Source organism: Neopelma chrysocephalum, unplaced genomic scaffold (genome assembly GCF_003984885.1).
Source record: "Neopelma chrysocephalum unplaced genomic scaffold, ASM398488v2 Primary Assembly neopelma1_24, whole genome shotgun sequence".
Lineage (NCBI taxonomy): Eukaryota > Metazoa > Chordata > Aves > Passeriformes > Pipridae > Neopelma > Neopelma chrysocephalum.
Genome location: NW_020897693.1, coordinates 49,701,914 through 49,846,092, shown reverse-complemented (window position 1 = coordinate 49,846,092; position 144,179 = coordinate 49,701,914). Strand labels below are relative to the sequence as shown.

Genomic DNA, 144,179 nt, shown 5'->3' with positions numbered 1-144,179 from the left:
TTCTATTCATGTGGAAAAAAAAAAAAGAAGCAAAACTCTCAGATTTGCCTTTGTCTAGGTAGCAGACATTGCTTGAAGTACACAGTTGCACCAGGTGATTGCTAACAGGGACCAAATGGTTGTAAACTGTGTCAAACCTTCACTCAGTGGCGGAACCATTTCATATTTACCCTCGCGTCTGTGAGAACAGGGTTTGGCTGTGGGTATTCCCAAATGTTCCCTCCCTTTACATCAGCTGTCAATGCCATATATTTGTCAGGGAGAAGACTGAACTTTGTGCTTGGCTCCAACGCTGCCGTCAGCTCCATGACTTCCGTCAAACACCTGTGAGTGGCAGCTTCCTATGCAAGCTCATGCCCATCTTTCCTTGGGAGTGCAGCACACCCTGTCCTGCCTGGAGAAGGGAAGAGGGATGACCAAGGCCTTGGGGGTAGCAGCCCCTTGCTGGTGCTTATCACTGCCCTCCACTCCATCCTCATGGCTGGTGCCGGATGCAGTCACGCTGTTTTCTCCGGAGATGGTTGTACCTCCTCCTCTGGCTGCTGAGACACTGCTCTCATTTTCCTGGTGAAAGTGGTACCAGAGTATGTCCTCATTCTCCTGAAGGCATGACAACCTGTGAGCTGAAACTCCATAAAATTTTTAATCCAAATCCTTTTCCCCCATCTTTTCCATTTCTTTTAACGGCAGGATAAATGTGGCCTTCTCTTGCCATGGAGGGCAGACTATAGCCTGGCAGCAGGTCCCTGTGCACACTCCTCCACCACAGTTTTTGCAGTTTTGAAGAAAATTGAGAGTGTTTTGGCATTTGTGAGTGGTTTTAGAAGGTTCAGAACCATTCTCCATCATAACTGGTATCAACACAGTAGCAGTTCAGTCTATATCCTCCTGCAGTACTTGCTAAAAGCTTCTAGAAAATGCAGGAAATTAGTAAAGGCATTTTATGGTTTGATTCAAAAAACTTTTGTGTTCTCATATTCATAATTCAGCAAGAAACTAACTCTGTGTTTGGGTATCACTGAGAAAAATTAAAATATGGAAAAAAAATTATCAGCATCCTAACAGAAAGAGACAGCCTTCTCCTTCCACCTTCTAATCCCCTCTGCTCACACATGATGTACAACAGCAAAGCTACACAGGAGATTTTGAACAATTCTAGTTTGTGAAAAACTCCACTCAAATTTTAGTCTCAAGTAAAGTTTTAGAATGTTGTTCAGATTTCAGAGTTTTGGCCTTAAGAAAACACACTCTGCTAAATTATTAGTAATGATCTGGATAGTCATGGATCATTTCAAATTATCAATAATATTGCCTTTTTGATGAACAGTCATAGATTTTATGTTAAAATTTGCAGAAAAGGCATTGGGGGGATGCTTTGCAGCCTTTTGAGACTGGGCAAAGAACACTATTTTTCCCATTAGCCTTCCAAACTCACATGTCTAAGAGCAGATTAAAGTGAAAGACATAGTGAGGTTGTCCCAAGGCTGCCCCCGCTCCAAAATAACAATAATACACAAATAGTTCAGCTATTGAATAGGTTTGGGTAATCCTTTGTACTTTTAGTATTTCACCATCTGCCATGTCTAAAAAGGAGTACATGTAGCCAGGAGCACTGTGAAAGACAGGCAGGCGAGGGATCATGACCCCTGCTTTTGACCTTGATGCTGAGAACTCACATCTCAAAAGAGATCTAGGACTGCAAACCTGTCACTAGGTCTGCCCTTTGGAGGCAGACAATTGGCAGGGCAGATTCGTCTCTGTAAAAATGAGAAACTGTTGTGGGGGGCTTAAGGGGAGGAGGGAACGAACACCAGAGAACAACAACTGCATTTCAAATAACCTCACTTATTCCTCTCGGCCCCCCTATCAGCATTTCCCTTCTCCCATTTCCATACCGAAGGCAGATATAAAGCTGTGAAAGATGTTCAAGATGTGGCATCCATTTGGAAACCTCCCAGGCAGTTGTACTAACATGTTTTTAAAGACTGCCTGTAGGTCTTTCATCTGGATTAGCTGCACATTCTTCCCTTGGCTCCTTTTTTTGTACCGAAGAGCTCCCTCACTTTTATCCGCTGCAGGACAAAGTTCCCCTTAAATCCCCACCTTAGAACTAGCTAATTTACACAATAGAAGAGCCTTGCTTACCACCACTTTGCATCTGTATTTACACACGAAGGGCACCTGGAATCAAGTGAAGCTCCTTTTGGGGATTGACTTCCCTTTGCAAATCAGGAGTACATTCCAGAGCTTCACTCACTTTAAGTTCACACCAAATATGCGAGTTCAGCTGGCTTGTTCATGAGAGTAAGGCAAGCAAGAACTGGCCTTCTATATGACTTCACATATGAGCAAGGTCTGATTTTTCTTTTTTATATTTCTTTTTAAGTGCTAGAAGTAAGCAGAGGTAAGCAAAGGATGGACTGGTGGATACACCGCACTGATCTTGTTGTCCTGGGCTTGTCTCACCTCTCTTTCATTAGATTGGGTTTTTTATTATTGAAGAGGAAAATAACATAGATGGAAAAAAAATCAGAAAGATATATGCCAGACACATAAAGCTGAGGTGTTCATGTTTTGCAAATTGTTTCTTCTGTCTGCTCGTTGATAATGGAGTTTTTGACACTGAGCCACAGAAAAACAGAAAAAATTGTTGCCTGCCTTGGCCAACCTAGTGAAAGAAATCATCTCCTCTTTCCAGTTTGTTTCCATTCCCCTCATTAATCCTTCTTTCCTGCCCAGCTTAACTCTCCCATCCTGTTATCTTCGCTTCATGATGTTTCACCCAAGACAAGGCTGATGCCTACCATAACAAATTCCTCTGAGAGACCTGGCAAAAAGAGAACATGACAAGAATCTGCAGGCAGACAGAAACCTGAATGGCTTGCCTTAAGCTATATTGATATTTCTGCAGTGATATATAAAGAGACTGCAGTAAAAAGGTAGACCTTTGGCTCACTAGGGACAGTTATTTGTTTTTAGATGTGGCTACTAATTAGTCTTTCAAAGGAAGATGAAAAGTCCCTGTATTCCACCAAGCGCCGGTGTGATGCTACACAGAGGAAGTTTTACCTTGACCTAACAAATCAGCAAGACATATCATGCTTATTCTGATACTGTCTTAATCCAGATACCTACAAATACTATCAATCAACATCAAATAACTGAGTCCTACTCAAAATCCAGCTCAACCAGTATGTGTATGAGACTATGTAATTGGGTCATTGGTCACGATATGTTGTCCTTTAAAAATTTTGATTTCCCTTCATTTTGGAAAGGTTGAAAAAATGATCCAATTATCTTTGACCCAGCAAAGGGAAATGAAATAAGAACAGCTGGGTAGGTCAAGAAGGAGATGAGTCATGTTACAGTCAACTCATCAGGAAGGGCCAGAGATCTGGACTGCAGGAATTAGGACAGCTGAGTGGGAGTAAAGCAATTGCAAGTGTATTAGACTCTTATCCAAATCCCTTAAAATGGCCTTTGGTTCTCGCAAAGTCAGCAGAAAACTGGCAATATATTGTTGGAAATACTTGACAAAAGTGGAAAAGAAACTGCTTTTAACAGAATGTTCAGTGGAAAATGTCAATCCTTTATTTGAAAATATGGGCTGCTGTCTTAAAACCTGGAAGGTTTTAGCAGATAAATTGTTGCAGCAAAATAGAAATTAATTTAGGTGAAATCAACAAGCTATCAGAAATGTCAAAAGATTTCTTACCCTGAATGGATGTAGACTTTTTGGATTTCTTCTTCCTGAAGTGTATTGTACAGTCCTAAATCAACACACTTAAATACTGGCAAGCGTTACCAACACTACATATGCTTTCATTTTACTATTAATGGCATTAATGCTAGAAAGAGCAAACTGTGCTCTTTTACATGTATCTGATTACTTCCACTTACAAATATGGATTTACTTTAATAGTATTCTTCTAGAACAGGACACACCCTTGAATGCTTCACACTTCTCCCCCCATAAATCATGGCTAAACTCTTTTCTCTGGCCAAAACCATCTCTGTGAAACGCTGTTCCTGATCACTTCCATTATTTCTGCTTCTTATCCACTCACTTGATACTATAGTCTCTGTAGATTATGAATATCCTAGTGGTGTCAAGCCAAAGCAAAGCAATTGTGGATGAGTGAAAAAAAGCTCTGAGTCCACAGGGCCACAGATAATACTCTAAATACAACTGTGCAGTAGGCCAGTGGAATAGTTGAAAACTCTTTTTTAGGTCAGTGAAGTTTGGGTAAAATTGGAGGCAAGCAAAGGCAGGTAAACAGTCTTTGGATTAAGCACATGGGTTTTTTCTCTATGATTTTGCCTCAGGTTCATTTTGAAGTTTACATGATTTTTTTAATTATAGCTCCAGTGTTTGAGGTTTCATTGGGATTTGGGGGGTTTCTCTTACTTTTTTTTTTTCTTTTTTTTTTTCCTGGGTAAAAAGAATATTGGAATAGGATAAATGCTCAGGCAAACTGGCAGAAAACATTTCCTGAAAACAAGAGAAACAAAGATGAAGATAAAAGTACCAACAACTCAAGTTGTCCTCACTAGTCACTCCAGTGCTGAGGGTAACTGTTTTTTCACGAGGAACAAGAAGGAATGCAACATCTCTGGCACCAAGGACTAGCAACTGTACTGCCCAGTACATGAACTCCCAATAGCTCACTGCTAAATAGATACATGGTGGGATGTATTTGAGTATCACACAACATCAAGAGAGCAACAAGTGCTTCAGAGATTGACTGTTGTGGAGTCTCCATCCTTGGAGAAACTCCAGACTCAGCTAGATATGACCCTGAGCAACCTGATCTGACTTTGAAGTTGCATCTGACTTTGAAGTTGACTGTGCTGTGAGTGGGAGTTGGACCAGGTGACATTGAGAGGTCCCATCCACTCCAAGATATTCTCTGATTCTCTCTAAAGCTTTTCAAATTAGTCACCTGTGCAGATAGAGTGACAAAAAGAAAGGTAGAGAGAATGCTTTAGCACTGAAATTAAAGGCATCAAAATGGGTAATATCTCTCTTTCCAAAGGTGAAGATGAGATGTGAGAGTTGCTAAAGTAATGATGATCCAATGATATAAACAAGACAGTTGTTTGGAAGGTAAGATAGTATCTTTTTATTAAGCCAACTGATAAGAGTGGAAAAACAATGATAAGGTTTGGGGCATGTAAGCCTTTTTCAGGTCTGCTTTTTTCATGTCAGGTCATCTTCAGTTGATCTTGTAAATAATCATAATTACTGCAGTGCTCAACTATGGAGAGATAGTGACTCTATGCATATAATTACTCAAGAAAATGAAGAATGTGAGATTAAGTTTTAAAATGTGCATTAAGACATACAGCCTGTGGCAAAAGGAATATTGAGTTTGTTTTGAAATAAAATATAGTGTAAAGGGAAATTCTAGAAGTTGGATTTCAAAAGTAATTTTAATTTACAGGGGTTTCTTTCATTCATGCAAAACTACTGTTCAATTCACTAGTGGTGTCTAATGGAGAGAGGCCCTTGCCTGGGACACAGAGGACATTTCAGGTCAGAACTAAAAAAGTCCTTTGCTAGCAGTGATGGCCTTCAAAGAGCTTTCAAGAGCTATGCTTACCTCCTGTCAGCCCTATGAGTCACTCTTTTACACAAGCAATAAATGTATCCAGATTTTATACACTTAATGCAAGAAGCCAGGCTTTATACCTTGTTTTTTTAGAGATGTCTTATTTCCTCACCTGTTCAACAAGAAGACATCACAATGTGGCAGCTGTGTATATCCTGCATTCAGAGAGCTGCCTGACCCAGTCAGGGCAGGTCTGTAGTTTAGGCAGATCCAAACCTCCTATATTTTTGCCCTTAGATTACCCTCTAGATTATTTGTTAAAAAGTCCCTGCTGTTCATCAGCAGAATAAATTATTTGTTTAGAGTCTAAGGAGAACCCCAAAGCTTCATTTCCCCTGGTTCATGACTGTCTCCAGCTCCCTGCAGCTCAGTGCCCCTCTTCTGCTCCCTCTCACTCTGTGTGGATTAATGAAGGATGATGTTATCTTGGCAGGGAGCTGGGTACTCTCCTGGGACTTGTCTCCAAGCATTGGTATTTTTAAAGAATCCGAGGTTATATGAGGGGTGGGCTATACATGTCCAAAATAAGGTAGCAATTCTGAGAAAAGTCAAGATGTACTGGTTGGAAAAGGCACAAAGGACCCACATCCAAAGACCACCGGCTCAATGGAAGGATGTGCAACAAGCTAATCTGATGAAGCACAGGGCCATGAGACTCTCAGAACCTGAAGCCTTTGATACACAAGCCCTGTAGCAAAGATTCCCCGGATGCCATGAAGGTGAATTGAGGTTAGCAGGGAGCAGATAAATACGGGAGGGTGCAGACTTCCATCCACCTGATGAGGGAGCACAGTTTTCTTTCATCTGAGCAGGGCCCTGTGTTTGCTAAACATTTCAGATGCTGCGTTCTTATTTTAGTTTGGTTTTCATTATTAAAAACGCAGCAAATGAAGCCCCCAGAAAAGAAGCGGGAGGGAGAGCTGCTCCCACATTCTCACCTCTGGGTGGATTGCTTGACCCTGCCCACAGTCCCACCTCGAGTGACTACCAACAACATAAATCCCTGTGGGACACTGGAAGGTTCTGGTTTTACGTACCAGCAGAGCATGCCTCAGGAAAAGGTATGAAATCATTGCCAAGGAATTTCAGCATTTATATGCATCTCAAAAGTAATCATCTTCTGTTTATTGCCTGGGTAAAACCCTTTATTTCTTGGGTGCTGCATATTTGAGTTCCTACCTATCGCAGACAAAACAGACATTTCATTCTTCTTGCAGCTGCATCCTGTATACTCAGAAGTGCCCTGCACTTTCTCAGATTTTCCCTCATTTTCTTTTTGTTGGCATAATTTTCCTCATTGAAGAACCATAGTTACATTTTTTATGCACAGGAAACAATGACATATACCAGGGCTACCATGAACATCCTGTTATCTGTAAGAAATGCTCCCTATGCTTATTTTTGACAAAGACTATTTCAAAGTTTTCAGATCAAAATGGCTTGAAAACTCATTAGTTTGCATGAAGCTGTCCAGTCTTATCAGGCCTGATATTTCTCTGAGTATAAGCCTCTGAAATCCATCCTCAGTGAATTATGTCTGCAGGGCATCAAGGGCCCTGTAGGGAGGGATGAAAGTTCCCTATAATTGGCAGCTCATGATTTAGGCAGGGACACCTGTACCAGGTGCCCTGTCTGGAGAGCAGAGGCCAGTCAGGCAGCATAAACCACTCCATTCCTGTGTACATTTATCACAAGTTTCATTGATGCATCAGGTTCAGCATGTTTTCTGCAAAACAACAGCTGATGGAGAACATCTTTTTGACACCTACACAGACTCCAAATCTTTACAAACATGGTATTTTCAGTATGAGATGACAAGCTGCATCTCAACTGACATGACTTGTGCCTAACTTGTGACTGTCAGTCCTTGGGTGCCAAGGCAAGAAGCACTCAGTCTAGGAAGATTGTCCATGTCCAAACCTATAAACAGCCTCAGTCATGGCAATGGCAAATTAACTGAGTTGAGAACGTTACAGAAAGGGAATCTATTCCTGGGAGCCACAGCAGACCTGAGCAGGGGTCAGGACTAAGCACAATCGACTGGAGAGGTTCACTTGACCAACAAACCCTGGTATTTTTTTATCACAAGCAAGTTTTGCCCCAGATACTGCTTTAAAAAATTCAGATCCATCTGTGTGGGTGATCTGAACAGCCATGGTGTAGTCCATCCACACATGGGTTTGTGCACACCACTGTCACGACTCAAGCTGCCCAAGAAGTTTGTTGATTAACAAACTTCAGCCACTGGCTGGGTGAGGGTGGGGAGTGCAATTTGCACAGACCACAGCACTCAGAGTGATCTGGGTCACCCTTTCAGCAGTGTGCTATGATGGGAATACTGTCAGACGCTTCGTCAAACACAAGTGTGCACCGTGTGAATGTTACAACCACCAAATGTGTTCTGGGTCCCTGTGACTAACCAGAGCTCTAAGATTTAAATAGGTATTGAATTTTGTAGTATGTCCCAGGGGTATGTGGGAAAGGCATCCTTGGTATGATTCCTTAGACCTTAGAGGGAACTGAGACCTGTGTAAGTATCAATCCCAGGTAATTATTTTATAGGATTTTTCTAGAAGAAGGTACAGAGTTTTCATAGTTGAGCGCTCTAAGACTGAGCAGAGCTGAGTTAAATGACCAATATTCCACAGACTCAGACTCATGGGTCCTATACATGGGCTGGGGACTGCCATCTCTTCCCTGGTTATACCCCAGGAGACTGGCAGGAATGACATGTCTGCTGACCCCTGATTCTTCTGCTCCATCATCCACATTCCCAGTCCAGTGCTCACTGCCTACAGCTGGAAATCCCAGGAGCTGTGGAAAAGCCGACATACTTCATGGCTGTACTCCTGGACATGCTCCTGGTTTAAGGAGGCACAGCTGCAAAACACTGCTCTACCAAATTCATTAGGGTTGCAGTCTCACCCTCCGGCTGTGCCATTTCCAAGGCACAAGGATAGGTTTGTTAACACTGCCCTAGATACTATGATTTTAAAAAATCACACCTTTTGCCTTGTGCTGGGAAATCTGTGGGTGTTGGAGCGATATATATATATATACACACACACACATATGTTTGTGTGTATGTATGTTGCATATCTATTATATATGTATCTGTATGGACTTACATATATGTGAACATGAATAGGTTAAGCCTTATCTGTAGAACAGGCTAATATGCCCCCTTTTTTTGAAAAACAAACATTTATTGCTGACTTGTCAGGCATATTCCTTTTTGTTGTTTTTTTAACTTGGCCAGTTCTTAGAGTACAATAGTACATTGGCCATCTGTGCAGAGGAGAAGAGGGGTTTAATGAATAGACAAAGCAGGGAATGATTGACTGATTGGGACTGTTTCCCAGTCTCATTCATACCAGCCATACAATGGAATCACTCCCCATTTACACCGCCAGAAGTGAAAGGAGAATCATGTCTGTTTTGAGTTCATTCCTCAGAAGCTCAGATCATCCTCCTGGGCAAAAGACATTAAAGCACGTGCTGCTGAAGCCAGGCTATCTAGTTTATTCAGAACATGCCCAAGCCTTTTATATGTGCTAGTAAAATTAGCTTCTCCTCGGCCCCTCTGATGGTGTCACGCAGCAGACGTGGCCTTTGTATAGGGCTAGGACAGTTTGTGTCCGGACAAACTTGTTTATGCAACCCAGAATGCCCCTTCCTTTTTTTGTCCCCATGTATAATGACAAAGTTCTAGGCATGTGGGCAGATCACTTACTTTCCCCTTTTGTCACAGTACAAATTTACAACAGCCTGTTTGCATACCGTGCGCTGGATTTTAATCAAGTTCACTGTAAGGAGAGATAATAAAAATGAGAACCATGATTACTTCACAGTTGATTTCATTTGAATAAAGAGCTGCTCAATGACAGATGGTTTCTAGAGCTGCTCTATATGTGAGCTGCCATGATGTTGAATAGTAAGGAGAACAAGAAAGTATGCTGCTGTGGTCTTTGGGTCCTTACTTTGTCTTATCTATATTCATGTTTTATTCAGAGAGGAAATTAAACTCCACACCATTTTTTATTCAGAAGAGAAGGTTGGAAAGGGATAATACACAGTATGCAAACCTGCCAGCTTCTCTCAGATCAGGTCCACATCCCTCTACTCTGCCAATACAGCTTTAACAGTATTCTCCACCAGCAAAATGCCTTATTGTGAGTGTAGCTTATATCAGGGAAACTGTGCTTTTGGCAGTGTGACTTGTTTTACCTCCACCCAGAGGCAAATGTGTTATCCCAGAAGAGCAGAGCAGGGGGGTTGCTTGTAAGACCTGTGTGAGGACGGGATGTCTCTGTGCACTGGCTGATGTGGCTACATCAGCAACTCTGCAGTGCAGACATGAGCTGTGAGTCTGTTTCCACTGGCTTTGCGTTTGGTCACTTCTGTAGGTTACTTTTGCCATATCTAGTACAGTATTACACAGTATTACAGTATTACTGTTGAGGACTTTCTTCTCAGAGTTTTAGTCTGTGGCAGAAATGCCCCTCTGGATTATACTGAGGGAGAATATAACCTGTACAAAACAAAGATGCTTGGTGGCGTATCCTTGTATGAATGAGTGGTCTTTCATCAGCAACCCATAGTAATTTTAATGTTTTTAAAGAGAATATTGCTTGTCCTCCCTCACCTTTTCAGATCTCTCCCTGATTGCTTACCTGATCCCATCTGCATTATCCTGATTGACTCTTCTGAGCTGCAATGGAAAATCATTGACTTTGTGAATTAAAATGCTGGGCTTGCTTTGCATTTGGAACAAGTTTTCCATAAAAGGCAAAAATCCATAATTTCTGAGCATCCAATAAATAGTTAGAAATGTCAAAATTTCTCAGGAGAAGGAATAGTTTTTATTAGACTACCTGTTGTTCTTGCAAGGGTTAGACAAGTTTTTAAGCACACCACCAAACTTCAGTTCAGAAAGTACCAATCTTCAAAAATAGGCACAGTTTGAAAACGGTTGCTTTGAAATCAGTTAATACATCAGGAAAAGATATGGCTTGAGATGAAAGGTAATTGGTGCCTGTGGCTTGCTGGTGTCAGAAGGGACTGCTACTAAAAGCGGAGTCCCGAAGGGCATTAGCCCATGTGGTTCGGAGGGAGACAGGTAGTTTATCACCTCAGGAACACAGAGGTATTTGCTGAGAATAGTTACTGAGGGATTAGAACATGCCATAAAACCACTGTCTTTATTGCATCCACAAATTTTGCATCCAATAGTGATTAAAGCCAAGAGGTAAATATTTCAGCTCCTCGGGCCTCATTAATGGGAGTCTTTCCAGTGGCTTTAAAATGCTTTGAATTGTGCTCACATAGAGCACATTCATCTTGTAAGCTTTTGGACTAAACTTTTTTGGCTGTTGAATCATGGGTTCAGCTAGTGGCCACCTGTGACTCTTGAGATCACTGTGATTATTAGCTTAGGCAAATGCACTTGCCTTCCATTCCTCCTTCCTGTCTCCATTTATCCTACCAGGGTATTCACCTGTTGTGTACTGTCTAAATCCTTGATTAGGAGGTCTCCGGGTCAGGGCTTGTCTTTGTGTCCTTTGTTAGATCTCTTCAGTATTAATCCCTTTCACATTGGCAGTATATGAAAGGTGGATTCCTCACAAATTCTTATTAAGTACCCAATTAATAAGAGCAAGAGCGTGTTAAGAGCACAGAGCAGAGACAATGCTCCATTCAGATGCTGCACGAAATCTTGATGCTGATACTGTCATTCAAGTGAAGTCTGTCTAGGGATGGGGAAGAATCCCATGATAGCACTAGGAAAGGATTATTAACAGAATCGATCATTATTTATTTATTTATTTGTAATTCAGTGTGAATTAAAGAAATAAAAATTACAACTGTTTCGCTTGTTTTTCACTATGCACCATTTATACAGATTTTATTTTAGAAATTCAGACACAATTTGATCCTGGGAAAACAAAGAAAAATTGGCCTAAACATTAGCCCCTGGACCTGAGCATAATCTGAGGCTTCATTCAGCTTTACACCCTCTCTCAAAGTATACCACAATACAGAGACTTTTACGGTCATTCGGAGGAACAGGCATCCTCTCCTGGGATATCTCTGTGTTTCTAAGGAACTCATCAGTTCCCATGTGGTGAAGGATTAGCAAAGTCCAGACATCAGACGCAAAACTCGAGTAGGGCAGAATACCTAAGAGCATCTAGGTATCCTTGTACCTAAGTGATCTAGTGAATTGCATCAACCTAGCAAATGGCATCCCTGCCCATGGCAGGGGGGTGGGAACTAGATGATCTTTAGGGTGCCTTCCAATTCAAACCATTCCATGATTCTATGACCAGGAGGAACCTTGTGGCAGACAGGCACTGAATAAAAGTGGGTTGTATTAGTCTGAGAGATGATCTGGGAGCAAGATGACTCTTTGGGGTCAGTGGCAACAGGGAATTGGCAAGGGCCAGCTGACCACGAGAGCAAGCAAGATGAAGGAAAAGGTTCTGGCACTACTGGTCGAGAGAAACTCCTGGATTTTACCCAAAATGCCAAATTAAATAAGATGCCAAGCTACAATATTTGCTTTCAGAATAGATGGCTACAAATTTCTGGAAGGAGGGTCACATCTGAGGTGGGTCCATACCAAGAGGTGCCAAGCTGTGAAACCTGGCTCTGCTTCCAGGCTCCTTCCCCTTGCAGGGCTCCAGGCTTCCTTCTTCCCTCGCTCCACGTCTCCACACACACAGACATCAGAAAGCACACGCAGTGTCTTGAGTTTCTGACTCTACCATAGCAATGCCTTCAAAAAATATTCCCACGGTGCACCTCCGGCTGTGGATGTGAGGTGATGAAGGCAGGCCTCTGTGTGCTCCCAAAAGAGCTCCCAAAGATACTGGGTGCTCGTTTTGCCATTCATTGCCCTATAGAGCAGCCTTTAGGCTGCTCTGAATGGTAACAGGTGCTTTCTGGCCCCATTGTGCCGTCCCAGCTGTCAGGGATTTCTGGGGACCAGTGAGTGAGATTGTGTAGGAGTTGCTTTAGTGGCTCTTTGCCATTCAGGAATTCTTTTGCGCCAAGGGAATCCTCCAACAGCTGTTTGGGCTGGCTTGGTGACAGCTTTGTGCTGCCGGAGCTGGGCAAAGCAGCCCCAGCTGGGCCAAGTATCTGGCTCCTTGCGTGTAACTTGCTTATTTAGGCCTGTCGCCCTGTTTTGTAGGTAATCTCTGCTACTGTTGGTGAATGCAGCAAGCTGCTGAAGTCGGTGGCCTTTGCCAAAGAGCAAAATACCAACTGATGTAATTGGAATGTGAGATCTGCAACGCTTGAAAATTCTGCCAGAAACTGGCTAAATGGAGATGGCATCTCATTAAAGGGAAGAATGGGGTCTCTGTGCATGTGTTCTGTCCTTAGACAGGGCAATGGATCTCCAGCAAGTTTCCTCTGCAAAAGAGAAGCATTTGAAAGAAAAGGATGAGGAAGAGCTGGATCTGTAGGTGCAGTGCGCAGATTCAGACCTACTATATCCCAGGATGTGACATCCAGGTGCAGCAAATGAAGACCTGGCTGAAGGCTCCACATCCCTTATAAACAAAGATATGCTTTGGCCATGCCACACTTTTGGTTGTGCATGTGACCTGAATGTCTGTCCTCATCCCTTTGTGCTATTGCCTATTCAGTGGCCACGAGGAACAAATCATAAGGCCAGCTAGAGACAGTGTCTCCATATCTACTGAGTCACGATTGGCAGTGCACGCCTCGAGCATCAGCTGTTTGATTATCCAGAGAGCATGTGGCTTCACTCAGCTGCTCCAGGCAAAAAAAGCCAAGAAGGACAACTGACTGATTGTCAAGAAGTGTGGACAATGAGGCAGGAGCGGGAATCCATGTGACTGGTTTCTGAGTACGGCCCTTCAGTACCCAGTCAAAACAGAATGGGCCTGAGCTAACTGATGACCTGCATATGTAAAAATATTTGTCCCTATTCAAAAGAGAGTGGGACAACATACACTGTGAATGGAACAATGCATGCAAGCATTTGGAAATCCAAGATGTGCCTTGTAGCTAAATCATATGAAATGACATTATCTCCCCCAGTGCATTGTTGATGGGCAATCAGGTCCCAACAAAGCTGTGAGGAAAATGAAAATAGCACAAAACAAACTCCTTGCTAATGAGCAAGCCCATTATTTGTCTGCTGCTAAATATGTAAATACTGAAACAGATAAAGTAAGAAGCTTAAAAATAGGTATTTTTCTGTTCATTTATCCGTATTTTGTAGCCTAATGGATTAAAGTGCAAAGCTGACAGGTTGCTTTAAAGAGATGTTCCTTGTGGGACATTAAAAAGTCTTCATGCATGGCACTAGACAAAACAACCACATCTCTGTCTTTGATCCAAGTGAAAAATCAGCTTTTTTGTCTGCTTCTTATATTCAGCACTAATAAAGGATATGCTTTATTTTGCTAAGTAGACAAAGGAAGGATATGCAATAGAGTTAGACATCACCTAGAAATTACAGTATTTGCCATTAATTGAAATACATCTCCCTCAGGACCATTCACTTCCCTCACCTCTGTTGCAAACACAGTTACAGAATTATTTGGCCTAGATTCATCCATAAAAATAATGCCTTGAAGGGACCTTCCCAAGGGAGGAGCAGTGATGCCAGGCTGCCCGACTATTTCCTTCTGGACCTCAGTGAAGATACTGCCTGCAGATGGTGCACCTGCCAGGCTGGATGGGCCAAGGCAGGGCCACCAAGCAGGTTTGTTCCAGGACAGCCTTCCAAAGCTTATCAAGAAAAGAATGGAGCCCCGCCACATCTCCAGGCTGGGGAGCAGGGGGAGGCATGTGCTGCCTGGCTCTTGTGGACGGGCCTAAATTTCCATGGATCCCCCAGGATTTGTAATATCTCTGGAAAGCCCTTGGTTGTGAATGGCCCACGTGTCTTCTTTCTCCAGTCGCCGTTGAGAGACTTCACCACATCAGTTCCATGATGGATGGGAGGGCCTTGGGCTTGGATGATGGGCATGCTCCAGATGCTCCCTCGCCCTGGACCTTTGGCATCCCCTTTTCCCGCTGCGGGGGAAGCCAGTGCCCACATCCTGGGAGCCCAGCTGGGGGGCAGTTTCCCATAGGAGGGGAGAGAGGCTGGGTTTGGAGCCAGGGCTTGCAGCCCAGAGCCAGCATGTGGAGGGGTTGGAGGGAGGGATGGACTCTCCCTGAGGTGATATCCTCCCTGCGAGGGACTCTCCAGGGTTCTTAAGCGTAGGCTGCAGAAATCTTTTTGATTCGTAGATACATGTTGCTCTTCTTTGAAAGAAAACAATTGCCTTTTTTTTTTCCCTCTCCCTCCCTGGGCTACTTTAAAATCTTCTTCTCCCATGAAGATTTCATCCAAAGATAAAAGATTCCTCATTTTATTAAAAAGAGCCCTTCTGGGTATGAGCCAATGCACCAAATTCAAAATAAACCTGGAAAATATTGACAAAAAAATAATAATAAAAAAGAGCCTGTATGGTGTGAGCAAATTAAAATAGATCAATCCCACTGCCCCCACATGAGGAAATATGACAGCCCTGTGAGTGAAGGTTGGTGTGGATTTACCCTGCTCCAAAGTTAGAGCACAGCACATATTAGAAAGAACAGCTCCACACGCCTCTGACTGTCTGTGTCATCACAACCTGCTACCACAGGAAGAGGGACAGTTATTTATTATCTTTTTGTGCGGTGCTTTTTGTCAGCTTGAGTGTGAGTAATGTCAGCTCACTGATATTTTTCATGCTTTAATAAAATGCAACCAACACTTCAGGAACAGCATGCATCTACGTTTTCTTTCCTCAGTCTCAAGCACCTTAAAAATCAGCAGTACCAAATGCTAGGCAGTTACCACGACTGACTTACAGTCACTGGACCAGATAGGAGAGAGAGATAGAATACTGTTTTCTCAACATCGCTTTTATCTCATACTTTAAACCCCCATCAAAGAATTTCATACATATTTCTCTGCATATTGCAACTTGTTGTAGGGGTTGGACTTGGATTGTCTTTTTAGTTAATTGCTACTTTATATTTTATTTAAAATACAGCAGTTCTAAGAAGTTCTACTAGGAGATCATTCTCTCAGGTACTGAATAAATGTCAGCTATGTTTGCATTTACTCCTTTATTTCCTTTTTTTTTTGTTAGGATTTTCCTCCAGGCCATTCCCCCTTGAGGTTCAGAGTTCTTGAACCTCTGTTTCAGCTTCTCTACTTTCCAGCTCGGCATCCTACTATCATTAATGATGTAGTTCCAAAATCTACACATTCCTTGCAGCTGAGATAAGAATCGTTGGGGTTTTCTATGAGTAGTTGCTCTACCTTTACCCTCATATGAAAATGTTGCCCTTCATAGGAAATAAATTTGCACCACTTTGATTCACAAATTCATCTCCCCTGTCCTTGTGGACTTAATTCTGTAACTGAATCCAGACACAGAAACTACATGTACCCTGGTAAATTAAACATGGCCAGCAGTGTTCCTGGGCACTGCGGACAGTTAGCATGGAAAAGGCAGTGTCTGTGCTAGGAAACTGCCTAGTTAAAACTGCTCACATGGTAACCACTTACTGGAAATAGTCCCTGGACTGGCCTAAGTTCTGTGCCTGAGAAGAGAGTTAGAATGGGCAAATGCCCAGAGAAGTTGTGGATGCCCCATCCCTGTAAGTGTTCAAGGCCAGGCTGGATAGGGCTTTGAGCAACCTGGTCTAGTAGAAAGTGTCCCTCCCACAGCAAAGGGGTGGAAACTAGATGATCTTTATGGGCCTTTCCAACCCAAACCATTCTATGGTGAGCTGTAGTACCATGGTGCAAACCACATCTGCTGTGCATGACAGCATGCCACTGGTGGCTCAATTGCATGTGAAAGTAGATTTGTTTTTTATTACTGTAAGATACACCATGAAGCTTAAGCCATTGCAAAATGACACATATTATCTGGATGCATAAGTGGGTAAGGTAGGTGGGTAGGTAGATAAATAGATGGATGGATAGATGGATAGATAGATAGATAGGATTCTTCATCCTTTGGCTCTCCTCCAATGTCTAATTAGAGGAAATGAGGTGGAAGGGATCTCAAAGGGATGTCAGACCTCACTGCAGAGCATAGACATAAAAATCCTTACACAAGGCCACCCATGAGTCCAGGTGCCCCAGGACCCTCTCTCTGGCAGTGACCTGCAGCAGGTTTGTAGAGAGTCCAAAGCAGGGCACAATGCAATAATCCTCCTGTGGGCATGGCCTCCTCACAGCTTTTGGCAACCAACAACTTCCTCAACTTAGTAGACTCTAAAGGAATTTTTCATCATGAATGTTTCTGTTCCTTTCCTGAAACCAGTTATATTCTTGGCCTTCATAACACCCTGGCAAGGAGTTCCACCAATCCATTAGATGTGGTATGAAGCAGTATTTCTTCTTGTTTAACTTTACTGCTTGATCATTTCTTTGCATGTGTCTCAGTTCTTCTATTGTAAGAACAGCTGTCTTTATTTACCTTTTCTGTGCCATTTGGGATGTAAAACATTTTTTCTCAGATGTTGCCTTTCATCATCACTTTTTTCCCTCATAAGGTAGATTCCATTCTACTTGTTCAGTCTTTCCATAGAAGTTATTCCTCCATAAATATCAAGCCATATCCTGTCACAGCTACAGATCTACTGTAGTTCTGCTATGTGCTTTTGAGATGGGGTGACCAGACAATTTGAATGTACTTGGACTGAAGTAATGGCTTAATAATGTTATCTTTTTTTCCCCCCGTATTGTCTTTCCAATAATTACTAACATCCCATTTGCCTTTTTGATCGCTACTGAGCACTCACTGGTGGTGTGATAGTTTCGTAGTACTGTCCCCAGTGACCCCAGTTTTCCTTTCCCGATTGGTAATTGGTATATTAGAAGCCCTCATTACCTATGTAATATTCAGACTGTTTTTCTCTAAAGTGCATTACTTTGCACTTTTCAACACTGAATTCCATTTTCTGCTTTATCATCCAGTCACTCAGTAATGCCAACCTCTTCTGCAACTCTTTGCTGTAGTTTTGACAGGCAGGAAATACCAGATTCAGTGAAAACATCCAAAGCTGACTCTTCATGGCACCTTTCATTCCCCTCTTTAAAAAAAAAAAGTCAATTCCCAGAGCAGCCCACCCATGTCTTTGCAGATTTTCTTCAACCTATGTGCTATTGCTGCTGTCCAAACAGCAAAGTCTTTTCATGGACCTGCCATTCTGCTCCAATTGAGGTTGAACTAATGAGTTAAATCTCTTATGCAAGTTGTTGAGAATAGGCCTGGGCTTCTCCTACTCTATAAGCAACACACTGTGTTCCATTGGCCCCCTGCAGCAGTTTTCATCTCCACACATCAAAGTACTTGCAAAGATGGGGGAGTATCAATGTCTCCAGGTGACAGCCAGGGAAACTGATACCCCTTTTAGCAGTAACAGTATGCACTGTTCTAGAGTGGCCTGAATGCTATTTGTTGAATAAATTAGTTAATGAGTAACAGCAATAGTTGCTAATTAACATACCCAATGAATATTTATGCTGGCATCTCGCCAGTTGTACATCTTATACAATGTGTCTTTCACTCTCACTTTCCCCTTATTTATTTCATACCGCGAGCTCCCGTCGGAAACGACCTATCCTGGCTCTGCCTCCCCAGCACCTGTCACAAGGAAAGCTGACTTCTTCTTCCCACCCTGCAATGGCCAATCATAATCAAACTTAAACCTCAAAAACCATCCCCAGCCTCACTGTGTCCCTACTTCCCAATGTAGCAGTCAACCAATAGCTCCTCCACAGCACCCTTACGATTTACAGAGTCAAACTGCACGGGGGAAATAAGACCCAGCTTATGGGATGAGGCAGAACTGACAAATAACCTGTGGGATTCAGGGTCACACCTCCACATTTTTTGCCACTGTCAAAGACCAGCTTCAGAAGAGTTATGCCTTCAAAATGTAACTGTCCTGGGATATTTAAAGCTTCATAAAGAAAATCAATAGCTTAATTTCAACCTGGAATCCAACGTGCAGCCTGCCTAGCTCCAGGCTCATTGCTGTACCCCACAGCCTGAATTAACTCCAGTGCCTGGAATAGCCCCGAAGCGTGTGCATTACACTCAGCTCACTAACCAGGCATCTCAACTCTGTAGTACGATGAGGCAAGAATTGGTGTTTGTAATTCAAGAAATGAGGGAGTCTGTTGGTGCCATCTCTCCTTTTGAGATGTCCAACACACCTTTGTTCCAGCAAAGAGCATCGTACAGGCACAAAACCTAAAGCCCGATGGCTTGTATCCAATACTAGCCTTAGGGATGAGACTCTAAGCATTAGCCCTGTTTTGATCTTGCCCAGTTACTAAAAAGTTAAGGCTGACTTAAAACAGTAGAACAACTAGTGCTGGTTGTGAAGAGTCACAGGAAATCCCACTTTACCAGTGACTGCAATCTCACATGAGCAAATGATGAAATAGAAAATAAAAATTTCATGATAACAAATGCAAACTCATGTTTACAGGGAAAAATACTCATCCTAACAATGTCTACACAGTAATGGACATTACATTAGTTATTTCCACTCAGGAAAGACATCCTGCAATCAGTGTGGATAGTGCTGGTAAGTACATAACTCAGGGTCCAGCAGCACTCAGAAAGAAAAATTAACATCAGCATTAGGAAAGAAACAGAGAAAAGAAAAAGACACCTGTTCTCATCCCTGCATTGCTGTGTACATTGATGGTGTGTGCTCCTGCAGGCAGGACTGCTAACTATGCCTCAGAAAAACAGAGCAGGACCAGAAAGGTTCACAGAAGATCGACAGGGATGATCAAAGCTACGGAAAGCCTTCAAAATAAAGAAACATCATATGGACTGGGACCACTCAGCTGGAAAAGACACCACTGGGACAGCAGAGAAAGAGGTATGTGAAATCAGGAATGGCCTGAAGAATGTGATAAAAATGCGTCTCTCATAGTGTGAGGACTGGGGAGACTTTATGTGATTAAGTGTCAGGTTTAAAGCAAACACACCCAATGCATAAGCACATTGTGACACCCGTTGCCGCAGGATGTCGTGGAGGCCAAAAGTATAAATGAGTTCAAAAAACAATTAGAAAATTCTTGAAAGAAAAGTCCATCAAAGGCTCCTAGACTGCAGAGATGAAGATACTGCCCTGGCTCAGGAAGTCCCTAAACTCCAGATTGCCAGAAGCTGGAAGGATGAAGTGGAGGAAATATTGCTGTACTTGCCCTGCTCCTGTGCTCCTTTTGCTGAGCATCCGCTATGGGCTGGTCAGAGACAGGATATGGTCTAGGTGACCCCTCGGCCTGACTCAGCACTGCTGTTCCTGCAGCCTGGCTCCTCTCCAGCTGGGCTAATTCACATGATGGCTGCTCAGAGGCTGTATTTCTTCATGCCCTGCTGGCCTGTGTTATTTGGGTTATCCAGAAGACAGAATTGTCTCTGCCAGCAGGGACAGACCCTCACTGGGATCAAGGCAATGGGGCATAAATTTTTGGACAAAATGATCAGAGCTGAGAAACTTGGTACTATAAGGTCAAGGGTCCTAGTGGAGCTGAAAAAGAAAAGCAATGACAAGGACAAGAGCTAAAACAGGCCCTGCCATGACCAGACCAGCACTGGCTACGTCACTCTGGTAAGACCTCATTGAGGTGTAGGAAACTCATTTCTTCTGAGACAGGCTCAATCTCAAACCAATGCCATACGGAGTGGGATATGGACATGTAAGGGATTTTGAGTCCATGCCATGCCCAGCACTTAAACAGCTTCTGACAACTTCATGTTCTACCAGGGCAGAGCAGCTCCGGGTTTTGCGCTGGAGTTCCTCACTAACAAAAGAGGGGGCAAGTGTTGCTCCAGGCTCCTACCAGGCTCCTACCAGGCTCTTCTCCAAGAATTCCCAGCCTTCCCATGGCAGATACACAGAGCTGCAGGAGGTTCAGATAAGGCCTCACTCCAAAATGAAATAAAAACGAAAGGAAAAAAAAAAGAAAAACCAGAAAACCAAACCACTCGAGCACCCAGGTAATGAGCAGCACCTGTGCACCTCAAGGCACACAGTGCTTCCCAGCCAAGCCCACAGAGCTGCTCCACGTGCTGGAGATGATGCCTGCACTTCAGCATTTTGCAGCATCAGGGTGTAAAATAGTGCAGAAAAGCTCTCCTTTGCCTCACTTTGCAAAGCTGCAGCATTCGTGAACACCATGCTGCAGATAAGCAGTTTAGCTGCGTTGTAGCAGTGCGGCTTTTTTTGAATTACTAAAAATCTCATCACACAAGCTTTGTCTGTGATAAGCCTAATCTTCCCTTCTCATCATTATCGTGCTAGAAATCATGCTGGAGGCACCTATAATCTGACTTTATTTTGCATTAACCATAATTGTGAGAACTTGCTTTCTGCATGCGTGTTTGGGCAGAGATTGTTTGCCAATGACTTTATACAATTATTTTACTCCCAGAAGTATGCCAGAATTAATTTCTTTTCCTTGGTTTAAAAAGTAAAAAATGAATTATCACAGAGAAAAAAGAAAAGGAGAAGAAAAGAAAGTCCCTGTTGTACAGCATGACTCTGAAGTGTACAGTAATGGCCTTGGTGGCACGAGTTATGAAGTTAGAGATACTGAATAACCAGGCTTCACCAGTCAGCTTGGTCTGCACTGCTTCAGTGCACATTGCTGTGACAGTCCCAACACACCAGCTCTCAGTGGGGGACATATGCAATGAGTTTCATTGCAGATGTATGGTCACCTTTGTTACTCTCTAATTAATACAGATACAGTGTTGTGTTTGGACATTTTTTTCTTTTTCTTCCACCAAAATCCGTACTACCTGTTCACTCATAACATTTTCCTTTACAGTGTGTCAGGAGTTTTCCTTACCTCTAGGAACTGATCCTTTTAAACCAACATGAGATCTTACAGGGGGGTGGGCCACAGGCAGGGATTGGGGTGGGAGCTGCAGAGGAAGCTCTGCACTGCACAGGGTGTGGAGCCTGAGCACAGGATAACAGCTCTCCAGAGTCAGTCAGGAGCTACAGGGCTCAAAGAGCAGAGCCAATATTTGCAGCTGCAAAGCAGACCTGATGCTGATCCCAACCCATTTAGATCCCAGTCTGATACGAGAAAAGAAATTTTCATAGTCTTTCCATTAAACACCTTATCAGTGATGTTAAGGCACCTGGAGTGACTGAGTGCTAAGGAGGAGACACTCATCATGAGACGTTTATAAAGAGGAACACCTAAGAACATGAAACAAAGATATTATTATAGCTAATGAAACAAAGGCATTTGATTAATTACTGACATTGCAGAAGAACACTTTTAAAAGTGATTACTATAACTAGAGATGTCGAACGTGATAAGATGCACTAAACAACATACGGTAGGGCAGGAGAAGATTTATGGGATTCCCCTGCACCTTGACTGCAACAAAGTTCATCAAATCCCAGGAGTTCACAGGAAGAGACTTGAAGAGCTGTGAGTCTTCTCCGAGCCCCCGGAGAGCCACATTAACTAACCAGGACAGTCAGTGATACAGTGATAACATGCTGGGAGTCACCCAGGAGGGGGAGAAGGCAGCAAGGCTGCTGGACTGATAGCCTGTTCCCAGTACAGGGTTGCGGGGATTTGGCCTTGACCAGAATGTCCAAGGAATTGCCTAGAGGGGGCCATGGGGGCAATCGTGGTGCTCAGGCCCTGATGTGCCACTTTTTTCTGGCAACCCTCATGGAGCAGTTTGGAGGTGGCAGGACATTGGGCCACCGAGGGGTAAAACTGAGTTTTCCTGAAGGGCTTCACCGTGGGAAGAATTCCAGCAGGGATGAATCAAGATGCCTGCTGGTGCTTTCCACCATCCTGGCCATGATAGTCCTATGGGCTCCCGCTCCTTTTACTTTGCATTCCAGCAGTTGGCCCTGGACAGTTTCCTTGGGGAATGCAATTATGCAGGAGCCTCATTCGCTGCAGGGAAGGGAATGCATTCCACCTCCATTTGCTGCTGCAACCGCAAGGAGATGGGGGCAAACTGGCCCAAGGAGGGGAAGCCCTCTGAAGATGGGCTCTTGTAGCCTCGTGCTTCTAGATCAGGATGCCTCCAAAAGCTGAGGACTGTTACGTGTAATACAGAAATAAGTGTTGGGAAGTGGGTAATTTTTCATCACCACCTTATACATTACCACTCCTGGGTCAGATTAGTCACTGGTGGTTGGCAGAGCAGGCTGGAGACTATCAGCTATCTGCTGCCCTGCTATTATCCCCTTCCACAGACACCAGTCTCTGGCTGCTGTCAGAGAGCAGCAACACGTAGCCAAAACTCGGGTTACACATTGCATGTTAATTTGTAAGCTAATTTTGCTCTCTTGGCTCTGTTCGTGCTCTGGCTCTGAGTTCCTGCTCACAGTTAGAACTAGCCATGCATATTTAGACAGTGACGGTAAGGAGGGAGAGCTCAGGACAGGGAGGCAGCCGAGTCTTCAGCATTTCCACCTGCATTCAAGTTGAGGACATTACCTAGAAACACTGCTTCTCTCTGCATTCTGCATGGAAATATGGCTGTATTGATTACAGGGGTGCAAATAAAGCCTTTCTGAAATGGCAAACAAATGGTGATCACAGAAAGAAAAACAAGTTACATAAAAATAAAGAATCAGATATAAGAAGGCAAGTTGCAACAGTGAACACTGGGGATTTGTCCAAGGGCCAAGAACTAACCCAGTGTTCGTAGGTGCTCTTGGACAACTGTAATGTAAAGGTTTGGAGCCAGATTCTCTGTCAGGATAAGTAAGTAATGCAGTAAATTGCACTAATCTGATTTACAGCAACAGAGACTCTCTGCCATTAAAAGCATAGGTCCCTCCAGAAGAGCAAGGGGCGTCTTTGATGAGTTGTTGCATGACAGCAACTCCTTACGCACTGGAGAAATATCTCAATGATTTCACTGGCAGACACATGCCCGCAGGGGTGTTTCAAAAGGTGAAAAAAAATAACAATATCCTTAAGCTACCTATAACAATTGCTAATTTCCAGCTACTTTCTTTTTTAATCATCGAGACTGGCGTATGTTGACACTCCCCTATCATTGCTATTAATCAGATTTGGCTATCTCTGTTTAACTACCACCTTCATATGCCCCGTGGCATTTTTTTGCATTTGTATGACAGCTCCATAACCTTAACTGTGTTGCCCTGCACTGACACCGAGTGTAATGCAACACCTTCAGACAAAGGTGCTAATAAAACCTGCTTGCAGATGCCCCGAACGCAGCGGTGTGGGAGGGAGATCACGGGTCCTGCCCTTGCCAGCAGAGGTCACTGCAGAATGGATGAGTGAACACTCACCCGGAAACCATTTTAAGTCAAATATCCAAAAAGGGTTTCCCTCTTCTCAGATAACTCACAAACAGTAAGTATTAAAAAAAAAAAAAAAAAAAAAAAAAAAGAAAAAAAGAAAAAAAAGAAAAAAAGAAAATTTAGACTTGGGGAGTTCTGAATCCAAACAGAGCCAAAGCCTCCAGGTAGCACAGCAGATCTCAGAGCTCAGGTAACCAGACATGACATTCTCCTAACACTCACCTCTCCCACTAGGCCAGATCACACTGGTTTTAGATGAGGGCACCCACTATAATCAAAATGATACATTTTCTGAAAATAGCAATACATTTTAACATAATTGCTAGCAGATTGGCTACTGTTGATAGCAGATCTATTGTGTGAAAGAAAAAGGAGGCTATTTCTTTTACTTATTCTTGTTCTTTATCTCAGTTTCAGAGGCACTGATGTTGAATGCTGTAATCTCAGTGAGATTTAATTCTGATTACCTAGTATGGAAACATTTCTCCCATTCATCTCTCTGGGGTATATAAACAGAATGTGAATATGGACCCTATGGATTTCCCAGTGCACCAGGGTCACACAGGGGTTGTCAGAGTAAGGACTGGCATGGAAGATCAACTCTGCTGTACATTCAGTTTTGCCATGGGAGCTTTCATGATGGTCATCTGACTTGCTGTATAACCTTGGTATAAAATCATCTCCCATGAGCTCTTCTCCATCATCAGATGTTTCAGAGAAGATTTCAGGAAGCCATTCACTCTTGATTTGGAGGAGAAACTGAAAATCCAACTTTACTCTAGTAAGTAGTGGTTAATTACCTTCAATTTTTTTTACTTGCCTTCTCTTCTGGATGTATCTAGCATCAACAACCAACCACTAGATTTTATTATGGGTTTATTTTCTGCTTGGAACATCTGTTGTATTTTCCCCATGCTCATACTTGTAGACCACAAACAAGTCACCCCTCAGCCTTCCTTCAAACAGACAAATTCCACTGACTTCTCAGTCTCCTACCATAAAGTTTTCCAGATCTCAGACTGCTCGTGTACCTTTCCCTGATGCCTTTCCAACCTGTCAACATCTTTTTTTTGAAGTGTGGACTTGAAAACAGGACAGAGAGTTCCTGCGGTTGCCCCGTGCTGTTGTGCACAGAAATAAATCCAGGTCATGGCTCCTCCTGTGCGTGTTCAGGACATTCTGCATGGCAGCATCACACGAGGAGATGACATTCATCTGGTTACTTCCCGTCACCCCTACATCCTTATAGATACCCTACAACACATGGAATGGAGTCCTTTTCCAAGGGATTTTTGACCCCCCAGCTCCATACACTGATGGTAATGAAAGGCCAGCCCTGAGCTTGGGTAAGAAAATGGCTCCCCCCTGATCCTTGGACCATTTGGCTTAGCACCAACCCCAGGTTTAAGTTAGAGCCTCAAGGGAGACTCCCCAGCTGCAGCAGCACAAAAAGGATGGAGCTGGGAGCAAGGGTGGAGCCTGCATTCCTCAATCTAAAAGGAGACTTTTAGTCTATTCCTCACCAGTTCTTTGAAATGTCTCTCAAGAGATGGTTAGAGAACAAAGCGAGGAATGAATAAAACACACATTATCAGTACTTTGCATGAGTCCTGCAGGGAAAGGTGGCAAGCTCCCTCTGTTTCTCCTCCCTTTCTTGTTCCTTCCTTGCCACAGTGACTCTCCCAGCCCCAGCTGGCTTGGCATCCTCCTTGCAATTCTTTGCAGATCTCCCCTTGGAGTCACCGGAGATCCTGACTCCCTTCTCAGATCTCTTTGCTGCTGCTAATTGGCATCCCAGCTAAAAATGCCTCGATTGGAATGACACAAATGGCAGGAGAGGAGGAAAACACACAAGAATGGGGACAAAGTGCTGCACAATGATGAATGAAAAGCCAAAAATGTTGGGGGTGGTGCACACCACTGATTCACTGGGGAGTAAAACAGAGGCCTATCACTCACTGCCACCAGGAAAATCTGGAAGGACTAAAGTTACATACTAGAACAATGATATTTTTAAAATTAATATATTCTTTCTTTTCTGTCTCTAGAAGCATACTTTTGAAAACTACATTGTCCAGTGCTGGGTCACACTCCTTTTTTTTCCCATGGGATTTTAATTGAAATTGCTTCCTTCCCAACCCATAGTGATTTACACACAGTTTCTCCAAGCGTTGCACCATTACTGCCATGCAATGGAAAACCAGGCCCTATGGCTTGTACACATTAGTCAGAGTTATTTGTATAGACCAGAAAATCTTTTTAATGCATTCTTTTATTAGCTGTTAGGGGGGTTGTGCCTTTTCCAAGCAACTTATGCAGAGGATGAGCATTTGCTAGCCTGGAATATGTCAGCATAGCTCCATGAATGATGTAAAGCCAAATTTGAATAATGCCATTGGTGTTAATTTGCATCATTGCTTAATATAATCCCAGAAAAGCTGGATAGGGATGGATTGTCAATTGTATTTTGCTGTACATGAACTGGGTTCAAAACAAGAAATGGTAGTTTTGCATGTAATAGATGGTAGATCTATGGAATTGTTTGCCAAAGGATATTGTGGGTGATACAAGTTTATAAGGGTTCAGCCAGTGACTGGACAAGTTCACAGTATAGAAATGCACTGAGGTTACCAAACAGACAAACCACACCTTGCTCGGGGAGTCCCTGACTTGAGAACAGCTGGATGCTGGAAGGGGAATGTATCTTAGAGGTTTGCTTGTTCCTTACTCTTCCCAAGACATCTGGTTATAATTACAGTCCAAACCTAGATGCCAGGCTAGATGGACCTTGATGTGACCTGGTATGGCTGCTTGTTCTGGTTTTATGTTTGTGGTACAGATAGTTGGGATAAGGATTCTATAATTCTGTAGAAACATAGAATGGTTTGGGTTGGCAAAGACCTTAAGGATCATCTAGTTCCAGCTCCTCTGCCATGGGTCGGGACACATTCCACTAGACCAGGTTGCTCAAACCCATTTCCTGAAGTGTTTAGTTAAGAGAAGAATGACCTAGATATTTGTATTTATTTCTACCATTCCAGTATGCTTTGGGTAATGCATGGCTTTCAAGAAGCAGTGTTGCTTAATGGCAATATTACTTATATTTTCTGTGGATAAGCTGTGTCTTCTTTATTCACATTCTCACAAGAAAATCAAGACATTAAAAAAAAAAAAAAGGAAAATGAAAAACAAAGAAATCAAGTACACGTGTTATTTTGACCCAAAACAAGTCCACGACAGCTTAGTACACACAGACATTTCAACAGGCATGTTGGCTTTATAATCCCTTTTTTGGCGTCAGCATAAGTGATGAAAGGTAGCCATGTGTCCAGATAACTCCAAATGAGTGATTGGAAAACCTGGTCATTTTTCCCATGGCACAGGCCCCTACCTGCCTTTTTAAAGACAGCCTTCATCCCAGATGCCTGATGAATGCCAGCTTGTTGCAGTGTCATATACCTGTGAACGTGCAGCCCAGCCCTGCAAGAAACAAGTGCCAGGGAAGAGGATGAAAAGCAGACCCTAAAATACTCCAGATGGGCAGGCTGTCCCCAGGGAATAGCTCTCCTCTTGTTTCTATCAGCAAGCAGAGGGAAATATTTAAAAGAAACAGGCCTTGTTTGCATTAATATTTAGAGTGTTTTGCCCAAAATGTAGCTAAATAATGAATCTGAAGGTACTAAACACTGTTGTGTGAAGCTGGAGATCAGACCAAACAGAGGAAGAGAGGTGGCAGGAAGGCATCTTAGGGAAGCAGAGACTCTGCTTGGCCCTGTGGGCCATCCAGGTCTTTCTGGTTTTGGAGGACTCCACAGAGATCAGATTGTGAGACCATGATGAACCTGACAGCAACCTCCAGAGGAAATGTTGGTGCCAAATTAATGGCCACTGGAGAACTTCAATGAAGCAGCTAAGGTCTGCAGCTTAGCTGAGAAAATCCAGTGAGGGCTTGTCTATCCAGCAATCCAGAATCACCTTGGCTGAATTAACCAGTAAAAGCAGGAAAGGCATCGCTTCCCTGAAGGGATGGAGTTCATTTGGACTTCTCTAATGCCGGTCAACAGGGCAGTGAGGGAGGGACAGGCAGTAAATGCATGCTTCTATATGGGATGTTCCAACTACAGGTGGAGGACTGAGCTCAAAAACTACTGCCAAGGTGCTGCTGGGGGTGGGAAACAGCGAATCTCACTTAGCAGCCATAGATTAGATCTAGATGCAGACACAGATATTGTTGGTTTATTAATGCCCCTGTTCTCGAGCTGGGTGGCAAGTCCCCCAGGGGGCTGGAGTGCACAGGGTTGAATAGTTTATTTCTGCGAGGGAGAAAGCAAGTCTGAAGAAAATCCCCCGCACCGCTTCCCTCTGTGTTCCTGCTGGGATCAACCAGAATTGCTCCTCCAGGGCACTAAGACCCACAGGCCACATCCGGCGTCCATGTGGATCCCCCGCCTCTGCATCTCCTGTCCTTCCCTGGCCATGGACATGCCCAACTGCTCTCACCATGGCCTTGGCATTGGCCTGGCTGTGCTCCCAATCCTGGACCAAACAATCCCTGCTCGCTCAAATTAGGATATTTTCCCTGGGGACTGCTGTCTGACTGTCAGTTTTTCCAAGTTGGGTCTATGCCAGCTTTGTATTTCCTTTTTCTTTCGTGATACGCTAACTCCAGCTTTGTCTGTGGGAAGCTTTCTCTCACAAAAGCACCCGGTGAAGATCCTACTTTTCCTAGGCTTCCAGGCTAGGGCTTGGGCTGGTGGTAACCATCGCATCTGATGGAATCCCTGGGCTTTTAAACCCACCTCTGCTGCTGCCAGGGGCAGCTGACAGAGGGGTTGCAATATCAGGGTATATGATAGCAATTTATAACAAATGAATAATGTATAAAAACTGACCAAAGATTGAGCTTCCACATCTGATGCACTGCCAAGAAAGATGGTCCACACTGATCAGCAATTCTGACCTTCTCCATTCACTGCCACCTATTTTATTTCTGTTCACACAAGTATTTGAGTCCATTCTTTTGGTGCAAGAGGTCAGTCCTGGCTCTTGCTCAGGAGGGTGGTGCTGCCACAGTGATCTGCACCCAGGGTAGAGGCAAAGACCTTGTCCTCACCACCTGGGCACCTCAGCCCTGTATGAGGAGCACGGACACCCATCTGCCTGTGCTGCTTTAGTCATTGGTGTTCAAATTCTCCATCAGTTCCGGGGTCATCTGGGTGCACTGTCAGTGCAGAAAAGGTGTGAGGGTGGGTCAGAAGAAAGTTTTTTGGTATCTAGTGACTGGGTGCCAGCTGAGGTCCTGTCGGAGCCCAAGGGTCTTCTATCACAGCCAAATGGTTGGGCAGGAGGTGCCACTGGGATTATCTGATGGGAAACTGAGGCCAGAGGTGGGTTTAGTGACCAATGAACAGATCAGTTCACCAGGGGCACATTGCTGGAAAAGCATGTCATAGAATAAGAAAGACCACCCAATGATGGGTGAAAGGGAGGAAGATATTCTGCCTAAGCCTCTCCTGAGGATCACCACAGGTTTGACTCACGAGTGTAGGTTGGAAAAAGGCTCTTAATTTTGTGATGAGAAATGCAGAGATTGGATCTAATGCTGGAGAATTCACCACTGGAGAGCTGGTGACTTTCCATAAATGACCCCTGTAGGCAGAGCCTGACGCGGCTTCACAAAGAGCTGAATTTCATTCTAAACAGATATATTTGTTTTGGAAAGGTGTCTGTAAAGCTGAATGTGGTGCAAGTATGCTGCTGGCGGTGGATTTTCTGGCAGAGTCCCTCTTGGCATGCAGCAAAGTTACCAGTCCAGCCCCGTCATTCACGCTGGGCCTGAATCACCAGCGTGTTGCTGCAGCTTTGTGCTGGTACCGTTCCAGAAAAATGGGTGAGAGGCTCCAGAGAGTTCCTGAGCTGTGCCATGTCCTGCCTGTATGGCAAGGTCAGTGGCAAAGCTGCCTGCCGGAGGCTGGCTCTGTGCAGGAATGTCACTCCAGGCATGTCAGGACGCTCTTGGCGCCAGTTGCCATCTGCTTGCCTGGGCCTTGTTTTCTCTCCTGGTCCTACACCAGCCTGGATCGGCGGGGAACAGCCAGTGAAAGGGATAAGTGGCTGCTGTGTCTCCTGAAAACAGTAAGATCTGTGTCCCAACTCTGCTGCAAAGTGGTGATGACAGGGAGACTACGGTGGACATCGAGGAGAGGCACAGAGCCCCGATGAGATTTGCATGAGACCTGTGCTCAAGGTGAGTAGAGCCCTGCCTTACTGGAGGAAAGAGTCAAGTGGCTTAGAGGTGTGCCTTGTACATACACAGAAAAAATCATTTTGAAGCTAAGACCCTCAACAAAGGCTTGAAATAATGTGATTTAGTTCTCGCCACTGTCACAATCTCATGTGTCACCAAACAATGTTATTTCTCTGTGTTTCAATTCCTTCCCTCTAGAATGAGGAAATCTTCCTTCTCCTGTCCTTTGCTGCTCCTGCCTACTAAAACTGCAAGTTGTTTAGGCCAAGTGTAGTTTCCTACAAGGTGTACATACAGTACATATTCCATGCATGCAGGAATAAAAATGAAAACTTAGGACTCCTGTAAAACTGACAGGTCCCGATAAGGGACGTGCTCACCCTGCAGGCTGTGTCTACCAAGTGGCTGCATATATGGTCAGCACTTTGAGAGGCTTTAATCTGACGTTTCCTCATGCCCTCAGTCTCTTTGACTCCGTGTGCTGCCAGACATCCATGGCTACAGCAAGTCTCCCTAATCACTGGCTGCTGGCAAATACACAATCAGTCACCAGCCACTTTTGAAGTGTGCCAGACACATAGTGGAATATGTGCTCCTCTCAACCCATCTGCACAACAGGCTACAGATGCCAGCTGCTTTTCTTGGAGTGACACGGACGAGAGAGAAAGAAGGGAAAAGGAGAAAACAGAGTAACTGAAAATCACATTCCCCATGCTTCTTTTAACCCATTTGCCCCTTGCTTACGTATTGCTGTCTTGCTGTTGCCCCAGTTTTTCTGTCCTTTTCATTTTTCCACTGACTAATTAGGCTATCATAGGGTTAATGAGGTTTTAATCTGACGACAATAAAATATGAGACGTTCCTGAAGTGTGTCCATACTGGTCTTTCAAAATAGAGGACTTTGATTCAACATGTCCTCTACTTGATGGTTTAGATCACTTGAATAGACTGACAAGAGCAGCCAGTTCTGAGAACCCCTCGGTGCAACTCACCCATCCTTCTCAGAGAAAATTGACACTGCAGTTTTCTTTGGGAATATCCCCAATTTAAACAAGGTTAAGATAGAAGAGATCACTAGGGATAATAAGCTTAACCTTGTTCTCCCTTATACTTTCCTGACACTGCTCTGACTTCACTTACCACTTCACGTACTCCTGGTTGACGCTGGCCAGCAGCAATTCAGATGGAATTTGGGTGGGCTGGGATGAAATTTAGCTGGTCTACAGCTGGTCCATGTGAAAATGCAAATCTGCAAGTCCTGAGGCATGTTGGTATGGCAAACTGTTGGGAATAAGGTAAGTAGCCACTAGGTAAGTAGCTGATCACTATGTTGCAACACTATTCACCGGGTGATCATTTCTCCAGGATTCTTGTGCAAGATCATCCATATATTGTGCCAATATTTTAGGAAGAAAATATACTTAAAGCTTTTATCCTGCTAGTGCAAATCTACATGCAAATCCTCTTTTAAAAATGTGCTTGGGTTTGATTTTGCACATGAAGGCACATGAGCCTGGATGAATCACCTGAATGAATTCCAGTTCAATGGGATTAAACTAGTAATACAAAACAAAGTGCATTGGAACACTTGGAAAAAAAAAGGAAAGAGATTCTCACTGTGTGCAACTTTTCCTTTGAAAACAAAATGAATGAAAGCAAGCATTCCATGTGCCTTCAGATGAAAGGTGCTTGATGAACACAAGTCATTCTGGGAGTTTGTGTTGTTTTAGAGCATAACTTTTTGTGAAATCCTCAATTCCATCAGCATCTTCCACATCAAGCTCCCCAGCTTATCTGGGAGCCCTGCAGACCCTTCCCCCATGTGTAATGAATAAATAAAGATTGTGAACAGCAGAAGCCACGTTTCTTCTGAGTAAAGTCTGTCTGCGCAGACACACCATATGAATGAAACCATTTTCAATTCACAACTCTTATTAATTTGGTGACAGAGGGGGAGAACTCAAGACTAGTGGGTACAATGAGCTAATTGGATAAAAGGCATGTGAAAACACCATACCTATAACGTACCTTGTTAGCATATGCAAATTAGATAATTATACAGTCTGATAGCAGTTAGGCACAGTAATACATAGTCCATGTGAACTGTCCACAAATACTTTTGAGATGAAGAAATGAAAGTAAATTCTTTAAACATCCTAATTGGTTGCCAAAAGGAAATTCATTCCAGCTAGAACTTAATTCAGTGTAAAGTAACGTAACTCATTTGATCTCAATGAAGATCAAAAAAACACAACCATATCCAGACAATCTTGGATTAGAATGCATTGTTTGTATATATTTACTACATAAAGTTATTATGCAAAAAAAAATCTAAACGAGATGAAAGGCCTGTGAAATCATTCATTACCATTTCTCATGTGTTATTAGTGAGTTGAACGCTGCCCTGTTCGTGCAAGGAGACAACAGGTCTTCCTAAAATCTGGGTTGGCATGCAGGATTTCTACAAGCCAAATGGATAGTCAGATGTTTCTCATTCCCTCAATTGCACTCAGCAATTTTGCACTTCAAATCTAGGCCAGCCTCTCACCTTTCAAACCATTAAGGTACCTCAGAGACATTTTCTAGGGAATTATTCAGGTAGACAACATTTTTTCTACTTGATTTGCTATGAAATGACAAGCACTGTTAAACCAAAGGTTAATCATTGATTAAGTTTAATGACACCAAAAGAAACAGGTCATGTGAGAAAGCAATTGCACTTTCATTTTTGCTGTCACAGGTCATTTATAGCTTTTGATTCAAATTCCACCCCACGCAAAGAGTTGCTAACAACATCCTACTTCAAATTCTAATGTACTACAACTGCAGAGCAAGCATGTGAGCTGGCAGTAATCAGGTCATTTGTAAAGCATACACAGATTCTTTCATTCATCGTGGCCATTAAACTGTTTGAAAAGATTATTTTATTGTTCCGCATTAAGAGGCAGTGGTTTTGACAACTTGTTTTACAGAGAAGTGCCCCATTTTATTTGTATGCAAGACTGTTCTGCCATTTTCGTGCACCTTATACTCATCATCACCTGCAGTTTTTCCCAGTCTGGTACGGACTCAAAACAAAAACCACCAACAAAAAAGGAAATGAGCTTGAAAATAGATAATTTATTTTCTCTGTGACCAATAGCTCTTGTGCCCAAAAGTATATGAGGAGCTGAAAAGTCAACTGTAAGACTCTACAATTCTTTCAAGGGTGGCTACATCAGCAAGGAGCTGCTCAGAGCAGTAACAGAGATTGCTTCTGATCTCATCCTCCTTTATGCCCTCTCATATCCATTTGGTCCCACAACATGACTCTTCCTTTACTCCAGCACCAAGCAGATCAGAATCAAATCTTCCACCTGCTGAGGGCGAGTTAATGGGCATTGTTAATCCAATATGCATCTATGCTTTGGCCTACTAGCCAAAATAATTAGCCCTCTAACAAAGAAAGGACCCTTTAAAAACTTAGACATGGGCAGGAAATAAGCAATAGAAGTAGACCATGAGGCTTATAAGGCTATATAAAGCCTCTGTAAGCTTTCTTTTCTTCCTTTTCATCCATGTATAATATAAAAAAGAAGGGCCTACTGCTTTAAGCTTTTGGGCACTTACATCAGGACCCACATATTTTACACAAAAATGTCAAAGAATTTTCAAAACTGACCTTGTCTGAAAGAAAAAACAATATAAAGTCAGTGCTATTGGCTTGACCTAAAAAGTCAGAGTTTCTGTTACCACGAGCACTTACAGGCAAAGGGGACCCGTGTTTCAAAAAAACTAATGGTGGGGAAAAAGAGATGGGATTGTCTTTATTTGTAGATTTGTACATGAATTCAGGGGTGAGTCTGGCTCTTGGGAACCAGACTGTTGCCAGATGCAAAGCTGCGAGAACAGTTTGTCTCTGAAGCGTAGCACTGAAGAATCTTCATGCAACGGGCAAACCACTCCAGGTGTGATTTGATGAAAATGGGCTGTTGTTATAGACCAGCTCCAGAGTATCACCAGAGCTCATATCAAAAATTGGCTTTAAAATGGTAGTAGAACCGATGCAACAAAAGGAATGCCTTGAAGCATTAAAATGTTTCTTTTTTCAAAGAATGCAGCAAGCATTGTTCAAATCTATAAAACATGAGAAGAGTGCTCGTTCTGCAATATCTACACGATTTTTTTTGACTTTAAATTCAATTCAGGAATGGTCATAAAAAGTCAGCATTAGAAATTCTCATTTTCAGCAGAGTTGGACCATTGCCATCGCAGGCTTCTTGAAGAGTCACTTGGCGTCCACATCTATTTTCACCCTTTCAACCCAATTCTACATTGTTACTGCTGAGTGGTGGAGCTGCCTTTGAAAACATACAAAGCAGGTGATTTTCAATTGTGTAAAGCCATGTTTGACTTCAGGCATTTGAGTTCATGGGAATAGCCTTTCAAAGTGCCTGGTCCAAAGCATAGTGGAGTCAACGGAAAATCTCCAGGTGACTTCACTGGGCCTTGGATCTCATCCAAACTGTGGAGCCTCGAAGTCTGGAAGTCTCAGCTGGGCTTGAAGTTAGATTGTTCAAAAACAGAATAAGAATTTTGCAAGGTCAACCTCCACACATGCTGTGCCCTATTTTGCAATGACGTGAGAGTCTCCTCCAGGGCTGCAGGTATTCAGCACCTTGCAAAATGACCTCCCATCTTAGGATAAACCTTCTCACAAAAGGCACTGCAGTAGATATCTAGTGGATTCATTACATTGTCTCAATCTGTCTCTGACAAAATTCATCCAGCTGTGCAATCTAGTCATTGTTAGCCACAAGTTGTGGTTGCAGCTCATCTGCTGAACTCAAAAAGCCACATGGAAATTCACTTCTAGGAGACTATTCCCTCCAGAAATAGTCTAGTTGGCTAGGAAAAATAAATAAATAAAATCCCCCAAATATATGAAAATAAATATGAAAATAAACCTCCCCAAAAATATGAAAATTTAAATTAGAAGTGTGATCTGGTCTCCAAAACGATTCTTTATCCATCAAGTTCCCACCCAAGGAACCAGTTACATGCATGTTTCAAGGAACTATATTGTTTAAAGAAACTGTAAATGTCACACAGTTAAAAGAGAGAGATGCAGCTAGATTTAGTTAAACAATTGACTAATAACTCAGTCAACATTATTCTTACCCTAGGTAGTAGTTATCAGCTTAGACAGCTGTTACAGTCTTTCACTGCAATACTTAAAAGGCAAACCACCAAATTCAATACCATATTGTTTGTGTAGTAGTGTTTGTTTAAAGGTAAATCACTCATAAAAGTGTAATTTCCTGCTGATACATAATGGCGGATAGCGGCAGGAAGCCGGGCGAGCAGACAGACCCTGAGATATGCACTGCTAAACCACCAGCAGTAGCTACCCCAGCTCTAACATGATTGTGTTTTTACACCCAGTAGCACCTAAATTAGCACCAGCATATTAGGCCTTCTTGCAGACGCCTCTTGTCTCTTTGTGCAACAGCACAAGATAAGAAAAACTGCTACAATCGGCACAATGAAGCCATTTTTCTCCAAATAAAGATTCCTTTCCTGCTGGGGAGACCCTGCTGGGCAAAATTCCCTCCCCGGTCTGTTTCTCTTACTGATTTGTTACAGAATCATGCTTATATTTTGGGATTCCTTCTGCCTGCTTTCGGCTGACACACTACCTCATAGGATTTCATCATTTTCGGAACAGCTAATTGGAGCTCCCAAATTCACAGCGTTTTGTTCTCTGGTTTCTGAGTGTCAGTGGCACAGAGAACTGCTGTTGGCTTTGGGAGAGCTGCTCTAGATTCATGTCAGTACTAACCCCTCACCCAATGGCCCCTCAACCTGTGTAGGGCCTGGCAGCACGAAAGCAATGGGGATGCTCCCCGGGGATTAAGCCTGAGACACAGACAGGGATAAAACCTGCCCCAAGAGGAATCACCTGTTGTTTCCATCGTGATCTTTGCAGCTGAATGCTTTTTGCCCAGCTTCACCTGCCTAAATGTCAGGTTGCTGAGTCCAAGCCAAATCACTACATAATTAAACTATAATCAATGAGAAGAGAGGCAGAAGGCAATTCATGCTGTGCACTCCGTGTACCTTTCCTGGGCAGAATGAATCAGCATCCATCTCTCAGATAGTCCCTGGTGCCCAGGGCGGGTGGATATGTATTTTGCTTTCCTGCATTTCTCTAAAGAGATTTCCTGGGATGCCATCACTATGCCTTGATGGCCTGATGCCAGAGCACTCCCCATGTGCCATAAGAATGCACTGGATAAAATCTTACAGCCTGTAGCTCAAGCCCACGCAGAGTGGGGAGGAAAGGACTCTCACTGCATCTCTCGCCCTTTCTCTGCCAAAGCCTAATTGCTCAGCCAGATTAGGAGAGGAAGAACAACTTGTGTCCTCTGCTCTCTCTTACCCATCTGTACCTGAAAAGCTGGACCCAGACAGGCCTGGATCTCAGCCACAGCGTTCAGAGGAAGTTTTGACAGAGTGAGGATGTTGAGCCTCATTTGGTAGGAAGGGCAGTTGCTGCGGAATTTGAACTGGGACTCTCTCATTCCTTTGGACAGGAGAGACTTTTGATATGTGTATACACAGATATTTTTACAGAATTCCATTTAGCAGTCCATAGAAAGGAAATAGGAGTCCTGCACAGATTACAGAAAAGTGAATTACTATGCTAAATTTAAATTCATAAAACATTAATAGAAGGCTAAATTGGAAATCAGTTCCATCTTCCTCCATCTGCCAAGCTCTACTTTCTCAGCAGCAAAGCATGTAGCTCAGGGAAATTCTCCCATCTCCCTCCATTAGAGTTTGATGTAATCAGCTTTTTTCTGTCACATACAAAAAATTACCTTTAATTAGCTCAGTTTACATCTACGCTACCCAGACTTGGAAACTTGTTTGGGGATATGAGGAACCAGTTGTCTTCTCAAGTGTCTTGTGAATCATCATGAGCAATAAATACATCAAAGTCCTGTAGTTCAGGAGTATTGTCTGGCATAACCAAGGCCAGTGCTTATCCATGGAGATGGAGCTCCACTGCACATGCCATTCCTTTTGCACAGTCCCTCATCCAGTCCAGTTCTGCCATCCCTGCCCCTGGGCTATCTTAACACTGAGAGGAATAAGAGTAAAAAGCTACCTTGCCTTCCTATGTCAGCAAATGTATCCCAAATGATGACCTAGATAGAAGAATTGCTTGCCTAAAAATGCTTTATCTTTGGCCTAGTTTTGGTTGGTTTGGGGGTTTGTTTGTTTGGGGTTTTTTGGGTGGGGGTTTTTTTGTTTATTTGTTTTTTCCTTAAACACAAATGCATTTAAGAACAAAAGTTTCCAGTGCAGTGTAAGCTGCTCACATTCCCTGAAGTTCAAGTTGTTAGAAATGAAGGGGATTCATTTCCTGATAAGTTGAATAAAATCCTTTTTCAGGTTGCATAGTTCACAACTAAATATAGTACTTGTCAGTTTTCCTCATCCAGAGGAAGAGAAGATTGTCTATTGGTTTCCTCTTCATCAAGCAGTTGCTAAAATAAAATGTCTTTGTTTAATTGAATGCCTCCGCAGACCTAGTCAGGTGCAACTCCTATTTCTTCAAACAAAAAGATAACAAAGGAAACATGGAACTGCCATATAACCTTGTCATTTGCTTTGAGGGGAGGAAGAGTTACATGCCAGTCATACACTTCCCTCAGTGCTTCAAGGACAGAAGGAACAGCTGTCAGTCTGGGGGCAGCAGGATGAAGGAGGATCACACACTATATAAAAGTACAATAGGATTTGGAGAAAAAATGTAATCAGCAGGGGAATGGTTTGGAAAAGGCTATGAGGGGCACAGTTTTGTCATGGCAATTCTCTCTGCTGGACCGTCAGAGAGAGTGGTAGTTGGTAGTTGGTTCCTCACTCAAAAAAATATCTTGAAGCCAAGAGAGATTTTACAATGACCCTGGTGTCTGTGAAGATGCCATAATCTGGCATCACTTGTGCAAAAAGTACCTTTTTGGTATAAGGATTGAGCTACTGACCTGAGTCACAGATTGGGTAAATGTCTGTCCTTTAAAAAATAAATATTGTTCCTTATTATTGCTTGCACTGCAACCATGAGTGAGAACAAGACCTCTTCGTGCTTACAGAGGCAGATGCTGTCCCTTGCATTTGAAATCAGTGAGAGCTATGTGATATAACAAAGATAACAGAAATGGAAAGGAAATGATTAGATTGTCAGAAATCATGCAAGAGGTTAATGGCTGTGCCTGAATGCTGATTTTAGGATGCTAATGATAGCAGCTAGGAATATGGAGAAATAATTAAGGAAATCTCCCAGATGTTCATCCCATAGCTGATGATGAAATCTAGGGTTTCTGAATAACACTCTGTTATTCATAATAACAGAATTTAGAATAACACACTCTGTCAATAACATACACAGAGCCATGTTTTTGCAGTCTGTACTCCAAAAAAGCATAGGAATCTCAGACTTTTATTATCTTAATTGATCATGAATTTGTTCTCCTTTCTGTTACAGCAGGGTCAACTTTGTGGGAAACCACTGAGTTATTCCAGACTGGAATTTGTCAGAGAGCAGACAAACAGCAAGTCACCTGCCATGCAGTTGCAGCAAGACTGCCTGCACTGCTGCTGCGAGACACATTTGCCAGCCTGTAAACTATTTCCACGAGCCTGAATGTGTTCCCTCATCCCCTTCTCCCCATCTTAAATGGTACAGCACAGGCAAAGCCCCACACAGATCTCTGGCTGTGGCAGCCCATGCACTCACAGCTCCCCAGGCCTAAACGCCTTCTCCAACAATAGAAGCATCAATCTGGACAATGACTGCAATTCATGGATTTGTCATCACACAGATTTTAAGGCCAGAGAGGCTGTCCTGATCTCGTGATCTGATAGTCTGACCTTTGGATTAACCCAAGGTGGAGAAATTAATGCAGAAGCTCCTGCTCAACCCTGTGGTGTCAATTTGAGGTTGCTGGTGGTTTAAAAACCATTCCTTGCTCCAGTCTCCTGATGATGGAGAATCACCACATCCCTGGTCAGGTATTGCTGTGGTTTGCTACACTCGGTGAGTCACTTCCACACAAATCCTCTTAAGCCTCACAGGCCTCCTATACAGATGCAAACCTGGAAACCAAGACATTTTGTAGATTCTGTTCCAGTACAACAGAAATAAAAATCTCCTGCTGGGTCTATTACTCAGCCTAAAGCATCCACCAGAAAACACAATACATGGATCTTCTCTATAAAGTGCCATCTACTTTCTACCTCCATCACATATTTACAAGTTGGTGTATTAGCCAACCCAGACGTTGTTGTTTAAGACACTTTGGTCTTAGAGAGAAGGTCTAACTTTGCCAAGAGGCTCCTAAGGACATGGAAACTGAATTTCTTTTCCTATTTGAAAACATCTCTCACTGAAACACTCTTTGAGGGAAATCACAAATGCAGGAAACAGCAGCTACAGTGCTGCATGTTTGTCTGTATAGAAGGAATGTGATGATATCATTTTGGAATGTGCTTTCTTTCTCAGGTTTTTGTTTTGGTGGTAGGAATGTCACTTTCTTAAAAAGTAAAGCACATTCTTGGCCGTTGTCTCCCTCCCCCTCCTTCCAAATTTTGCCTACAAATCAATATTCCCATCTCCTGCCATGTGTTTTTCCCAACCTGTCAGATACCGTTCTCATGTTACTGGTACAACCATCTGATGTCAGGCATCCCATCAGGCAATTATAAATAGTCATTTACTATTAGCTTTAAAGGTTTATTTCTATAGATATAAGCTTCAAGATGTTCTTTTCTATTTTAACATGAAAGCGTTGTTTATTTGCATTTGGTGTAAAGGAATTGGCCATTTAAAATATGTCCTTTTCCACCACGCTGTAGTAAAACCACAAGACAAACCCTAGTCCTCTGAAATGAACTGCAAACACCTAATTTTATCAATTTTCAGAGGAACTCAAGGGCATATGATGTCCTGTTCTCCACAGGTCTGACTGGGTACCTCTTTTTTACAGCTGTGCCTGAGAGTGCCCATTTCCCAGAGGACATACCCTTAGAGCCAGAGTCAGTGCAGATGAAGAGATCTGCATGGAGATCTCCTTTGCTACTCTTTTCTGTGGAACTGTCACTTTTTTCCCCGTTTATACCTTATCCACGTGCTATGCACCGCTACTGCATCCCCTATTACCTCATGCTTTTACACTTCTACTTCCAGTTGTTGTTAAGAATGACTTAAGGATAAGCGAGATCCTAAACCAGTTCCTCAATGCCCCCAAGGGACTGAAATGCTGGAGAACACACCTGCACTTCCAAGAGGCCAACTCTGCCTCATCATGCCAGGTTGTTGTCTCTGGGAGCACCTTCCATCTCATGGAACAATGAAAATTCAAAATTATCCAGGAAACAAACCTTCAGACAGAAGAATCTGACAGCTTAACACTATTTTTGTCTTCTGAATTTGTCTCTCCCTCAAAGTGCTTTCGAGGGATCTCGAAGTGCTTTGCAGATGATCAGGAAAGGAATTCTCCTTCCTGCAAAGAACATGGGGAAAACTCTCCATGGTTGGAAGGTTCCCTTGTCCACATGGGCGTGATGAGCATAGCTTTCCCAAAAGACTACACTGGTGCCTCAGGAGTTTGTCCTGCAGCAGTTTGGGACCTCTTCAAATGGCAAGTGGATCCTTGTTGGTTGCAAGGACAAAATGAGCTTCTTGTCCACTCCAGCAGGCAACACTGTGTTTAAACTTTGATATTGAGAAGGGCAATGCACATTGAAACAGTGAGTTGCAAGAATCCTACTGATCCTTAAAAACAACGTGTTTTCAGCAATGAACATCTGGTAAAGATGGTCAACTTGGGAGGCAATTCAAATGCTAAAATGCTAAACCCTGTGTAAATTAAGCTGACTCCTGAAAGATGTCTTTGAATCTCCTTGTTCTAGTATATCTCATGTCCCGGAGATGACATGGTGTGTTTTCTGGGTCTTTATTCTCAGAGAACAGCAACATTAACATCAGTCAAACTGCAATTTCTGACCAGGATCATAACGTTGATAGTAATGAAGCAGCACTAGTGAAACCCAGTTCACTGATCTAATATTGTCTGATCTCCAGGGTCATTTGCAATGAATTCTACTGTGGTTTTTTATCATAGAAGTCCTCTTACTGAAGAATGTTTGACAAAATGCAATGGGTCTTTAATTGGCCATAGAATCAAAATTATCTATACAATCAAGGCCACTGCGAGATCAAATATTGACTTTGCATTAGCAAAGCCGTCACTACAAGAGAATTAAGAAGCCTGGCTGGGCAGATGTAATCATGCAAGCATCAGCCAATACATTTTTTTAAGTCTCTATACTGGCTACAAAATGCTTATGCAAAACCAGAGGCTTCCTACTGACTTAAATCAGGATTGTGTGTGGGTGTAAGGGTGTGCCTTCGCTGGAGCAGTTTACATGTCAGGGGCCAGAAACCCAACTCAACAAGTCTCTGTATTCTTTAACAATTAGATAAAGTAGTAATAAGCTCATAATTGCAATTCCACAAGGTAATTTCATGTGCCCGGGAGATGACAATATGCATACAATTAAAAGAAGAAAGCTTTTCATCCCTGCAAACTGTATTACTGAATTCTACAGCCTTTTCTATTTGCAGCACTCAGGAGAAGGGAGGGCAGGGGTCACCTTGCTCAGCATGGAGGTAGCAGGAGGGGAAGAGGGAATCCTCAGGGCTGTAAATTCACTGAGTCAGTTCAACAGACAATATGGAAATGCAGATCTCTCCTATGATACCTCTTCTTAGCAATTTTCAGCTTTTTGGTTGCAAGCAAGAGGAAATGTCCTGGGATAAGGTTCTCAGATCTAGTATAACAAATAGAGTATGAAATATCCCTTTTACTCTGGCCATATTTGAAATAACAAAGCAGCTCAATTTCTGAATTATTGTATTTAAGCTGTCTTTCAAATTTCCTTTTTCCCCTGACAGCTTTAAATCTCTCTGTGGGTGGAGGTCTAATGTCAGCACATGCAATTCTATACTTTAATCATTTTTTAACTACAAGATCAAAGCAAGTAGGTTTTTATTACTCCAGCGTCCGATACTTCATAATTTAACTATTGAATGTCGGGCAACAGCTCTTTTCAATGAACGACATTTAAATGAATCTTTCCAGCTACGCTCCCCTGTGTATTACAGAATATGTATTAAAGGAAAAAAAAAGAATATTTTATTAATCATATGAAAATCAGGAGTAGTACAAATGAAACATAACAAACTTGTTTCTACATTTACTCCGGGGCTGTACAAGCAGCCTGCTGCCTAAGAAGAAACCCTGCGGCGGACAACATTAACGTCTTCATCTTATTTTAATTTCTAACAGTTTTTTTCACTTTCCCTGCTCCTGCACAGGAACCCAGAGAAATTAATACCTGGCCTGTGGCCAGACTGTCTGGGTGAGCAGTCCACTGGGGTATTATTCCTCTGGCCATGGCAGTGCAGAGCCATCACACCAGAAGAATGTAGGAATCTTTTATCCCCCTGGTGTCATTCTCTCCCTGACTGTGCCTAAATCCTGTCTACAGTCTCTCTCTACTGCCCTGTTTATGGGAATTCCTCCCATCCATTTGCTAGTGTCTTACTCTCAAGGCTGGGTATCACGGGAATAAAGTTTTCCGAACTGGCTGCAGACTTGCTTGTTCTTTCGTTGACATCACCAGCTTTGAATTTGGGACAATAACTTCAAAAAACATGATCACTCCTTTATACTTCTGGAGAAAAGGTGTCACTTACAGTTATACATGCCTTATTAAGGTGTTCCCTACTGTTCACAGGGAAGTGACATACTCTTGTTTAGTCCAGAGGAATCTTAACAGCGTCTTACTGTGATTACAGCATAAGCCCTGCACATGAATCTTTCTGCACATGAATCACTTTGGGCACCTGGGCAGTCCCACTGACCCTCACCATTCAGCTGCTCTGCATGGACATGGATTTACCAGGCAGCATTTCCAATAGAGCTGAGCACACACAATGCTTGCACTTTGCTTTCCTCCCAAATACTTCTCTGTCACAAGCCATTCCAATTAAGAAGGCATGCAATAATACCCCTAATTACATTTTACTTTGATGAGAGATCTAGGCATTTTTTAAAAATGCCTGTTGTATAGGGTTAGGAGAATCTTCATTTCAATTCTTTGCATATTTTGGCACGAGCTGTGTCTCCGCCCTTCGTCGGGCTCCAGGCCCTGCGGGGCACGTGCATCTCTTCTTCTACTGCAGCCCAGGCCCTGAGTGCCAGACATCAGCAGAGCAACATGGGGCTAGTTTTTGCTGACTAACCCCAACGCTAAATCTGCGAGCTCTGACAACTCCAACACAAGAAGACAAAAAGACTCTGAGCAGCCCAGGGGTCTGGATGGAGGGGTCCTGCTGTAAAAATGCTCCCTCGGAGCCGTCAGGTACAAGCAAGCGCCTAGAATGAGATTTATATTTTGTTGATTACAACGGTAATAAGCCACAAACACAAATTCAAAGAGTAAGAGTGAACCAAACCCATGTTCTCTTTGAATGAGATAGAATCTCTACCTTTTACATGCCTATCTATTGATGTGTTCCTGGATAAAATGTGTGATTTTAATTAACTGAAAGTACCTGCCTTTTATATTGGACTTGGTGCTAAAAACAAAGAAAACCAGACAGCAAAAATGCCATGTTGGCTGACTGCATATTTCTTTTGTGCTGAGAAATTGGGATGTGCACTGCTTCCCTCTCAATCAATACACATTAGTGTGTAATTGGGGACTATAAAAATATCTGCATCACTTTGCTAATTCTCTTGCCAATTAGGCATAAGCATTTATATGTTAAGCTTCTCTGCTGCAGGTTCCACAGATAAATTTCTTTCTATTAGTGAAGCAGCTAAGGGGAATGTAATTATCCCTAAAATAGGGAAGAAAAGAAAAAATCTAAAAACAAACGTGTTAATACAGAACCAAAGCACAAGGAAATTAAATTCTTCACTGTAATTGTAAAATACTATACTAGTATGAAATATTTGTGTCTATTATTTAGACTATCATGTCAAAAGCATCTCCATTTAACACACATATTTGTAAGTATGGAGGTATATAGATTTATCTGTTTATAACTCAAGAATGCTGTGTTTTTGTTGGATCTCAGGATTACTTGGTCAGTTGAGATCCCTTGATCATACTAAAGACGAATTTTAGATCAAGAATTTATATTTACAGTGAACCAAATATCTGAGCAAATGGGTATTTCATTAGAGCTAACTTTTAATCTCCATCCAGGCCCAAATCTCAAACATTCCTTCCTGGATATCCTCTCTCTGCCCAAGGGTTTTGCCATCGCACTCTCTCTTTCAACACTACCCTGTTGTTTGGCTAGTGAGACACGTTATTTCTCTATCTCAACCACGGATTTTGCCAAGTCCTGTTGCTTCCACTTCTGTAGCATATTTAGAATTCCTCCAGCCCTCTCTATCTTGAAATTCTTGGCCCTGCACAACTGTTTTATTTTGGCTGCTAGAAGCCCACACTAACCTAACCAGATTTTGGCTGGCAACACAGATCTTTTTAACCATGTCTGTTTTTCCCTGGGCACATCCCTGTTTACTGAGTCTGGTGGTGGTGGAACCAATACAGCAGTACTCAGCACATAAAGACACCAAGGAAAATCCACGCTGAGTCTTTAAAACAAATAGAAGTGCCACAAAACAGAGTTGAGGACATGGCTTAGCCTAAGACTCAGGTTTTCTTTGTAGGGTTGTTTTTTTTTTTGAAGATACCTGTGTCTGTCTACTGAATACAGCTTCTTTTTACTGTTTCCAAAATGCAAGCATATGATGCACACTTTTAATTTTTCCTGCCCAGTTTGCACGCAGGTGAATGCCCACAAGCAACTCTCTCTGGGTAATGGCAAACATGATGTAGAGACTCTGTGATTCTCCCATTAAATCTGACTGAATTGGGCTATTACAGCTAATAATGTCTGTTAATATATTAGTAGACTGCTGGTTAATGTACATGGGTAGATAAATGTAGATGTTGGTATTGGTGATGGCAGTGATAAAAATATAACAGTATAAACACAGTCTTCTGCTGCAAGTCACTTTTTCCTTTATTACCTTCCCCAAATTCAGCTTTGATTCTAGTAGCAAGCCTTTAAGGAAGGCTCAGACAACACTTATTCCAAACCTTTTTTATCAATATTATCTTCCTTCTCTGGTAGGTTAGATAGAGCACTAACTTCAACAGTTCCCCTATACAAGGTGCACAAGATTGTTTTTGTTGAAGAATTGCTTCAGTGGTTTACTAAAAGACAGAGTTCATTTTTTTTAAATTTTTTTTTATTTTTTAGGGCTTTTTATAAAACCCATTTTTACTGCACTTGGAAAATGTGACTATACAATGGGAAAGGGCAGGCCCTCCATTTTTTTTTCTTGTCTGAACACAATGGCAGGATAAGGGAGGCACCGCTCATTACAAGGAATACACTTTAATCAAGTTGCCCAGCACCAAGTGTTTGTCTTCCACCACTCTACATGCCAATGTTTGTTTTCTCTCTGGGAGAAGAAACAGAAAACATTTTTTCATTTTAATAAAAATCTTTCAGAATGAAGCAAACAGATGACCTAATTTGGAGGATCCACTTTACTTCGTAAAAATGATTGCAGGTCTCCCGTACAGCATTGCTGGAGGAGATTTAACACTTTCCTGCTCAGTTTGCTAGCTGGGAACTGTGAGATTGATTGCAATGGTGTTTGGTTCGACTCTCCCTGCTTCAGGAACATTGCCATTACTATCACATAAAGCTCTGCTTGAGTGGGAACTACAAAATATGCTGCTGTGACTAAAGCTGCAGTTGGAAAGGTGGAAATCTGGCTTTATTAAACACATGTGGGCGCCTGTTAAAATTACTTCTGCAGCTAAACCCAGGATTCACAGCAGTCTCATTCTCTGGTACAACAGCATCCAGCTTTAAAAAAAACAGCTGTTTCCAGATTCAAGGATATCAAAGCAAGTCTTCTGATATGTTTCTTTATCCTACAGGAGTGGGTGTCTAAGTATACAAAGACAAGAAATCATAATCATAAGAAAGACTCATCTTTCACCTAAATAATTCATTTCAAGCCTCCAAGTTTGCACAGAAAAGCCCAAAATCCTTAAAGACTTATAGTGCAGGGAAACTGAAATGCTTATTTATTGTGAAATCTCATTAAATCAAGGCCAATTTCCAGGACTTGGAGCTCGAGTGCTACATTTTTTATGCTGTTGGCTGACAGGAGACACTAACAACACTCAAGGGCTTCAAACATCTTGTCCTGTCTGGATGTAGCATCTGGTGACAGCAGAGACTGACTGTATTCCCTGTGACCAGGCAGAAAGAACAGCCTGAAGGCTCCTGTTCTGTTCTAGGATTCATCTCCTTCAAAGCCAGATCTCCCATCCTTGTCTCCCAGCAGCACGGAACTCCCAAAATCAAGGAGGGTGAGGGTAAAAGGAAGGGTGAAGAGGCAGAAACATGAAACCTAAGTCCTCTTTCCCCTACATCACCTTGAATACCAAGGGAGCAGCCCTCTTGTCACTGACCTGCAGGCACAAAAGGTGCCTGAAGTTCATCTTCCTGAGACTCCCTGCTGGGAACACAGGAGGGACACCAGGGAAGAGGAGACAGGAGATAGTGGAGGACTGGAACTAATGTGTTTTCTGCCATGCACTTCTCCCCAGATAAACCCCTACTTGCCTTGCATCACACAGTATATAACAGCTGAGACTTGGTAGAATCTATCAACTTGTCTATGAACTACCAAAAAATACCAAGTTAACTATCAGCCACCATGAGATGGTTTACCTTGGAAGTTGTACTCCAATGGTGAACGAATTTCTCTTTTAAAGCTGCCTTTCTGTAGCTTCCTACCGCTAATTCTGACTAAAATAACGGCCAGTTTTCGCGAACGAAGATCTGGGGAAAGGTCTTTTACCTTTCCAGCCTGCGCAATGGATTTTTTAGGTGAGACACAGCCTGCGCTGAACTGAGCCCACCCTTTAATCCTAAGGTTCATCTGCCGGGGCCAAGCAAGCTTGGACAATGGCAGTGAGGTCCTCAGGACGTAGGTTTGTTTAGACTGTCCTTCTCATAGATGGATGGCCACACAGGGCTAACGGGCTCCATCTGCCCGGGAGACCGAGGAATCGAACCCGGGTTGCAGCAGTGAGAGTCCTGCATGCTAACCACTAGGCCACCAGGGGTCTCAATTCTGACTATTGCAATGCCATATGGCATCTCCCTGCAAGGGTGAATCAGGCAAAAATGAGGGACAAAATGATTTTTTGTGAGCACATTCTGGGACCTGCTCTTCTGCCTGCCTGCACTAGAACATACAGCAGGTATTACTGACAGCCCAGGCTACCTGTGCAATGCAGCTAATGTGCAAAAATAAATGGTTTGTTGTAAGGATCTCATAATAATATCTGGCAAAATATACACTGGACACCTTGAGGAGCGCATTGACTGATGACAAGCATGGCACTCAGTCTTTGTCTCGGATCCATCTGTGAATGGATCAGTCCTCATTTTCATAAAATCACTGTTTATTGTACTGGCCCACTAATTGCTACTATTAAAGCGAATGGTACCATGTATGGTCTTGCAGAGTATCAACAACCTAGAGCTGTGAGGCACCTACCTAGGTGTGTTGAAAGGTGCTGCATGCAAATATCTACACTCATCAGATGGGCATTTCTTTGATTATTACTGTTTTACCTTTGCCATCTCTTAGGGCAGTTCCCCTCCACGGCATCCATGGATACCAGCTGCCTACCTGTTTTAGCCAGCAGCTGCTATCAGCTCTGTGCTATTCATGTGGCAGAGCTCTCACTCCCTAGCAGGTTGTTATGGTTATGGGCATTTTCCTGTGTTGGAAGGACCAGGAATGAACGTGCTTTCATGTGCTTTTGGCCCACATTGCCTCTGTGGCACATGGAATATCCAGCTCCCTGAAACCACATCCCCTGTTCATTGCTGACATTGGGGAATCATCTGGATTCAAGGGCACAAGATGTGATTTACTATGTATTTTTCCTCCCAAACACTGTAAACCACCTTGGGATTTATTTTACCATTTATTTTGCTATGACCAGGAGGATGTTGGATTAATATTTCCTCTACCAAAAACAGCAACACTGTCAGCAGAGAGTTTGTCCCATAAACTGGATCGGAGCTGGACAAGCAGGACTCCTGGTGACCTGAACAGTGGATTGTTCTGGAGAATTATCTGCAGAAATCCTGCTATATCTCATCTACAGAGAAGTGTCAGAGATCCCAAGCTGGGGCTAAGGAGTAACCACTGGCACCCAGGACAGATTCCTGAAGACTTCACTACACATAAAGCAGGCACCAGGCATATCCACTCCAACATAAGGGTTTCGTACATGTCAAAACAGTTCAAATCAAACATCTCGCCATTCATTAATCATGTTCTTTGCTCTGTCTTTTTTTTCTTGTTGTAAAAAAATGTGCATAAAACAAGGGCAGAAGTATAAATTTATTGTCTATAGACTGGAAATCTTTTTTTTCCGGTCAGCTCTGTTCCTGAGTCAGCTATCGTGTGCACTGCCAAAGGAAGTAATGGAAGTTGTCTATACAAAAGAAAGGGAGCACAAATCAACAGGAGAGAAAATTGGGTTTATCTTGAGCCACTGGCAAAAACAAAGCTGTCAACGATGTGAAATGAGACAGAGCTCACTGCAGACTTGCATATTCTGTATCGATGATATCTAAGTTGCATGATTGCTTTGCAGCTCTTTTTCCTTCAACCCAAATAATATCAGACTTCAGATTTCTTCTCAGCCTATCTGTCTGCTTGCAAGACAGTACTGCATTGATTTCCATCTGGTGCATGTTTTAAAAGTTTTCCTCACAACCCTAAGGATTAACTGGCCTTTTTTTTTACAGAACTTTGGATTCTGAAGCATGCTGAAGAAAACAATCACAGCAAAGAAGTACCAAATCTCTTGCAAACTCTCCCCTCATCACTGGGCATTCAAAGACACACCAGCAGCTGTTAATGTAACGTTATGGATGATTAGCAGGACTTCCTGTATCTAATGAACATAGCTCTTTCAGAGAGGAGACACAGTGCAATGCTGTCCCAGGAAAATAAAAACGATGTAACGTTCAGTCAGGAATGCATTTACTACATGGCCCGGAATGGTGAATTGATCTCATGCTTCTGTAACAAAGATCTCATCTGTAGTCCCTGTGCACTGCCGGCACTGGCACGGCTTCAGAACCAGCCCGACGATCCCGCTCCCAAAAGGAACTGATTAGGAGGGATGTTCCAGGAGCTATTTGATACAGGCAGCACAGTTCAGAATGCCATTTATAGAGTAAAAAAAACCCCAAAAACCAGCATACAGCAATCTTAAGTATTTTCATGTCTAGGAATGTCAATGGCATCCTCTGACAGTAAAAATACAGGCTTTTTAAGCGCTCCTATAACCACGGTGTTCCTGGACTTGAAGGAAGTAGAGCTGATGGACAGATGTTTTGGTGTGAGCATGGCACAGAAGAGAAAAAGGTTCTGTTTGTTTTCCACTCCTTTCCTCTTGATTTTAACTGGAATTATAAATGTAGATCCATTTAAAATCCCACTGTTCATATCTCCATGTCTTGTTGCACACAACAAGGGTATCCAGGGATATGTGAAACAAAATGCGGAGTTGTCAGACGACCTAATGGTGATGGAAACAAGGATAACGTAAGTAACACAGGCAACTTGTATGAAAGGCTTTCAGCATCTTTTGCCAAATACCCAACTTGTGGCAACAGTGCAAAAGTAAGGGAGTGAAAATGTATTTGGGAGTTTAGCTTCGTCAATACTATAAAATAAACCCAAGTTAAAATGGGTGTTGCCCAACCCAGTTGTCAAACATCGCTGCTGCAATACAAAGACAAATGTTTATTGGCTTAACTTTGAAACTGCAGTAAATGCTCTTCTATTCAATTAGATAAACAAATACAGGACTGAGTATATAATAGGGTCCTTTCAAGTAAATTATGCTTCCTAACACGTGTAAAAGAAAAATTACTTTAATGTTTATATTTCTGTAAAATAAAAAGCCATCAAGGCTCTCCTTCTGTTATATTCCAAATATAAAAAATAAAGAATGTTTAAATGATGTCCATTTTATGACAGTGTCAGCAAAGAAAAGCAAAGAAGTATAGTCAGGCTGACAATCCAGCTTTTCTTCTCACTATTAGGAGAGAGAGGGAGACAAAAATTTACCATTCTGTTCTCATTTACAGTAGCACAAATCCCCAGGAACTGCACTGACTTCGGTTAGTTATTTTGGATTTATGGCACACTGAAAGAGATTAGAATTTAGACACACATGAATGAAGAACAGAACATTCACATTCACTCTAAACGCATTTCCCTTTCCTAAGTACACAGAACAGCAATGCTGTCCTTAGCAGTGACAGACTATGTACTGTTGGTTTACCTGCTTGCCTAGAGATATTTATACAGGTACCAAGTGGGAAGCCTCAGTGAAGGAAGTGCTTAGTTACCCTCTCCAGCAAATACATCCCAATCTATGTCCAGGGAAAATTGCCTTCTCTACAGCATCAGGGCACTAGGCAAGGGCTAACATGCATACACACAGCATTATGCACCCAGTGATGAGAACCACCTGTTTGTGAGTCTGTTCTATTGTCTCTGCCAAAAATTGGCTCTAAGTCAGGACAATCTCTCATGCAGATATGTTAGCATGCACGGATTTCATATCTTTAAAATACCAAGTAGAAAACTATAGGCGTTATTATACAACACTATGGTTAAAACAATATATAATTCCTGCCCTTGATGGAGGAGGGCATTTTGTTCATACAGTCTGCTTAGTTATGAGAATCTAGGATATAGTCTAGGCAGAAAGGCAATGCATTGAGTAGCTCCCTATCAGTTTGAAAGCAATGATATGCCCTGCAGAGCACAAACCAACTCCATACACCTAACACTCCATGCCTCATCTGCCTTGCTCAGCTGGGGTACAACATCCTCACGCAAGAGCAGGTGGCCAAACAAAGTGTCTTTCCTTGGGTTTTGATTCCCGTCAACATTAAACACATCCAACTCTTCCACTCTGCAGGCTTTCTAATGAAGTGTCTGCAGGCAAGAAAGAGGCATTAAGAGAGGGAGCACTGCAAAAATAAAGTGAGAATAGGCTGCTCCAGGAGATGGACAGAGATTAAGGTTGGATATCCCTGGCCTCGGTTTTACTGTGAGCATACTAATGCCCACATCTGCAATTGAAATGCTCTGGAAACCTTCACTGCAGCCTCCAAGAACACAGTGCAAAATAATAAATCCAGCAAGATGGTTCACAAATAGGAAAGAGGAGGAAGGGTTGATTTTTGTGGTTATTATTTTTTTCTGAACTATAACCAAAGAACTGAAAATGTCTAAATATGTAGAACGTTTATTAAAAAAAATTGTCAAGGTTTCAAAGTCAAGCACTCACAAGTTAGGAAAGTGTCAATGGCAACAGTTTTGAGAGTCTAGTATAAAATGCCTAGGATTTTGTTTTTCAGAACTTTGATTTTTATGGAGTCCAAATCTCTTGGAGACCCAATCTTTTAAAGACCCAAACACTAACATTCCAGTGAGCTCTCAACAACTGATCAGCGCAACTTCTTGCAGGTTACTTGCTCAATCACCTCAACTCAATCAGTCCAACCCTTATATTGCTTCCTGACTTCAAGCCACTGATAATGAAATCCTGCTGCTCTGTATCTCCAGGCCATATCCCACATTGCCACAGCCAAATCATTGTCTGTGCTGTCCTTCAATCACATGCTTTTTGATGAAAAGTTACAATCCCCTGAAGTAACTTGTGGAGCACTTACCCTGTCCTTCCTCTGAGCTCTCCTCCAACTCACTTCTAACAAATCTCACTAAAGCATTTAGGCTGTTTTGTTCTGTGATTTGATACCAATGATGAGCACAATAAAGTTCTGGATTCCTAAGTATTGGTACAACAGAAATAAATATGAAAATGATATAGTATGCCTAGTGAAGAGGAGGCAGGAAAATGGCCAGTTGTGTCTCTTTATCTTTCTATCACATAAATCACACATACATTTATTTATATTTAAATATATCAAAATAGAAGCCAGATACCTGCTCCCTACATCTGGTGGAATAAAACCCCTCTGACTATACTTTTCCTTTGGAATGTCTCAATTTACCAAACAGAAAGATTTCATCCAGACAAGTATTCAATTAAATTCCTTTGGAAAACAGGCAAGCTTCCACTGGAGCTATGCCAGCCCCAGCTTCTGAGCAGCCCAGCTGGTACTCTCCTGAGGACCAGGGTTTCCAGTTCCCACAGCTTCAACGAAACTGCCTGAAGATTAAGGACATTTGGACTTATAATGCCTACAGTCCAGGGCAGCCTACCAGGCACAGCACAGTGTCGTGGTCACTGGGGAGCTCAGAGATACCAGGGTCATGGCTAGAGCCATGGCCAACATTCAAGTATCCCACAGCTCGGGCTCCAGTCCCTTTTACAGGCAATTTCAAACTATTGGAACATCAAGGTTCCCTGAGAAATCAAAATACTTTTCTCCTTCCAGCTCTATTGCATACATATGTGGCAAACAAAAGAAGATTCTTCTTGATCTTTTCCTCTCCTTCAGCTGTTCCTTGTTACTGTATGTTCATCTTGTTTGTTCTTTTGTATGAATTAGTTTGCTGCTTTTTTTTGTGAAAGACACCATTTTTCTACCTGTATTTGAACAGTTTCCAGCATAATGAGATCCAGATATTAGTTGTATGTGGTTTTGTAATGCAAGCAACACGGTGTTATCATTTTCTTTTTTCCCTCATTAGAGAGAAGTTAATTGAAAAATCAAAGCCTTCCCTCTAATCATTTTCACTCTGTTAGCTGTAGGCAACATTTGTTGGATAGTAATTAAAATAATATAAAAGTATCTAAATTTTGCATTCATATTGTTTCTTATTTTTTTCACAGGCTGTGTGTTTGTTCTTCCCCCAGCTGAAAAGCTAGAAATGAGAATTGACTTCCCAAGTTCTCACCCACCTCCCTCTATTTTATACCATATTGCAACTTGTCATATTACATTGTGAATATCTTAAGGACTATTTGACATATTAGTTGCATATTTATGTTGAAGAGCTTTTTCCCTCCACTATTTTTAGATAGATCAATTTTACATGTTATGATATACATATCTATATTTATACTGAATATGTTTAATTTTTTTCTTACCATATTTAGTTCAAGGCTTTTAATGATGATATGCACTAAAAAAAGAGTTTTTTATCAGATCTTTATTTCACAAGGCAGATGGATACATGTCAGTTCTTCTGGGAAATCACACTACTCTACTAGACACAGGTGAGTTTCCTACTACAGCCAGGAGACAGTACTTAACTTCACAAAGTAAAGATCAAGATGGTTGCTCTCATTAAGAGAGACACACTTTGTGTTTCTCAAAACAAGGAGGAGCTAATGAAAACATCTAAGGCAAACAAACTGAAATATTTCTTTAACTCACTGTGGTGCACATCAGTGATAGATGCCATGCCTGTCTTGCTCCTGCTCTCAATCCTTACAAACCCAGTTCTGCAAATCCATACACGAATAATTGCTCCAGCTTCTTCAGATTAAGGCTATTCATGGGATTAAAGCAGCTCTGGACCAACTGATGGTGAACAAAATTGCTGCAACATAATGTTATGTACTGCAGTGCAGACCTCTAACTTTATATTTGGTAATTGAAATGTAAATAATTTATTAAAAAAAAAAGGCGTCGCTCAGAAAAGTTACTACTAAAATCAAAACGAATTTCTCTAGGGCTCTATTTACAATGCCAAAAGAATTGCATAAGCACGATTCCTGACTTTCATGAATGTAACCAGGGTGGTTATGCCCCAGAACTGAATAATAATTAAAAGTTAGATATTGGCAGCTTCAGGCTTGCTTTTCCACAGAAGCCTAAGGGGTAAACCTTAGAAGGCAAACTTCACAACAGCCACTTCATTATGGAAAGAACATGCATCTGATCCCAAGAAAGGCACTCAAAACTAACATCTCTGTGGCAATGCAAGGATGACCCACATGAAGAGGATAAGATTTCATGCTGTCAACTGTAAGGATTTCCAACATGAGTTTACAAAATATGCTGAATTTTGGACACTTTCACCCACCTTTCTCTCTAAGCCTGTGTAGCAAAGGTGTCCAACCTTCCTGATACCTTATGTGATCTTAGCAAAAACTGCACGTGGGAGCTGAGGAGGATGTTCTGGAAGCAGCTTCCAGGCAGGGGAAAATGGCTCTGCTGGCATCCCAAGTCATCTGCAGCTGGACAGGCTGAACTGGGCACACAGCTGGATCCTGGGTCAGCCAGTGCCCCTTGGCTCCAGCAGCCTCTGCTGCCCAGAGCTGGGGATTCAGGTTATCTGTCACCCCAACAGCAAAGCCTTTCTACCAAATATGTGGCATCACTTTGGCACAGGACCTGTGCTTAACAGCTCACAAACCACAGGTTTGCCATTGTTTCATTTCCTGGCCTTTTTTTTTTTTTCTGCAGCCACGAGGGTTAGAAATTGTTTTTTAAAAATGAAAGCTGAGAATTGCAAGTCAGTGTGCCTCTAGTTCCTGAGGCTTCCATATTGGTAGTATCTTAGTAACTACTGTTACTACTACCGTAACAACTCACAACTCTCAAAAGACATAAGAAAGTAATGATACTGTGCAATATCTCGAGGAGTCCTCTAGAGATAAGAAATACTCACGACCTGATGATTTTTTGTTCATGAGCCATGGCATGTCAAAGAGCACAGTGACCTGGCAGGGATTGATGGAGATTAAAAGCACATGCTGACGCTCGCACACACAGAAATCGCTATGGAAAACGTGCTGCCTAACTGTGCATGAATGAATCCAACAGCTCAGGCACCTCAGCACTAAGCTCCAGTGGGAAGACGGAAGTACTGCAAGGGACATTCCTGGGTGTCCACTCATGGTAAATCTGCAGACAGGTGGAGGTGGGAGGGTGTGCTTGGCTCCCGGAGCCACTGTGAACAGAAGGGCAGTAGCACCAGGCTCTCGACGGGAACATTCCCGGTTGTGTCCCAAAGCAAACAGCAATAAAACAAACTGCTAATGAGGATGCAACCTGACCCTCTGCAGAGCTATGACCGAGGACTGTGTGACTGGAAGGGGAGGGGAAGGACTCTGTCGGCAGAAACTTCAAGCTCAAGGGGATTTTTTTAAAAGAGCAATGCAAAAAAAAATGTTTGGGTACTTTGCTGGTAATAAAAGTTACTCACGAAGTAACACAGGGCAAACACTGCTTTGAAGAGAAGTCTGTTAAACAAAGAACCTTACCCTGCAGAAAGAACTCCTTTTTAACGCTAATGTTAACATTTCATTTCTTGTAAGAAATCCCTGTGAATCTTCCCTTGAGACTCTTCAGCTCCAGACAGGACACTTCTCCTTTTTCTCTCTCTGCCTGCTGACGTACTCTGCTGATCTTCCTTTCCAGGAAAGAAACAAACTTCTACTCAGCTTTTTGCTTTCTTTATTAGGTTGTTTATTACACTGTTACACAAACCATTTTCAGAGCCTTCAGAGCCTGTGTGGGTGAAACATCTAGATTTTAGTATTTTACAACAGGAGACCAGCAGCTCCAGGAAACTAAAGAACTCATGAGGAAACCACTCACGGCAGCATTCACATCCTTACATCTGTTATTTTAAAACGCAAGAAAACAACATACAGCACAGAAACCACTGTTAAGGGGGGAAAAGGAATGCATTTAATGTAATGAAATGCAACCTGTCATTCTGACACATTCCTGGTTTCTGGGAGTCAAATTAACAGTATCACTTAGCAAGGAAGATGTGATGGCATGAGGCAGTTGATTTGTGGAAGGATATCAGCGGTAGCTATTTCAATTAGGAGTGCAATGGTAAACCTGGATAGCGCTCTGCAAAGAAACTGTGACAGCCAAGAGTAATCCAGGATGTAAGAAGTTTGGGAACTGATGATTTAGGGACAGTATCATAGAAATGTAAATGATACTTAATGGAGTGGTGCTAATCAAACCCAAGAGATTTTGCAGGCAGTTAAACGTGAGCTTAAACTCAAGTATCATAATCTTCTCATTGAAGGTAATAGACATGAACAGAGTCATTGGACACTCCAGAATTATGGATGCCTGTTTCTGGAGGAACACCACCACTAGTACTGCTGCTTTAAAAAGGAGCAGACACACAGGGATGTCAAGTAACACCCAACAGAGAAGCTGGGGCAGCGCTCGGACTGAGCAAACATGCCTGGTCTCTCCATTTCCTTTGGAATCAAGTTACTCCAGAAAAAGTGGTGTGTGCATGGTGGGCACATCCCCTGGTGGGACTTTATGTGGAAACAGAGCTCTCCCAACCCCTGAGCTGAGCTGCTGAGCAGCATCTCTGCATTGTATCATCTCATAATTGTTGCTGTGAACCCAGTGCAGTTAGAGCTAGGCTGGAATCACTATTCCAGTCAGCAGAGGCAAGCCACAAAAGCAGTGAAAGGGAGCAGGAAAGCACAAGTGCATTTCACCCATCCAGAAGTTTTTCCCCCTTCGCTACTATCCATCTGAATAAGTGGGAACTTAGGGGAATTTCCTTCTTGGGATTGTTCTTGGACTGGCAAATGTAAAGCCACTTGCTGCACAAGTTAGCTAGGCCTTAATGAAGAACAGTAATGAAATTCAGGTCCAGGTGGTGAATGGTAGTCCCACTATGCAGGACATATTTTTCCTATTTATTTTCTCACTCAGATTTCACCTGTAAAATGGCAACACTAAGGCAGCTCCTCAGTCTCAGCCTGTTAAACCCTTAGTTCAGCTGGCATACTCACAAGGAAGATCTTCCAGCAAAAAAATCGACAAGTCTAAATTGCAACAGCAGAGCACCCCAAAATGTGTTTTCCCGTGACAATGCACTCGACTGTTCCAGGTACATTAATGAGATCAGGTCTGTGACACATCACAACCCCAAAAGCTTCCCACCTAAGGCTAGGAATGGAATAAGCAATCCATCACACAGTATGACACGTTCCTCAAAACACATACACACTCAAAACCTGAAAGCGGTGTCAGAATGTTTATTGAAGAGGGCAATCTGAGTGGCTGAACCGACCTGGGTAGCCGGTAACTTTTAACATAAGCAAACAGAGATACTGTAAACCTGCTGCGCATGGAAACTGTGTTTATACTTAAATTGGACTTAGAAGACTGAAATAACTTACTAGAAAAATATAGCTTAAGTTCCCAGGAGCTCTGAATGACCTCGAGATCGTTCTGAAAAAAGCAGAAATATATGGACATATACAGTGATACAAACAGAGTTACACAAATATTTTTAAAGTCAGCTAATAAAATACATTTCCTTGCCTACTTTTTATGATAGCTTTGCAAACATACTTTTAAAACCACAGTTTTCAGCCCCACCAAACATTTTTTTGCCACTTGCGTTATCAGAACTGATGGTAAGCATTCTGCAATGTAAGTGCTGCCTCATTTACTTCTTAGTGAGTTTTGTAATTGCTTGGTCTGTTCCTTTTAGCCAGACTGCTGGGATTCTTACTACCACAGGCCAAGATAATAAACCTTCTTAGTGATGAAGTGGAAGTACATTAGAAGACAAAAAAAGAAACATATGCAAGAAATTTCAGATTAGTCTCAGTGCAGTCGATACATTGACAAAATAATTTGATTTATATAGCAACCAAAATAGCTGTACACAGGAGTATCTGCACAGAAAGTGACCACAAATCACAGAGATAATGACCACTACAAATAGTCAGCTCTGTTGTTCATGAACCTAGAAAATCATTATCAGAAGCATTAAAACAACAAGGATAATCTAACCTAATGTTGCATAACAATGATCAAACTCCTATGAAAATCAGAAACCTGCTAAATCTAATAGTGATTTATTTAAGATAAAAATGAAGTAAAGGGAGAGATGGTAATTATTTTGTAATTTGGTTGAAAAAAGACAAAAGAATTTAATTGAGCTGCATTTATTCTTCTGTCACGCGTTGAGTGTGTGGCCACAACTGGAAGCTGATGCTGAAAGGGAAAGTTGGAGAAGCACCGAGTGATGCACTGCAGGCTACCAATGAATCTGTATTCACCCCTGCATTTTCCACACCACTCATACAACCCCCATTCCGACATGAAAGCACCACGCAGGCCGGCATAAGTGACTGTGCTTTTAACAGCAAGGTGCTCATCCTGCAAAGCCTGATGTACAATCAGGATCGGGATAACTTGTGGCAAAAAAGTAGCACATAGGTGGCATCCAGGCTTTGGAGGCTGGTTTCAGTTCAGTTCAGTGCAGGAACACTCCATAATTTTGGTGTAACGTGTGGAAATAACTGACCCCGAGAGCATGTGCCAACCTCCTGAGCAAACAGCATCGCAAATCGGTGTTTCTGGAGAACAATGCAACTACCTGAAGGCAGGTTGCAGCGCGGTGGTGGCCGGTCCCTTCTGCCGTGCCTGCAGTGAAAGGACGAGAGGAAATGGGCTTAGGCTGACACAGGGGACATTCAGATTAGTATCAGAAAAAAAAAATTTCATTGTTCGGGTGTTCAGGCACTGGAATAGGTTGCCCAGGGAGGTGGTGGGCTCACCATCCCTGGAGGTGTTTAAGAGGCGTCTGGACCTGGCGCTGGGCGATGTGGTTTGGTGCTTTAGGGGTTACAGTGGCAGGGCTCGGTTGACGCTTGGGACTTGATCTTAAAGGTGTCTTCCAACCTTGACGATTCTATGGCTCTGTGAATAAAGGCGACGGAGCCCCTGTGTCCCGCTTTTGGGGGCGAAACGCAGCACTCAGTGATCCCTGCTCTGCCAGAGGACAAGACAGCACCGCAGCCGCGCCCCGTCAGTGCCCCGGGGCTGCTCCCGGCCCTGCCCGGCCCGGCCGCCGGCGGCTGCGCGCGACTCCCTCCCCTTCCTCCTCCTCCTCCCCCTTCTCCCCCTCCTCCCCCGGCAGGGATGGAGGCCATCGAGGAGCTGGCGCTCCAGCCCTGCACCTCCTCTCTGTACCTGCGGCCTTTCCGCCTCTCTTACCGGCAGGTGAGTGGCGCCGCCGGCTCCCCCCGCCCCCTCCCGCCGGTGCCCGTCACCCCCCGCCTGCGCCATTTTGGGGCGGTGGCGGTGTCGCCTCATGGCGCCGCCCGCCCCGCTCCGCCCGCAGCGCCCCTGGGGCGGCTGCGCTGCCCCCGGCACCCCCACGGCCCGCCCTGAGGTGGGGCTGGAGGTGGGCAGCCCGATAGAGCGTGGGGTCACTGCTGAGGGGTGCCCCCTGTGCCCACTGCCCACCCGGGGCTGGCGCTGTCGTCTTCACCCCGTGCTGGTTCACCTCACGCCTTGGGCCCTTGGGCCCTGCCTTGGTGCGGATAGTTCACATCCTGAGCCCGTTGCTGGCCAGCTCGTACCTTACATTCACAAATGTTTAAGGATCTGGAGCATCTCTCATTAGGAGAGACTGGGGGAGCTGGGCCTGTTCGGTCTTGAGAAGACCGAGAGGGGATCTCATTAATTCGTATAAATATTTCAAAGGCAGGTGCTGAAATGATGGTGCCAGACTCTTGTTGGTGGTGCCTAGCAACAGGACAAGGAGCAATGGCCATAAACTAAAAAACAAGAAGTTCCACCTCAACATGAGGAAGAACTTTACGTGTAGGGTGACAGAGCAGTGGAACAGCCTGCCCAGGGAGGTCATGGAGTCTCCCTCTCTGGAGACATTCCAAACCCACCTGGATGTGTTCCTGTGTTTCTGCCTTGGACTAGATGGTCTCCAGAGGTCCTTTCCAGTGCTAACAATTCTGTGAATTACTCCATTGCTCTACTAGCCCAACCGCAGCACCTGCAGTTGGGAAGCGGGAGAGGAACTCCTGTCCTTTATCATGTTTATATCAACGTGAGTCACACAGGATCACGGAGAACTGATACCTCCAACAGCGCCAGAAATGCAAGGTGTGAAAGGAAAGTCGCTTCTTGGAGTGCAAAGTGCTGCATGTTCTTTGGACGCTTTCCTTGGACCTGCACAAAACCACTTGTTTCTGTGGCTGACTGGTCCAGGATGAGCTTTTACCCAGGCAGAGGGGTGGAAGGGGAAATGCATAAAAATTTGGACAGCCCTAGAAATACATACTGCAAAACACATCTCTTATTCTTTCTTTGCTTCGCTTCTGGACGCCTCAGTTGGAAAGGCAGAACAGGAATGTATATGGAGGAAGTGTGTTTAAGTCCAACAGTGAGATACGGTACAGAAAAGGAAAAGCAAGGGTTCAAATAGGTTGCACCAAAGCAGATGAGCTGATTTTTTACCTTTTAAAAATACTTTTTGTATATTATTTTCATAAAGAAAGTTCTTCTTAGTCGGAATAACTAAAGTAATTTGTGAACAGCTGAGAGCTTTACACCGAATTAATTATTTCTTTTTAGGTATCAGAAGTAAACCTAAGAACATTCTTTCGTGTTCTGAATTTTTGCTGTCTTAGTTTACAAGTGACAGGTTTTACTACTTAATTTCATTTTCGTTTCTGAGTCATACTCGATTTACATGAAAAATGGTATTTAATTAAAATGTACAATACAGAATTACAAAATTACATTTAATTGAATAGATGTACCGTAAACGTGATGAGTATTGCAAAGAAGGAATAAGGATGTGTTCGGTCATGTGCTTTGACAGAGACCAGCATTGCCACCAAATGAAGTAGACTTGCCCTTCTTGCTACTTCCTCTCCTTGCACAAGTGTTTCTGCAGCAACAGAGTGAGCTGGACCAGGATCAAACCTAATCTGGCCAAAAAAAAGGAAGTTAGTTTTAACCTAAACAAGATCAGTGATTCAGTTCATTATGCTGGCAGAGGGGAGGTGGTAATGTGGTGGTTAGGGATGAGTGTTTGGGGCCTGTTGAGGGCAGAAATTGTTTCTTTTGGCTGCAGCACTGTCTTAAAATGAACTTGACAATGTAGTTTCTATGTCATCTGTACAGAGTCTGGCTTGTGTCCAGCCTACTGAGAGCATAAGCTCAATGTGAGCACGACTGTCTGCACCTGATCTGAGAGACAGGCCCTATGTTTATTAAAAACACATTTTGCATTTAAAAACTGACTTGCTAACTAGAGGAAATACTAAATATTTTCAATTATTTAACTAATTGTTTCAAAAGCATTTAGGTCTGCTGAAAACCCCATTAAACAGTCAAGTGTCTAAAATCTAAGAAAGTTAGATGCCTGATCTGCTTTTTTGAAAATTCCACCACTCCTCTAAAACTGACAATTATTTCCAAAATCTAGCCCTTGATCTTAATGGTTTTATGCTGAGTAGGGCTTCTCCTTGTCCAACACTTTTTAATTCACTAGCTGGAAAAAGAAAAGAAACTTCCCTTCTTCCCACTTGCTAATTGGTGCTGTATCTTATAGTAACATTAGTTTCACCCTTCCATGAATTCCCTAAACTTGCTCGCTGAACTTAACCCAAATCTAATAAAAAAAATCTTCTACAATAACTAAATGCAGAAAACATAAATCATTTGTTTATTATTGCAAAACATTTGTTGCACTGTGAAAACTGAACTAGTTTGGACACTTACATTCATGGCCAGGTTTCGCGAACGAAGATTTGGGAAGGGCTCTACCCACGTTTCTTGCAAGCGCGTTGGTGGCTAAATAGGCCAATATGAGATAGGCACGTCCGGTTGCAAAAGGCACAGCAGAAAGACTCCTTAGATGGTATATTCTGCAAGGCTCGATTCTTTCTGTGTTGTCTTTTCTCCTTGAGAGTGATCCTGCGTGCTTTCTCAAAGGAAGCAGCAGCATTATAAGGTAGTGTGTCTCCAGGCCTCCCGATTGGAGGCCAGAGTAGACCAGTTATGTTGGTCAGTATGGGCAAGGCTGAGATGTTGTTTCAGGGAGTCCTTGTATCTCCTCTACGGGGCTCCTTTCATGCGGCAGCCAGTGGCAAGTTCACCATAAAGCAGGATCTTAGGGAGGCGGTGGTCCTTCATCCTGGAGACGTGCCCTGCCCAGCGCAGCTGTGTTCTCAGCAACATGGCCTCAATACTTGTGACTGCTGCTTGTTCTAGAACAGTTGTGTTGGTCACATAATCTGACCAGTGGATGTTTAGGATTGTATGGAGGCAGCGTTGATGGAAGTGTTCTAAGAGTCGCAGGTGCTGGCAGTAGATGACCCATGATTCAGATCCATATGCAATATGGGGCATCGTGCTGTAATTGGAAGGCTTGGGGTGGTCTTACAGGTACTTTTTGTGAAGTTGTAACATGTCCCCCACATCCCTACATGCACTGTACTGCAGGGAAGATTCCTTGATGCATTTTTTTGTGTTCATGTAATATTAATGAAGGATAATCTGAAGGACTGAGAATTTGAAATGTATTTTCAAACAGGTATGCTCCTAAAATAGGCATTGATATTTTAACATAAATCCTCCGTCCAAGGACGAACATACAGTAAGAGGTTTTTTTATGCATTTGGTTTTTCATAACTACTGCTTTTCTGTGCAAATAGGAAATTGAAAGAATTTTTTCATACAACATATGATTAAGTATTCATGAATGCTTAAGTTACAGCATAGATTTGTAGGCATTTCATGTCAAAACTATGCTACTTATGTGGAGATAATTTGGATCCCATTGCTAGAGCTAAGACAGTTAAGTCTTCAGCAGTTAGACATAAATTTGGATAAATTTAGATAGATGATTTATATCACAGTTTATCCTGCTGATCTGATTTTATCCATTCAACGTGCACCCCACTGAGTTGCAAACCATTGTTCTAGCAGGTTTACAAACCACTTGAAATTTGCCAGACATCAGAAAGGGATTCATTTGGGGGCTGAAATCTAAACGAAATGCTCGGTAAATATTGTAAACCAACACAGGTTACACATCTGAAGAAGATGGTCACAGAAGAAGGGAGGAACCACAGACTCTGATGGTCATCTCCCTGTGCTCAGAGGCGCTTTACACATTTACATTTGCAGGCCCAAGGGTTGGATTTGTGTTTTGGCCAGCTGAGTGTTTCCCTTGGGCACATGATTGTTCAAACACACACAGGAACAGGGTTGTATGTACATAGAATCAAGTCAGGCAGTTACTATCACGTTGCAGAAAACTCCAGCGGTGTCCTTGTAGGTTTGTGCTTGAGTCCAAAGGTTCCATGTTGTAGCGGATTCTGGCTACATAGCAGTAGTGAGGATTGTTGTAAGTCATGGCAGTTCCTGAAGTTACAGCAATTTACGCCCACAGTGGATCAGCCTGTCCTGTAGAGGGTCATGAAATTTTTTCATATGAGGTCTTTCATCATCCTCTTTCTCTGCCCACTGGTATTTTAAATGAAAGTGATGAGCTCTGAATTTTTCCTGTGGAGCATAAAAGTGGGTGTACACTCTTCTGAAGGAATTCTAGGTTTTGGACCATACAGATAGAGGCACTGTACATCTTGGTGTTGGGCATCCAAGCTATGGGGAATAGCCTTGTTGGACAAATCAGTGTACTAGTCACTTCCTGAAATTACTTGGTCTGCTTTTCTATAGTGTAAAGCTAGAAATGGAAGTGCAGCCAAGGAGCTGTGGAATTCAGCAAACTGTTGTCAGATTTGGCTAGGACCAATGTAGAGGGGCAAGGTACAGATTAAAACTATGTTCTTCAAAATAGGCAACTGACAGTACCTCAAAAAGGAATTCACTTTCTAGTTGGGATTTTCAGCTGTCAGCCCTGCTCCAGGTGGGGCCCTTGGTCAAATAAGCCATGTTCTTTAATGTGAAGTAGCCTGGGGTTGAGACATGGATGAGGTACCTCAGCCTGAGGAATATCCTCTTTGTTTTGTCAGGAGGAACCCTATGTTATGTATTTTTGTTCTGTTTGGTACTGAGAGAAGAGAATTCATTTTTCCTACATATAGGACAGCATCTGGCTAGCTTTAATGTGTACTTGCCTCCAAAGTGCAAATTGATTTGTTATCTAAATTGGCTTTTTTTTTTTTTTTAAACATACATCACCTTCTGAAGAATTGGCTTTTTTACCAGGAACTCCATGGTAAATCTCTTTTCACTTTTTCCTATTGAAGTTTTTCTGCTTTTCATAAATAATTTATTCAAGAGACCAGAGGGATGGCTAATGAGAGATTAACTCAATGCCCAAGGGCTAGGGCATTTCCCTGGGATGTGGTAGAGTCAGCCTGCAAGATCTCACTTCAATTAATATTGCTTCCCACATCACAGGAGAGTGTGCTCACTGCTGGGAAACACATTTGTGTGTAAATCTTCAGCTCTCTTTTGTGTGTGCTGGCCAGGCACTGGCCTATATATTAGACAAAAAAAAAATACCAAGTTTAAGAATTCTGCAGAGACTCCAAGTCATAAAGTAGACACACAGTTAAGGAGAGCTGTTAGGATTTTGGGTGGCATTAAGTATCCAAATGGGAAATTGGAATCAATGTATTCTTCGTAATCAGCACCTGAGCAGGTGTTTCAGTGGTTCTGCATGTTGTATTTCGTCCCTTCTAGGGGGTTTTGACGGAGCTGTGGTGGATCTTCTTGTAGTAATTTAAGAAGTTACTGCATGCAGTTTTTCCCCATGCTAGTGGTTCTTATCCCTTGAGAATCAGCAGAGAATAGGTTTGCTCCAGCTCTTACTCTGCTGTTTCAGTTCAAACCCACCTCCATCAGCCCTCTCAGCCAAACCACTGAGCTTTACACAGAACAAAGTGAATTGCCTTTGCATATTCTTTTTGGTGACCTCTGTGCTAGGAACAGTGTCCTTCAAAGGGCATGCAGAGCATGAGCTGGGGGGAAGCATCTCTCTGGGGGAATAATACCTTGAGCTGCTACAGAAACTTTTGTCCAGAGCTCACATATCAAAGCCTTTGTGGATCTCACCCAGACTCCTATACCTTTGTTTTTGAGGGTGGTTCTGGCAAGGGAGCTCTTGCCACTGTTTCCTTGCGTTGTATAAACATATATGTGCATTCTGCCCAGGAACTTTTAGAAGTTTGCCACCAGACTAGAATCAATTGTCAGTGATTCTCCCAGTGTGTATGTATGTGAGTTTGTATTCTGAACCTGTGGAATGGTGGCTGGGCATGTGTTTCAGTGATGTGGGATAACCCTCAAAAACTCCATGCATATCGACTGAACCATGCAGTCAGTAGTGGTAAATTGGAACTATTTGCTCTTTTCTGAGCTTCACATTCCTTCCACACTTCAGAGTAGGCCAGTGCCTGAGCATCACATTACCTCTGTTGATTTAAGGTTTAGAATAATTCATTTTGAAGTTAAACATGAAAAATGCTCCCTTCAAGTTCATACTAATGCACGATGTTTTCATTCACTGTTAAGGGAATTAAATTATTATATCTTTGAGTTTTCTCAGTCATTCTAAAGTAATATTCAAGGCTGCTGTAGATTTTAACTTATCATGACCTTTGTAATGGGTGCACAATGTACTTCATGATCAGGGTTCAAACCATCAGTGAAGAAGGAATTTCTATTTCAAATCAGAAATTTTCTACTGCTTTCTTTTATGACCATGAGCAACCACTGTTTCTGTGCCTTACAATTCAGCTGTCTTGGAGATGTCATGAAGATGAAAATATGTGTAGAAACAAGTGAGGCCGATATCATTGATGTCATGAAAACTTTGAAGATGAATAAAGCAAAGCAGGGCAGTGCTACAATAATATTAACATCTTATTTTGCATTCAGATTTTTTTATATGAGTTAATAGCAACATGAATGTGCCCAGCTGCCTGGAATATTCTCTGGAACTTCCGTCTGCTTTTTTATAAACATAAAACATTCTTTTCTATTTTGACAGTTAAAAATTATGCTGTTTAGGGAGTAAACAGATTTTTGAGTTACCTGTTCAAACAAGTAAGTCTTCTGTTGAATCTTCAAAAGGTTCCAGTAGTAGGAAATATGTTACCAAGTAATACATTTATTTGCAGTTCATTTTTTTCAAAGCAGTAGTGCACTGAAAGGAGATGCCATTTTTTGCTGCAAAGTTTGTCTCATTTCCCTCAGCTTGTCAAGTCTGATATGTCAGTATATAGTATTAATCTTAAATGGAAACATACTGCTGCTAGCTCAGGGACTCCCTGAGCTGCAAATTGCAGGAATCAGAGACTGTTTTAACAATATATTCTTCCTTGGGCATCTTGTCAGAGGTAGGATCCTGGATAAGACTAATTTTTGATCTGACTGATCTGATTGCTGCTGTGTTAACTGGGAATTACGGTTGAAGTGCAGTATAATTCTTTTATAGGGGTGAAAGGAAAGAAACGTGAAGTTTTTGAAAAGACAGCATTAGGGAGTTAAATACAGAGGGAACATAATTTCCTTTGAGAGAAATGGTGTTCTCTGCAATTAGAGCACAGATTTAAGAAAAGGAATTAAGGAATCTAGGCGTATCTGCTTCTGGCTCTGCCATATGCTTTGAATCCAACTCTGGAAAATTGCATAAGTTATTTTTGTATGAGACATCTATGAATTACTAAAGGGGGAAATGAGAAACATTAGTTAATGAGAGTAGTACTTGAAAAGAACACTAGTACTTGTTTTTGTTTCAGTGAATATTATGTCGTGTTAGTCTTAATTTCTTTATCCAGCGTGCTTTGACAAGTGAATGTAAGCTTCTTTGAAGTAAGTGCATGAAAAGTAGTTGGCAGTGACAAAACTTCATATTTTTAGGTCAGTCATATTATGATTTAACACATGTGACAGCAAATGCCACTGATTGGAAAGAATAAGACTTTGTTGAGCATCTTTTGTAGCATCCTTGCAGAGGGGTGAAATGTGTCTGCACTTGCATAAACGAACAGTAAGATGTCATTTAGTGCCATCAGTAGCCAGACTACTTGGGTTACTGCACAAGTATGAAATTAAGACCAAGTGTCAGGGGGAGGTATGTAAGCTGTAGTTAGTTTAAACCAGTACTTCTCGAGTTCTGATGTGTAGCTCACTGATGAACCATTCGAATATTTGTAGGTCATCCATGTGAGCCAACTAAGGAAAGCAGATCAATTATCAGCAGATTTTAACGTGCTACCAAGGTCTGCAGCTTCACTGTAAGATGTTTCCAGGTCTGCAGATGAAGAGGTTGAAAACCATCAGCTCTGACAATACCTCTCCAGTAGCCTCAACTGCAAGGGCTTGTCTACACAGGACTTTCCTGATTAACTCCCTGTCTCATTCTACAACAAAGAGTCTGGTTCTGTTTACGTTAAACCATTTTCAAAGTACGATTGCACTTTGAATTCATACCCTACCTTAATCCATGTTAACTTTCCAGTGCATGCCCTAAGGGAGCAGTAAACTAAACTGGATGACTGTGTCCACACTGGGGTTTAATGGAGTTTAAGTAGCAGAATTCAAGTTCATCAAGGTACTTATTTCAGATTCATTTTCTTGATGTCCTGGTATAGACAAGCCCTAAGAATAAAAGTGGTTTAGTTCTAAGCAAATGAACCATGTTATAAAATCCATCACTGAGGTTTTATTATACTTTTGTGTGCGAAATACAACTACTGTAGGGTATAAAGTGGGCTCTTTTGTCCTGTTTGGTGCCATATTTTTTACAGTAATTACAGTTAGATCTAAGAAATAAAATAGTGTTCAGGTTCTTCAACAGCTAAGCGCTTTATTTGTTTTTCAGTTTGGATCAAAATGCATGTGTTTGCTTAAATAGCAGAAACTTCTTTTTCCTTACAAAAAATCTGTCATCTGAATCACAATCTCAGCTATGACATTGTGTGTATTTGATGTGTTTTAAAGCAGATGAATACTGTAAAATTTTAAGTGTTTATAGCAAATCTGAATATTATGGAAATCAGACATTTTCTGTAAATGGCGGTATTCTTTAAAATGCCTGTTTCGTGGTCTATATGGGATGAAACTATCCTATTGTATTCCTAAAGATATAAGTGTGTTCTAAATAACAGTTTTACCTCAACTGCTGCCATATTTAAAATACATTTGTATTTTCATCTGTAACTCATAAAAGGTCAGTTCCTGTGCTTTGAAAACTCTGCACAAGTTGATACTGCATAAATAAGCATGTTTTACACAGCAGGCATGTAATGTTATCTTCCCCTCTGACTTACATTCAGATTAATGATTCTTCATAATTTTTAACTAAAGCAAGTTAAAGGACTTTGCTTTTTGGTCCTGTCCTTCAGACATTGATCAAAATCTTCTTAATAGAGTAACACTAAAGTTTGCCGAAGTTTAAACAAAGTGAAGCTCAGTTTTTCTTAGTGGTCAGCTCATGTCACACTAAAGCCCCGATCACTGATCAAAACAGCATTAATTATTTGTTTCACGTTGCGGTTGCTGTGTCAAAATCCTTTAAATACCTCTTGGAGCAGAGAGGGAATCTTACGGCCTGTGACAGAGCAGCTGGTCTGGACATGGGCTGATGCCCCAGTTGACAGGTTGTTGGATTAGAAAGAATATCAAAGGCAGTGAGTAAGATTAGGGATAAGTGAACATCTGACAGCAGTTTGCAGCAGGGGAGAACAGATGATAAACAATGGGAGCGGGGTGCGTTGGGGGGGGCGAGAGGTGAGAAGGCCATGGGAAAAGTGTGGCGGCAATCACTAAAGCTCCAGGTTGCTGAGCCTCATGAATAGAACAGGAAATGGGATTTGCTGGGACAGATGTGCTGAGCGGTGATGAATACATTATAGGGAAATGAGGCTAAACTCCTGAAGGTGAGAGATGTTCTTTCTCTGCAAGTAGAAAAGATGGGAAAATAAAAGTTTACCCCCCTGGAGAAGTAAGCATTAATAATTGAAAAATAATATAGAAAAAAGATGGTGATTTTAATAAATTATTATTCCACAGTAGCATTCACCATGAACTCTAGGTCATGTGCAGTCTTACAGTGCTATTGCATAGATAGGATTGAAACTATTTATTTTAGTCGTAAGATTGCACAAATGGTGGAATAGTTTGAATGATGGAACAGCCTGGGATGGAGGCTCTGACTGGATAATGCTTAGACACATATTCTGTATCTGGCATGTATTATGTAGCACTCACATAACATATGTTTGATCCTGCCACCCTTAAGAGACTTGTACTGAGTGATCTTGTGAGGTCCTTCCAGCCTTAACATTTTTTCAATTCTGTAAAGTGATTGAATGCTTGCAGAAAATCATGCATAACTCTTCCTGTTCCTTAGGGTATTGTTTCTGTACTTCATTGACTTCCTTAGTTTATGTTCTTGAGGGATCCTTTTCCAGTATTTATAATATATTTACCTCAGAAAGCCAACAGAAACATTTTGTATGTTTACTGATAGGACTGTATGTCAGTTCTCTTACTTATAATTTCTTCTGTGTTTTTTTTTTACAATTTTTTAAAAGAAAAACTCCTTAAAAAACTTCTTGCACTAACATTTTAATAGTTTACTACTTTAGCTGAAGGAGGGAGGTGCAGAAAGGATGGTTGTTGGTGTTGTTCTGAGAAGGCATCAATAAGATTTGTTCACAAGACATATAGAAATTTATTCCACAATGTATTCTCCCAGTTTGAGTTACAAACATGAGCTTGCTAAAAGAATGTAGAAACACAAACTGTGAGAGTCACCAACTGGAAAACATAAAGCCCAACGGTGGAAGGACAAGAGGTGACCATCTGTCCTCCCTGACCTCAAATCCCTCGTATGTGCTGCCTCTGTCCTCCAGATGAGGGGACGTGTAGCTGGCCTCCTTTAGTCCCTGTGTGCTCCTAGCCATGTGTACTGTAACTGTAGCTCTAGCTTTTAAAAGAACAAGGGATTGTAACCAGAATTTGGAATTAATATGTCCTGTAGCCCCTGCTTCATAGAATTAGCTGTTCATGTTCCAGAAATCCTCTGTGCGGTATTTTGACCACAGTGACATCACTTGAATACAGCAACTGTAGAGCTCAGGAGTTTCTAGAAGTTCCCCAGAATTATTGATCAACAGATTTTGTCCTTCAGCTGGCTGTAATCAAAGAAACAAAATGGTGGTGAGCACAGCAAACCTAGATTAAGAAATATGCTTTACTGATTCTGATCAGCGTAAGTACTGATAGTACTGATAGTACAGAACTAGTAGTTCTGTTTTCCATAAAACTTTGATTTCTGCATTTGCATTAGACTATAACCAAAGAATTTACCATTTGTTACAGCAGTTCCCATTTTAAAAAAGTGGTTGAAAATTATTTGCAGTTGGCTTGAATAGTTCTTTATATCTCAATATTGAAACTGCTGCAGGGTCACTCTCATCATAAAATTTCAGAAATACTGCAGTAACGTATGGAACTGTATATAAATCACTAATCAGTTAATCACCAATTAATTCAGTTTATTGAATGCCAGTTGTACCTGACTTTTAAGTAACAGGTATATTTCTGCATAGTAGTGCTCTCTTTAGAATGGGTGACAAGTTAGATGATGTTCATAAGTTCCCACAAGTTACTTGAATCTTTCTGTGTATTATTTTTTTCCCAATGGGAAGATGAGATGACCACCTCTGTGGGAATCAGATTTCAGTTGAGTCTATCAAAACTGAGAGGTAAAAGTGAAATTAAGAAAATAACAGAACCTGGAGCTAGTTGCATCTGTCACTTTGAACTGATTTTGGGGGGGATGGGGAGAAAGGAGACGATGAAAAGCCCTGAGGATCTTTGTGAGGAGGGTCTGTGAGAAAGTCTTAGGAGAAAAATCTAAAGATTGTTCCTAAGCTTTGGCTTCTGTTAGCCCCCTGCTGCTGTTCTTCATCAAGTTGTTTTAATGGCTTTCAAAGCAAGTGAGTGGAAAATGGTTTCTCTGGAACTTTAAGGAGCATGAACTGAAAACTGTCATTGCTTTATAAGTGAAACACATCAAAGATTGATGGAAGAATTGCTTGTTAAACACATTGTAGATTTAATTAAAAAAATGGGACATATCATAAAAGAGACATCATATCATCATAACTACCTAAAGGTGAAAGTTTAATGGCTTGTCATCTGCTCAGGAACCTATGTTAAGTATCTCTTTCATAGCTTTTTTGACCCTCTCTATGTCTGCAAGATTTTCTTTTTTTTCTGAGAGTGTTTTTTTCCCCCAGAGTACAGAGGGAAAAGTACCCAAACGTAAAAATGTACCTGGCGGTTACTGTGCTTTTTAATTTTCTTTCTGTGTTGAGGGATGCCTTCTTCTGGTAGTTTTAATTATCTAGCGCTTCAAATTCTTATCTATTTCTGAAATAGTTGTTTTTCTTTGTGTTGCAGTGCATAATATTTGTTCTGTGTGTTCAGTGTGTGCAAAGTGCATTTGTGTGTCATCTAGTAATTGTGTATTTCTTCTGGAACCTGGTCCTCTCACTTTTCTGTCCTCTCCCCACCGTCTTTTCCCTCCATAGTCCTTCTAGACAGTAAATAGTATGTTCTTTAGAGTTATGTAGTAATTATTAAAAAAAAAAAGTGTACCTAGAAAACAGTGTTTTCACTGAGACTGAGCTTCATTCTGTTAAGCTAAATGCTTATTCTGATGTCATGCTGCATATGATCAAGGTGCACATTTTGGAAGCAAATGCAAATAATTGTTTTAAAAGGCTAGAAGAATTCCTCAGCAAGCTGATAAAGCACACTGTGCACAATTCACTGTCCAGATTTCAAAGATATTCAATGTTGTAGTTCTAGTTTTAATTCACAAGTTTTTTTTCTGGAGTTAAACAGCTGCATCTATGCATGATTCTGACTCTAGATCTGATTCTTAATGTAAAAAATTGTTTTTCCCAAGAGCATAATACGTGATGACTGCAATTATTGGATTTTGTGCATGTGATAGGCTTAAAAACCATATTTATCATCAAAAATCATGACATTATTTGGGTGATTCCATAAGATTTTTGTGATGTATGAGATCATTTAAATAGGGAGTAAGAATATTGACTGTACAATCAACTACATAGAAATTGGTAATTTGGCGTTATTGTTTTAAGGATTCTTTTCAATTATATTTGTCATTTTAGGTGATGTTTTAATTAGCTGTAGTGGTTGTTTGTGAATTCAGAATGGAGGTAGCATTTTGATTTGCTGCATAAGAAGATTCAAGACTATAAATGGGCCTGGCCAGACATTAAGATCCTTAGCATGTATTTTTATAACCTTCTGAAACTCCAGCCTTGCTGAATAAATTGACAGTTTTGCTCCTTTCGTTGATGAGGCCAGGTCTTCCCTTGCATTGTTTCTACTCAGTCCTAGTTTAGGCAAATTCTAAAGTAATCTAACTTTTCTTTTTTTTTAACTTAATAAGGAAGGTGATTGAAGTAGCAACAGTGCAATGCTTTTTGACCAGAAATTATATGTTCTGACAAACTGAGCTGGAAGTCAAGATGTGGAAAAAATAGGGGAAACCAGTAAATTTGTATATTGACTGTAACATAGTAAATAATTAAAGAAAGTATTTAGGATATGAGCCTACACAGCTCTTGTATATATTCTCACCCAGAACTGCTGAAATAAACTATTACTGTTGACTTTGTTCAGTTTCATTTTGGCTTTAAGACCTACCTTTGTTATCATTTGGCTACTTAAACTTGTTGAGCTTTTGAAGCAGCAGGCTTAGAAGAAAAATTTGCCATCAAATCTTTTGGCAAATCTGTCTTAGAATTTCATGTGTATGTCTGCACTTAGCACTCTGCTTTCAGCATTGTAGTATTTCTGACACTTGAAAATATTGGAGTTAGGCAATTTCTGGCTTACTTTGTCTGCAAGGCTTGTGTTGCTCTTCAGAGTGACATTTCCATAGCACTGCAGTTTGCACAGTGTAAAATTTGATCTGTAAGTCATCTGACTTGCACTGCTCATATAAGTTAAAAAATAATGTGAGATAATTTCATGTAGTGATAAGACAAGGGAGAATGGCCTTAAACTGGAAGAAGATAGATTTAGATTAGATATTAGGAGGAAACTCTTTACTGTGAGGGTGGCAAGGCAGTGGCACAGGGTGCCCAGAGAAGTTGTGGGTGGATGCCCCATCCCTGGAAGTGTTCAAGGCTAGGTTGGATGGTGCTTTGAGCAACCTGGTCTAGTGTAAGGTGTCCCATGGCAGAGGGTTTGGAACTCGATGATCTTGAAGGTCCCTTCCAGCCCAAATAATTCTGTGATTACTGGCCTTCTATTCAGTGGAACCAGTCCCTAATCATTAGTACAGAAATTACGACTGTAATACTTTATGCGATAGTTCCGCCAAATTTGAAACCTCAATGTCTCCCTGATTGTTTCCATAAACCATCCTTTTTTCTTGTCAAGGAGAGATGGTTGACCTGTCAGTCTGAAGAACCCTATTTCTTTTTATCTCATTACTTTCTCTTTGATCTGTCTAGGAGTTGAAACATCTTGGCAGAACTCTCACAAGGCTCATGGGAATGTACAAGCCTCCCTAGAGGATTATGGTACACTCCATTGAGAAAGATTAATTTGTAAAAGTAATAATATAAATGTCAAGATTTAAGTGTAAGAATTATGTTGGGGGGTGGGACAGTAGAGATTTAATCACACCCAGGGGCTGAGAAAAGTTAGTCAGGGAAACTATTTCACTAAATGGAAAAAACTGTTGAAATATTTGCTTTTGAAGTGTTTCTCAAAAAAACTAGATGAATGCCAGTTGGCAGTGTCTTCCCTCCCCTCTGTCTGTACATTCCCCTAGGATAGAGCAGTGTCATGCCTTCCAGTCCTGCATTAAGTGGGATGACAAACCACACCTAACAGTTGTGCCTTGGGGAGATGATGAAAGGGAAAAGAAGCAACTTTCAGCAGTGCTATGTTTTGTATACTTTTTTGTCAGAAAAATGTGTCTTGCTCTTGCGAGGAAAGGTGTGTAATTGTCTCTAACACTTGTGCACGTTAAATTTTCATTCTCAGACCAGCCCTGCTGACCCTGTGGAGTGAACTTGTGACCTTCATTCTTCGTCTAAGATTTTGGTCTCTTCTGTACATTCTGGGTTCGTGCCATTGCATGCTCGGGATAAAGTCTTAAACTGTCTTGGTATTCTGTTGAAGGAGCCAACAGCAATGGCCAATAAATAGTTTAAACATGCTCACAGTATTCAGTACTGCTGAGGAGACATGCTCAAAATGCTGGGACCTTGTCTATGAACATCCTTGCAGGAAGTGGTAACGTGGAGTTCCTGTGAGCCGTGGTGTGTAGGAGGTGTCCTTCCCTGCTCTTCCTTCACCATGGAGACACAGCAGTGCTGCACCTGGCTTTGTTCCCAAGTTGGATGAAACTTGGGGTCTCCCAAGTGCTGCCTACTAACCTTGGTCAGTCTTGTTAATGCTGGTTCTTTGTTGGCATGTACCAGCCTGGTGTGCTGGCTATTGAGCCAGTTTTTGAGCTCTATTGTTTCTGCATTGGTTTTAATTCTGCATCAGAAATATTTTGTCCTTTGTAAGTTATATATAAATGAATAGATTATTAATTATTTTAAAATTGTACTTATGTGACCCGCACTACTGCTTTTAGGGTACATTTGGAAAACCAAGTAACTTTGCAGTTATGCATGATGGATTACTTTCTGTGTTTTGGGTTTTTTTTAAATTTTTTTTTAATTAATCCAATTTTAATGATACAACAGTCTATGCACAGGCTTTTTCTTATCAGTATTCTGCTTTAGGTGATGTGGTCGGTAGTTTTTGTTTCTGAAATTAGAACAGCGTTCATCAACTGCATAGTTTTTGAATGCAGATTTATTATCTCTCTAAAAATGGAGTGGTCCAGTATTATGGTAGAAGAGGGATAATTTTTTTTTCCCTGCTGGCTCTTTGTCAGCCAGAGAAGATTTTAATCAGATCCTATGTAAGTTGCAGTGGATTGTTAGAATGACTAAAGAGCTAATGAGAAATGTTAGACAATTGATGGTGGTGATTAGCTTTTGGCTGAAATACCAGTGGCAACTTAAACTGTGGTTTTATGGTGTTGTCAGTGTTGTTTTCCTGAATGGCATAGCAAAATTAGCGATGAAAGGACAGTTTCTTTCCTTCCTCTTTGGGATGAGGGTCATGACCTAGGGTAGCAAAGAAGAAGAAATTATGCTTGTAGGCGTAGTGGTTGCCTTGGGACTGATGATTTTAAGATTCATTTACTTCTTCTACTTACTATAGCTGTGTTTGTTTCTCTCCCTGCTGTGCCTGCAGACATGAGGGGAGAGCCCTAAATCCCAGCGAAGTCAGTGGGGTGAAAGTCTCTCCGAGTCAGAGATCCTACATGAGGCAGCAGTCCCAGATGCCTGGGGGTGCTGTACCAGCCAGAGGAATCACAGGTTGTGGGAATGTGATGTGGACCAAAGCAGTGTTTGCCCAGTGTGTAGCATTTGGAGAGTCCTCTTCCTAAGGGGTTGAAAGGTTATTTTGACTCATGAGTGAACAGGATCTGTACAGGAAGGAGCTCAAGAATATTGAGTGAGAATTCTCATCAACGGTGGGGTCTCGGACTTGCAGTGGGTACTTTATATTGAATTTCACTCTGTCTTGAAACAGCTCCTACAGACAGACGTGATGGATTTAGGTATGTTATGATGAGTGCAGAATTATTTTCCTTGCCTGTCATTAAATATCACTAGTTTGAAATTTCAGTCAGGCCCTTTGTCTTGGTAACTTTGTGGTCAAAAGAATCAGCAGTTGTCTATGTCTCAGCAAAATGTAGCAGTTTGGAAAATGTTGTCTTCAGTAACTTAGTAGTTTAAGTGTTGTTTTCCAAAGGAATTTTCAGGAATCAGTCTCCCTGAATTTCACTAAAGCCCCATCAGGTAGAAATAGTTCTGTAATCTTAATCAAATATTGCAGTTTAAATCCCACCACAGAATATGACATTATTCAGTAAAGGTGTTTAGATGCTGTTTGGGGGTTCTGGCATTTGGTTGAAATTACTGTGGTCCAGAGTAAAGTCTAAATTAAGTTCTTCCACCTTTCCAGTGAGGGCCTTAAAAGGTTTTTGAATGCTAAAAAGTGCTTTCTTAAATCTCGTCTTTCATGAGTTGTTCATGAATTATTATAAATTGACGTAGGGATATGAACCCATGTCTGTGTTTTCCAGATTCAGTTATTACTGAACTACAAAGACCATGCTGTTTGTTTGTTTGTTTCTAACATTTCATAAATGAACATGCAACAATTTATACAATTGGGGCAAACTCCAGAAAAAGAAATGAAGCAGGGAACACCCAGGAGCTCTCAGCAGCCTCTGGTTGAGGTAGTTACCTGAGTTTTATTCTCTGAGCTGGAGCCTCCTGGATCTGTGTTTCTCAGCCTCTTATTATAGTTATTTCATATCGTGGGAGATTTTTTTCTTTAACCTTACTAGAAAAACATCGGTAAAAGATTAGAGAAATGGCCTCTGCTGTGGAGATTTTCAGCAAGTATAGATAGAAGTGGCTATGTGAGATGTGCAATACTTCTCTTTGAAAGTACAGCACTTATTTACAGTAAAGTATTTTGCTGTCACATCAGCTGAATGCACAGTTTTTGGGAATTATATTATCTCTGTTAAAACATCTTTCATTATTAGGAATATATTCCTTAACTATGTCCAGTCAAAGTTTCAGGGTTTATATTTTACTATAATGTTGTGGAAAAAATAGTGTTAGTAATTTTGTAACTATGGAAAGCGTGTGTTCTTTTTATCCCTGCAAAATAAGCAAGTATGTCACAGACTTCAAAGGGAAAACAGTTTAGTGAAAATGGCAAAATACATGCAGCAAAATTCAATAACATGACAAGAATTTAAATAAAAGAGTAGTTGAATACTAACTTTAAATTTTGTCATTTGTATACAATGACACTGGAGTCTGAAAACTCCACCCATTAGCAATTGGTTCCTTTGTATAGAATTGAATTTAACTCAGTACTAGGAAGTCCCCATCTGTATCTCAACTTATAACCTTAAATTATATGCTGGCTTGGCAGTAAAATGATGTGAGAAAAGTCATAAATTTGACCTTTGTGCATATCATGTTTCTTAACACACGCACTGTGTCCGTATTCTTTCCAGTATAGATTTCAGTGTGCTACTACAGATTTGCCTTGGAATACAGTGTCTTTGATCTGTATATGCAATTCTTTTTGATAATGGTGGATATCAAAAACAGAAAAACAAGGTTAGAAAGGAGATTTGACTTAATTTACTGTATTTATATGTGCTTAATTCTCGTGTTTTATAAATTTCATTCAAAGGTAAGCGATCTCACTGATAGCTGAATGCCAAGCTAAACTGCAACAACTCCATTGTTGAAAAGTACACACAAAAAACAAACTGTGACCTGAAAAGTAAACTTCCAGAGGATTATAGGAGAAAGTTTACTTACACATCAAGTATCTCAGTTGTAATTGTTCTGGCAGTTGATGTACATAAAATGAACAAAGTGGCTTGGCCCAGTACTGCATTAACAGTTGAATAAATTAATGCATTCTCCATTGTTTATCTTACCTCCCAAAGTGTGAAAAAATTGCACCTTTGAACAGTAAACTCTATTGCTATAACCATCTGTTTGCAGTTTCATTACAAACTCCTACCAGAATAACCCTCACTTTGAAGAGAAAATTGATATGGGTTGTAAAAATTACAGTCTATGACCTTAGGTTTTATGTCTCCTGAGGTATCCCTGGTGTGGTCTCCACTGGAATACGTTATGGTTTCTTCAAGAAGTACCTTTATGTCTTCCAGCTAATTTCAGATAAGAAGCCCATGCATCAAAGAGTTGGCTGTCACACAGAGCTGAGCACTCCTGCCTCTTGTTCAAGGCCTAAAATGAGCATTGTGAGACCACAGCAACTTTGTCCTGCCCTGCCCAGAACTGCTGTGTCAGCTGGGGCTGGCATGCCCTTCTTTAGTGGGCAGGATGATTTGTCCCCATGAGCTTTGCTAGCTCAGTCTTACCTCTGGAATTGTTATTATTGCCAATTAAAGCCAATTAGCAGAAGTAGTATTTGTGCTTCAGGTAGAATGTTCACTTTTAATGTTGTTAAAAAGTCATCCGTTTGTGTATTTTTGGGTGCATTAAACCCAGTCCTTTCTCACTGGAATATTTGAATAGGGAAGTTAAAAACTGCAAAATGCCATTATTTGTAATCATGATGCTTTTAAAATAAACACTTTGGATAGTTTAGTAATGAAATCTTGCAAGCTTTGTTTAAAAAGCAAACACTCCCCCCCCTTCCTCTTGAGCTTAAACAGTGGCTTGTTTAAAAAAACAGTAAAATTCCATAACACTTAAACTCTTTTGAAGTAGTTTTTCAACATCAGCAAGTAATTCTGCAAATTGCTTTTGAAGATGAGGCTTCATTTACTCCAGCGTGTGCAGTCTGATGGAGTGGATTAGTGGGTGTGGAGTGAAATTGTAATTTAGGCTTTTTTGTGTGCATGTGTCTCTCTGTAGAACACTCCCTATTAGATACATCTTTGTCCTCTTGGAGCTGTGGATAGACCAAGGCTGCTCTGTTTGATAGTCACTGGTAAAACCTTCCAATATATATCTAATGGCATTACTTTCATGTTGACTACTAAATACCATTTTTTTTCTTCAGGTTTTTTTGTAGAGCACTGTTTTTTGGTTTTGTTTTGTTTTGCTTTTTAATTAGGTCAGTTCCCAGAACCAGCTTCCTGTGTAGTTACACAAATGTCAATGATGGGGTAGAGCAAAGATGTGCAGCTGGGGTAGCAAAAGGAGCAGCCTTGGTTTGCATTGACTTGCACTGTTTTGGGACTGCACCCCAGGACTGAGTGGGTTCAAGGCCAACACTTTGCATTTGAATTAGTAGTTATGTCATATGATAGCCCAGCATAAGACAGTTCCCCGGTACTGATGTATACATTCAAAAGGAAAAAAAAAAAGCCACTCAGCTAATGCAAATTAAAATGATTTTATTGATTTTATTGTTTTTTTTAACAGTGTTGCATGGTTTCATGCCAGCTGAAAGTGCTTCCTTTCATTTTGAAAGATATGTAGTACTTTTTCTGAAGTCTGTAATTATATAAAAAGAAGACAGCTTTCTTCCTGCTTGCCACAAATCAAACCTTTAAAGTAGACAAAAAAATTATGATATTTCAAACAGATTTCAGATGAAAAATAGTCTGTTCAGGACAGAGTTTTTCCTTGAGCTGAAAAAGTTGAATATTAGTTGTTGTATTTTTGACTGTTCATTTGCAATTTTTTTTTTGTGGATGGAGATCTTTCGGTACAGCATGGCCGTTCTCTGGCTTCTATAAACAAAAAACCACTCCACTAACTCATTAATCCAAAAAAAAAATCTTCAACAGGAACCAATGGAACTTTAAAAGTGTATGTAACAGGTATCTTATTTTATTCTTATCTGGAAAACTTTAAAAGTCCAAATTTGTTTTAGCTGTCTGTTTGATTTCTGTTCTTCATACAGGTTTCAGAGCATCATGATGACTACTAATGCTTTTTTTCTTTAAAAAAATCCCAAACTCTGGATTTTTGGGGGTCAAAGCTGATGGTTTATTTATTTATTTATTCACATAGTTTTTGTCTATGGCATGTGCTGAAAATACTGTGAAAAATGTTCAGGCAGTGCAAGGTAATTTGGTGAGTAATTGTCTGATAGGGAAGTGAAAAGCATGAAGTCCTGATTTTGTCCTGGAAGTGCAGCTTCTGTGGGCACTGGAAACATTATGTATTGATTCTGTGTAACAGAGAGTTATGGCATTAATAATTCAACTGGCAAGAAATGGTTTATATTAGGTTGTAAATCCTCATATGTTTCTACTGAAAACCGCTACAGATGTGACATCAGGTTCCATTAAGCAGAAAAAAGAAATGTAACAAGGAAATCTCAACTGATAGCAGCATTTCTGTAGTGAGTGGAGAAAGGAAGGGGAAGGTTCATTTACAGAGTGGTGAGGGCTTGGCTTTTTTGGGTTTATCATAGGGGAAGTCCACTCTGTTTAGCCCATGAACTGTGACTTGAGAAGCAGCAGCTGATACACATCTTTCCCATTGTAGAACCATATATTTTATAAACCAAAAAGTACTGAATTACTGAGTTGCTTTTATTGCAAATTTATCTCTTGGCAGCTTTTACTGATCATAAAAAAGGGGAATATGGATGAAAAGCATTAAGCTAAGACCACTTAAGGAAATAAAGGTGGTAGGAGGCAGCAGGAGCTGGCTGCATTGGTGCAGATTTTTGTCTGTGTCCAAGAGTCAGTTACTTGATTCCCCAGGCACACTGATCATCTGGATTAACCTGATGAAAACCCATATAATAAAGTGACAAGTTTGGTGTTCTCTCACCATGCAGTTCTGGGCAGCAGGTAAACACCTCAGCAGGAGAACATGTGGGGAGTTTCCAGATAGAGGCATTGCTGTGCACATTGATACTAAACTGTGCAGATACACTTGTAGAAGATTGGTTGAATGTGAAAATAAGGGCAATAGAAAATCAAGTTTTACACAAGTTTTTCAAGAAAAACATAACCCTCCTACCTTTAAAATTTTTTTCTGAGAACAGAAAAAAAGCAAAACCTCATTATTCCTCTAGGGAATTTTACTGCCTTATTCCATGTAAATCATTAAATGGACTGCACACTTGCTTGGCTCTGCTGACTCTGGTTTGAGACCGTTATTTACCAATTAATTTTCTTATCTGTTTTTCTGTACCTATAGTCAAATTATTTTATTACATGAAGAATGCTCGTTATCCTATTGCATTAAGGACATTAACTGTTTTTGTGTCTTAGGACTGTGGAAACAGAGTAAATGGAGCAATAAGGACAGAGTTATTTTTATGTTATAATTGCTTCAACTTCTCAAATTGGATTTTTTCACAAATATGGAACATTTGCTCCTTGGGTAACTGCTTTAAACCCAGTCCAACTGGTAGAGACTAGGGGATCATGGCTGTTGTTTGCCATTTTAACCCTCGTAACTTCTGCACGTAGCTTATCTATACCATAACGTATTTGTCATTTTTCTTAACTGCCTCTGTTTGTTTACACCAACTTTTGTCTGGGCTCTAACTGAATTGTAAGATCATTGAACAGGAACTGTTCCCACTACATATGTTTAGTGCCTTTCACAATGGGTAGCCAAACGTCATGTTGTCTGTCCTGTAATGTAAACAGTCAGGAGTTAATCATTGTCACGGACAGATTTTTTTCTTTCTCTTTTAGTGGCATATGTGAAGTTAGTTTGCTTCTTTTGGACGTATGTCTCCTGCATTTTAAGTGATCTGCCTGCATGGCCTGTTACCATTCTCCTAAAAAAATATGTAATACAAGGTATGAAGCTTTTTTGCTAAGGTGGTTTTGGTGTAACTTTACAGTTCCTGGCCACTTAGACTTTGTCCAAGCAGAAGTTTTCTGTGAATAAACATGGGAGATGACATAAGGCAATGCCTTTAATTTGGTCACTTTCAAAATTGTTAAATAGTTCAATGAGACAAATAAGACAGGAGAAGTTTTACATAGATTTTGAGTAAAGATTGTTTCTGCTTCAGTCATGTGTTGTCTGTCCAGAGCTCATTGCAAGAAGTCATTAAATCAGTGCCAATCCAACATAAATTTTGTTTTTTTTGAATGGTCTGAACTCCCAACAGAGTAACGACAGGAAATCTGTGACTGTAAATCTGCATGCGGAGGATTTATTTTATGCACCCTTCTGTAATGTTGTCAAACTACCATGACGTAGAGTTAAAGGAAACATTTAAAGAGGTTTTGTGAGTGTTCTTTCACCTGTTACACTAACACATTTCCAGTTTACTCTCCCAGGAGAGCTGTACACCTCAGCCAGCCTGAGGGGGGTTGGTTTGTTTGAGCTGAGGGTTTTTTGAAGGCTCAGAATGGTGTCAGTGTAACGCTGAGTATTGGTACCTGTGGAGACACATCACCCCATGTATGAGCTGGTTCAAGAGCTTCTTGGGTGGCAGACTGTGCATGGGCCCTGCCCTCAGGGAAAAGGAGGAGGAAAGCATTCAAGCTGCCCCAAATGAAGAGTAGAAATTCCCAGTAACTTGTGTCAGACCATGTCCAGGGTCTATCACATGTGGAGCACACCCACTATCAGCATACAGTCAGTGCCAGGGGATGTTACTTCCTACATCATTAGCACAGCATGTCCTTTTTATATTCTTTATGGGCCAGCTTGGATTAAATCTTAGACGAGTTTCTCTAGCAAGCAAAAGTTATCCTTTGCACGGGCATCCTGACAGCAATTTGACCTTGTTGTTCAGACATTATATTGCCTCAGGCGGTGGAGGAAAGCAAAGGACAGTGATATCCCTGGCACAGTGATTCTTAAGGCATTTTAGCCAGAGACAGACAGAGTGTAGGTGGGAAAAAGAATGGTGTTTTGATAGGCTGCAGACAAGTCTGACTTATCCATAACAGACGGTGTGAAGAGGCTCCTGCTTGTAATTATGGCACTGAGCAGATGCAGGAAGAGTCTTAGGAAAATGATTTAAAGGATGGAGGCAGGACAGAGAATATGAAGTGTGAGTGACATAAACAGCTCTGTGCAGGTAGGAGTCACATCTGCTGAACTTGCATCCACTGTCAACACTTGTTTGCAAGTGCATGGTTGTCCTGGAATCACTTGATCCAAAAGGGTTTGATTCTCCTTGTGCAGATTGTCAAGCTTGGGAGTGTGCTGCTCTAATTCTAAGTTATCAATGCCATTGCCATGTCAGTCTTACAGAAAACATGAGCAGGACTTGTGACACACATTCAAGTAGTATAGAAATGGCTATTTCTGCTCCCTTTTTGGGGTCAGTGGAGGACTGTTTAATTTGGATGCATTTTGGGGGACTGTCTTTTGCCAGTCTTCAGCTGCCTTTTGTCAAAGTTTTGGAAAAGTGTTCTGGGGAAGCATTGCTCTATGCTTTCCCTGTTCTTAAATTTTAGAGCCAGGATGCCAGGCAGGATGGACATCTCATCTGACCTGATATGGCTTTCTTATGCAATTAGTACTTATGTAAGTGATCTGTCTTCTGTGTAACCTGAAACTAAGTTGTCTCACATGCTGCCTCTCCTGGAATACAGCTTTATTAATTTACATATACTATATGCACTAGTTCAGCATTGCAACATCACAGAGCCTGATCACTGAGCACAGAAGTAGAGTGTGATTACTTTGTGATTAAAGATTTACCAAATCGATTATGTGTTACACAAAGTTGTTGCAGTATCAGAACTGCTATTCTGAACAGATAAAAACAAGTATGAAATAATTTTGATGTATTTGTCTTTATAAAACATCACAGGGCACAGTTTCCTGTTTGAAGAATAATTTTTAAGATCTTTCTCAAATGTAATTATATACTCCTTTCTGTCATCAGTGTTTAGATCTCCCAGCAATCAGTTATACTTATTTCCCTCACTGCATTGAAAGACACTGTGATTGTTCCTTTTAGAATGGACTACTTTGTAATAATGCAATTATATATGTTTATTAAGATGAAGAGCATTACAAGTTTGAGACAGCTTTTGTCTTTCACAAGGATACTTCTGTTTTTCAGAAGTGATGTTGACCATTGATGCTTTAATCTTCCAGCTGTCTGTAACTGCAGTAATAGCAGAGCCTTGTCAAAGGCCAGGATATATGGAATGGAACAGTTTAAGAAGTAATCATAGTTACTTGGCTTTTAAAAGCACGAATCTTGATCAGTCCAGCAATTAGTACTTTTGTCTTAAAGATAAGATAGAGATACTACATAGAGCTTGACATAGTTGGTTAGAAACTGGCTGGAATTAATGTTCTGTGAAGTATGTAAAGCACCATAAGAACCATTGGTAACTGTTTACATGCTATTAATAATTAGCAACCTTCCTACTAGTCTGTTAGGAAAGAACCATGCTTTGGGTACAATAGAAACTCAACTCTGTACGGTTGGGTTCAAATTACATTTGACTTGGACAATAGGACATGAATGAGGCTCATTTGAGTTTCTGCCACTGTAAACAAAGAGATGTTGGAATGTTTCATTTGTTTATTGATTTATTTATTTGGACAGGTGCAGGTTGATCATATGTACTAGTTTTTTTTATTCAGATATAGGCAGAAAATAGCTTTGTCCAGTAAGAGTGTATGATGCGAACCAACGTCTTGACTGGACAGACTCAAAATAATTTAGCTTGTGGCTGGTTTTGAATTTGGGTCTTAAACTAATCAAATCATGTTCTAGAGAAAGAGCGTTACATGGGCTTAGAAAATAGAAAATACAGATTTTATTTTCTTATTAGTTTCCTTTTAGGTACTAAGTTCTTTCTTTTACTTTCTGCTAAAAATTATGTTCATGTCTGTGAGGTAGATTCTGTTCATGGTAATGGAGCTCATCCTTGAGAAGAGGTCATTCAAATCTGATGGATCCCATCTGGATGAGGATGAATCTCTAGGGTGTAATTTTCCTCAGCTATTTGGCTCTCGTAGGTGCTCCAAAGCAATCAAGGTCTATAATTTGCAAAATGATGGCAGGAGCAAAGAGCCAGGAAGATTGTTGCTGGGATCGTATGTTTGAAAGTAGTACTGCAGAACTAACAGCCGAAATTAATGCAATGAGGGACTTGATTCAGGGTTTTTTTGTCTTCTCCATCAGCTGGGCACCCACATTTCTCCCAAGTGGACACTACAAAGGTAGAATGGATGATGTAGCACATTTTGGGCAGGGTAAGGTTGAAACTGGAGAAGCAATATGAAGTTATGTGCAGAAGACATTATTCTTGGTCCACAGCTCTCCAACTCAAGTTAAATGGAAAATTGCCCAGCAATCTGCAAACAAGAGAAAATCCTGCCATACAGTTAGAAATAAACCTACAGAAGGATTGAGCTGACCTTACACATTTAATACCTTAAATTATCTTCCCATACAACACAGCCTATGCTATTACGTTTAAGTGTTGCAACTGCGTGTTGTGTCATAATCCTATCAAAGTTGTTCCTCCATCTCTCCCCAGGTGGAATGGATTGGATAAGTACTCAGCTTTAATATTTCAGTTCACACTGAAAATTTACTGTCTTTATTTCTCTTTCAACATTATATTGCATTTAAACCATGAGAGGGCTTCTCCCGTAATGGAGACGTTTGGTTGCTGTCAGTGCTCACAGAAGGTATGCACAGGCACCAGTGGAAGCGTAGACTAGAGTCTCTCTTGAGGTGAATAACTGTTTATAATTAGAGTTGTGGGAATGAAGAAAAACCCAGCTAGCAAGCAAACAGTCACTCTTCCAAAAAGCTTGGTAAACTCATAAAGCTCGGGAGCTTAATCTCTGAACCAGAGTGCTTGTTATCTAATCCCCACCAGCTGTTGTGTACTTGGTAGCCATGACATCTGTAATAGAGCTGAAGGGCCTGTCTATATTGGTTGGCACCTTTACCACCAACTGAATTTGATTCTTCTTTCACTGCTCAACATTTACCTGCTTTAAATCATTAACCAGTTGCTCAAGGTTTGATCATCCATTTAACCATACTTTTTAATAGCAACCCAGTGCTGCTTTTCACATTAAGCATATTTTGGGTATGTAGGTTTTCAGCAGGTCTAGTTTTTGCGTTGCTAATAAGAAAAAGGTATCAGCCACAAGAATTTCCTCTGGTTGCATTCTGATTCCTCATTTAAACTTAAAACTGACCTGGGAGTGAAATCTCTTGACTTGTGTTTAGCTGAAATATATCACACTTCTAATAAGCAGGGTAAGGAATTATATACATGTCTCCATGGTGTGTATGAATTGCTATAGGTGACTGTAGAAGCTATAAATGTAAGCAAGTGTATACCTGTTCATTATAACTGTCCAATAATACCTGTTTTCAGGGATCAGTTTCAGCTGTGCTGTAGTGGATATCGTTCTTTTTAAGCCCATCTTGGGAAAATAATCCATTTTATGTCTCCCAGTTCTTGGGTGAGTGCTCTGGCTTCAAACCTGTTGTTAGACAGTGCTCTCAGCACCACCAGCAGTGCAGAGGAACAGCTGCTGTGTAGAATGGAGTATGTTAGGTGTGGACAAAACTGCTATTTTAGGCCTTGTAAGGGGTGAGAGCGAAGGATGTCTTGTTCCTGGATCCCAAAAGAGTTTAGTTAGGAGGTAAATGCTGAGCTGTCCACACCAGACCATTTCTGGACATGGAAAAACATAGATCTATGGGTTATTTTACAGTTTAAAACGTGGCTGTTTATAGCTTCCTGACACCTTGAGTGATTAGCTTGGACGTCTGAAGTTGATGCTGTGGCCAAAATTGGGCCTGAAGACTACAATAATCTTGCATTAGCTGTCATCATGATATTGTGGATCTAAGATTTTGAACTGTCCTAAGGCAGTTCTCAGCACCTGTAATACTTACTGTCAAAACACAGAAGGATAGTCTCATAAATAAAACCAACTATACTAAGTTTTTAAAGAAATGCCTGTTAAATTTTATTAAATTTCATTATAGTAACTTTTTCACTTGGAATTAATTTGACTGATGGATTTTTAAATTTTTTTTCTCCCCAGAATGGTACGAAGAAGTTCTGGGATTTTATGAGAACACATGACAGGTAACAATGGAATCACGTTATTTCCCATTGTCTTTGTGTTGTATTTCATACTGTATTCTCTTCCATTGATCAACTGTTGATGTTTTTTCCCCTCCAATTTCCTCTTCAATTCTCACTTCTTTTGTTATACTTGCAGGTAGTTCTTCACTGTTTTAGACGGAATTAGCAGAAGTTTTAAAATCTCGTGGTTTATTATGTTTTCAGTAAGTTTTGTCCGTGCTTGACTATTTAAATATTAGAGTTTTAGCACACTATGTATTGTACATTTTAGTGATTACAGAGAAGATACAAATGAAAATTTGGATTGTATGAAATTTTCTTTTTTGAGTGGAAATATATCATCTGAAGGAAGGACTTTCTTCTGCCTTTCTAATTTTATTTCTTGTATCGGGGAAGAAAAGCAACTGACTCCTGACTTCAAAGATCAGTTCATACAGGATTATAACAAATAAGGTATATATGAAACAGTCCTAGTCTCAGAGTTATTAAAAACTAAAGTATTTATGTGTCTTTTAGAAAAAGACTTTAGTTAATCTGCTCATGGAAGATAAAAATAAAAAACATAGCTAACAAATTTTTCCTAGAAAAAGCTTGTTTAAATCTATTAAATGTAAAAAACGGTGCAAAACACTAATGGCAAAAAACACTTGTGACATAACCAGAACCATGTCAAGAGATGTGTTTTTCTTATGCATGAAGTAAGTAAAATCAGTTGCATTTTTGGATATTGTACTCTGTTGGAACCCTCTAAATCCTTACATGAGTCTTTTTGTGTGTAGGTGCCTGTGAGGGACATAAAATGACAACAACACTTTTTTATCAATATAAAGATTATGAAAGTAAAATTTCCAGGAAGACTGGGAAAGTATTAGCTAGATTAAAAATGCCTGTACTGCTTGAAACTAGGACAGAGTAGGGAGTGATATTTCATTACTGAACTTCACACTTGCTTGTGGAATTTTTCTGGAAGACAGTTCTGTCTTTGCACTTTGTCTGTCCATATGGGCATGTGCCTGAATTTATGATCGCAGATACAAAGGCTGAAATGATAATTGATTGCTGGAAATTTAATATATGCCCATTGTAGCAAATGAATCCAGCCTCAAGTCACAGTGCTGGGAACATGACTTAAGGATGAATTTGTATTACTATTTTTGTTTAAACTTTAGTTTATCACTGTGTGATAACGTGTGAATATATGCAACTAACCGAGTGGGGTAAGTATTAAAGGATCAGTTTTCCATGAACTTCTTGGGAACAGTATTTCTGAAGGACTTTTGTGGGCATTTTTAAAATAGTTGAGAACATAACTTTATAAAAAGGCTACGGCCACATGTCATGCCAGTCATCTCTGGTCACATAACATTTGTTAGCTTCAGATGTACAACAGCTGCCACCCGAACTTATTAGTGACTACTGTTGAACTGCAGAATGTCTAACACTCTTTCATGAGGAAATTCATTGCAGCTTCTGACACCAGAGGTAATAATGTGAACTTTCTGTGTAGGAAATCCGTGGTTTCACATAAATACTACTTGTAACTAGGAAGCCAGTTATTATGAGATACATTAGTCAGGTTCAAGATCCCTTATAATGCATTAAAGCCCTACGTTTTGCTGTATCTTAGTAGGGCAGCTGTGGTACTTGTTATATGGAAAAGTCACATTAACTAGTTGCTGAGGATTATAGAGGACTTCATACTTAGAGAGCTCTTAAGGGTTCTTTACCCTTAGTGAAGAATAAATCTTGAAGAAGAGGAGAGATTTCCAGGACACGTCTTGTTGGTCAGGGTTTCCTACTGCTTATGTCTGCTTGAGGAAGATTGTAGATGTTTTCCATAGATAAAATCCCTTTTTAATAATATTTTTTCAGAAGTATTCAGAAGTTGTGCTACTTCTGACAGTGCTGTAATACTGTTAAATGCTCAAAGAAGAACAGCCTTTTTTAATAAAGCTGTTTACCTAAATTGAACATATGCATTGGAATGTCAGATCTGTGAAGTACACATATGTATATATTACACATTTGCATATAATTGATATGTATAATAGATTTATTGATGCTGAAGAAAAAAACCTACAGCTGTGCTAATAATATAAAACCAGATATTGTGTCTAACTCATGTCTTTGTCTGTCATCCTCTTTCAGCAGCACAAGTAAATATGCTTAAGACTGACTTCCTTGCTGTATGACAGTGAACCCAGTGTGTGCTGTGTTCCTTTGGGACCCCAGTGTTCTTTCTCATTTCAAATTAGGTCAAGATAAGCCAATATTCAATAGATTTGTATCAGAAGATAGACTTGATACAGGAAAATATTTACCACGAGAGATTAAGTTATTGTCGTATAAATGTATCCTTTCCAACTGTTCAGATGAACAGCTGATTAAATTATATAAAGACGAAAACATGAGGACTGCAGTAGTCACTTCATTTGCCTAAAGTGTGAGTCACCTTTTAAAATGTGACTATATATTGCAGTACGGTGAGATCATTTAACTGTATGCAGGCTGGAGTACCACAAGCACAAGCAAAAATAGAAGAGTTGTTATTAGGTATTACAGGGAGAGGCTTTTTTTTTTTTTTTTCTTTTTATTTACTGCAGATCTGGGCATGAGTCCCCAGTGTGTGGTTCCCAAGCTTTTGTAAGACCAGCACCATTCAGAACTAGAGTATCAGTCCTGGAGTCACCTCTGTAATTTACGTTGAACAAATAATTGCTTATTCTTAATTCCTCCATGCCACTTAAAAAAAGTCTTCTGTAGTTTATTACTGGTCACACAATAAACTGTTGCCAAGGCAAACTTTCAAAACCTGTGCTGTCAGAAATCAACTGAGTCCATAGACAAAAGAAGCAGCATTTCTTCCCATATTTAGGTTTAAATTGTAACAAAAGGAAGACCTAGGACACAAGGACATACCCATGGACAGTAGTTTAGTCCTGGAATGTTTTGCCCAGAGAGACTGAGGAACACCCATCCTTGGAGAAACTCAAGCCTTGATTGGACAAGGCTCTGAGAAATCAGACCTAACTTAGATTTTAGCCTGATTTTGAGCAGGAGATTGGATCAGATGGTCTCCAAAAGTCTCTTCCCACTTGAAAGTTTCTACGATTTAAGTAGATTAATTACTTAATGAATGTTACAGTTCCCATCTGACAACTGTCAAAAATTTGCAAACTTGTCAAGAAATCTGTCAAATTCTAAGCCATTTTTCTTTTGGAAAATAAGGAGTTTACTGCTGTCCTGTGGAGTTACATTTTAGTTAATCTTTCTTTGAAACATGCAGATGAACATTACCAGAGCTCATTATAAGGTTTCATTACATCATTAGAAGCAACAGGGAAGTTTACTAAAAATGAAAGAAGAAAAATAAAAATCCTTGATTACCTCTTTTCCAGTGTAATTATTGAACAAGTTTATTGAGGTGGTGCTTGTAAGCATTACATAATTCTGGCCTGTTGTGTTAGGCAGTGACACACAGCAAAAGATGCTTTCTGCAGTTATTTAACGCACTGCTTACTTTTCCAATTAAGTGTAATTTTTCCTTTAATACTCAGGTGATGTGTTTGCTGATTATTCAACATATCCTTATGAAAATCAAGCAGAATGCAAGCAATGAAAATTTAGATGCAAGGTGTATTTCAAGATTCTTTTTACACCTGGGTCTGTCAGAACTGGTTATCAATTTGTGGGGGTGCGATTTGCAGGGTGAGGAGTTCGTAATTCTTTTTAAGGACTCTGCTTTTAAAAATAAAAATCTTGATCAGGAGAACATTTGTGGTGATTTTCTGTTAGAAATAGAAACATACCAAATATTACAGAGTAACCATCGATACCTGTAACAAAAAATTATTCTCTAAAACCAGACTCAGGTTACAGTTACATTCTCTCTCATCCTAATTTTGCTATATTTAGTACAGTAAGAGCCTGAAATGTAATACTTAAGTTTTACATTCATCTACTTTATAAAGCAATAGACCAAGTTCGTTTCAGGTTTCAACAGCTCCCCTTAAACAGATTCAAGGCTTTTAAAAGACATAATTTGGGAACAGATGAAGGTCAGTGTACAGTCATGTGCTCCCTTCTGTGCTTTGAGTAATAACTCTTGAGAACAGGGACACAAGTGTACCTTTTGCTAGTTGACAACTACAAGGACAGTTTTCCAGTTGCATTGGGAATGGATATAAAGTAAAATTATTGCTACTTCTCCATTTAGAAGTATGAAAAATTCACTGTAAAGTTCATTACATTTACAAGAAACAAATTCTGGGAGGCTGGATTGTGTGCAAGATTATTATGTGAGTTCCTCTCAACTCTGAAAATATCATGTGACAGAGAAAAGGCATTTGGACTAAAAAAACTTAAAACTCTACACATACATTGAACCCTATTTATGCTGAACTTTTACCTTCAAAAACATGTCACAGTGGCTCAGTAATAGTTCCTGACTTAAAAATTCTTAATGGAAAAAACTGAAAGCCTTTTCTTATCTCTCTAAAAAGAGAATGGAAATAACATTCCTGCCTTATAAGATTGGCTTCTTTTAAGTAAAGAAATTAATTAATTTCATATTTTAAACAAACTAATTCCTAATTTAATTTGTTTGCTCAGAAAAAAAGGCTTAATACTATATCAGTTGCAAAGACAACTGCAAAGTGTAGTTTTCCATCAGGAGGGAGTTTGCAGGGAGAAGGAAACTGAGACAATCAGCACCTCTGCGTGTTTTGTCCTGCAGGTACCAGCCCTGGGGGGCAAACAGAAAGTGGTTCTCGAGGCAAGTTAAAAATGAACATAACTCAGAATGAGAGGATGAATTTATTCATCCGTTCCCTCTGTGCTCTGGAGTTACCTGGCCAAGGTCTGGCTGCTGCTGAGGTTGGGGAGTGTGGCTGTACAGGGGGAGTGTGGAATGTGGCCACCCAACAGCTGCACCAGGAGCCTCCTGCATCCCAGCCCTGGCCATAGGAGCTGGCCAGGGGACGGGTCACCAGAGCTGGGAGAGTGACCTGGAGGAGCCAGGGTTGCTATTCTGGCTCAGTGGCTGTAGCAGGCAGCTATGGAGACAGGATGGAAGTCATGTGCCCTGACCACATTATAGGAGTGGATTAAATTCCTTCTCCTATTTCATATGCCAGATCATTTGGGCTTTATGGAAACTTAATCCTCTATGTATTTTTCTGGTTTATGTCCTAGTGTATTATAAGACACCATGAAATTTAACTCAGATGCTTCCTTTGTGCAAGAATTATCACAGCAGCTTTAAAATGGGTAAAATACAGCTTTTTAACATCTTTATAGGTAAAAAAAAAAAGTCTTTCTTGGGTGGCATGTGCCTTTTACATGCACTGATGTGCTGTTGTGCTGTTGTGCTGTAAACCTTGTCTGTCTTTGTAATGTCTCCTCCAGGGTGTCAAAGATGTGGAATTTTCTTGATTATCTTCAAAGATAGTGCAGAAGATAATACACTGTTTAAAATCAACTGGATGTGGTTCAACAAGCAAAAAAAAAATCACGAAAAGTTTAGGGAAATAATAGCGGGGAGAAGGTAATGAGGGCCGGGCGTGTTCGTGCAAAGGATAACACAACTGAGGAGAAAAATTACTTCTTATCACAAAAATGTAAAGGAATGTTATAGAGCAGGCTGGAATCATTTAATTTCATCAGTGATCAATGACAGAACAAGAAATGTGGATCATATGGAAAGTATTTTTTAAATTAAACACTAAGAAGATGCTTTTACCAATAAACAATAAGACAATCTGGGAAGGCATGTTTTGTAATCGCTGTCCTTGAAAACGCTCAGGTCTAGGCTTGATATCAGTCTATCAAGGATGCTATCAAGATAATGATAATTTTTCTGGTATTAACAGGAAAAAATGTAGTAGCCTAATAATTTCCTTCAACCCAAGTAATTACACACTATTTGTTTGCATATGATATTTGCAAATAAAATGCACTTAATGCTGTATTTTTTGTTGTTCATTTTTGGTTTTTTTTAAAGCAAAGACTTGACAGATCCTCTGCCTGTGTGCCAGGAATTCTTCAGGCATATTTACTGTCTTTTAAAATGTCTTATTATGTTGTTACCTTATGTTGAAACCATTATTCTAGAAATGGGAAAATGGGGGAAAATGTGAACAACTGCCAGTTTCTCAGTCTGTTTTTCTCACTGATGGTACTGAGACTGTGCAGTTATACCTGGCCAGAGGTTGTGTTAGTCACATCATATTTGGGGTTTGGTAGGTGAGAAACAAAGTTGCTGGCTTCCCTCACCTTAGTTAGGGCAGAACACTCGAACTTTTTATTTTGCAAACTGTCCTTCAAACCTGGTATTGTTTTAAAACTTTCATTTTTGCCATTTCAGAATGGAGTCATACTCAGACCTTTTAGGTGGATTATTTATTGGTCTTACTATGTGATAGCATTTATAAATGGCCGTTTCACAAATAATTAGGAATTGGAACAAAAGCCCATCAGGCTCTGACATCTGTTGCACATAATGCCCACAAAGCTTTATTTAATCAAATAAGTTAGCATAAAACCTGAATTTATTTATTAAAATATTTTCTTGAAAGAAACCCATTGAGATGCAATGTGTCATTTCCAAGGGTATCCCGGGATACTGGCCAAGATATGACACTTAAGGAATGTTATTGAGAGCAATGTGCTTTGATGTCTCATTTATTTTGCAGTTGAATTTGCTTTCTCCTTTTTTCTTTGTTATATGAAAACAGGGTGCTGGGAGGATTGTTTATTCTAAAGAAGTTGTCCTGATCATATTCTCTGGTTGAGTACAAATTGCTACTTTAAAAGTAGGTCTAAATTATGTTTTAAAAGTGCACATATATGGGTTTGTTACCACTTCTTAATTCATTCTTGTACTGGTCTGATGATCATATGCTTCCTGCTTTGTGGTGTCATGAACAACTTCCTGCTGCAGTTCAGTTTACTGAAACCAATCTTCCTTCTGATTTTTTCCAATGTAACATTTATTTTCTTAAGCATACCTGGCTCACCACTTTATTCTAGTTTTACTTAGTATTAAATATTTATGTTGTATCCAAGAAAGCATTCAAGCTTCATCAGAATACAGAAGTCTTCTAGATGTCTCTAATTATCTTTTGCCAAATCCACTTTATCTGTGGTTAGTATGAAAGGGTGAATGTTTTTGTCAGGAGCTTATAGCTTTGCTTTTGTAATAGGCTGCATTTTAAGCAGCCAATTGGATTGGTGTTGGCCTTTGAAAAATGTAAAACGCTTTGAAGGAAGACTTAAATGAACCAGTAAAGATTGTGCAGGCACACACATTTAATCTCAGGACTATCTACATTATAGTTAAAGCTCTGGGATACTAAAGGAATTGCGCTGGAGAGTAATCAAAGGGTACAGCTTTATTACATGTCTGTTCTGAAAGTGAAGGGACTGTTTTCTCTGGCTTAAGGTACTGGGTGCTGTGCTGAAAAAAGGAAGAAGACAGCGCTTTAGAGATTGCATTAGACGTTTCCAGGGACATGTCCAGCTGTGAAATGGATGGTTAATTTGAATGTACAAGTGACAAAGGAGCTACATGCAATTCTTTCTTGTGGACATCAAAAATAATTTTGAAATAAGATGAAGCAGGCCCTCCTGAAGGATGACTCCTCCCAAAGAATTACTTTGGAATGTTGGCTCTCAAACAAGTTTTGGGTTTTTGATTATCACTTTAAAATTGAAAGCACAGTCATTTTAGATTTGAACAAGAAAAGGACGTGTGTTCACTAAGATACTTTAATCCTGATCTGGGGTGTTTTTAAAGAGACTAGATGGAATTGTAGTCTTGACATGGAAAAGAGTATGAAAAATCATTTTGTCAACACTCTATGAACAAAGAAAGCCAAATTCATAGAAGTTGAAGAAGAAAAATTTATACTTTAAAGCTAAAAACAATTAGGAGACATCTAAGTTATTTATTTACTTTCTTGCTTTCATTCTAGTATGATTTTTAAGTCTTGACAATTTCTCCTTTATGAGCCATATAGGCAAAAATATTGTATGTATGCTCTCCAGCTGAAATGAGTACATCTCTAAATATTTCTGTGGTTGCATAGTACATTTGATTATTTTCTTCTGATTGCATCAAAGGGATTTTTAAAACCAAATATCTGTTGAGAGTCAAGGGAACTGATTAAATCACTTTCTTGCTTTATTCCTTTTTTGTGCCATTTTTGTGTCTCTTTTTTTTGGAATCTGCCATTCTTTTGTCATTGTTTTCTTTGAGAATGGTAACTGAACTATTGCAGGCTCTGACAGCATTGCATGCGTTCGGGTAGTTCGGTTTGGTTTGTTGTTTTTTTTTTAAAATCATATATCATTAGTTCCTAAAGTCTCCCCTATAAAGCTGAGATTATTGTTTGTAAGCAGCACTTAACAATATTACAGGCTTTAAACTACTTTTGAGATACTTTTTAACCTTTAAAAGTAGGTTAAAGTGGCTGAGGTTTAATAGCTGAGAAGTCTTTGCTTTCATTGTTAATGTCAGATCACAATTTGTGTGTGACACACCCATACACATGATTCAAGAAAGATTGGCTTCTTTGCCTGTGTTACCTCAACAATTATTTAAGTGTATTAATATTTTAGTTATTAGTACAAGTTTGTCATTAAAAATCATCACCTCCAGCCTTGAGAGTCTTACTTCATTGACAAACACAAGAGTCTTGTCCTTGTTTTTGCTATTACTATACTGTGGGGGGTTTTTAAATTATTTTTAGTTTTACAAATTCACTTTTTTAAAGTCTGCATTAGGACCACATTTAAGAATAACAAAAGGCTGAATTAATGTTCATTTATTAAAGGATTTTGAAAGTTTGTCTCATGAAAAGCAATTAGTAAGTGTCAGCATTTGCTTGTGGATTAACTGTAGCTCAGGTTAACAACTGACAAATCATGCAGACAGATTACCAAACTGATGACTACAAGGTGAAATTACATGTCTACCTGAAAAAAAACTCCAGCAACAAAGAGCAAAAAAACCTCTCAGACAAAAAAACCAAAAAAAATGCAAAACACAAAAAGAGACCCCGAACAAACCCTCTTATTCCCCACCCCCAAAATCTTCCTTGGGAAGGTATTGGAGCTCTACAAGTACATGGTCATGAAGCTGTGGCAAAGCTCACTTGCTGATCTTAATTGCTAGGATGTATTTCTAAATAATTAACTTTGCATGTGTCCATATGTGTGTGTGCACATTTTAACAGGATGTCAGTTTTCATCTGTCCCCTGCCTTGTAACTGCCGTGGTCAAATGTTTTACGTTGCTCCATGAAACCACCTTCCTTTCTCAGGTTTGAGAGTGTGAAGTTGTAGTAGTATTTCTGTGTAAATATCTGCTGGGCTGGAATGTCATAAAGCATCAGTTACCGTGAGTTCAATAAATACAGAGCTGTGCTATGTTGGGGGAAGGAACAAATGTGGAAATAATGTTCTGTGGCACACAATGGAGTCATTTTCTAAACTCTTCCAAGAGGTGTTTTCAACTGTAAAGGTTGTATTCAGGTGGATATCTTGTCCTTCAGTTAAGGGTCTTTAGAGGAGGAGGAGGAATTAAACTTCTGGACTCCTGGGTTGCAGATGTCCATGGGTCAGTTGTATGTAATTTGTGCACTTCGATTTAGACATTTTAGGGAAGACAAATATCCATTAGACAATGATAATACTTCTCTACTTCAATATGATTTTTCTTTGAAATTTAAATGGTTAAATGCTATGTCAGAGCCTTGGCTGAATTACTGGAATCCCTCTCAGAACACATTGTGTTAGGTAACAAGACCAGACACACTTCAACTGCGAACTTGAGTATAATAAAAGCTCAAGTATAGGTTGGTTGCTCTTAGTAGGGATGTCTTGCTGACATTTTAGGTACATCTCTTTCTTAAAATATTTTAAGGCTACCCTAATTGTTCCTATATTTATAGAAAGAACAGCATCCTACATTATTGCACGTATGCTGTTTACCTGCATGCCTCCTTTGGGAAAAACTGTTCTGTAGTTGGAGTAGTGATTTATTGTATGTATGAAGTGAGCAGGAATTACTGCCAGGGAAGCTGAGGAGGGGTTTGGCTGAAGGCTGAGCAGGCCTGTAGTCTTCACCAGCCCTGGAAGACTCTGCACAAACCCATGTCATCTCTTACTATGTTCTTTCTCTGTTCATGATCCCTAATGCAGCCACTGACAGATGTGGTGTGGGGAAGCCAACTCTCCTTCACTGGTCAGGGTGCTCCATGTCTTACAGAAGCAAATTACAGCTCCAGAATGAAACCTAGAGCGCATTTTTAAGGGATTCCTTCTCAGCCACCTCTTGCCTGCAGAGGTGTCAAGGCCCTGGCAGTGGCAGGTCCCCAGTGTGACACTGGGGTGCAGCAGTTGTGCTGGGTGTGCTCCCTGAGTACAGCTGCAGGTCTGTGGCTCATGGCATTCCCTTTGCATTAATGGCCCCCCCTTTTACACCAGCGATTTCCCTGAATGTCAGCTGCTGGGGGAATAGTCAGCAAAGATGCACACCTGTGCAGTATGGTAAAAATTAGTAATCTGCCACACAAAATGAAAAGCTTAGCAAGTCTAAGCTGATAAAGTGTTTCCTTAGTGCAGAGGTGTCATAGCTTGTTTTAAGGAATGGCGGAAAGTTTAGGATTCATCGTGATCCTTTTATATCTGGGTGTTCTTTTCCTTTGTAAAATCTAACAAAAAAGTGGTCTTGTGCTCCTGTTTGAGACAGAGGCACATGAAGCCTGTTGCTACATTAGGACCTTTGATATCCATTTTAGATTAAATCCTTGTCTAGGATTCTTGCCTTTATTTAGGAAATGTGGCTGGGTTTTTTTTCTTTCTTTTCTAGTGCTTCTGTGTGTTTTTTCTCTAACATACAGCTTGGGCCTTGTTTCTCTTCTGTATGTTTTATATGTGGAGATGCTAACAAAAGTCCTTGTGAATGTTTTAATTTTTTATTTTATATATTTACTCTTCACTTTAAAGCTTATAGATGCATATCTAATACCCTAAATTAGGTTTGGTTGTAATAGTTTAAAGGGAATTGCCTTGAAACATCAAATACTTTTGTAGTGCCCTGTGGTATGATACAACTGAAAGATGTATTTGGACCTTATAATGGATTTGTAGTAGTGCTTTTCTGTACCTGTATCATCTGTAAAAATAGTAATCTGAAACTAATTTTGTAGTAAATTCTTGGTGTGATGGTTTAGAACTCTAGAAGACAAATACTTCCTTTTCTTACAGACTAGACCAAACAGCTGAACACACGTGTTTGGGTCATTGCAGCAATAAGGAAACCATTGAAAGCAGTGGCTCAGAGGATCCTCCACTTAGATCTATTGAAATGTCTTGCTCTAACTTTGTGTCATACTCAAATAACTGCCCTAAGGGCAGCCTTAAATAGGTTTTCAGAAGTTACAGACCTGGTGACCTGTGGAAATATTTCATGTCATTTTGTTTCTTGTGGACTAAGAAACACCAAACGACATTCCCGGTGTCACGCTCCTCCTCAGAAGGTGCAATTCTTAACTTTTTCCTCTATGGCTCTCCAACTCTGACAGGAAATACTAGAACTTGTGTGTTGTGGTTTGTTAAAAAATGTAAATTTCTGTTCAAAATTGGTTGTCAGTCTCTCAGAAAATTAGAAGTAATTAAATAGAAAGTTCTACAGATTTGTGCCATTTCTGTACCCTCTCATCTCAAGATGGTGTGAGAAGCAGACAATTGAAATAACTTGCTGCTATTCCTTTCCAGCTAATTTGATCTTGTTCCTTAATTCTGACAGATTGTTTTTAATTTTCCCATCTGTTCCATAAAAATCTCAAGTGATTGACTCCTAGGAAAAAATAATGTCTAATAGCTGAGCCATTTTTAATGAGTTGGTATGAGTTATTTAACGAGACATGCCGAAGAAGACAAGCCAAGGGGAAGATTGGGCCTGAGGTGGTGGATGTAAGGAAAGGTAAAGAGCAGCCATATGTTTCAGGAAGCTTTCACTCTTCATCCACAGCTTTAGGCTGCTGCTGTCTCCAGTTTCAGGCAGTGCACATCCTTAGGCTCGTGGACAAAACAACAGAGGTTCACTAGCAGTAATTCCTTTTCCCCTTTTATTTAGTGCAGTGTCTGCCCTCAGACAGTACCTATTGGGAAAGGAACAGCCAAGTAAAGGAAAAGAAAATACCAAAGGATAAAAGAATAATATTTAAGTAAGCTTAAAAATATTATGGTCCGTGGTTTAACTTCATTTCTTCTGGCAATCTACTCTGTAACTCCCAGATATTCTAGTCTAGGCCAGAAAGAACCCCTATGTCAGTAAACAGAGCTAATGTTCTCCTCCAGCCTCTCTGAAGGCTAAAACATTTGCTTTAAAATTCCCTGCAAATGGCATCTCCTGGAAGGCATCAATATGCAGTACAGGTCTTTGAGAATAGCAACCATGAATATAAATGTTAACATCTGGACTTGTCCCTTCTGTTTTGGTTTGTATATATTATTATAATAAACATTAACATTATTTTTAATAATCATCAAATAGCAGTTTCTCTGGCAGCTGGTGACTTCATTATTAAATCAAATAGTGAAAATAAATATAAAGGTCTTTTACAAGGAAAGTTGAAAGTTTGACTCAACCCCGCAAATATGCCATTGTTAGACTAAGCCATTGTAGAATTAATAGAATAATGAATTAACTTTCCAGTTGCATAGAGTGAGGCATAACAAATGAGAGAATGCTGCCATGGAAATGAGCAAAATATACACTGTTTTTTGCAGGTGGCAGTGGGCTACCAACTAAGGAGAGAGAGACTTTTGTCTGCATTTTCTTAAACGACTAAAATATGAGAGTGTGCAGAGAATATCAGTACTCCACCTTTTTAGAGCATCTCCAAATACTCAACCCGTCAGGTTTCCCCATGGCAGGTATTTCAAGCAACCAAAGAACCATTAATGTGGTAGCACTGGAAACTACTTCTAGTTTAAATCTGTTCAGAATTGGACTTGGATGGTGTCTGGTTTAAGGCCTTAGCTCATAAGCAAGCAGCTACAGAGACATGCTCTGTGCTTGTACAGAAGTCTCTCGTCTGAATGACACTAGACTGTGCCTAAGATTTTGACTATCCTAATTTGGGATTGATATAAGAGTAGAAAATGCTTTTAATTTTGAGGATTTTTTCCTATGTAATGCCAATGTTCTTAGACTGGAAGTTTTGGTTTTTTTTTTTTCCTATTGGGAAGAAGGAATTGATTGGTGCTTATTATGCATGGCAGGAGACAAAAGAGACTTAATTTTTGGTAAATTCTCATGGGTTTTGGGAACGTGCCCCATTATCTATCCCTCTAGACAGATTTTGGACAAGCATCTTGTTGCATTGCACCTTTGGCAATAAATCTATGTATTTATGTAGTTAAAATTAAATTCACAAGATGCAAGTTTAATAGTTCTGCATTAATCCTTCATAAAGCATTGATCTTTTGTTTTTTTGTCTTCCTCCTCAGTGTGTCAATCCTGATCTTTAATACTTCCCGGCAGTGCTTTGTTGTGGTGAAGCAGTTCCGCCCAGGTAATCCTCTTTTTTAGACTTACTTTTGCTCTGTAGTGAAGCAAGCTTTTAAGGGTTTAGCAGTTAAAAGTTAGTGCATCTGTGGTGATAAAATCTTTGTTCTATATTCTGTTTCTTTGTATGATAGCCTGTCCTGTTCAGTTGGTCAGAATTTCTAACCAGGGAAATTTCCATTACAGATGAAACAAGTGATCAGGGTATCCTTACATTCTGCTTTTGGGCTGGTTATTGAACTCTTTTGGATGAAATAACAAACAGCTCTACAATGACGATGCAAGAAATTGCTTTAATTTGAAGTTCCTTCTTGACCTATCTAGTATTTAGTAGGCAGCTTCTGTGCAGAAGCTGGTGTGTTGTTTTTTTTTTTTTTAATTTTGTCTTAAATATTCCTCTTTTTTACTGTCTTACTGTGCAGTGTATACTTGGGAATTTAAAATGAGGGAAATTCAGGACTGTATGATTTTTCATCAGTATGTGTACAGCTTCATTTTACCAGTTGTTATTATGCATTTAGGTTAATATACTTTTTTTTCTGAGTCTTTATATCAGTTATTTTCATTCAAAGTAATATTTACTTTCTGGAATTTAAAGGAAATGCATATTCTCTGCATGTTAATTAAAAGAAATCACAAGATATTTCACTGACTGTTGCTAAGAGACCGTTTCAAGACTGTTCATGGTAGACTTTAGAGGAAACTTTCGAGGGTAGTGTCATGCTGCCCTTTCTCACTGTCAGCGATGGGCAGCCTCTCCAGTGCTGTGCAGCACTGTTGCACTGGCAGTGCATGCGTCTCAGGAAGTGCTAATTGACTGTCAGAAAGTGTTTGTTTATTTGTTTATCAATAATGTCTTTTATTTGCCAGCCAAATAAAATGGCTCCTGCAGTTGTTGCTCTCTTCGAGGCAATCTTAGGCAGAAACCTTCGTGCATGTGCATATATATATATATACATATATATGCGTACTAAGCAGCAAAATGTCAGCAGAAAAAATTCATTACATTATCTGTATGGAAGTGTCAAATCAGCCTCAAAAAACTGGACTGTCCCTGGAGTTAAACCATTCCAGAGGCTGGAGCTGCTCAGAAACCTGCCCTTAGGGACAGTGGCCAGTCAGACGCCCTATAGCAGTTCAGTGATCACAGCCATGCCCTGACATTACTCACATCCCTGTAATTATAATTATATTTCCATTCCATGGTTATTGTCTGCCTTGGTGCCTGTTCCACAAAGCAAAAACAAAGGCTGGTGCTTTTCTCATTGCTGGATCCTACCAGGGTCCCACCACGAAGGCAACAGCTCCTTGCTTGTGAGCGAACAGCTGCCGCTCGCTCACCAGGCACGGCCCCTGCACGTGTGCTGGGTGACATGTGCTGGCCTTTCCTTGGGCTGTGGTGTTGTGGTCAAGTTTTCCCACTGATGTCTGTGCTGCTTGTAAAGGCAGTCATCCCTCCTTGCTTGTACATTCCCACCCCATTCCCTTATGCAGTGACACCACAGGTCCTATATGGCTGCAAACAGAAAGTTTTGAGGACTAGGCAGCTCACCTGACTGGCCTGAGGGAGTTAATTCATGCTGACTTGAGGGGTGGCAGGAGCACACAGTGAGGCAAGACCATATTTTTCAGTGTGCTCTGGGCTTAGATCATCTTGAATGATCATGAAATCACACATCTGGGTGGAGCAGAGAGAAGAAAGTTACATGCATATGGCAGTTGTTTCCATATCAGTTCCTTACTTGTGACTGATTGGCAAAGGTCTTGGGCAATGCTTATTTAAGTAGTCAATTGACCACACATTTTCCAGTATAATAAAATTATATGTTCCAGGGAAGGGCGGGGGTAGCACCTATGAACACGTGCCCTGTTTTTTTTCACTGTAAGTATAATGCCCTTTCAGTGGGTTGTGATGTTTGGTTTTCTATTGGCTTAAAATAAATGGTATCAAAGATTTGAATAATAAGCCATGTTCCATTTCAGGAGGTGCAAACCACTGGTGCTATCAAAGAGAAATCAGAAATTTAGAGAGGAGCTAGCATACATTCCCAAGTCAGCCAAACTCCACTAAGTCCTCAGTCTGTACTGTTCTTCCTCTTGGATAGCAAACAAGTCCTTGTATAAGTCACCTAACAAGGCTGCTTTGAATAACAGTTGTGATCTTATCTGTTTGGTTGAGCCATCTATCCTTTGTCCCAGCTTGCAGAAAGGAAGGCAAATGCATCAGTTCTACTGGAGTTCCCACTCTGAGACTTTTTACAGCTGAGTAGCTCCAGGGTAATTAATCAATATGTTTAACAAGGGCCAGATAGTTGTTTGAGTCATAGAATCACGGAGTCAGTAAGGTTGGAAAAGACCTCCGAGATCATCAAGTCTAACCTTTGACTGAACACCACCTTATCAACTAAACCATAGCACTAAATAATGTAATGAAGTAATTCTCCCTGATGTCCAACTTGAACCTCTCCTGGCACAGCTTGGGAGTTCATGCTGCTGCTGCTCATGGCATGTGTCCATCTGACCGTGGAGGGTGGTGATGACAAAGTGGCAGTTTCTACCCGAGGAGCACAAGCCATTGGAAGACAAGAGAGCAATCTGGCACAGGGCTGGTGGATGGGTGACTGTGCTGGGAGCTGAGCTCTTTCTTGTGATTTCTGCTCTCCAAACTCTTTATTACCCAGTGCATCACTTGTGCAGTCCATTTTACACCTTCAGTAGAGGTATGGGAAACTCTCTGTTCCCAAGCAGGCAGCTTGGTTTTCTAGGCTTTGCTTATCTATGAGAGACAAACTGAGTTTGAATCTTTGCGAGCCAGGTGATATTAATTTCGTAATCAGACTCCTTGGTGAATGCTCTAATATTTGGACTCTCATAGAAGTGGCTGGTACTGCTTCTTTTCTTCCTTATCTTCAGAGAAAAGCTGTTACTGGGCTTTAAGTGTTGCCATATCTCAGGACTTTGCTCTGAAGAGGACTGCTGGATTAGGTCCTTCTGGGAATGTAGGTTTTGATCTACGTGGATCCCAGCTGTGCTGAGGGAGAAGGGGAATGGCAGGTGCCTGATGGAATGACAGGATGGGTTTCAGGGATACAACAGACTTATAATAGAGGGTTAGTTCAGTCACAGTTTCATATTTCTGTACTCTACACTCTTACCTGCATCCTGTTTTGATGCCCAGGGCTTTTAATGGGATGCATGTGTTGTTCCTTTTTTTATTTTCTTGTATGGATACATCAATACTAAAATAGAAATAAAACTTTGAGAGGATTTGGCTCCTCTCAGAGAAATCTTAGACGTGGTTGTCATTTATGGTAATTGTCATAGCTTTTAGAAATTTTTGGAGTAATGACAATAGACACCCTTCAGGGATCTGTCCCTTAGAGCTGGCAGGGAATATTTTTTCTTTTCTGGCTCACTGCTGCATTTTAAAAAGAAAATTGAGCTCTAGTCATGTTTTTCAAGTGGAAATGGAGGCTCCTGTCCTTACTTGTTTGATTGAAAGGCCTGGATGTCCCTAAGACAAGCAGCTTTCAAAGTTCTAACTTCTGGAGAAAGATTAGGTTTTGGGCAGTGGACTGATCTGGACATCTCCCTTTCAAGTGTTGATCTTGGTATTCTTCATTTCTGAGGTGTCAAAATGTGCATTGCAGAAGGAGCCCAGGCACTGATTTCTGGAGTGTAGACTCTGCCTCAGAGACCAGGGGCTTAAGAAGTTACTGTGGTACTTTACTGTTAAGCAACTTCATTTCTCTATAGACCTTGTTTTAAGAAATAGCAAGCCAAATCCAGTACCTGGAAGGACAAAAAGTTGTCAACTAAACTTGAGTTCTTATATACCAGTTCTGTGAGATATAGAATGGGAAATAAAAGGTAAACTCACTTGAAAACCATGTTATGCGTATGTGAAATATGCATGTAAAATATTTTAATGGAATAAAAATAGTCTCAAACTTTAAAATAGTTTTATTCAGGGTGGTTTATAACAGCCTCGTGGTAACTTTTCATGAAAAGCAAGGGGATAGACATAAGGAAATTTCAAAGAAGAAACAAGTGGGCTTATACCTGTAAGTTAAAGTTATAATGAATTGTCAGTGTTGACATCCAGCCCTGCAGTTCTCACTCAGGCAAAATTTCTGTTGACATGAGTGAGAGTTTTGCTTAAATAAGAACTAAAATCTGGCATTTGCACTTTCTTTAGGAGCGCATTACAGTGGCAGCTGTTTGTAGATAAATTGAAGAAGTCTTTTTTAGACTCCACACAGGAATCTGTGCAAGGAACTATACGTTCAAAAGAGAATTTTTTTTTTCAAACAAACATAAATGCTTTTCAGATCCTTTCTAAATAACAGCTGAGTTGACAGACTGAAAGACTCATCATTGTGCACATGGTATTTAATGTGCAACCCAACTTTTCTGTGAAATAACTGCATAGTTTAAATTAAATCCTGATATCCACATTGCCCAACAAATGGAAGCTGTATGGCACTTCTGGCACTTGGATTTCTTGGATGAACTAGCTTCCTTTTTCAATTTTTATTTATTTTAAGGTGTTCATGAATCCATTCCAGATGATGTAAGCACAGATACAGTTTAAAGAAGAATTTTACAAACATGGCAAGAGAACCTTTGTTCTTTAAAATTCCAGTTTCAGTGTGTCATTATTTTAATAGATAACACAGCTGAATTCCTTGTTACTCTCAAGTGCTCTTATGGTTATAAATTTCCAGGCAAAATTTGTGTACCACCCTTTTTTCTATTTAATATGAATAAACTAATATACTCCCCCCTTGTTTCTTTTTCTTTTGTGTTTTGTTGTTTTTTTTTTTAAGCTGTTTATATGTGCGAAGTAGAAAGGCATCATCCTCAAGTCTTTCAAAATCAGGACAAGGAGAAGTTCTCTTGCCTGGAGGATCCCTTACCTGCTGTGGTTGGAGTGACCTATGAACTCTGTGCTGGCATTGTGGACAAACCAGACCTTTCTTTAGAAGAAATTGCATGTGAGGAAGTCCTGGAAGAGTGTGGCTATCACATTTCCACTGCAGACCTGAGGAGGATCACTTCTTATAGGTAAACAGCAGTAAAAAGTTAAAACCCTCTGCGTTTCATTGTTTCACAGATTGCTGCAGTGTCCTGAATGTTCCCTCTTCCCTTATTTAAGCAGTGTGTTGGAGGAACGTGGACGTCTGAAAGTACATGAAAGGTGTAATTTTCAGCAAGTGAGAGGAGTATTCACAGAGACTTAAGGAATTATAAACTCATAATTATGGGATTGAATTCACAGGAAGAATCATACTATTGTGACTTGTTCCAAAGACTGTTAGGAGTGGGAAAAGTTGCATTTGGCTCCTCAAATCAGTTTGTTACAGCACTAGAAAACAATCCGTCTTTACCATATCTGGTGTTTTCCATCTCTGATTCTTATTATTCTGATTAACAGTAAAACTGCCTAAGATGCTCTCTGATTAACCTTTAACATGACTTTGCAGAAGCATGAGAACTGTGCCATTAGATCTCTTCATAGTATTTGGTTTGTAATTAAACTTTATTTTAATTGGACAGTAGTTACTGTTATATATGAAGATTTTGCTGATTTGACTGTGAAAATTTTACATTATATTTTTGCAAGGTTTCAAATAGTTATTGAAATAGGTTTTTTAACATGTTTTAAAACATTTATTAGGATTAAGAGGAAATTTTAATATGTAAGTGGAAAAATACAAAATGTGAGTTGGTTGGGGGGAGAAAAAACCCCTCAAGAGAAACTTTGCACACGGCTTTAATCCTATTATATCTCATTCCCAGCTTTTAGTATTGTTATCCAAAATGTGTGTATGTTTGTATTTTACAGAGAAAGCAGCAGGTTTTTTACTTTCTTTATTTTGCTTGACATCTCCATTGAACTAGGCCCTGTCATTGGTTTTTAATTTGGGAATTGAATACAAATCCACAGCTGTCAATCCTGGCAAATGTTATTTCCTGCTGGATTAACAAGCAGTGCTTCTGTTGAGGGGAGGGGGTGAATCACAGGAGCTGTCTTTTACAACTCATTGAAACCAGATTAAGGGTTTGTTCTACTGAAAGAAAAAGTGTCTTCTAGATTTATGAGCAAAAGCTGTCTATAGAATTTCATAGCTTGGGTGACACTGACAGGCTGTAGCATGCAGATATATACATATGTATATGTATGTATATATGTGCATACAAATGCAAAACAGGAAAAGTAGAATATAATTTCCGTAGCTGTAGGAGGTTGTCTCTTGAGTTTATAAGTTTGACTCAATATTAATGATTTATATGTATCTAAAACTCTGTATGTTTTGGTGTTGATAAATGTCTTTGTATGTTACAGGTGGTTGTTCTTTCAGTCGCCTTTTTTTTTTTAATTGCACTGACTTGTGAAGAGTGTATACAATTAGAGTTTTCTTTGTTGAGACCCATGCAAGGGGCTCTTAATCCTCCATTGTCTATGTGGACACAGCTTTCTGCCCATGGAGATCCATGCTGAAGTCAGAAGGGCCTGTAGAGTATTTACTTTTTTAGATTAATGTGAAAGGTTGAAGCCTCAAAGATGGTATTTTACCATTTCTTTTGTTTGACTTCCCATGCTCTGCATTAGAATTTTGTTCTAAATGTCTTCCTGTTAGGAGTGTCCTGTTCTTCTTCCTTCAGTCAAGGATTGGAGAATTTTTCTGATCCTTGATGCAAAGACAGGAAGTAATTGGTTCACTTATGGTCTGCTAAGGACATTTTTTCTGTAATGGCTGTATTACATATAAGAATTCCTGGACCATTTCCAAGTGTAGCAGGTTTTTCCAAATGGTTTATGCTGCTGTTTCTTGCTGTGACTGTCAATACAAAGCACTGGCATAAAGCATTACAGTAATGCATGTGCATGCCATTAGAATTACAGTTCATCATGTCCTTCTGCTCTTATCTGCCATTCCACCGATCCGTGTAATAGTTGCTCTGCCTTATTTATTGATCCAGTGCATTGGGTCAGAGAAAAGTCTTAGAAAACAGAATTGGAAGGAATTTTGGGGGGGGCTCTCATCTAGACTGCTCCTCTTCCAAAACTCAGGCTCAGCTGGATTGACATCCATTGTGACAAATGTGCATCTGTGCTTCCTCTAAAAATCTAATCATTCCATGGCCTCTCTTGGAAACTTTTGGCATTCTGTCTGAAGTGTCTTATCTATCTGTACTATGACAAATTTTTTCCTCATGTCTTGCCTAAATTTTCCTTTCTTTACTTAAAGTGCAAGACTTACTACTCTGTTTCCAGTGGACATTAAGTATTCCTTCACCTTTCACCTATTTGTTAGAATGTATCTCTTCTTTATTTTATTTTTGCCTTTGCAAAGCTGTCTTAGTTGATTTAAGCTTTCTGTCTAGATCATGTTTTCTAGATACCTGATCATTCCTTCTGCTGTCCTCTGCCTTCTCTCCATCTAGTCCACGTATTTCTTAAGAACTTAGTGCCCAAAGTGGAGCACAGTACTTTAGTGGGGGCTTTCCTGGATAGACTGGAAGCATTATCTCCCTGGTCTTAAGAATAATTTTCTTTATACTTTATACACTGTGGTATGTTGTTTGCCTTTTTTGCAGAGGCATTACACTGTTGACATATTCATCATCCACAGTGCCTCCCCTATCTCAAAACTAAGAGTTGTACTCGATAATCACTGTGGGACCCTTCCAGCTCAGAATATTCTCTGATTCTGTGGTACTGCATTGTCATTCATCTCCTGTCCATAGTTGTGCCATTCCTTATTGCTGCCTGAACACGCAGCCCTGAACTTGCCTTTACTGAATTGCTTACAATTTTTTTCAGACCATTTCTCCAAGTTGTCGGGACAATTTTGAATTCTAATATTCATCTCTAGCTTCTTCTACATAATCTGTCTCAGCTTTGCTATCTCAAAGGTAAAATATTGAATTATGTTGAATAAAGGATGGTCCTCAGTGGAATTCTGTTTAATTTTATTTCCAATCTGACAGTGATATCCATTCTATGAGTACCATTTTCCTACTAGCTTTGCACGTATTTCACAGTTTCTTCAATTTCTAAGTATATCATTATCTCCTAACTTCTTAATGAACTTGTCACATTAGACAGGGTTCAAAGCCCCAGTAAACTGAAGTTGTGTTGTTTGTGTTGCTGCCCCATCAACAAGACCCGTAGCTGATGTTTGATTGCAGTTGATCTGTTCCTGATAAATCTCTTAACTGTTGGTCCTTTCCTGACACAAATAAAACCACATTAAAATATTTAGATAACTGTGATTAATAATTACTGAGTGAAGTCTATTAAATTTTTGTAGATAAAAACTCCTAATTGTGTGCACAGTGAAAAGGCTTCATACAAACAAGAGTTTCTGTGTCATCACAGCATTTGGTCTGAAAGCAAGGAGCTGTCTGCTATTCCTGATGACACCCCTTTCTGCAATCATGGTTATGAGAAGGAAGTTGCCTGCCTAGAATAAAAGCAGGAGTTGATCTAGACCTGACAGAAGGACATGGAAAGCAGAAGACACATCAAATGTAAAGGGAGAAATGGTTTTGGCTGGGGAAGTCAATATGGTTCTGTGGCTGATGAACTAAGAAGGGGAGGGCACAGACAATGCATAGGGAGAACTTAGACTATGGGTAAAAATGGAATAGAAAATCCTAGAGTGGAAAAAGAGGAAGAAGAGATGAAGGAACAATGTAGAGAAAAACCATGGGCTGAGAACTAAATGGACCTGGGGAAAGTACTTTGTGTTGGAGAAGAATTCTCTGTAAGGAAATGAGGAAAGTACTTGGACTGTATTCAACAGAACTTTGCCCTGTTCTCAAGCAGTGGGAGCAGTACAGACTGGAGTCATCTGAAGATAGCAGGGGTTTTCCTCATGTATTATCAGGGCCTGTAGCAGTGGTTTTGGGGAATTTTTTTTTTTTTATGTTTCTCAGCTAACAGGAAAAGTTTGGCCACAATACTGGCACATGCAAGTGACCCACTGGACCCCATTATTAAGCCCTGTCAAAGCCCCTATGACATAATGCTCATCAGATGGAAGTCAGGCACTGAATTAAGCAGATCTCAGACCCAAGTACCTTGAATGATCCACAGAGTAGCTGTGGAATCAATGAGGAATCAGGAAAGAAGCCAGGAGTTGGGGAATTGATGCCAGTTGAGTAAGAATCTTTGGAACAAGTTGTTCCAGCAGCAGGAGGACAGTATGGTGTGGGTGAATGAAGGAGGCTGGATTGGGGGAGGTAACAAGAAAGACAAACATATTAAGAGGGACTTGACTGGAGGAGGACAGAGGAATCACACTTTGAAAATCAGAAATATCTGCTCCTATTATAGAAAAATACCAGACAGAAGATGAATTTAAATGCAGGGGGTTCATGTTGCTGTGTAGACAGAGGCAGGGATGATTCTGAAAAAAACCTGTATTGTTTGCAGCCTGTTTGGTGAGTTTCCTCTTTCATCACCACTACACAAATTGCTACTTTTGTGCTTGGTATTCAGTAAGTAACCTTATTTTGATATTTCACAAAGTTTGTTTTCTATGCTGGCAGCAGCTAATCCACTTTTGGAGGCTTCCTGAAAGTTCCGGTGGCTACTGGTGTCCTGAGTTCTTGTCAACTGTAGGTATGGCATCAGTCAAAAATAGCATAGATGGCAGTGGTGAGTGGTGTAAAAAAACCACTTAGCTCAATAATAAAGTGATGCCAGTTCTGTGGTATTGTAATTATAAACTGAGGCTTCATGAAGGTTGAAGGTTGTCAGTTGAACTGTCCATTTTTAAAAGCTCTGAAAGAAATCTGTGAACTTCCCTCAAGGTTTTGGGGTTCTTTCCCAAGTGCAAAATTCTGTAAGTGAATTACTTACTTTGGACTTACTCATATATCATATATAACAAATTTTCTATCTGTCATGGGATCCCAGCAGCTTTCATATTGAATCCATGTGAAATTCAACTGTGGGTTAGTTTCCTAGGTTGAAGTACTTCCAGCCATCTTCTTTGAGACTTGTTTCCTTACAAGACAGGGACAGGGAAATGTGTTGGGTTTTCGTTGTTATTAAAGATGTTATTATTGCCATTGCAGAGTATTTTCTTTTAGTTGTTGAAAATGTTGGTTTTCTTGAAGAATAGTTATAAAATTAATTGGACATAAATGGCACCTCAGATCATCAGGATGAAGTTGAACCAGAGCTTCTGGTTCAACTTCCTTTTCCTTCATTCTTTATGTTCTCCCAGAGGTTGTAAAAAACTCTTGGCTATGAACCGGATACAACAGGAACTGTAGGTTATCAGCCCTGCTGCAAAGAAATCAGTTTAAAGGCCTAACTATATCTTCCTACATTTGATTTTTTTCCAAAAGTGTACAACAAAGAAGAGCATTCAGAGAATTAATATTGGATGTTCCAATTACTGTGCCATGGCTATTACCCTCTGTGCAATGAGGTAAAAATGGTTTGTATTCACAGGTTTTTATGTAGAAGGAATAATAGCCCTGAAAATGTTGGAGTGCATTATAATTAGAAAGATCACCTGCTAGTACACCTGTTGGGTGATGGCATAATGTAATATAATTTTATGTTAATTACCTCTATGCTTTTTTCCCTGCACCTGCTGCTTATAATGTCAGAACTGTACAAAGGTCCTAAGAAGTGACAATAGGAGCTGCATGTCACTGATCATCAGTTTACATATTGCATGCCTAAATGGATCATGAATAACAGAGATTTGTGTCACATTTATTTGTAAACATGAATTATGTATTCACTATATACCCAAATTTTGCATTCAGATGGCTTAAATCTTGTAAAAGTATATATTGCATTCAGAAGTCTACACTTTAACTATGTCAGATTAAAACAAAAAAAATTTATTTCTCAGCTGATAGGAGTGTTGATTGTTTATAGAATTTGTATTTGTTAAATATTAAGAAATTATGAGACATTTAGCTTTTAATTGCTGTCTGTCAGAAGTCTGAGTTAAGCTAATAAGTCTTCACAAGGATAAGTCAATCATTTGTTCCCCATGTTGCAGCAGAGGAGTAGAGCATAAAATATTGTTTCTTTTCTCGTACACGCTTCTTCCTTCAAATTAAAAATGTGATATTTATGAATGTGGTAATTACGAATGCAATAGATGGTTGGCATAGGTTTGAGCATCCAGACATGAAAAAAAGGCAGAGCTAATCTGAAATACTTGCTTTGAATTTTGACCCTGCTGACAAACGTGCACATGTGTGCACACACTTGGTTTGAAGAAGGAACTTCACTGTTACTGAGTGTTGACAAACATATGACATGGACTCAGTCTCACTTGTGGCTTTTAGGCACGGCTGAGCCTTTATTTTATAAGCAATAAGAAACTGTTACTCACTTGAGATAAAAAATGTGTGTACTGTATCTTTATGCTTATGAACTCAGATATGATAAGTGAAAAGCCCCATTTTGTGAGCTCAGTTTAATGTGCTGTGTATTTCCTCATGCATTTGATAAAAGGGAAGAGCTAAACAAAGGCTTTGTGGTAGCTGCTACCGCCGTGTTTCAAAAACAGGTTGGAGTGACAATCTGTCTCTTGTGTTTTCCCTGCACTAAGAAGGAAGTAGATAGAAATACTCTAATTCCAGCCTCGTGCTGCCAGCCAGTCCCACCCCTGGGCAGGAGGTGAGGAGAAGCACTTCACAGCCATCCTGCAGAAAGTCCTTCTCTGGTGTGGTGTTGCCTTCAAGTGTGTTGCCCAGGGTTTTGAAAGCCATTGCATGATTTAATCTCAGTGTTTGAGTGTTTTATTTAAAATGAAACATGGGAAGGCAGCATACAATCTTGTTTTGATGTGTTAACCTTATATTTAAGTTACTGTTGTGATGAAAACCATACCACTTTGGTATCCTTACTTTGACATGCTTACATTCCTAGACTTGCTGTTGTCGAAGGTAATGAAGGTTCCAAACTGTCTGAAGCAGTGCTGAAAGTTCAGTGCTAATAGACTTTTGGTTTTAAAAAAATCTCTCTGTTGAAGTTACAGGGCTTGTGAGCTTAAGCCCTAATGATTTGACAAAGATATTTGTCAGCCATGTAGCTGTTAATTGGAACTATAAACTTCAGAGGAAACTGATCCTCACGATAAAGAGAGGAGGAAAACAGAGCTGTGTTTTGTATAGACCATTTGCATTTGTCCCACAGGGGTAAATTGGAGCCAAGCACTGTACAGACACATCAAAATACATCTGGAACAACCAGCTAGGTCAAGCCAGGCTTAGTAGGTCTGGGTCAGTATGAGCTACGACGTGCTGGGTTTGGGCAGTGCAGTGCTAAACTTCAGACTGACACTGAAGCCCAAACTCTCACCACGGGCTGGTGCTGTGAGTTCAGACCCTGCTCACCCTCCCCCAAGCCAAGCCTCTCTTGTCCTGGGAAGGCACCTTTATCAGGAAGGTGGTTTTCCCAGGGTGAAACTCATCCCTTGCAGTTCGGGTGTGCTGACCCCTGTGATTTCCACAGATGCAGAGCTAATGAATACAGCTGTAATCTGTTAATAGGTGACTCATTTCAGACCACGGCAAAAGCATTTTATTTGTAGTGTGAAATACTGGGGTAAGGAAAAGCATATGCCACAGACTTGTGACAGGGAAGATGGTAGCAGAAAAAGGAATATAAGCATGATTAAAGGCACAACAAAATTCCTTAAACATCATATTCAAAAAGTGCAAGTAGTTGTGCAAAAGCATAGGAAGTTCATAGTGGCAGATAAACCTGAAAGCACAGCGCAAACATCATAGTGCCTGTAGCCTATTTACCAGTCAGACCCACTTTCTCCCTCTCTGCTCTCTTCCACCTCTGCCCCAGTATCCAAAATCACCTGAAATGTATGATGTTTTCCAAGGGTGTGTCTTAAAATAGTTTATTGCTCCAACCAGAAGAGCTTCAAAACAACAAACCTAACTTTTGATTTCTGTAAAAACCAAAGGTACTAATACAGATGAAATGTGAATAGCATTGATTTTTGGGCAATTTTCTAAGGACAAGCAGGATACATTAGGAGCCTGGAAATGTCGTCAAAGACAGCAGTAAGGAACATTGGAGAATATTTAATTTAGTAAAGGGCATTCCATGTGGATCTATGCAAAAATTATGAACTGGCAGTGTAAGACAGAGCATCCATAGAAAGAAATACCAAGTAAAAAACGGTAAGAAATATGCCTCCTTTATGGATTCAAGTATATTTCTGCATCTTTCAACTTCTTTCTGAAACCACTGAAATGGACTTTTAGAATCAGAATCATGGAATACACTGGATTGGAAGGAACCCACAAGAATCATCAAGTGCAGCTCCTGGCCCTGCACAGGACATCCCAAGAGTCACACCATGTGCCTGAGAGTGTTCTCCAGACACTTCCTGAACTCTGTCAGGCTTGATGCTGTGACCACTGCCCTGGGGAGCCTGTTCCAGTGCCCAACCACCCTTGGGGTGAATAATCTTTTTCTGATATCCAACCTATATTTCCCCTGATTCAGTTTCATGCTGTTTCCTTGGGTCTTGTCGCTAGTCGCCAAAGAGAAGGAATCAGTGCCTGCTCCTCCACTCCCCTCATGAGGATGTGGAAGACCCCAAAGAGGTCTCTCCTCAGTCTCCTCCAGGCTGAACAAACCAATTGACCTCAGCTGCTCCTCACACGGCTTCCCCTCCAGACTCTTCACCATCTTCACTGCCCTCCTTTGGACGCTCTCTAACGGTTTAATATCTTTTGTATATTGTGGTGCCCAAACCTGCACACAATATTCAAGGTGAGGCTGCACCAGTGCAGAGCAGAGTGGGACAATCCCCTCCCTCGACCAGCTGGTGATGCTTTTCCTGATGCCCCCAGGACACGGTTGGCCCTCCTGGCTGCCAGGGCACTGCTGACTCATAATCAGGTTGCCATCGACCAGGACCCCCCACGTCCCTTTCCTCAGGGTTTCTCTCCAGCCCCTCGTTCCCCAGTCTGTACATACAGCCAGGGTTGCCCCATCCCAGGTGCAGAATCCAGCACTTGCCCTTGTTAAACTTCATACAGTTGGTGATAGCTCATCTCTGATTTGTTGAGTTCTCTCTGCCCTCAAGGGAGTCGACAGCTCCTCCCAGTTTAGTGTCATCAAATTAGGAGGAGCTGTGACTCCCTTGAGGGAATTTAGTTAGACAATAAATAAAAGCAGTGAATATGTTTATAAATAATGTCATGGAACAGTTTGCAAAGTCACCATCTAAATAGTGAAGGGATTCTAAGTAGTGTTAGAAATGTTAGATTTGCTGGTTTTGGGAGGAAAGAGTAGGATAGAATGACATGAGTATAAATACCAGCATTCTTTGATTTTATTTATAGCTCATTTGGAAGTTTTTATTAGTTTTTAATTAATACCTTATGGCAGAGTTGCACCAGAGGAAGATAAGTTAGATAATCAAGTAAGAAAAAATGGTCATGTGGCTACGTCATCCTTTGAATGTATATTGTTACAATTCTCCTGTTGATTTCTGTTGGAAATTATATGCAACATATATTCGTGAAGAAATGTCGTAACTTTGGACATCATAACAAAGGAAAGACATTGATGTCCAGGGCTTTCATCTTTTAAAGTATATTCAGGGTAGTAGCTGCTCTTGATGTATTTAGTTCATAAGAAGAGAAACACTGATTTAATACAAGTATCATGTGAATAAATACAATGAAATAACAGCATATGGAAATCACTCCCTGCTATTTGAGCTGTGGTGGCAAGAACCTGAATCTTACAGTGTAGCACCTGGGGAAGCAGTTTCCATTTACTTTAAAGAAAAAATGTATAGAAGGTGAACTCCTGTGATTTCCACAGCTGCAGCTATTTCATAAGTAAATGGTCACAGGTGGTATAGAAGGTGATTATGCTGTAAATAATCAAGCCAGAACATTCTCATAGAAGGGCTTCTTAAAAAAAGTCTCTATGTTTTTGTATATAACCTTTATTTAATATTAAGTGGACATGGAAGTACTCAATTTAGGATCATTTTCATTCTCCAGATGGGATGCCCTAGATGAAGCTCAGACTTGACACTCATCAGAAATAACAGAACATAAAATATATTATGCTCAGTTCTGTGTGTTTTATGGTACCTGTGGAGACCACCAAGCTGCATTCTTTGTCTTGAAAATTTTACAGTATATATCAACATGTGGTTTTTATTCTTACTATGAAGTACCAAAAAACAATCTCTGAACTCCAGGTTTCCTATGTTTATTTAATTACTAAAAATGCAATTCTTGTAGAAAAAAAAAGAATAATGAGTAATCACTGTATATAGAGAAAAACAGATCTGGATCTCTGGTTGATTACACAAATAAAAAGCCTCTCTACCTTCTCACACAAGAAAAGAAGGAAAAGAGGCAACAAAAAATGAACAATCACAAATTCCATCACAAATACATTCTCTCAGGGAGGTTCCTTCCAGTGGTTGTAGCTGTGATAGTGAGGAGCAGGCAGCACATGGGTCAGTGGTCAGCCCTGGATGGATCTTTTGTTGGCAAACCATCTCTGATGGTTGTCAGAATAGTGCACAAATACCAAGGACAGTGGCTGCAGGAGAGAGGTCCTTAGGGAAAGTAAATATGGAATCAGATTGACTGAGGAAGGAGATCATGTGGTTTGGTAAAGTGGCAGAGACATCTCACCTGCTGCTGTATCCTAGGAGGTCACATTTACTTGTTTGAAACATGTATCAAAAATCCCACCACTGGCATTGGAATAAAATGATGAGCTCAGAATGAAAGAAGTCCCATAGCAACCTTCAGAGTTCCTGGAAGTGCCAAAGATGACTAAGTTTCTCTTCTCAGATATTCAGGAATGATCCTGAAGGGCTAAAACCTCTTGTCCAATGTTACAGAATGTATTGAAAGTAATTTTAGGAAATAAATTCACTGGTTTGCTCCCTACTCAGTATTAAAAAAAACCCCAAAACGAGTGTATATTGATGCAATAAACCAACTTCAATAGTGACTATTAATGCTCCAAACAAAATAATTTCCAGTGTTCTTAGAAAATTGAGAGACAAATGATTAATTCCTGCTGTGGGGTGTGATGTGTGCTGGATTAACTGAAAGATTTAGTTGACTAATGGTTGGGTAAGTCTGGATATATGCTCTTAAGATCATAACACTGCTACAGATCATAGAATCCTCTCTATGTGTAATAATATGGAAGCTAATTTTTCAGCTTGTCCTAACACCTCATTCATAGTTTCAGTGAACTTTGGATCCAGATTTAATGTGAAAAGTTGCTGGTAATCATGTGAAATGAAGAAGTTGTGATTATAATGTGAATATTTTCTTGGAAGGACTAAATGAGTGGATTATGTTCTTATCCCTTATTTAATAATACCTAAATTAAATAGTCCTAAGGAAATGGAGGATTAACAAATAAGAAGTATAATACACAGCAAGCAGTCTAGCTGAAGAAAGACTACATAATCTAAAATATCCTCAACTAAATCCACTGAAGCAAATTTAGCAGGGAGACTGAATTACTTGGGCTATGTGCGTGCTTACAGTGGTCCATTTGGGTCAAGGCTAAAGTTCAGAAAGGATAGAGTCTCAGACTGCCTTTCTGCCCTTGTACCTATGCAGTCCATGAGCGGAGGACTCCAGCTGTGAATGGACATAATCTTCTTAAGAGTAAAAAATCTAAATATTTGTGTAAAAACAAGCAAACAAATGTAGCACGATAGCACACAGATACTCTGGAGGAGCTTCATCCTGTTGTTTGTGCATCTCTGTGAGTCATCCTGCAGTTCTGCTCTCCCTGAGGTCAGCTGAAAAAACTTCTCTTGACTTCAGTATATGTAGAACAACAGTTCACCAATACAAAATTGTTTTTTTTTTATTTTCTTCCAAACTCACATTTTTCCAAACTTGTAGAATACATTTGAAGGCATATCCATTTTATATGCAACTGGATTCAGAAGTGTTGGTATTTCTGCATGAAAGCTGCAATCAATTTCTGTCTTAACAGAATTGCAAATAGAGGTTCTAATTGACATTAGCAGAGAGTAAGGACATGCATTTTGATGTTGTTTAGTGACACATGTTAAGGACCCAGGTTTCCATCCTTGCTGCCTTCTTTTTATCTAAAACAGAGTTTCCTCTCCTCTTTTTTCCAGGTCTGGCGTTGGTGTGACAGGTTCTAGGCAGACACTGTTTTATGCAGAAGTAACAGACCAGATGAGAACCAGTGGAGGAGGTGGCCAGCCCGAGGAAGGAGAGCTGATTGAAGTTGTGGAAATACCTTTGGAAGAATCCATGAAGTTTGCTTATGATGAGACTTTCCCAAAGACGATGGGTGTCATCTTCAGCTTCACGTGGTTCCAAAACAACATAGCACCCAAACTACCAAAAAAGTAAAGCACTGTGATCTTAAGAAAAGCTTTCCTGCTGGTTCTGTGGATACAGAAAGCTGCAAATCTTCCTGCCTCCGTCAACTTTCTTGAAATAAATTTGAAAGTAAAATCTGAATTAAAATCCTGACCCAATCTCCATTATTAGCAAAACACTTACTGGCATCGGTGGGGCCAGGATTTGCCTTTGAGAGGCAAATGCTGATTCTTGTGCAAAGGTTAAGTAAATGTGTCCAGTTCTCCTTTTTCACAGCACTGTTCTGAAGAGCTGCTCAGGCCCTCAGTGTGGCTGCCACACGAACCTGTCACAGTGGTCTGTACGTGGTGGCAGCTGTGTATTCACTGCAGTTTTTGATATTTTTGGGAGGGAAGCAGCAAACCTGAATAGTGACAGATACCCTAACTGTGTTCCTGAGTTCTGCACAGCTTTCAGGGAGCAGTTTTCTCTGCGGAGTGTAGCTCCTGTGCAGAGGAGGAGTTTGCATTTCTGAACATGCAAACCTTTATCACAAGCAAACATGTCTGTAAATCCTTCTGCTATCGTGTCAGTTTGACAATAGAGCAGCTGTAAGGTTATGTGCTTCTGTTTGTTCCCACTACAATGCTGAGCAGCAGTGATGGTGATAGAGGGCTGAAGGATGGGGGCTTCTGCTGGAACACATGCTCCTTTGTTTGCTTTATGGGTAATACTTGATTAATTAGATCAAACTTTGTCCTCTAGACCAGGACTAGAGAGGCCAAATTCTTTTAATTTGACTCAGAGGTGAGTACCACAAGTGATTTCTCTGAGGTCTCAGTTTCCTTATAACCCAAATGGGAAGAATGGGACTTACCCTCAGATAACATTTCTTGGAATCTAATGATTGGAAGTGCTTTATTGTGATTTTATCATGATTTGTGCAGTTTACATGGAAGCCTGTGCAACCTGCACAGACGTACTGAGCGACACAATTTGATTTAATGAAGTGGCCTAATTAGAATGTATATTAGGTCTTCTATCAGCGTAGTTTAGATGTGAACTATTTGTCCTGTGAAACTGTTATGAGCATGAATGAAAGAGAATTGAGTCTGTCAATTTAATTATGCACTGGTTTATGTTATTCACTGATTTAATCAACATGCCTACACTGTATGTGCCTCCAGGAGTACTGAGGTGCTAAGTGTGTTTAGAAGATGAGGACTGCAAATATGCAAACTTGAACTTAGCACGTGGAATAAATGCAGCACATCAGGTGCCTGATGGTGTCCAGTGGCTGATTTTAAATCACTGCATGTCTAAATAGGTGTATAAATAAATAATGTGGGGTTTTTAAAAAAAGCTTTTAGAACTGCTGCTTGCTGGTTCTTCTGCTAACTGGGAGGAAAGGTCCTTGGAAAGCCACTGAAGAAGGAGCAGCCTTTGTCTGTGGAGTCAGACACTTTTTGTGGAAGTTCAGGCGCAGCTGTGTTGAGCTGGACTGGGTCTGTGGTGAGTCAAGGGCTGAGTTATTGTGAGAGGCAAATAAATTCTGTCTGTCTGATGTATTTACATTGGAAGGTGTTTTAAGGTGGGGTCTCCACTGCTCTGTCTAGTACAGTATGTCCTGATTGCTGCTGAGCCCTTTACGAACTACTACAGTCTGTAGAATAAATAATGCCTTTTATTCCAGGCTGTAGTTACCAAAGTACCTATTTGATTCCATTAGAATTATTAATTACACAGCAGGTCATTATCTGGTTAGTGTCAAGCTAATAAGTGTGAGTGTATACATGTCAAAAGCTTTTTTTTCTGTATAAAGCATTAATTTTGGAAGATAAATTGGTGTACTGGAGGGTGGTCAGAGTTTGAAAATTTTCAAAGCATCATTTGTTTATTTACACTGTTTGCACCAGAATTACAAATGGACACAACTCCACCTCTAATGAGGCTCTTCATGGGTTGCTGAGAGCTGTCGTCCTGTCAGACATTCCCTCCCCTGCCTCATCCAGGACCTGGAGTCAGTGCCTCACAAGGTGCACTTCCATTGCCTTGAGAGAGCCCTTGGTGAGAGCCCGGGGCTTTGACCCGCCCTTGTGTGTGACAGGCACTCAGAGTGTGACTCATCAGACTAAATACACAGTTCATGGATTACCCTCTCTGGAAGTGCCTTCAAATCCCAGCACCTGCATTCGGTTTGGGGTCGTCAGAGCACCCTGGGGAGGCAGGTCAGCCACTGCTGGGTCTCTTGTGCCACCACACAACGTGCACATCATGGGCTGCCGAGTGCCAGGGAGAGCACGTGGACAAACTCAGCAAGGAGGGTGGGCGAAGGTCCTAAAATCTCTGTGAGCATCACACAGTTGGTGCCAGCCAGTCATGCCGTGGCTGCACATCTTTGACCTGGGCCATTTGAAACACACACGTATTTTGCCCCCTCCAAGGCACTGTGGCTGTCCCTGTTATGTACTGAACTTCCCCAAGGGCAGTGCCAGACTTGCCAAAATCTGTCCCGGACTCCTGCTGCTGGTCAGCAGAAGGCTGTCCCCCATCACTCAGCTGGGTGGAGGGTTTGCAAGCTGTGTATACCCAAGAGGTGCTGCTTTACAGCCCAGCACTGGGGCCGTGCAGGGCGATGGAGAGGAGCCACCACCTCCAGAGCAGCAGCAGAGGCTTCCCAGGTGGGACAGTGGGAGGTCACAGTGTGGGAAGAGAGGGGCGCGTGATGCAGCAGCCTGGAGGGGTGTGTGGGCAGGGAATCCACAGCCCTTATGAGGGCACAGGGATGGCATCTGCTTGCTCTGAGGCAACCTCACCCATACAAGCTACAGCCTTGAGACTGCCTTTATGCAATGGATACTTGTGGATAACGGTGATGGGGGGCAGTTGCATGAGCTGGGTAGTCCCTCTGCACTTCTCCAGAAGACCAGACAAGAAGTATTGGCCCCACCTCCCAGTTCGCTCCTCCCCAGGGGTCTGCTGGGCACACACCTGTAAAACCCTGGGGGACTGCGGTGTCTCTGAAGCCTTCACACCCCGAGGGATGCTACACCCCATGCCTGTGCTCTGCCTGGCTGTCCACACAATATGCAGTTCTCAAACAGAAACAGAAGTCACTTGATTCCTTTAATTTTCTTCCCCAATTTGGGAATTTTCCACAGAAACAGCAGTGATGCAATATAGTGAAGGCTGTACACAAAGCAATGGAGTATCTAGTGTTTGGATTTGCAACATTAAACATAAACGTATAAACCTTTTTCCATGTTAATTTTGATGGAGATTTTTGTCAGTAATTAGGAAGGTTTGAGAATGTGGGAGAAAGGGCTTGAACTTTTTTTTTTTTCCAAAACAGTAGATGATTCATATTTATAAAAATAAAGCCAGAACAATTCAGATGTCACTTCTCTCGTCAGGGCTCATTTCAAAGATCATAATTAGAGCAAATCCAATATACATCGGCCAAGCCCGGGCAGGAAAAAAGTTCTTCTAATGGAATCTTGAAATTGCGTCTGCATTTTAGATTCATCCTTCGGACGTGCCACCACACAAACATCCATGGAGAGTGAACAGTTCAGCATCAAGCAGGGTCCCCATTTGTTACTAATGAATATTGGCTCCAGCCTGCAGAACTCTGATCTGATCTCATCCCACCGTCCCCATGAGATCAGTGTCTTTCACTGAGTACAGTCGAGTGGTCTGCATTTATGATACAGATCTGAGCATCTCTGTCACCTCTATGATGTGACCTGGAGATATAAAAATAATCTAATGAACCCGAAGTTATGACTAAGGCTTCTAATGCATTAAGCATGAAAAGATAAAATCTTGAATGCGGTGTCACTGTCGGGCTCACTGTTAGGTGGCAGAAGAGACGTCACCAGCACCTTGCAAGCACATGGGCCTCGTTTGTTACTGCTCTTTACGACCCTATTTGTAAAGCGACCGCAAGGCCTGAGCTACTCCCGGGTCTCATGGTTGTTAAGGACTCAACAGTGACGTGATTAAAACGTCTTCTCTAAAAGGCTGACACTGTAAATAAACGAGCTGAATTACACCGTGAGGTTGGTGGGGGCAGACGCAGGGATGGGGCGCGGGGTCCCGGCTGCCCTCCTCCCCTGGACGCGCAGGGATGCTCCCTGTGCTGCTGGAAGTGCTGCCCTCGCAGGCGGCCGCTTGCCTTTTCTCGCTCCCTCATTACCATCCCTCCCCGCCAACCATAAAAGCCGCGTTCCTGACTCCCCACAGGGCTGCGGCCGGGGCCAGGCCAAGGGCAAGCGAGATAATTGCTCCTGAAATACACGTGCCGACCGAGCAGGGCGACCCGCTGGACAAATAGGATTTTTGCTAAATTAGGACAATTGCCGAGCGCGCTCCATCCCCTCTCCGGGGCTCTATACATAGACGGAAGGCACGCCCAGTTGTGCAATCTGTTGCAGCGGCACACCTGGCGCTGTCTGCAAGTCTATTCACAACCGTCAGCAGGTGCGAGGTGGCCTTTGTGGCCATAAAAGTCCGGCTGGGCGGCCCCCGCTGCGCGCCCTGTGCCGCGGCCGCCCCGCGCCGGGGCAGGGGAGGCTCTCGCAGATTAATGCGGTTGTTTGAAGCTGCTGGGAGCCACCGCCCGAAGGCTTGTAGAGGCTTCAGGGGGATCAGGGTAAGGCCTGTGCACACAGAGATGGATTTGCAGCTCCCGTCTCGGTGTCAGCGCCGAGGTGGAGGTAACAGGCAGGGCAGTGCTGCTGCCTGAGCAGGGACACGGTACAAGAGCGACCTGAGCAGATGGAACGTGTCCCTGTCCATGTCAGGGGAGTTGTAACTAGATGATCTTTAAGGTCCCTTCCAACACAAACCATTCCATGATTCAGTGATTCTGCAGCCCCAGGGGTACCCTGCCAGCAGGTACCAGTGATTTGCAATCGAACCCCTGTTTGGGCTCAGCCTCTCCAAAAAAAAGGATTTTGCTTGCTCTGGTTTGGGATGCTACATCTCACACAGCACAGCACTGAGGTGGAGCTCCAAACCCTCCATCCCCAGTCCATGCTTGAATTTAATTTAAGGAAGGACACAATGGACTTTGGAGCAGGTTTTCACCAGGAGTTTTCACTCCCACTGGTTCACACAGGATTCAGCTTGATAGGAATGAAAAAAAGGGATGCTCATACAAATCCTGCGCTGCTGCAAAGGTACTCCTCAATTAGTCTAGTCCTTCAGAGCCAGTCTCACTCTTTAATTGGGAAGGCATTTTTACAAGGACTTTAAATGCTCTCGAGATGAATCATGAGGGAAGAGAGGAAGAATTCGTAACAGCTAAATGGCCCAGATTTGTGGTGCTTGGGGCTCTCTGGCCTCAGGACTGGCTTCAGTGCAGTTCTCGTAATTGGAAATATGATCAGATACATATTAAACCCCATAACCATGCACTGTATTGCTCTGCTGCTGAAGTGCTCAATATCCTGTGCTGGCTTTGGTCTCTAATAAAACATTCAAAAGCAGTAGCGCTCTGAGAAACCTCTTTTGGACACTTGGTTATGATGAAAATGGGCTGGAAATAGGCAATGGGGGAATGGCTGTCACCTGTCATCGTTAATGGCTGCCCTCATGCCCCAGAATCGTTAACAGAGAGATCCCTGGGCTCCTCTTGTGCCCACCTGTGGGCCAGTTCTCAGGGTATGGGTGTGATGGGTAGAGCATTCAACAGTGAGATAAACATGATTTGATAATTTTGAAAGAGCAAAATGTTGCTGTGCTGGCTACAAGCATGCCTGTGGCAGCCAGGAGCCAGCCTGGGCTCGGCCACATCCGACTGGCTGGGCATGGACCAGGTGCTGTGTGAGCCCTGAGCAGTGTGTGTGTGTGTGGGGGGATCAAAGCCAGCTGTGTGGAGAACCTGACCCCTCCAAACAATGCCATCCGAGGCCATGTCCACCTCACTGTAAGCCCAGCCTAGTTTTAACCCTGTTCCTTTGGACTTGTGGACAGGTGCTTAGAAAAAAAAAAGAAAAAGAGCAATTCATCAATAGCCCTGACAAATAAGCATAGGAGGACAACATCCCACCTGGCTCTAGGTGCAATGGAAACATTTCTGATGAGCCTTGACCCAGTGCTTTAGGGTGTCTGGCACACAATTGGCCCCATACCCAGCCTTTTCCAAAGTCCTCAACAGATGGGTTCTGTGCCCTATGAATGGCACAACCCAGCCACCACCTCCAAAGCCTCCCCTGGAGCTGCAAGGCAGGGGCTGGGGCCATGAGAATTGCTGGGCCCCAGCTTGTTGGTCCCCTCCAGAGCTGCAGCTGCTCCTGTGAGCCTAGGAATGGGGATGGGTTTGGGGATCAGTCACTAACGGGGCTTCCAGTGCGCCTGGCCAACGGAGGTGGTGTTGGATAGATGTGCCTCCGACTCCTGCCCATCATGTGGGTCCCTCCAGCGGCCCTGCCCTGGCTCGTGGGGAGGGGGTGTTTGGGTAACACTTGCTCGTGCAGCAATCGCTAAAATAACTGGACAAGGCACAGTCGCGCACTTGAGAGTGCGAGAAACAATTTAAGAAATGTTCTTGGGACCAACGGCGGGCGCTGTGCAAACAGCTCCCCGGGCTCTGTGGAAGGGGCCCCGGCTGCCGGCCCACCTGGCCCCGCAGGAATGCACTCACACTGATAACCCCCTCCACTCCTCCTGTAACCTCCTTCGCTTGGCCCTTCAGGCTCCCCCCGCTCCCACCCTGGGCTTTTGGGGTCTTCCTTTTGCAATAAAATCAGGAAAACAAACCCAGAGGTGCCATGCTATCATTAGTGCCTCTTTTCTATTCACTGTGAAAGCGAGGGGCTTTGTAAGGACTTCAGCACTCCCCATGGGTCTCCCCAGAGACAGAACTTGGGGTTTGCTGCTCCACAGATCCCCAGCTTCAGCAGACTTTCAACAGAAGCTCGCTGGCCTGGCTGGGTTTGTACTGCAGCCCAAGTGCTGCTGACCCTGGTGCAGCAGGGATGTGAAGGCTTGAGTTACAGCAATCCATCAGCTGCTAATCCACTCTGCCAGCCCCTCCGCTCTGTCCTGCTATCAATCATGTGCAGAGCACCAGGGCAGGTTTGCAGCCCAGTTGTTCCTGCTATGGCAGGTTAGCAGGGTGTTGGCAGTACAGGGGAGCCCCAGGCCTCGGGGGGGAGCTAAATGCAGCCACCAGAGCTGGGACCTTCCAGAGGTGACAGAAGAGGGAGGGGGACATGGACAACACGTCTCCTTCGTCTTTGAGACTGGCATCAGGATCTGTCCCATCTCTTCCTGTTGTGGTCAGGATTACTGGGAGACAAGCATCAGGGCTAAGCAGCTGAAATCACATTCAAGGTTTTTGCTTAGTCATGGAAGTGCTTCAGAAAACCCCATTTGCTGGAGTGAGCAACCTCTGCCTCCAATACTTTTGTCTGATATTTATGAAATATCTGTAAAGAGCAGGGAGGGGTGTTTGCAACAGGCTCCCAGGACAAAAAAAGGAACAGGGCTAGACTGGTGCAGGGTGTGTATGAAAGTTGCACAGCCCCACACTGGCCCTCCAAAGCAGCCTTGACCCTTTGCATCCCCAAACAGCTGATTTTGCAAGGGTGGAGACTGTCCCAGCTGCAGCAGCAGCATCATGCTGAGCAGCTTTTGGGCTGCCCAGAGCCAGAGCAATGTGCAGGAGACGGCCAAGGCAGGTACCAGCTTTGTACCCAATTCTCATCTGCTGCATCTTCCTGGTCATGCTGCCAGCTTCATTTTTCCAAATGGCTTTCTTTTACCTCTAATGTCTTTGTTCAGGGCATTTTTTTTACTTCTATTTTTTTCTTTCTCTTATTGCTCTTCCACGCAATCTGATCCCAGCCTCTCAGATGAGCACAGACAAAATCACACCAATACATCACAATAATCACATCTGATTCCAGGAGCTCTCTCGGAGCCAAGGCACTGAGTGAAGGCCAACGGGCTTATTGATCCCAGCAGAGCGACAGCTCTCTCTAGCACAGGATTTAGCTCCTAGATGGACTCTAATGTGTAGATTTGGGTTTTCTCACTGGCAAAAGCATTGTGTAAATATTCTGCTATTAATGGTACAGGTCTGTTCCTAGTTTTGATAAACTGGGAAATGAAGAGATTGAAGTGGAGGTCTTGCCTTCTAAAGCCGCATGACTGATCCTAATGCCCTGTCCTTTTTCTATCAATCAAGGCTGATTGGCAAAGCTTTTTAATTCAAGTCTCTAAGCAGGATGATCAGCATTTACTTAGCTAGTGTTGATTTCCACTTGACCAGGCTGCTCTGGAGTAAGGTATCGTCTTATAGTGCAAACCTTCTTACAGGGGATAAAGAAAGTGAGACCACCTCGATCCTCCTCATTACTTCCTCAGTCCTAACGATTGTCCCGAGCAGCTCTTGGATTGGGTCAGGGGGTTCCACAGGAGCTGGGCAGGCACCCAGTGAGGAGCGTGGCTCTGAGGGAAGGGGGGCAGAGCACAGGGCATCGCATGTGGCCCCAGCCCAGCTGCACTGTTTGGCTCGAGGCTGCTCAGCCCCATTCCCCCCATCCCCAGCCCTGGTTCCCAGGCACTGTGCGTGTCCTGGGATTGAGTCCCAGTGCTGCTGCAATATAAAACAAACCTGGCACTGGGAGCGTGCAGCCTGTGGCATATCCCCCCCCGGCTATTTTTAGCTTCTTTTCCAGAGAAACAAGGCTTATGCAGCCTGCCTCCAAGTGCAGGGACTCCAGCTAGTGCCCACCCCGACAACTCCACCTCTTGGATGGGTTAGTTGCTGCAGGATTGGTTTAATAATGCTATTGGAGAGGGCAAGCCCACAGATTTGCAACATGAGCATCCCACAGAGCCAGACCAGGAGCTCTGCTTCTTGCAGGGCGATGCATTTCTCCCAGCATTTCTTCTGCCATCTGCACCTAAGCACCCACCCTGGGCTGCAAGCAAGGAGAGACAGGAGATGGAAACATGAAATGCAACCAGGTCAACATTAAACAAAATGACTCATTTTTATGTAGTGAATTTGTTTGTTCACAAAGCATGTTGTTCTGTAGGGTCCTGTTCCTGGACAAGATGAGAGAGGGTCTTGTGGGTCAGAGCTGAGCGTGGTTTGTCATTGCAGCCCTGGTGCTCCCACGGCTGGTTTTGCCTCACTGGCTTCATAAAGCACATCCAGAATGTGCACACAGCAGTGTAGAATTAACCCTGAGCATTTAATCTTGATACAAAAAGGAGGAACTTTTTCTTCTTCAGGTACTATATTTAGATCTTTAATGTGGAATAAGAATTTGTGTGGGGTTTTTTTCAAGAAAAGTAAGAGATTGCTGAGCTGCTGGAAGCAGGTGTGTCTGGGAGGGGAGTCTGGAGCCAGGCAGGACCACTCTAAATGTTTCAGTGGGCTCAGCACCTGCCTCCAGCCGAGGTTGCCACAGCATGAGGAAGCCTTCAGTGCTTGGGAAGAGTCCACGAGGCTGTCAGGACAGTAGTCTGGTGCTTCATGCAAGGTGTCTGACCACTACAGCCATCTTCCAGCTGCAAATATCCATCCTATTCATTGTTCAAAACAAAAGCTAAGCATTTGTCTACAGGACAGCAATCAAAGGCAGCTTGGGCCATTTTGCAGCCCCTCTCGTTTTTCCAGCAAAGCAGCACAAGCTCTGCCATGTAACACCAGGCTGAGCCATAGGGATGAGACAGGGGAGTTAACAGGAGCCATCTGTGCAGGTTAGGAACGATTTCCTTCCCTTTAACCAGTATTGGGCCAGCTGGGTCACTGTGAGGCACAAGGAAGTGCCTGCCCCTTTGTGCTGCCCAGAGATGATAAATCCCATGCAACAGCATCAGATACAGAGCAGCTCCACAGTATTCCAGGTCGTTAAACTGATGCAGTGCTCAGCCCACCCAGCAGCCATTTGTGTACAGATCACAGATGCTGTAGACCAAATAAATTCCTCTAAAATTTCTGTAATTTTCAGCTTTTGTGTACATAAGCCCAACAAGTGAAAAACAGTCAGCAAAAAACCCAGGATTTCAGGAACTGTGTTGCAGCAGGAAGGCTGGGATCGAATTTTCCTCTCTACTCGTTTCTTTGATCCATCCATGTACACTCTGCCATGGGATCAAGCACTGACTTATTGGATGTGCCTCCAAAGAGGATGTGTCCTCTTTTCCAAATGACACCGTTCAGCTGTTGCTGTTTAGTGTATTCACATACTCACAACAAAGATTTTGTGTCTCAGCTTGTAACAGTCTTAGCTTGCATTTAAAGCTTACCATTTAAAGAAATGTAAATGCCTAACAATAACAATATTAGACAATTCTTCTAAGCCTGTGTGTACGCTGATATTCCTGTTAGGCTACAAAACACATTATTAAGCACAGAAAGACTATTGCACTAATACCCCTTATAAAACCAGCCTGAGTTTGAGTACCCAGAAAGCCGCTTATCTGTTCCTCTGGACTAAGAAGACTCAATGCCTTTCAATTATTAAGAGGGCTGAATTATGTCTTGGTCTAAACTTGGAAGTCAGAGAAGCCACAGACCTCTTCAAGACCTCTGAAAGAAGTAAAGTCCTTTAAACTAAAGCTTTTCAGAAAGAGCATTTGACTTCAGGAGGGATCCCTCATTTGTTTGCTTGGTTGTTTTTTTGTGTGTTTTCAACCAAGCTTATTTTCAAGTGCTTTGCATTAAACACCCTTTATGGGCTTGGGCTTTCCAGAGCTTCAAGGAAAGTCCCAGCCTATAGCACTGTGCAATCCCAGGCAATAACAGATGGATGTGCAGGGAGGAACTCAGCACACAAGGTCCAACACCCTCCCAACATCAAGCCACCAAACAGCCTTTTACAAGGGACACTTTTCACCTGAAAACCTGGAGACTGGAAGGCTCATTATGCTTAATTAGCCCACCCTAATGCAGCCTTGTACTCTTAGAGGTCTCTGCATCAAAGGCAATCATTTCACTGTCAAGCTGCAAAAGCTTAGTAAATCAAATATGTGCACGTGGAACACCAGCCCTGGGTAACAGCCAAGGTCCTGAAGGTTAAGGGACGATAGGGAAAGACAGCAGACCTCAAGGATACTGGATATATTTTCTATTTGCAGATTGATGTGTCTATCCTGGCATGTGGTTTTTGTTATGCATACAGCATGAACGCTGTATTTGACACTTTAAATCGAGGAACAAAGGACTATAACAGTAGAGGGGGCTAAATTGAATTGAATTAATTTGTTTATCCTGCAAATCAACATCTGCTCAGACCTATTTCTTTCAACTCTGAAGTTGTCATAACGGAGTATTTTGCCTTCTGCTCAGTCTAATTATAGATGCACGAGCCAAGAACTCTTAATTTTGTTCACAGCCATCAGCAGGAGCTCTGCTGCCACACAGTTAAACCAAGGCTCTTTCTTAGGAAGGTGTTTTCCTCAAGTAAGCTGTGTGTTGGTACCCATCTAAGGGGATGTTTTTACACTGAATTAATTGAAAACCTGCTTTTCAGCACCGATGAAAATCATTACAAAAGAAGACACAGAATCCCAAAGGATCAGGTCTGCTCCAACAGGGATGGGAGGAAAGCTCTTGGACACACACAGCTCTCTGTCATTGTCACCCTGCAGTGCTCAAGAGGACATGGACCTGTGCCACAGCACAAAGCACCCCCCACCACTGAGGGCCCCAGAAAGGATCATTACTCCATAAATATCCACCATGAAAACCTTTCCACCATCCTCACATCTTCATAAAATCCTAAAATATGTGTCAGAAAGGACCTTTGAGATCAGCTAGTTCCAACCCCCTGCCATGGGCAAGGATGCCTTCCAGTAGACCAGGTTGCTCGAAATTCTATCCAACCTGGCCTTGAACATTTCCAGGAATGGGACATCCACCTACAACTTCTCTGGCCAACCTGTTCCAGGGCCTTTCCACTCTCCCAGTGTCACAGTGAAGAATATTTCAGGGTGGCTCCTGCAGGATGGAGGTGCTCAGGCCGGGGCAACCCTGGGGCCTGTGGCTCCCCCGAGCCCAGCACAGACAAGGCCACAGGTTCAGTGGCATCAGCCTGAGGAGCCTGAGCCTGGTGCAGGCTTGTCCCTACAGCTTCAACTGCAGCAAGTATGACCTTAGCAACCATGGTCATGTTTGTGATCATCTCAAACTGTCACCTTTTTCTGCCACACCCTAAAGAAGTCCAGGTGTCCCACATTGTAATGATAAAGGACTGTGGTTTAATCCTTTAAGGTTTCATAAATTTTCTGGGAAATATGAGGCATCTCTGCTTCAAAAAGTCTCTGAAAGCAGAGGGTAATTTTTAGCTGCTTGCTGACAGAAATTACATGGTTTTATTTGCCACCTCGGGGCCAAACGAGGGTGGATGTAAATAAATATATCTCTATTCTTACCAGAGAAGAGTCTCTGTTGACTTACACTGCACAGGAAGATACAATGACTTTCCTTTGCCTTGATTGTTTTGGCACAGCTCTGAAAGCAACGTGTCCAGCTTACTAGGAAATGTCAACACCGAAATCCAGATCTGCTGTTGAGGAAAAGGAGCACTCACAGGGTTTCCAGGACTTCTGACCACAGAGCCTACCAGAAAAAGGACATGGGGATGGATATGTGCAGAGAAACGACTCTTCCCTCCCTCCAGAGCCATACCTGTCTCTGAGCTCCCCGCAGCACCTTTTTGCACTCAGGAAAAGTGTCTCCAGCATCTGTCAGTGGCTGCTCCCCATAAGGTCCTGCCCTGAGGGTCCTCGAGATGTTGTCTGCCTGCCTACTGCTGCTGCTGCTTATCAGCAGCCCTGGCTTGAGGCTACCCCAGCAGGGCATGGCCATTATTTCCTCTGTAGAGTTGCAGAGTTGGGTAAAACAAGAAGCTTTTCCCAGCGTTTGATATTCGCAGCTGTGGGTTGCAAACTAATTAACTCCCCTATCTAAAGTCATCTTCAGCACACCAACTGGGGCTTCTTTAAGGAAGGCCCATTTAAAAAGACCATTACCAGCATTGGGCCTCACACATTTAGAGTTTTTAAAATGAGGCTTGAGGAGATGAGGAGGAGTTTTTGCCCTTAAGTCACAGTCTTCAGATTTGAGTGCTTTTCTCTCCGTTAGAAATATGGCCTGGAAAACACAGCTGCTGAATGCAACCCCTGTTCAGGAGTCTGTATTGGTGTCCACACAAGAAGAATCAGGATGGGTGTTTAGCTTCTCTCCATGTACCTACAGCACCTTCCTTACCTGCTGTCTCTGGACCCTCCAGCAGAGTGGTTGCCTCAAAGATCTCACCCTTATATATGACATTTTGGACCAGAACTTATGGCAAAAGTTTGATATTGACATTTAAATATAAAGACAATATTAAAATAATAATAATAATAATTAAAAAAAAGCAAGCTCCCCTGAACACCAACCCACCCACTCACAGCAGGTAGCTCAGTTGCAGGCTCATCCTCCAAGATCCCTGGAAAGGCACAAGACCCTGACTGAGAGTAAACGAAGGAGCAGTCCAGATGTTCCCTGTAAAGTGCAGAATAAACAGCTGGAGGGCAGTTAGTGCTGTAGTTAATTATAGAGATTCTGCCTGGTAAATGGGCACAAGAGACCCAGGACAAAGGGACATTGAAAACATCCTTGTTCCTCCAGACACTGGTAAATGCATTTCTCTGACAGGTGCCTGGCTGGTCTGTTCAGTTGGATTTTAGGTTCTAATGAACAATGAAAAAAGGTGGGAAGTTGAGCAGGAATGTGCCTGGCAAAACCCTGGTCTATGCAAGTCAGTCCACAAGTTTTTGTAGGGTCAGGATTTGAATCTCTGCCAGCTGTCCTGTATCTGTAATGCTGTGTAAGGAGGGTGGCAGTGGCTGGGTGTAGCTGCTGTGCCCCAGATATCTGCAGGACCTCCACTGCAAGTGGCACAGGCTTTCTCTAAGATGAAAGGCTTGGAAAACTAAGTATCCTCTCCCAGAGACTGAGCAGGAATTTGGAGCACTTGAATAGTCCATCCCCAAAGAATCTTTTCCAGGTCTGACTCTGATCCTGGTACATGCTGAGACAGGACTATGTGAATTCACAATCAGTGCTGTAGACATGATTTAAGACCCTATAATATGTATCTCACTATCACATCACAGTGCTTTGAATTGAGGAGCTCCAAGTATTGTATTTTCATGCATATAGCCTGCATCTCAGATAACTCACACCACTGTAAAAGACCTGTCCTTTCAAACAAGGACTTAGCTAATCTGCATCCTCAGATAACCCAGGGGTCACCTCAGAGTATCAGTTATGTGTACAGAACCACAGGTATAGGGTGGCAGGCAGCCATACCCTCCTTCCTCTAAGCCTCCACCATCCCTTCCTGCTCCCACCTTCTTCCCGCAAAACAACAAGTTTTCTGCAGTCCTCGTCTCCTTCCCCATGTGCAGCAGATGTGAGACAGGACAACAGAGCCAACGTTGAACTGTTCACAGCTACTTTCTGGTCCAGTTTTGTTTCTACATGTAACTGGTGCTGAGCAAGGACCACTCCAGGGGCTCCAGGGGACAGTCAGCGCAGTGGTGGCAGTAACTGATATGAGGAGGGTGGAAAGATGGGAAAAGTCACTTTTGGCCCTAAAACTGCGGTGAAAAACAAAACAACCAGTTCTTTCTCCATTGCCTGTGTTGCCCCCTCAGAGGGAGCTCCATCCAGATGATCTTCCTGGGTCTTTTTTTCTTATTCCCACTCGGAGCGCTGACAGTAAAACCTCCCTGATGCAAATTTCCACTCCAGCCTACAGAAGCTTGGCAGAGAAACTGAGCATTTACAGGGATGCTCGCTGCAGCCAAGTGCCTAAAATTAGACTTTTAATGCCACCGCCAGCACCCAAGAGGTGACCTGGTTTTCAGAAGTGGGGGGAAATTTCAAAGCCTGGCCCATGTATGGCTCGATGCTCCATGGAAGCAGCTGAGCCTGCAGCTGCTCTGGTTCAGCTGCTTAAACCCTGGTCTGCACCAGTTGGGCAGGTCTGCAGCACATAAGGACTCCATGGAAAACCCAACTGCCCTCTCTTTAGGGGACCTACGTGCAGACATGTGTCATCTGTGGCAAATCCGTTCGCCCACCTTGCATCCTCCAAACCCTTTTCACTCACAAAAATGTCTGATTACCCTGTTTAAGTTCTGCAGTTGAACAACGTTGCACATGTGTTTATTTGGCTGATGAGGTAACAGCATCATGCATTTACAAACATCAGCTCACAGGCACAGAAACTGGCCGGGCTATGGGGTTTATTTAAAACCATACATTGGGTTTCAGGATTTCCAAATGAGCCAAAGGAATAGCTCCCTGGCCATCAGCAGTGCTGCTGCTTGGTGTACCCAAGGCCAGCCAGCTTGGCAAGACAGTGACACATAAAACCTCTTTTATAACAAAACCTGTGAGTGTATCAACCCCTTTGCACATGCTGCACCTTGGGGCCTGTGTTTGTTTTTGACCAAGGTCATCAAATGAATTATATCCTCATTGCAGGGTTTGTTAGAAAGGTCTTTGAAAGCAGATGGGATTGTGAAACACTCTTTTACTACACCTAATGCATTGCAAATAGCAGTGAAAAAACTGACAGCAGGCTGGAATGCTGAGAAAATTGCTTTGATAAACTAAAGTGTTTAAAATAAACTTTAATGTTAGTGATTTTAACCCATGTCGGGAAGCTGAAGCAAGAAACATTCTTTCTAGTGTAAATGAGTTCAGCTTCAAGTCTCTGTAAAATTGAAAAAAAAATAAAAAGCAAAACCACAATACAGGGAGCAAGAATTAATCTGTGAAAAATTGGAGATGTGTGGGCCATGGCAGAAGTAAATAAACACAGGCTGGGCATCCCTTAACACTTGTTCTGGTTTTATTATTTTCTTTCACAGAGGAATATGAGCATCCTAACTAATGCTGCGTGCCCCAGCTTGAGAAGGTGCTGGATGAGGGATACGGATCTGATATCCTTTGGGCAGGGAGAGCTCATGTAAAGCCTGTGCCAGGCAGCACTGAAGGGCCATTGCCTGTCCTGGGGCTGAACCACGACCTTTCCAGACAATGTGTTTTAGAAGACATCTCATTTGGTTCCCATTACAAAGCCACCTTCATGTCTTTGGTAGCTCCTGTAATTGCCACGGGGAGGTGGCAGTTCAGTCTCTCAAACTGGGCTGGCACAAGCACATTCACCACCAGGCAAAGGCAGTGGGGAAGGGGGGGATGCTGTGATCACATCAAACTGTCCATTCAAGCTGTGAGATGAGAAATCAGCACTTTCTGGAGGAAGGCCTGTGGACAGTTGCTACGTCTCTGGCCTTCATGTCATCCCACCTCATCCCCATCCCATTGGAGGTGTGAGAGTTGATTTTGTACCATGACAGACCTGGAGGAGCAACAGTGACAATCTCAGTCGGCGAGGTGGGGGTGGGATCGAGCTGTACAGGGGCATTCCTGAACTGAGGACACCTGAGCCTCGTCAGGACCCAGCAGCTCTCGGCAGCCAAAAAAAGTGAGGAGAGGGTGGTGCAGGGAGCATCCAAGGGAGATTTAAACAGCTCCAAGGAGGGCGAGCGAACAGGAGCGTGGCAGGACAGGGCAAGGCAAAGCAGTTGTTCCCCAGCAGTTTGCAGGGCAATTTGTGCAGGTGGGCTCAGCAAGAAGGGCTCCTTTGTGACCACCCAGGAGCAGCCAACAGAGGTGGCAAATAGACTCAGTAGCTGGTAAGAAAGAGCACGAAGAGATCCCTTCAGCCCCAGCCTTACCAGCGTACTGGTGTGAGCACGGCTGCCCCACGGATACACGGCTGGTGCCTGTGCCTCACTGGCAAGGACCGGTGTGCCTGGTGGGTCAGGCCCACCCATGCTGCACACCCATCCTGCCAAACAGACTGGAGGGGTGGCCCAACCCTGGGCACTGGGATACCCCCTGTGCTGGCTCACTGTGTCCTCAGGATCATCCCTCCTGCCCCAGAGGCCAGCACTGATGGAAGCTGCCAGGGCTTCTCTGGACATGGCTGTTTCTTATGTAAGCAGCTGGCTACTTGCCTTCAGAGGTGAGAGCAGAACCTATTATTCTCTCTCAGGAGTTTTTCTGCTTCTTGACCTTCCTTTTTATCCCATCCCCCCTTTCTGGCTGTGCAAGTTCCATTTCTGCTCAGGGATTGTGTTGTGTCCATCCATCTCCATTTGATGGTGGTCCAAACTGAAGACACAGCTTTTAAACAGCCAAAGAAACTCTATCAACAGCACAGGAAAGCTGGGAAATGCTGCCTCCTGCCCAGGCCATGTCACGGAGCTGGGCTGGGACTGGGGTCTTTGAACTGGCCTTGGATTTGGGGCTTTAATGCCCCGTCCTGCCCATTATCCCAATCTCCTTGCAGGGGCCCTGAACTGAATAGAGGGTCAGATTCAAAAAGACAGCTTGCTTGCTTGCTTCTTTTTCCTGGAAATCTCCCAGCCAGCTGCTGCTGTGGCCTTGTCTTGTTTGGCTCACGAGGTCTGATAGGATCAGAGCCCGAGATAGTACAACCGCAGGCCAGAATTACTGGTGTCATCTGCTCCTCACTTGTAGGAACAAGCTTCCGAGGACCTGACAGTGGAAGGTCTGTGGGGTCCCTCTTTGGGGTCCTCCTGACCACACCCTTCTCTGCAGGGAGGATGTTGCTGACACATCCTCTAGGTCCATCCTTTCAAAAGAGCACAAAATAACCCTGCATTTATCTCCAGGCTTTGATAGATATTGTAATGTAAAGCAGCTGCTTAGCCCCTGAGGGTTCTGTTCTCTCATTTTGGCTCAGATCAGGATATGGAAGCAAGATAAAAGCAAAATCTCCTGATGAAACATCTCTTCTGGACTGAGGGACTGGGGACCCATGACAGGAGTGCAGAACACCCAGCCCCAGCCCCATCTTGCCTTGGGCATCACAGTGGTGTCATCCCCTGCTGTGACTTGATCTGTCTCTGCCGAAGCCCCACTCTACTTTCCTGCAGCAGCTGAGGGTTTGATTCTTTGCTTTTTGTGCATACCAACACAACCCCACTGGGTATTAAATCCTACCTCACATCTGAGTTTTTAAAAATATGTATCAGTGTGGACCATTTCTGAGAATCTGTTTGCATCAACAAAGCCCCTGGTGTTGGACTACAGGAGTATTTGAGGGGTAAATAATAACAATTATACTAAATCTCCAATGAACCTGTTTAGGATAATGACTGTTCTGTGGGTGGTCACTGCAGGCAGGGCCCCATAGGACAACATCCCCCCATCCCAGCATGTGCTGGTGGGCAGTGGGACTACCTACATTTGGAACCAAAGTGCCAATTGTGGGCCAAAAATGGCAGAGCGCAGCATAAAAACGAGGGTGTGATTTGGCCCTGGGGATGTATTTTTAGACTTTCTATTTCAGACTACTCATCTCCAGCATAACATCTGTTGGATCATTTTATAGCTGTGATTGTTTACTGGTGACCGGCTGACACTGACACTGCAGGGATTTGATAATAGTAGTTTTTCTGTGTAGCTGTGGATACACGTTACTGGAAGGCAGCAGGGACGGGTAAAAGAGCTGTGTTTAAACTCCACAGTAAAGGGAATAAATTTTTTAAATCAATCACTTTCTTGCTACTTGTAGGATTGTCTTGTCTGTAAAAGACAAAGGAAGTGATCTCTAGGCTTATGTTTGCTGTTCAGAGATTACCTTGAATTTGACCCTTCTGCTCAATTTACTCTGTCGAAGCTGCTGAAATTGTCATGTCCAAAAGCCACAGAGTCAATTAATCCCGACTTTGCAGTTGCAACTCTGTCCAGGGACTCCATGGTTTCTGCACTGTCAGTTCCTGTGAAAGCCTTATCTGTAGGGCTCATCAGACAAAGGAGAGTGAGGGGTTTTTAAATGATAAAACTGTGGTTTATTCCACCAAAAAAGGAGGGAGAGAGAGGCAGAGAGGACGGGCAGTTTACATGACAAGAGAATCAATCCGGGCAGAATTTCCAGCAGGGCACATTTAGAGGCGTCGTGTAATGGAGATTACATTGATTTTCCTCCATTTACTGTAAGGTAACTGCGAGTGAAACTGTAACGGGAAACTTAGAAATGCTCTTCACAGAAGCTATATTTAGGCAGACACACTGACATGATACCACTGAATAAAATAAACATGCAGGAGACAACCAGTCCTGAGAGACTTTCAGCTCCATCCGCCTGACATGAGCAAGGGGAATGCATTATTCCCAAGCCATCTATGCGACCTTTACTGTAGGATCCTATAGAAGCCAGCAGGCTACTGGGCAACAACCTGGGTAAACTGAGAGGCATCTCCCTTAAATGCAAAGGTTTTGCCCCTCCCTGCTAAAACCAAACGCCTGCTAGCTGGCCGGAGCACAGCTCCTCTGGCTGCCGTTCCCTTTTATAACGGGATAATTTGTAGCTTGTTGTCAATAGACAGAGCAACAATTCTGTTTGCCGTGCAGGCTGGAAGAGATGAGCTTTCTCAGAAGTCTTGGTGATTTTTGGAATCAGGAGGCAACTGCTTCTTTAAAGTCTCTGGCATCATCTCCTGCATGAAATTAAGTCATGCATGAGGTCCAGCCCCCTGGGCTCGGTGATGCCATCCCAGTGTATGCAAGGGCCTGACTTTTTCATGGGGCACCCAAAGCTTTATCCAATTGCCTGCGCTGAACTCCCTATTTCTCCTTTCCCCCTGCCAAGCGACAGCTTTCCCCAAAAAGGTGGCTCCCAAAGCCCCAGCGAAAGAGAGCAGCCCTGTGCCTCAGGGGCCCTGACAGATTTTAGGTCCTGCTAGGGTCTTTCCAGAGCAGTCATGGAAAAGTCACTTAACTCTCCTGTAAGTGGGAGCAATGATGCTTTCCCTGCTCACAGTCCGCACGTGACACACACTATGTAAATATTTAGTATTTGAGCCAACTAATGCTTGCCGGAGTGGCACAAGTGAAAATCAGATCTGCAAACATTACATCCAGGAATGCAGCTGAGAACACTGTTTATTTTTATGAGCTAAGTGCACACCTTCTCGCCTTGGCTGCAAAGTCTGCATGTGAAGGGAAGTGAAACCATAAAACATCTGAACACCATCCCAAATTTCAACTTTCTCCTTGCGCAGTGTCCATGTTCAAGTCATCCTCCATGACCTCCTCAGCTGCATCAGCTCTGCCTGCCCAGAGTCTGCTTTTGCTGTGGAGGAAAGGTGCAGCAGCAAATCCCACTGCTGATACAGCAGCCCCTTCTCTGTGTCCAGCATGCCCACTCAGGTAGCACCAGATCCCTTGGGAAGGTATAGGGTGTCTGGTGCATTAAAGAAATTTAGCATAAAAGAAATCTCCTTGAATTCCAACTCCGAGATAAGACTCTCTGGGTGCAAATAGGCTTAATTTCTGATTAGAGCCAATTCAGTAGTATAGGTACAACAAGAACTTGCACAATCCAGATTCTGGAACAGTACATTTTGTTGAAACAACAGGGAAACAGTTTCAGGATTACTGGGAATAAATGCACTAACTACCTATTCACTACTTATATATTAACTACTGTTAAAATCTGCATGTCTGTCCTCAGATGTGAGCCCCACAAGCACAGCTTTGTGTGTGAGGACTTTGTTCAATGGAGGCAAGCAGGAGTCCTTTGAGCCAATGTTGCAGGCCAGTGTACTCCTGCATGGCCCCTGTGAGGGCTTCTGGATCTTCTTTTCTGTAGTGTCCAGCTCCAGGTGGAAGGCATGCCCTGGGAGATTCAGGGATACAAGCACACGGAACACAACATCCTCCACATGACGACTCCAACCTTCGAATGCGCTTCCACCCTGACGGTTTGTTGTGGCACTGGGTAGAAACAATTTGACAGGTAGTGTCCAAAAGTACTTGTGAAGTTGTCCATCGGGTCAGTGATCATCACACAACCTCTGTCCAGGTCCAGAACAGGCCACTGTATGTGTTCCTCTAAAAGCCTTCCAAGCTTACTTTCAACACCATGGCCTTTGTCTTCATTTGCATCGTATTTCCCTTCTTCGTTTCCAACACCATTGTCTTCCTGCACATTTGCATTGTCACTTACTTCTTCCTTTGCTTCCTCATTGCCTTCTTTTCCTCCATTTCCAACATCATCTCTTTCGTTTGTGACAACATTGCCTCCTTCTTCTCCATTTCCTCCACCATTGTTGTCTTCCTCCACATTCACATCATTGTTTGCTTCTGCATCATTTGCATCCTCATTGCCTTCTTGTCCTTCCTTTTCATAATCATCTTCTTGATTTGTGTCAATATTGACACCTTCATTTCCACCCTTGCCCCTTCGTCCCCATCCCAGCTCATAATGGCCCCGAGCAACCAAAGCCCTGACACCCATAAAATGCAAACCCACCACTCTGGAATGGTCCCCCAGGGGCCCCCTTTACAAAGCAGGTAGAAGCCCCCCCAAACCCCCCGTCAAATATAAAATTGAGTGACCTGACCCACAGCTGCTTTGCTCCTTGTGATCCCCTCCAGTGAGATGGGATCTGTTCCCTTGGTGCTGACCTCTCTGCTTGTGTGGGTGCTCTTCTTGGGGCATTTGATACAAGGCCTCAAGTTTGATACAATTCACAGGGAGGCCACTGGTGAAAGCAAAGAGACATCTCTGCCACCTCTCTGAGGAACGTGTCTCCACAGCATCAGTAGCTTGATCCATGTGGTATCTGCTCCTTAGGAGCCCACATCCACTGGTGGCACTTGAATATCTTTGAAAAGGAGGAAGAACATGATCCAGTGGTTGCACCCCCAAGAGATGATGTGATGGGACATGATATTGGGGGAGGGATTTGGAGCCCAGAGAAGGGTGAAACATGCATAAGGAGTTGTGGACACAACACAAGCCGTCGAGTGCCATCTGCTGCTATCTGGAGATCATGTTAGCTCTGGGAAGGGCACGACACTTAGGGGTCTGCCTAATATGGAAGAAAAAGCAGGAATGAGCTCAGTGGTGCTGCATCTGCTCTCCCAGGCTACGGACGAGCAAGGAAGGGGTCTGGAAATTGTATAGATCCACCGGCTGGCTCAGCACAGCCCCGATGCAGAGCCCAGCCCTGCCCCTGCACTGCAGAGGAGAGTGTTTCCCGGTGATGTTTTTCTCGCCACCAGACGTTAATAACGTGGTGTGAGGTCCTTGCAGACAAGCAACTGCTGCCCTTTCTCTCCTCGCTGCAGAGCTCTGAGGTGATGTTTTTTGCTGCTGCAGGGATGGCTGGTTTTCCTGGCCCTTGCTGAAACCACACTGGGTCTTCAGTAGCAGCGAGGGAAGAGCAAGGCTGACAAATGGCTTGCAGGAGAAAAGCAGCAGCTGTAGCTCCCAAAAAAGTTGGGTTCTGCCATTTTGGTCCCAGTGGGTCAAACCCAGCATTCATGCAGAGCAACTGGAAAGCTGTTTGGGCAGTGTTCACTGCTTGCACAACCCTTCCTTGCCTTTTCCAGATGGATTGAGCTGCTGCACCAGGATGTGACCTTTGGGCCACCAAGGGAACCTCAATGCAAGATGGTGTTTGACACACAAGTGCCTTCTCTCCTCTACCACAGCCCACAACAACCCAAATCATGCCTTAATCATGACCGGGCTTTGCCAGAAGACAGAGGACACATCCTGTAGCAGCACCACAGCCCAAATCGCCTCTCCCATGCCTGACTCAAAGAAATGCAACTCATTCCCTTGACTTCCTTCCTTCTTGACCTTTCGGTAAATGCAAAGCAAGGTCCGGTTCTGGTGTCCGTGCCCGGTCTCGGGGCATGGTGAGCTGTACCCACAGGGCTGAGGCTGCTGGATTACTTTACTCTCAGGCAATGCTGGATCTGCAATTTTTGAGCAAGTGCTCTGGTGATTATTTCACTACAGCATCGCATGAGTTTGGCCCCTCCCATCATTCCCCTAAGAAAGACTGACTTGGTGTGGAGGGCAGGTTCATTTGTCAGTGGTGTAACAGCTGCAGTTAAACCCAGTTCTCATCCCCACTGTGCAGCTGACCAGCTTGTTCACAGGCCTGCCCTGGTTGCATCACCTGCTCCACACAGTACTCAGCACTGAAAATGGTGATTTCTGAAATATAGATGCATTGTAGAAGTGATGAGACAGTTTCTGAACAGAAAATGCTTCCATTTTTTATGCCAGAACCCCCTTTGTGCACTGCAAAACCTTTTCTTCCTCATCGAGAAGTAAAGCAAACAGCAAAATTGCTTTTTTTCCACCCAGATGGATGTTTGAATATTGTGATCCACTTCATGGCATCGTTTCCCTGAACCCACCAGCAGCAGGACAGGTCTGGGCAAAATCCATCCCCAGTGCTGGGAATGGGGGATACCAGAGGAACAGCACTGGGGCTTGGTATGGAGGCAGGGGTGGAGGGACTGGCATGTGCTGGCTCTGCCAGCAGCACCTGCTCGCGTGTGAGTCAACTGCAGGGCGGGAGGCTCTTGAGAGAACATAAGAAGGAAAGCAGATATTTAAGAAATTAGTCACAAACATAATGGCTTAATCAAGAGCCTGTTGGAGGCATTTGGGCTCCATTTCACCAGAGGCTGCTCCAGCCACCTGGGACGAGACGTGGGGGTGAGGGGTCTTGTCCAATAGCATGGCTGGTTCTTGGTGTCCCTGAATCTCTCCACACCTTGTCCCATGCCAGCACTAGGGAAAAACCCTCTTGCCACATACCTGCCCCTGTGGGGTCTTTGAGCCAGCCTAGGAAACTGATCCAGCTGGGAAATAACACAGGGAAGGAGAAAAGAAAAATTGCATTTTCCTCACAACCAACTCCAATCTCTGATGTTGTCCTCAGCAGACCCCAGGACCCTGCCAGAAGCATGGCCAAGAGGATGGAGCAAGTAGTTGGGAGAGAGGAGTGGGAAGTGTTGGTTTGGCTGAAACTCCATGTGTCTGAAGCTAAGGAGCCCAGAGATGGGTTGCTGCCCTGGGCTGGTGCATCCGGGCAGGTTGTCACACCAGCCTGTGCCACTCTGGTACCTGAGTCACCAAACTCATCCATGTGGGCATCACCTTCAGGCCTCCCAAGACTCCAAAAGAGACAACACAGCAGTGGCCTCCCCTCCCTCACACTCCTTGGTGCTCCTGTAGCTGTTGCTGTTTATCAAAACATCAGGTCATATTTGTGTTTATAACAACAACCTGGGTACCATTCCAGGACAAACCAAGGGAACAGAGGGATGAGATGCTGAAAAGCATTTGCGTGTTTATGCCATTCACATTTGGCAACTTCAGTGCAAAATGAACACTGAAGGTAAACCAAGTGCATGTCCCGAACAGGGAAATAAGGATTACTGCATGAACAAAGAAAATTCAGGTGGAATCATTTAAACATAAAAATTCAAAAGCTGAAACTATGTTGTATTAATAGCTGTCTACTTCATTTCAAGTTCTGTCTGGAATACATCCTACTAATAGATAGGATCAGAGGCACACTGCTATTAGTCAATTTAGTTGAAACATTTCTGCTGAGACATTTTTGCTCGCAGAAACTGTAAATTTTACAATAAAAAAGCATGTTTCTCTATTCCTACTCTCTATAAAAGAAACACAGGTTTTCCTGAGGAAAGCCAAAATGCTTCACTGCAGCTAAACTTCATCTCTCAGTTGGAAAAGGGCAGGAAGACATAAGGAGAGGATTTTCTAAGTCTATTCTAGCCATTAGCCACTTTGTGGCTTGATATCTTGATTTCATGACATCTAATAAAAAGTTAAGCCACAGGACAAGGAAGAGTTCCTACATGATGTAATCATTTTTTCTGTCTCTACAAAATGCTTCAATAAATGTTTGGCACAGCGCAAGAACTCCTGATAAGAGATATTTTCAATAAATTCCCAGCTGCATTAGGATGTAAACATAAAAAACAAACATTACCAAAAAAAAAAGGAAAAAGAAAAAGAGTAACAATTTATGTTAAGACCAGTCAGGATGAAAAAAAGCGGTTGCTGTAAACAAAGCTAGAGGTCTGAATTATATCTTTAATTTGGTTAGTCCACCTACTTCGATCTGGTTCAGGAACTTAAGGCAGAATCTGGCTTTTCCAGTTGTACACTTACCATTTGATTATCAGGTCTATGAAAATGTGCTATCAAACTTAAATTGTTACTTCTCATCTGTTGCCTGAACCCAAACCCTTTGCACAAAGAAGTAAGACTATATGGCTACATTTTCCTTACAGTAAAACAAATGGGAACAAGGAGGGAATAAAAGCCACCAGCAAACCCCACTCCTTCTGTTTAAAATTACAGATGTAAGCAAAGAGCCCAGGGAGCAGCCCATATTAGGCAAAGTGCACTCTTTTCTTGTAAAAAGTTTGAAGAATTGAAGGTCTGCTCTCCCCACTTACGATCCTCAGCGCGCTTGTGTACTGGGAATGAAAACAAGAGGAGATGTGAGGATACGGGAGCAAAGGGAGGGGCTTTCAGACTGAGGGGAGGATGGGGCGATGAGACCTGCACAGAGGAAAATCAAAGGGCCACCCCATCTTCAGCGTGGTACCCGTGGTATCACTGCTGTACCCGCCCTGCAACCAAGGGGGCACCTTTTGGCCAGGCTTCCCCGCAGAAGGGGCAGCTGCAGGGAGAGCCCCATCCCAGGGGCTTGTCCAGGTTGCCCAGCTCCGTGCTGCAGGCAGCACTGATGGGCCATGCCCAGCCCCACGCCCGATGGGGCTTTGCTTAGTATCCCAGCAAAGAGCACCCTGAGCTCCCAAAGCATCATCACACAGACTGTGCACACCCAAGACACATCACCCTGCCTGTGATGACAAAATCAAAGCTTATTCTATCTCTGAGAGCCTCACCGTGCGTGACAGCACTGGATAACCCGGTGAGGACATGGCGAGTAATCAAACCTGCTCGAAGCACTGTGTAATGCTACACCTGGGTCAGGATCCCAGGTATGATTTCTGCCAGGTCTGCAGCTGAAAATGTGCTTTCTGGTATCTGGTCTCTATCAAGCTTCAGGGATCAGATTGGTTTATGAGCCTGCTTATATTAAGAGCAAACAATTTATCACTGCGGATTTTCCGTGGAGTTGCCTCGCTGTTGTTCCTCTGGTTCCACAAATACCTGCCCCCAAGAGCTCAAACCTCGACCCACAGGAGCTGTGCAGCCTGGGGTGACTCCATGGGTAGCTCTCCCTCCTTCTGCCCCCAAAGCACATCTCAGACTGGCATTTTTAATCTTTCTTTTTAATTTTCCTGTCATGCAAGGTGTTTTCAATCACAAACATCGCATAAAGGGTTCTGGTGTATAATATGAGTGAGAATGGTGCACTCTCTACCCTTTACACACAGTTTCCTTCTTCACATGCCATGGCTTTTGG

At 42.0% G+C, this 144,179-nt stretch overlaps 1 protein-coding gene, 1 long non-coding RNA gene and 1 pseudogene across 8 annotated transcripts; 2 read left to right on the top strand and 1 right to left on the bottom strand.

Annotated features, from left to right (window-relative positions):
- Positions 1–48,783: 48,783 nt before the first annotated feature.
- LOC113963202 lies at positions 48,784–59,889 on the bottom strand. Of its 6 annotated transcripts, none has more exons than XR_003532675.1 (6): positions 59,435–59,522; positions 58,996–59,137; positions 57,604–58,861; positions 55,696–55,942; positions 50,568–50,646; positions 48,784–50,013 (listed from the first exon to the last, which is right to left on the bottom strand). It is a non-coding gene; the product is annotated as an uncharacterized LOC113963202 (long non-coding RNA). The 6 variants fall into 6 exon arrangements; XR_003532680.1 differs by having other exon boundaries at positions 59,028–59,137; XR_003532676.1 differs by having other exon boundaries at positions 58,996–59,161; positions 59,435–59,511.
- On the top strand, positions 59,287–119,195 carry NUDT14 (nudix hydrolase 14). Of its 2 annotated transcripts, none has more exons than XM_027674138.1 (5): positions 59,287–59,440; positions 86,854–86,897; positions 100,418–100,482; positions 105,305–105,542; positions 117,644–119,195. In XM_027674138.1, exons 1-5 carry the CDS (start codon positions 59,360–59,362, stop codon positions 117,882–117,884), a joined length of 669 nt encoding a protein of 222 aa, XP_027529939.1. In that variant the 5' UTR covers positions 59,287–59,359; the 3' UTR covers positions 117,885–119,195. The 2 variants fall into 2 exon arrangements, with proteins under 2 accessions (XP_027529939.1, XP_027529941.1); XM_027674140.1 differs by lacking the exon at positions 59,287–59,440 and adding an exon at positions 82,703–82,885.
- Positions 112,877–113,002, top strand: LOC113963313 (annotated as a pseudogene).
- Positions 119,196–144,179: the final 24,984 nt, after the last annotated feature.

Coding starts and splice junctions, on each gene's coding strand:
- NUDT14 (XM_027674138.1), top strand. CDS start 59,360: ATGGAGGCCATCGAGGAGCTGGCGCTCCAGCCCTGCACCTCCTCTCTG. Junction 59,441..86,853: donor TCCGCCTCTCTTACCGGCAG/GTGAGTGGCGCC, acceptor TTTTCTCCCCAG/AATGGTACGAAGAAGTTCTG. Junction 86,898..100,417: donor TTTATGAGAACACATGACAG/GTAACAATGGAA, acceptor CTTCCTCCTCAG/TGTGTCAATCCTGATCTTTA.